Here is a 138,776-nt window from a genome sequence, read left to right as displayed (position 1 = left end):
ACAAATACATATTGTAAATCTGTACTTTTGGTTGTAATACCATTCTTTTTAAATCCACTAGTTGCATCATTTAAAGTAAAAATAAAGATTAATCATTTGCACCAAAGCTCAGCTAGGTCTACTACAAATGTTTTATAAGAATACATAAAGTCTCACAAGTGTATGGGAGTTAGGATGGATTATTTAGGAGGGTTTTTTCTCTGTCTTCTGTCAGTATCTGACAGTTCTTTTTATAAGATGCAGCTGTTTCAGCATGGGGTCGCATAGCTGTCCAACATAAATTCAACTTATCAATGATACATTGCCCTCACAAATTGGATGCAGATTGTTACAAGGTAAGGAGGTGGAGAGCAGCAGAAGCATCACTGTTGATACTTTAAACATCTGAAAATATTGTATTTTCAATGTTAATAGTCGGCAACAGTAAAAGTAGGAATACATTTAGACTAGCAGACTGTAGAAGGTAAAATCTGGCTGTAAGGTGACACTGAAGTGTTTCAAATCAAAGGCAAGAAGCAATTTCTGGCTTTCAAAGTGTATTTTCCACACAGCACTTGGCCCTCATCACCCCACCATGCATTTGAAATTGCTCAGCCGCTTCACATTTCTCAAACCAGAAAACCATATGACAAATTACGTGATATGTCCTCTGCTCTGACTGTGCCAGCGACATGTTGTCACTCACTGGTGATGAAAGCAGTGAAATGATTGCTACAAGTCCCTTTACTTGCCTCTACTTTACCCTAAAATTACTAATTCCTGACTCATGGCATTTAGGAAGCATGATCATTTGTGCCCTAAACATTACAAATCTTCATTTTTTTTCTCCCCAAACTTGCTTTTACAAAGAAATGGTTTGATCCATAGAGTGAATTCCTTCTTGAATACCTTCATACTGTATGTGCCATTCTCACACTCCACGGTATCATATTGCTTTGGCTCTCACGCTGGTGTATTGGTTTACGTCCTTCAGCAGGTCTTCCCACATTGATTATCAAAAAGATACAAACATCTGTCTGAACCTTCACGCCTGGAACCGCTTCAAGATGGGTCCAATGTATGCGAGGGGCCCTTTAAAACAGAGGGGGGGTATTGATACAGTGCAATATCAGGTCTGTCCAAATATGTAAAGGGATGTGTGTGCAGTTAACTTGAACCTTAAACTTCAACCAAAACCTGTTATGTTATGGGAAAAAAAGGACTAAAAAGCCTCGGACCACCTGCAGGGAAATTCGTGAGAGTGTGTGATTTTAAATGGATATGTTTATTACTCATTTCGGCACGGATAAGTGCGTGGATTTAAAATCCACCTGCAAGCTCAGAGTGTTGAATGCAGCTCCAAATGACTTAAAAGCATCACTATGGTGATGGTGGAGTTGCTTTCGTAATGCAAATACGAGGCATGTCCTGCATCCTGGAGGCTGGTATTAATAGCAGGCAGGCAGCATGAGTGTGTGTCTTTGTGTGTGTGTGTGATATGAATTCCTGAATGGGTGTGTCTATGCGTGTATGTGCAATCTGCCGTTATTTAACTAAAGGGTAACTTGAGGTGGGGGTATTCTTGTTGCACCAACTGACTCCCCCTTTATCTATCCCTCCCGCCACATGCAAGGCATGTTCTGAAAAAGGGCAGCGCGTTTGAAGACGAGCGGCGCGGGGTCTGATGTGAAGAGGGAACATGCTCTACGCTCTGAGCAGCTAGCGGACCCTCTCCCAGACGTGGAGCGAACCTGTAAACCTCTCTTTGCAGACCGACCCCCTACAGACGCACTCAGAGGGGGGGATGACCGCTTTCACTGTCCATACACTGCAACCATACATCAAAAGTATCGAAATATTTCCAAAATTCAAAACATATATATGTGTAGCAGCTGTGTACTGGTATACTGATGCAGAGGATAATCAGAACCTGAGAGGCAACAGAAAACCATGACTCTGACTTAGGGCTGCACGATATTGGAAAAAACTGACATTGTGATATTTTCTTCCCCTGCGATATATATTTCAATTCAATTCAAAACCTTTATTTATACAGATAAAACCCATTGAGATCATAGACCTCTTTTACAATGGTGACCTGCTTCAATTAGTTCCAAACATTAATACAAACATGACAGAAAACAAAGGACATTATATGATACTACAGTTGTATACTAGTAGCATTTACAGACACCAATATTTTCTGATTGTATAGCGTCTATCCTAGCTTTAAAAACATGAAATGGAATCAAACTGCTTAGCTTCCATTCCTTTTGCAGACTGTTCCATGCTAGCGGCGCTGCGCATCTAAAAGCTGTATTTCCTAATACAGTCCTAGCAGTTGGCACATGTAATACAACCACAGCTTTAGATCTCAGACAGTAGCCATTTACAATACGCTGTGAGATCAGGGAACAGATGTAAGACGGAAGTTTCCCTAACATTGCTTTATAAATATATATATATATATTGCGATATATATTGCAAATAAAGGAATTGAAGAAAAGACAGTTTTTTTTGTCCGCAAACCATCTTTTCTTAAACTTTCATGCTATACAATTGGTATTTTTTTAACGATATTTAACCGGATGAAGGATTTGAGTCACGGACTTCTGGATCTTAAGTTATCAGAGCAACAAGCTGAGCTAGCTCGGTTATCCTGCTGTGATCTGATCAAGAATGATTGTGATTGGTGGTTTGCTGTGCATGCAGAGCCTGCATGTCACTCACTCAAGTACCCCTACCCCTGAGAGCCGGGCGAGTTTTCCTTTTGCAGCAAGCAGCAAAATAATTGTAACATGACGTGTTTGAGTTCATTTGCCTACTTAATATCGCACGTCCTAAAAAATAAAAAAACAAAACAAAAACGCACGTCCTGCGATGTGAATATCGTGCATGCGCATAACGCGAATATCGTGCAGCCCTACTCTGACTCCAGTGTCACTCAAGACCTGAAGAAGCTTTCCTCTAAAGATGTTCACAGAGCAAACTGAATAAGTATCATCTTTATAACTATAGTGTTAACCATAACTAACATCATACTCTTGAACACTACTTAATATAATACATACTGGTGCAATAGCCCACAATGTGCTTTGATATGTTCTGAATATATTCAGAAAGATCAATTACTCACATAAAGGTAGCAGTGTAGACATAGTCTATAAGTTGTGCATTCAAAATGTTACCTTAGTCAAAGTACTTTGTATTTAGCATTAAATAAATGAGCAGAAAATAATACTTTTACTTCACCAATATCCAAACTAAAAGTATTTTCCACAATGGTCAATTTGCATGCAGTATGTTATTGGATTATAGATATTGGTGCAATATGAACATATTTTACAATATATACTGCCGGGTAGCTTGTACATTTTGTGAAATGATCAATAACGATTATCTAAACCTATAATAATACATCATTATGTGTTGTTTGTGATAATTTAAATCCTTGATGTGAATCTTCAAATTAACTAAAGCTACTAAAAGTACAATATGTGCTTCTGAATTGTAGTGGAGAAGAAGTATAAAGTTGAAGGAAATGGAAATACTCAAGTAAAGTACCGTCAAATCGTACAGTAATTATGATTATATCACGGCTAAGGGGGCAAATCGGTCTTGCTGCCTGCAAACTAAGATGCAAGTTTTATTAAAGGTAAAATAGCAGATAGAAAGTACTTTATTTACATTATTTGTATATTCCATTCTTTATGCAACAGCTGAAAAACTGTCCATTGTCAGTGGGATGACTTTGATAACCTCTTATTTTGCAGTTGTTTTGGTTAGGTGTGCAGAGCTCATTTCTGACTGTTTAAAGCTGAACCCACACAGAGAAGAAAACATATCCCCTCCCTGCTTCAGCTGCTTTCAATAAACAAAATGTTTTCTTCTGATCTTGTTCCACCTTCTAATGTTGGCTCAGATACTTTGGCTGGTGATTAAAACAACTAATACACACACACCCAATGACCTTGCCAAATACACACATACATATTTGAAGGCAAGTTGCATAAGCAAGACAAAGGCAGATATATACTCCAGTCCAGAGTTGACCCCAAACATTGACCGTAAAGATAGCAACTGTAATTTCTGTGATATATATTGTCATTACCGTACACAGACTTTACTCTCAATTTTGCAAACAGACTGTATCAAACATATTTGCCATACACTTATTTTATTATTCATTGTTTTACTCTATTCATTCCTCCTATTTCAACCTTCACTTTTTCACCTCATTCCTGTTCCTTCTATTTCATTTTCTGCCTCTTTTCTTCTTTGTTTCTTTTCATTCCTGTCTCTTTTCATCTTCAGGGGGGTAAATGGTTCAACAGTGTGCTACATTTCACACATTCACTGGCGGGGTACCCCTTAGTGAGTGTATGTGTTTGTATAACCCCTTCTTGTATTTACATTCAGGTCTGTAGAGAAAAGGCAGCAATTGGAAATGAACACGCTCAGGAATATGAGTACTGACAGTCCAGTATGTGAGGGTGTGTGTGTTTAAGAGTGTGTGTTTGTGTGTGTGAATGTGTCCAGGGGGCCGGTGTTTACCTAAAGGGTCATGTCCTTCCAGGTTTTAATATAGAGGCACTGGATATGTGGATAGAAACTCATGTGTGAAGGCTGGTTGTTGCAGCATCAGGGCCAAAACCAGCCTGATGCTGACAAACCCAGAAAACCACCGCTAGTCCTAAAAACTGACCACGGTCACATTCAGGCTTCACTCAGAGACAGCATGCATCACACTTCAATGTCTCACTTCATAATTCAGACAGGAGCTACCATAAGCTCTACATAACTCTGGAAGATCATTTATTTTTGCTCCAGCTTGCTTTAAATATTGCCGTTTTGACAAAAGTTGAAGTTTAACGCGACTGAATGCTGCGTACATAATCAAAAATCTTTACATGGCTGCAACTTGGCTCTACTGATCTACTGCTTGAATCAGGTACTGTATGTTCAATCAAGGTATTGTGCAAGATGTTAATTCTTGACGTGGGAAACAGCAGTTTAAAGATTGTTCAAGTTTGGTCCGCAATAAGTGAGGTATCAACAACAACATCTGTTTATTTTAAGCAGTGCTACTGTAGCCATACAAGATTGAGTATCTCCAACTTTAAAACTGAAACGTCATGGGCAAAAAAATTCAGCACCAAGAAGTCAGAGGAACTCATTATGTGTTTACAAAATGGACTCTGGTTGGTTTACCACAGCGGTTCTGGGATTACTATTTCAGGAGAGCCTTGGCTGCAGGATAACATGGTAAATGTTGTATTTTGGTGTCAGACAAATGAACCTTAGAAACCTATTCTTTAATATATCTACCCTCCTTCAGACTCGTCTACGAAGCAGCCGAACAGACTCATCCGTCCTTCAGCAGTCGGTTGGCCTGTAAGTGATCTGACCCCCTACTGAAACACACACTGTCATTATAACTCAGTTAAAATACTCTGGAAACAATGAAACCACATGTATCTTATTTTATAAGCCCATTATTACTGCTGTTGGATTAAACAAGATATATAACATTTTCTACACTGGCGGGGGGGTTGTGGGTTCAGAAAAAGATCTGTCCCTCTATTTGTCTGACACACATGCATTAGAGCCCACGTTCCAAACATACTTTACTCTCTAACAGGGTAATTCCAGAATATTTGATTTCAATTACGTTGCCGCAAATTGCAACATAACACAGTGCCATTGAAATAAAACGGTTGGATGAACAAGCTTTGGCTCTCGATCCAAAATGTAATACCATAGATGTTCTTAAAACATCTTGTTATGTTCGTGTTCTGGAAACGTTCTGTTTGCACGAGTCGTGTTTCAGATGTAGTCAGCAGCTCGTGTAATCCTCCACACAAACAATTGATTAAGCAACATTACCCAAATGTAGCCTCTTCTCTCTGTATCAAATACCTGTATATCGAATATCTTTAGGTTTTGGCTTGCTGATTCGAACAAACAAACAAACAGTCTGTCGACATAAGAACATGTGATCAGCACTTTCAAAGTAATTAACTAATCATTAAAATGCATACATTCATTTGAATTAAGGCACAATGTTTGGTGTTTTTAGTCTTTTTGGACCTCAGCATTATGAAAACATATATTATTATTATTATTATATAAATCCATCATAGTTGTAACTAACTCTTTTATTATTTTGATTGCAACTTCTTTTTTTAAAGAAGCGATTTACAAAAAATCAAGAAACCGAGAAAAGTCATACATACAGTACATTTTTCTGTCACATGATCCACAGCAGAAAATAAAAGTCTCCAGGCCTTAAAGCCGCCATAATCTCAAAGTAGAGGGATGTGTGTTATAGCTCACGAGCATCCACGTCTGCACACGTTTACCACGCACGCACGCACGCACGCACGCACGCACGCACACACACACACACACACACACACACACACACACACACACACACACACACGTCACTGTGATTTACGCTCTCGCTAGCGGAGGGGCTTGTATCCTTATGGAAATGATTAGAAGTTGGCTGCTACACAGTCCTCCATTAACAGCATGAGAGAGAGACATCGAAAGAGGCTGCGACGGAGAACGAGACGGGAACTGACTGACTCTGAGAGGAGGTCAAGAGGCGACGGGAGAGAGATGAAAAGACGAGAGCTGGAGGAAAAAAAAGTCGACAGTGCAGAGAGAGATTTATGAACTGTAACCGCAGAACAGACAATCGTACACCATAGTTAACGGCTACTCTCTTAAAGCGACAACACTGGCTTACATGACAGATTAACAGCTTGAGTGTGTGTGTGTGTGTGTGTGTGTGTGTGTGTGTGTGTGTGTGTGTGTGTGTGTGTGTGTGTGTCGTCTTTAGTAAACGGTAATCACAATAGTAACGTGTGTGTGAGGTGATGACATTTCCCAATGTTCATTAAATCGCACTTTCAGAAACAATTTCCAAGTGAAAAGAATCCTCGTGAGGTAAACATATTTTGATCTGAAATGTTGCTCCAACCTTTGATTTCATTACGCCTCAGCATCATACACACACACACACACACACACACACACACATACACACACACACACACACACACACACACACACACACACACACACACACACACACACACCCACACCTGACAGTATGTTCCAAATATCCCCCCTCCCCTCCTTCCCTTGGACCCCTTCGGAGCGGGCCAAGACAACAGCGAAACTTTTTACGAGTGCAACTTTACGATGCTATTTACAAATGCGATTACACGTCGTGCCATTCTGGGCTCGCACTCTCTGAAATATGATCAACACACGTCAACACTCGGCCGGGAATTGCTTCCAGCTTTTTGACCTTTTGGTGCAAACCTATGTGTGTGAGCCAATCGCACACACAAAGACCTACAGTACTAACATGCACACACTCACATCTACACAAAACCTGTTTTATAAAGGGATTTTGTGGCTTTTTTAACTGGCAAACATTTGAGACGGAAAGTAGGTTTAAAGAGGCTCAGGATGCCTGTGTGTGTTTGTATATGTGTTTAGCTACATGGATCCCACCTTTGCTAGGTTATTTAAAAATAATCATTAGTGACCTATTGTGTATATTGAACATTTAGATTGTATTATTTAAGAATGGTTAATGCACAATAACCACTTAAATGCCTAAAATGTGCCTTTTAAGAAGGTTTTTAAAGATACATCTGTAACTATGGCTCACAATTTTGATCAGAAGTGCACTTCACATGAATCTTTCAACTTCCGAGTTGTCAGTTCCTGTTTTTCCAAAGCCACTGGATCCAACAAGGATTTCCTCATCGATTCATATCAGTCTCTATTCTTTTGTCAGTGGAATAGATTGTGCAATGTTTAAGTCACAATTGCATTAGGTTGCAGTGAGAGTAATTGTGTAGCTTCCTGCTGGTCAGACAAAACCAGAGTTAGCTCCAAGCCCCGACAGCAGAAGAAGGATTGCACAAGAAGTATTAAAAGTTTGAAGTCATAGCACAGCTCCCCGCAGCTTAGTTGGACACGGAAACATGCTTTGGATTGCTGACAATGGTGAATGGAAGTCTGGAGAGTCAAAGTAGTTCTCCTTTGACTAACATCAGCAAGTTGCATTGGTTAACCAGACGATAGACCAAAACCACAACCTCTTTGACAAAGTCTAATATATCCAGATGATTACCTACAACTATTAAAAGTAACACGATTAAGTTAATACAAAACACATAGTAGATAAACTGAACAGAGATGTCTTTAATTTTAGGTTTTTAAATAAAGGACGTGACTTCACCAACAGCTGGATCAGAATCAGAATCAGAATACCTTTATTAGTCCCACAGAGGGGACATTTGCAGCGTTACAGCAGGAAAGAGCCACAGACAGCTTAGTGTTGCATATCTTACATGCGTTAAAAAAAGTACTAAGTTATAATATAATAAACAATATGTTAAAAAAAAAAAAAGTTATTTAATTTTCAAAGATATGGATATGGAAATATATGGAGACAGTTTGTGGTTGCTCTTCTGGTGTAGCTCCAACGACACGCAAAGCAACAGTTTTATTATGTTTTTTATAGACATACTGGTCACATGGTAAAACCAATGTAAAAATGGTGGATGACATTCACATTCACTTTCAGTTAGTTGCAGGTGCAAAAAAGCAGCATAATAAAATGGAAAGAAAGGTTTCCAACCAACGTTTGAATTTTCAAAGGGATAAAAACCTGAGTAAGATCCATTATTTTTGCCTTTAAACACTTCCAGTTGTATCTGAACACAAAGTGAAAAGGGTGGCAAACATAGGAACATGCCTGGTCATCAATTTGAAAATCTCTCCACTCTAAAGCTTTTCCTCCAGCAGTATGATCACTGCTTTTATAACCTCGTGCCCAGCCTATCCACCTGTGTAAGTTCTGCTTACCGCTGCAGCAAACACCAGCCGTGTGCATTCTTACATCAGATTGGAGATGTTGAACATTTCAGCCTAATCCGCCCAATAATCCCCTAATCTCCACCTTCTCCGTCTGTGTTCACGCAGAAGTAAACACTGAGTGTGTGAGTCTCTACAGTGAAGTCAAACAGAGCTCAATTTTAGTCGCAGACTAAACAAAAACAGTTTAAGGGGAAACCTTTTGTAAGCCAGCATCACGTTATACAGAGAAAAAGGACAATATTTGTATGAAAAGGATAATACTGATCAAATAATTTGAGAATTTTAATAGGTGCTCCAGCCCTCGATGCTTGGGCCCTAATAAATAGTGAAGGTGCATACATATGTAGTTATGTGTGTGTGTTTAAGTGTGTGTGTGTCTAACTCTAAGCAGAGATCTGTATTTCCTGAAGCCGCAGTTTGATCTTGTGCCATGAATGGGCTCAACAGACTAATTACAGCCACCTGTGTGTGTGTGTGTGTGTGTGTGTGTGTGTGTGTGTGTGTGTGTGTGTGTGTGTGTGTGTGTGTGTGTGTGTGTGTGTGTGTGTGTGTGTGTGTGTGTGTATGTGTGTGTGTGAGAGAGAGGTATGAGTGGTTGCATGAGGGAGGAGGGTGACTGTATGGTCATGCAAAAAGCTGTTTCCACTCAAACATACACACATTTAGAGGAAATAATAATGTAGCGTCATACTTTAAGGATGCAGAGGTGCTGTTTTCCTCTCTCGGGTTAACCTAATGTGTGTTTGTGTGTGAATTTGGTTTGTGTCATGCATGTTAGTTTCACTATGGCCTTGACCGCATCCCACAACAAGGCAGCAGCATGTCTGAGTCTGTATGTGCAGCTGTCAGTCACTCAGTCAAGATGTTTTGAGTTTAAACATACAAGAGGACTCAAATCTATTGAGCACGGTTCCCATCATACAAGATGAGGGTGGCACTGATTGCGCCGATTCCTGCATTGATCCATCAAACCACTCACAATGTGCTCACCAAAAATTCTCTTGAGCGGCTTTCTTCAAAGCTTAGTTTCGATTGTGTGCTACAAAGTCAGATGATACACATATTCAACTTTTTTGTTTCTCAACTCATGGAAATAATTATGTCTATTGGACAAAAAATATCTTTATATTCCAGACTAGATTGGGACCAAAGGATTATCAATAATGTTGTACATACTATTTTACTTTCAATTGTGTCATATTTATTGCATTCTTGACATGTACCAAATGTCTCAAGGATGTCATTCGCTGTTACCACTTTGCTACCAAGGCGCTGCTTTTGGTTCCAATCTTTAAGAAATGTCTTCACCTCAATCAAATTGTCTCCTTCTGTCTGTCTGTATATAGTGAAGTCTTTTTCCCTCCAGGAAATAACTTGCGAAATAGGTTATCAGCATATGTATTCATCTTTAGTTAGCTTTCTCTGTGTCTACCTTATAGTTTAGCTGGAGATGGACAGGAGGCGACTTTAATGTGTTCAATCAGGAAGCTACAAACCACAAGCACGCACTGTCCTTGTCGGTTTTATGGCGAAAGTAGTAAATATTAACGTGATCTCACTTCAAACATCTGGTGGTCTTGTGTTTCACGCCTCAACAATGTAACTGTGAAGTTTTTTTTCCCCTTGAAAGTACAATTGGCTTCAGATGATAGTCAGGCAGGAGAATAAAGGCCATTGAGAACAGCAAATCCCACAAAGTTCCCAGTTCCTCTTGACAAAATCCCCGATAAGCTAACGCTTCCAGGTAACTAATTTAAGCCAGGGGAGCAGAGTTTTGGCTAAAACGGCTAGCAATAAAATCCTGTTCCAGGAAGTAAAACCTACCACCCCTACAGGCGGAAAATAGTTCCAGACCCTCTGCACTGAAATGTTTATGATCCTCTGTACAGCTGTATCAAAGTGTGCTGCTCTCTCACGTCCTTCTCAATGGTAATTCATATTCTACGTGGCATCATAAGTGCTCTGGTCCACGGTGACTCGAGGTGAACGGCAGAATAAACCTTCGTGGTTAACATTTGTCAAGTCGTTCAAAAAAAGTGGAAACGACACTCACTTAATGCTGTCCATAAACCTCTCTACAAACTTTACTTTTATGGTGACTGCAATGCATTAGATGGATATTTCTGGCTGGAGATTGAAGGTTTGTTCATACTCCTATACGGACAGGGAGCAAACTGGCACTATTCATACAGTGATTTGTGGTCTGCATTGGGAGATGTGTTTCACATATGCACACTTAAAAAAATGTATACCTAATGAAAGCAAGAAGAGATTCTTTATTTTATCATTTGTTTGCACTCCATTTAACAACAATTAGAAGGATGTAGATACCTTTGGTCTAACTCTTGTTTACAGTATCTCTTATATTTCAAAATCTTAATCACTATAATTTCATTTGTTTTGTTTTGTATCCAGAACTATTTTCTCAGTTTTCAAAATTACGCCAACTCCAGATTCAACCTTTACTGGAAGCGTTGTTTATCTTGCTGCATAACTTTCCACCTACAGCACAGTGAGGGCAGTAGAGACTGAAATAGTCTAAATAGGAAAAGACAAACCTTTCTGCTTTTAGATGGCAAACAGATTTTGAGAAATCAATCTCCACTGAAGCTGCTGGAAACATCAAATGTCTACATCTGGCCAGGTATCCACAGGAGATTTTTTTTAGCACTATAGAAAAAAAATGAACCAGAAACATATTGTACATTGCCCAATTCCTCTACTTTCTTTACTCTGTGAAAGTGTTTCAGGCTGGATTTTACTTCAGGTATCCTTGAGAAAGAAACTAAATCCTCATGCCTTCATACTGCTGACCCTGGCCCCTGACCTCCCTGCAAAGAGGCAAAAGGAAGGATATTTTCCACTAGAGATCAATAAAGTATCACATTATATTCTGATTAGGACTCCAGGAATTTCCGAGAGTCTTTTTTGCTGCCACGCTCTAGCAGTGAGGGGAAGGAAGAGAGTGCAACTGTGTGGCTTCCAGCTGACAAAGCACAAATCGTGCGCCATTCAATCTCCATCTGATATTATCCAAATACACAATATGTGATTAACATGCCGCATTTTTACGAGGCATTTAGAAATCCAGATCCATTTTCCATCAGAGTTACTCCTAGATTTAGCGCTGGTATATTTTCAGACGCTGCGGCCAGGCACGGGCCATTTACCCTTGGCGGTCAGGTTTAGGTTAGCAGCAAGGCCTGGGTTTGGTTGTATAAAAATGTTGCGAAAACTAACAGTGAGAAAAGCACGAAGCAACCGAGCGTAAAATATCAACAGAGCGATGAAATAACACACAGGCACAAGTGGCTCCACACACTCGCTCATAAACGTCACACAGTGATGAGGTTTATGGGTTCTGAAAACATACACTTAAGGATCAAGTTTTCTGTGTTCTGTGTGTGTTAATATAACGCGCATGTGTTTGTGTCTGCATCTGGATAAGTTCATTTAGTTTTTATAAGCCACGGAATAAAGTAAACTTCTCCTCTGTCTTTCTTTTTGTCTCGTCTTTCTTCTCTTCTTTCCATATGTGTGTGTTTGCATTATTCCATGCGTGTGCAGTGTGTGCTTATTCACGTAGCTGTTTTACATCACTGTTCACACTTCGTTGATGGAGCACCAGGGTCAAGCGTGGAACACAGACTGAGATTTCTCCTAAAATGGAGACGATATGGACGCCTTGCAGGAATCTGACGGACATGCAGCTGCAGCCTAAAGCCTTGAACCTGCACCCCCGCAGATTATCATGACGGAGGAGATCCAGTCAAGGACAGAAATGATTCAGTGGAATTAGTGAATTACTTCATGTCCGCTGCTCCCAGGAGGCACTGAGAACACAGGAGTGGAAACAGAGTGTGTCAACGTACACTAAACGTAGGTTAAGCAGATTAAATATAAAGTCACAGTTACCTAAAGCAAGGAATCTTAAGGTATGTATGAATGAGATAAAGGTCAGAACCTTTATTTTCCACACACTAAGTGCTGACAGTGTGCAGGAGTTCATTAATTTATTTTGCATGACTTCATTTCTCCTACGCACCTGTGTACCAGGTGTGCAATAAACAGTGTTCCCTACAGAATAGTTAAAAGATTCGCTCATCAATGTATTTTTCATTATTAGGCAGATTTTAATCCTGTGTATTCAGCAACTCTTCAGTATTAAATTAAATACGAATATGAATAAATGACTGACTCAAAACATCTGTTTACATGCTCAACAACACCAAGTGTTTGTCTGCACAGTTTTATGTGAGCACTCAAAACGAAAAAGACAAAAATGTTTGAAGAAAATCTTGTTGCCGCTAAGGTTTTCTGAAAGGCTTACTTTACCTGATGGCTGAAGCACACAAACAGTAACTAGTCTGCAAGATTTAGGAAATAAGAGAAAATCATTGGTTCTCTTACACAAAATTATGACAATTTTGAAACACGTCTCTAGTTTTTCATAACCTTCTGAATAGTTTTACTTTTTAGGGCCTACAGTATAAACTTAATTGTAGGCATTTGAAAAAGTCACCTGTACCCCCAAAAGTTTGAGATCCACTCTTAACTTTAAGCCGCCAGTGTGTGTCATTCCTAATGGGACGGAGAAGGTGCACGGTCTGTAAGAGCACCCAGGTCAGATATATTTAGCATTTGCTGCACCTCAAACCATCCCGGCTTATAAAAAAACTACCGTCATATCCCAAATATAGAGGATGTCCACATCGGCAAAGCGTAGCCTCTGTCCCGTGACGGTCTATTGCACAACAGGACGCAGAAACACAACAGAGTGATGGACGGAGAAACAACTTAATGATATCGTGGACCCAAATCATTTTCTCAAACGGCCATGTTTGCCTAAAAAGCAAATACGTTTGGTCAAAAAACAACACAATTATCGTTGTATTTAAAGATCTGGCTGTAATTAAATGACTAAATAAAGAAACAACAGTTGTATGGGTCTTTGTTTTTGAATGCAAGTGTATGTATTTGTGCAAAAACTACTTTTTACTCATGTTTGTTGATATATCTTTACTTCATTTTTATGAACATGTGTCGTCTACCTTTGTTGGTTTCATGTTATTGAATGTTTGCGTGCGAATAAATGTGTTCAAACAAAAGATGTGTCTTGGTGCACGTGACCATGTGTATGCAATGTGTATTTATGAGTGCGTATTGGTGCATCTTCCTGCATTTATGTGTGCATCTGCTTGAAAGCGAGGACATGTGCACTGTCATTTGCATCGCTGTGCGTTTGTGTGTGTACTGTAACGGTGCCTTTGTGTGCGTGTAGTGTATGCATGTATGTATACGTGAGTGCGTGCAGTGGTCCAGCTGCTGCCTGTGTAACTCTAGCAAACATCAAGGCAGCGCTTTACTTTGCTGAATTAACGAATCTCTCACATCCATGGCCACGCGCCGCCTTTGAAACGCACACCGCCAGCTTTGGCTCGGCACTTTGAACGCTCAATCTTTTTCTGCCTCGCCCACCCTGCTCTTCCCTGTATCAAATTATACTCTAGTTAAATATCTACTCATTAGTACTTTAGTAGCTTTCTACCCATTTGACCTTTTCAATGAATTCACTTTCACAACTTGGCGGTGCTTTCGCAAATGCTGGAAAATAACAAGATGAAAATCCCCAATTAAAGGTGGGGTATGTAATTTACTTCAGAAACACTTTTTGTTATATTCCATGGAATGCTCTTAACATCCCGATAGCAATGAATATATTAAATGCTTTGACAATAAATACATAAAACAATTTCATCTGTGGAAGCCGTGGCACTGTAAAAAGCACGACCAATCATTTTAGCCGGCCCGGCTAAAATAACTGGATGGCCTACCTGCCTGTCAGCCTTCCATCTGTGCACAAACTTATCTCGTGCCCTCATTGGTCATGTGCGCGTTCGTGTGTGTTGGAGGAGGGGCTCTGTAAGGAAGTGGCAGATTTTTTGTGTATTTTCAAATTCTAGCGCACTCGAGCTGGTTTCTCCAAAATTACCTACCCCACCTTTAAGGTTTCGTACACATTGCACAAAGTTTTCCTTTTATATCTTAATAACTTTATTATTTTCATAAGGTGCATCCACTCTTTATTACTGAATATTCATACATGAATCCTCATGTTCTTTCATTTATTGCCTTCTGCAGTCAGATTTATTTCATGTATTACAACGACTATTTGTTAATCATGACTCTTGAGTACTTTTTTGTATATGTCAACTCTTCATAATATGCACTGCAGAGTATTTAAGAGTAAGTTACTGTTCAAGAGTAAAACATGTCATATTTGTACATACAAATATTAGTTCAATGATGGAATTTATATAAACATGTACAGTATATCTACTTAAGTTCTTCAACTCCACTACGTTGCACAGGCACCCTTTTCCATAGATATTTAGTGATAACTTCAGTTACTATTTAGGAGATTTAGAATAATTAAACAAAAATATGAATCATCTAATAACTGATAATGCATTATTGTAGGCTAAGATACCTGGCAATATCTAAAGTTAATAAAATCAGCTCTACCTTTACAAGCTTCAAAAATAAGGTGATGACCACAATAAAAAAAAAAATCCATCAATAATCTAATATATTGTAATAGGATTCAGAAATGTAACAGTGACCTGAGGAATTTGGTTCATTTTTACTCAATTTAAAGTTATACTTAAAATATAGTACTTTAACTTAAGTAAAAAAAGTTAATTAAGGCAATACATTTTGAGTGGCAAATATGCTTTTAAGCATTAAATAAATCTGATTGAACAACTTTACATAATATACATTTAGCTAATGTATAACTGCTTTTATTGAAGCACCCTGATGCAGTTAACTCCACCCACCCAGTATTCCCAGTAAAATAAATAATCTCTACACATATATAACACTAACATAAATATTTAAAATGTCCTAGCTTCTTAGTGGCCCATGACTGCCTACCACTGTTTCAACCGTGATCCCTGCAGGAATTTTAGAGAGGCTTTAAAACATGTCACACTTCAAAGCAACTGCTGGACCTCTGAAGTGTTGCTATTTCATCTGCATGTCCACAAATGTGTGCAGGAGTTTGTTTTCTTTGCACATGCTTGGATGTATGATTGTTTCTGCACAGATCTGCGTGTACTAAAGTGCCCATGAGGTTCTACACACCCCTGATATATGTGTTTTAGTGTATGTGTTGAGAATATGCGGTCGTCTCGCTGAACTTCAAAGAAGCTGGCACACTCTGCTGTGAGAGGCTACATGCTGACAGGCTGTCTTTGATGAACAACTATTTACAACAATGTAAAACCAACCCGCTCATCACGATGCGCCACCGGGCCACGTCTCAACATGACTCACCTGGATGCCTGCTTTGTTCATCTCTCATTTGTGTTACTCAGAGCTGTTTGTGATTTAAGAATACAAAAACCTTAAAAAAGGCACAAAGTGGGATGCTATGTTCGTGTAACTCACCTCCGATAGTGAATGAGAGCTGGAAGACATTCAGCAGCTTGCATCTGTTTGGTCTTACAGTGAAGGACTTGTATTGAAACTGGGTAAAACTGAGTATTTACTGTAAATACTGTTCATGTATTATGTAGTGTCCTTGTGTAAATAGGCAACACACATGTCTGCTGCTGTCATTTAAAGCTAGGCAATATACTATATCAATACCATAATATTAGACAATATATAATCCGAGAAGTGATTACTGTCTGTCCTTTTTATAACTCCATAGAATTAAAAAAACATCTGTTTGGTAGAACTCATCACCAAAATCACACTCAAATTAAGTATACGTTTTTTAAAGAACATTTCAACATTATCACTCTTGCATTTACTTTACTTGAATCTCATTGAATATTTTGTGAAATCACAGATAATCAACCTTACAATGTTGTCGAAATATTGGTATTGATGTATTTGATTACAAATGTCATTTCAACACAGATTTCATCAAGTCGTACTCTCATGCAAATGTGTTTAGCCCAAAGTCATCTACAGGAGGGAATCTGATGCCTTGAGGCAGAACATCTCTCTAATTCGTGTTGATTTACATACTTCAAACAATTATTACAGGAGAACCAATGCCATATTCATTGTGTGTCAGAGTGGCATTTATGTTACCACATGCTGAGTCCTAAATGGATATATGCAGAATACAGTAGGAGTAGAGTAGGAGGAGAAGGGTCTGCGGTGGCTCAGAGCGGCTTAACTCTGCGGCTTGTTCTCGTTGTTTAATGACACGACTGACAGCATCGACACATCCTCCGCTCTCCCTTTCTTTCTTCTTACTTCTGTTTCCACTGCTTGTGAGAGCTTTGGTCTTCAGGCCAACTAAAGTTACAGCCGAGAAGCGAAAAAGGACACACTCGACTCGTCACGGCGGCTTAAACCCGACCGATGTTGGCATGAAGCGTCAGAACACCCAACGAAACAAGGCTCGCATACAGAGAAATTGAGTTAGGATGTTAGCGCTGAATGGAAGCATGGACTATCCTGTATCAGCTAGACATCTCTAGATTTTAAAGGCATTTAAAAGGGCGTCAGATTTGGTTTGCTTGCCAAAGAGCTACAGTATGTGCAAAACATTAATTCAATATTCTGAATTCAGATAAAACAACAGTCCTAAAAATGTAGCCTAAAGGCAGTTAGAGAAATACCAAAAAGAGTCAGAACAGATGAATGTAGAGGAGATTGGTTGTAGCCACAGTGTGTGTGTGTGTGTGTGTGTGTGTGTGTGTGTGTGTGTGTGTGTGTGTGTGTGTGTGTGTGTGTGTACTGTATGTGTGTGTGTGTGTGTGTGTGTGTGTGTGTGTGTGTCAGTATCAGTTTTCAGCATGCTGTCACACTGATCAAACTCCAGGCTGATAGCAGAGACGCCGCAGACCCATCGCTGTGTTTTTCTAAGAACCATGGGGAAGAAACTACATACACACTCACACACGGCAAAATAAAACATATTGTTCATGCTTTTATGTGAAATATAATGCAGTGGAATGCACATCATACAAGTAAGCACATGCAGACACACACACACACACACACACACACACACACACACACACACACACACACACACACACACACACACACACACCTGATGGCTCTGAACAACAGCAGCCTGTTCGAGCTCATTTCTTGTGACACTGTCTGTTTCAAATTACATATAATTTCATTTGATATTTCTGTCAACAGTCATTTTCGGTAATCAGTCATTTTTGTCTGCCTCTTTCCCCTCAGCTATGCTCAATGTTTAAAAACACAACGTGTTAGAAGGATATTATCAAACTTCCTGGAGATGAGATATGGCGTGGTAGGAGTTTTAAAAACAACAGTTTAGTCTGCCCGCCTTGTACGACCACATGACAAGAAAACATTGAAACGAGGCTTTATCAAATCCAGATAAAACACTGGCTTTGGGATACATAGCTGAAACTTTGATAAACCTTTTGATAAGAGAAACAAGTTTTTCCATGCCGGCTGCTCTGAATGCGAGCGTTCTTCCGTTGTATCCCGCTTGCTTGTTGTCAGTGAGATTGGAAAAGCCAGATGTAACTGCTGGAATCTGAAGAGCCACAAAAGCAGAGTGAAGGGGGGAATCTGGGAGCATAATTCGCTCTTCACGTCGTCATTAAGACATCAAAGCGGCTGCAGGAGATACAGAGCTTTTCAGCGCGGGCCCAATGCATTCTCTGGGAGAGGAGTAACGAATGAGATAGAAGAACATGAGAGAAAAGAAAGAAAGGAGGGAGAGGGAGGAGGAGGGATATTGCGTGTTGAAGAACCAGTCTTTGCCTTTGATGATGGCGCAATAGCGAAGCGGCAAAAAGCAGACAAAAGTTTCTAAAACTTCAAAAGAAGCCTTTTTGTAGCGCAGGTCTCTCTCTAGCTCTCTTTCTGCTTGATTCCTCCTTTCTTTTCTCTCCCTCCTCTCTTCAAACATGTCTTTGCTAATTGCCAGACCCTGTCCTCATCTCCTCAGGTCTATTCAGCGGGGGGGTTGTTACAGCGGGAAGGCCTAATAACTCGCTCGGAGCAGACAATGGAGCCTGCAGGGCCAGCGACAGACCCCAGCCCTAATGAGAAAAGACTCCTTGAGCGAACAAGCATGTCTGTCAATAGAACAGCCTATTATTGAGTTACAGGCTGGGGGGTAGGGGCAGTGTGTGTGTGTGTGTGTGTGTGTGTGTGTGTGTGTGTGTGTGTGTGTGTGTGTGTGTGTGTGTGTGTGTGGTGTGTGTGTGTGTGTGTGTGGTGTGTGTGTGTGTGTGTGGTTGTGTTTTTCTCCGAAGCCATGGGTGCATCTGTCTTTGTATGTTAAAAGTAAAACTAAAGACTGAAATGGGAAATAAAATAAGAATCCAAATGATAATTTTGCCGAGTGTGTTTATCTGCATGTGTGTCTGCCTTAGTGCGTGTGTGCGTGTGTGTGTGTGTGTGTGTGTGTGTGTGTGTGTGTGTGTGTGTGGTGTGTGTGTGTGTGTGTGTGTGTGTGTGTGTGTTGCTTCCTCCTGAGGTTAACAATAGTGAACAGGACAAATCCTCCAGAGCGCATAATGGCCACTAAGCTGTCTATTCAGAAGTACACAGCTCCCCTGCTAACTGCTCTGATCAGACATGAATACCCTCACTACACACCCCTCTACCTCCCTCCTAATATGTCCTAGATCTTTCTTATTCTTTTTCTCCTCATCTATCCATCCGTCCGCATGGCATTATCACAGAAATATAGTATATCTGCGTTAGAAAAACTCCTGTAATGTATTTATCTTGGTTCCAATTATCTGCAGTAATATCCACATTTTATCAGAAGATGTGTTTGATTTCTTTTATTTAGGTAGAAAAATATATCTTTCTATCTTTTGACTAGGGCACTATGGCATACTGCAGTTCTCAAATAGCAGGAGGCTTTATTTGATAAAGCTGAAATGTGTGTCAGAATAACCATTTAAAATTCAATATTGTCGTGCTACAGAGAAGTCCTGGCCTAGACATCATACTCCGTAGAATAAAATCACCAATCACCAAAATCACAAATATTTGTATGGACCTCAAAGTCTTCATGTACAGATGTATTTATCTATTCCTTAGAGTGATTAGGTTTTAAAGAAGTTCTGACCATCTGTCGCGCAACAATTCCTCTTACCATCTCTTCTTTCATACCAATCATCTTTGCAGTGTGTGTGTGTGTGTGTGTGTGTGTGTGTGTGTGTGTGTGTGTGTGTGTGTGTGTGTGTGTGTGTGTGTGTGTGTGTGTGTTTGCACTGATGAGGTTTTGGAGAGGTTAACCCATTTGCAGTGAGAATGCAGAGAATGCAGAGGATGCATAGTGAAGGGGAGCAGGACACATCTATAAGCACCACTCTAAGAGCAGCGAGTGTCTCCTTGAGAGGATTTGTTGATGACTTCAACATTTCTGGACTCTCTCTGCTTTAACACCTCATGTTGTCTTAGTTGCTTCATCACTTACTTCATTGCTAAAGAATTTATAAAAAACCAACAGAATTTTGAATATTATTAAGGAATTAGCACTAAACTGCAGATGTTGTTCCTTCTGATTGTTTCTTGTGAATGTCCTTTTATTGCAGGTTGCTAAAAACCTTCCGTATCTTTGAAGGTAATACTATAAGATTTGATGTCTGACTTTCTGTGTGGATACAATAAAAATACTTAATTTAATACCTTGCTAAGAGAAAAGTAAACACTTTATTCCCCCACAAATGTGTATTCTTTAGTAAAATACGTTAAACTTCTCAAATTTGAAATGCTGTTTGGACAACATACAATAACTAAATCTTATCTAATTAACACACATTATAATTAAATCCATAGGACCGGATACTTGATGCCAGCTTTCGCTACAGTTTTTGATACTTAGTGTTAACACAGTGTTACTTTCTACCTAAAAGTGTTACAATTTAAATATACACATACTTTTAAAAAAAGTTTACTTTAGCTGATATGTGATTATAACATTTTGTCCATTATTGCCAAAAATTCTCTGCATGCGTTCTCCCCTCACCCCCTTCTCTTTCACTCCCCCTTCTCATCTTCTGTTACTGTTGGACTCACATCGAGAAGTTTGGTATTAATTACATTAAACAAACTGAGGAACTGAGATGCTTAAAGGCAGCCCACATCCTCAAATATTCAGCTTTACTTGTATTCGGGGACACAGCATACTTCACGATATGAGTAATAGTGCACCAAATGGCCCATGTTAAATTGTGCTACATTTGTTACTTATCATACTTATATGTTGTACTCAGAGGATGCCCACTATGCCAAAACACACACTGGGAAGTAAGGTAACACCTCATATTAGCTGTGGGAGAGTTTCTGTGGAAACGCAGAGTGAAAACACGTTTTGCTTTAGTCTTTGAGCACAGCTGGCAGATAAAGGCAAAGTCTACCCTAAAACCAAATATGAAAAGGAGATACACTGTAGTATGAGGAGCAGGCAGACGAACCAAGGAGGAGTGTACTAAGAATTATTTAAATGATTTCTTGATTGGTATTTTTGTTAATTCATTTTTGTTAAGACTAAAAACACAGGTGATGCCAAGTGGGAAAAAATGGAGGCAGACCTGAACAGATATGTTGTGTTCCCATAACATTTTGATCATTTGAGAGAATACATTTGATTGGAGAAGCTAAATTGAAAAAATGTCAAACTTCAGGGAGAGACATTAGCATATAAACGATCCAAAATCACATAATTCACGTGCTTTCATTCTGTTTTCGGGTGGATTTCTTCTTCAAAATGACTGCTCAGGTCCTCGAGGAAAAAAGGCCCGCTGACTGACAGATGGCATCTCGTATGGAGAATTGAAGAGTAAGCTAGCAGAGGGTATTTAAGATCCATTAGGGGTCTATGGGAGCTTGACTTGGCATACAAAAAGTAGATGCAGGTCATACTCACACACACACACACACACACACACACACACACACACACACACACACACACACACACACACACACACACACACACACACACACACACACACACACACACACACACACACACACACACACACACACACACACACACACACACACACACACAAAGACAAATCTGAATGGAGCATGAAGGCAAACAGAAAGGGAAAGAAAAAGGAGCTGAAAGACGCTTGAGAGGGAAGATATCTTCTCTTGGCTGGTGGAGTGGCAGGAAGACTTCCACAGGGGGGTTTGAGAGGGACAGAACAAGAAGAAGAAAGAACAATAGGCGCTTTCACACCAGAGTACTTTTCCCAGGAATATTTCCGATAGTTCCTGGGATTTTGCGTTCGCACCAAAAAGATCTGGAACTAGAACTTTTTTTTTTTGCGAACCTTTCAGAAAAAGGTTCCATTTTCTGATTGGCTGGGCGAATTGCAAACCACGGCCGGTAAAACTCTGAAAAGTTTTGTGAAGCCGCCATTTTATTTACTGGCATTAGCATTAGCATTAGCCCAGCGCACCAACGGAGAGAGACTAACTTATGGCAACACAAAAATAAACATGGGAGCGGTGGAGATGAGGAGGTGTCGGCGTTCTGGCGATTTACTCGGAAGGCTTCAGTAGAAGCTGCTGGGACTCCCAGCAGCTTCTACTGAAGCCAGTCCCCAACTCCTCGACTTCGGGTGGCAGTATACGCCGTGAAGTTGTTTGCGGCCTGCCAGTAAACCCAAAGCAGAAGAAGAAGAAGTGACGTCAGCGGCTTCATTTGCGTAATCCTCCCTCAAGGACTTATTCCGGTGTGAACGCGATCTACTAGGACAGTTCCGGGACTAAAGAGTTCGGCGGGACTAAGTACTGGGAACTAAGTACGGCAAAGTACTTGGTGTGAAAGCGGCTATGGGAGAAGGTAAGAGGAAGGACAAAGGAGGTGAGGTTAGAGGTGATGAGGTGCAATATATGAGATGCAGTCTTGGTGAGGATGTAATAGGAGGGCCTTCAAAAATTAAAGGGGCATGTAAATGGTCTAAAAGGACTCATCTTCAATATTTTGTTGTTTGAAGTTTTTTATACTTATTGTCCAGTATTTCATTTTTTGTGCAGATGCTGTTGAGTGTTTACTTTCTCACAGATGATGTGTTTTGTATACATAACTCCTGTGTTGAATATAAGAGTGACATCTCTACCTGTTAGGACATGGGATTATACAAAACTTCTAATCCTTATTGTTTTTTGTTCTCCAGACCTGTTCACATCTTCAAACTGAAGTCAGGAAAAAAAACATTTTCCATAATATTTACTCTTTTCTTTCCGTCTCTTTGTCCTGTTCACTGTCTCTCCGTGTCTTTGCTTGAAGTGAAACGAGGCAGAACGAGAGGATGTGGGACAGACAGCCGTGAAATGGAGGCCAGGGCCTCTGAGGAGTGTGTCCACATCTGTCTGAGATGTGTGTGTGTTTTTGTGTGAGTGCATGGAAAAACAACTAAATGTCTTCCTGTCCTGTCTTGTTGATACATATCGAAAGATACAGCACATATATATCTTGGTACATCTGTGTTTGTCTCAACTGGACTCAACAACAAGGTGGAACACAGCTTTTGAAACTGGACCCTGTTCTTTCTCCCCCTTGTCTGTAACTCCACATTCCCCCCATGCACACACACACACACACACACACACACACACACACACACACACACACACACACACACACACACACACACACACACACACACACACACACACACACACACACACACACACACACACACACACACACACACACACACACACCAGCATGTTTACATCTCCTTTCTTTCCCAGTGCCACCCTGATTTCCGGAGGAGAGGCTTTGTTTACTTCGATATAAGGGCGGCACAATGTTACCAGCATAACAGATCTGATGCAGAGTGATAGAGAATAAATAAAGCTTTAAACTCACTCTCTCTATCTCTGGTGTAATTCCTCCAACTCTTAATAAGGCATTAATAACATGTTGTGAAACTCTGATCAGTGGTTTAGCGTTTATGCCTTCAAGTTTAAAGTTGGATCGTCCCTGAGTGCTTCTGGTCTAAGATGCATATCAGGTAATCACAATATAGTTGGTTTGGCTCTGGCTCCTTTCTTTTTTTAGTGGCTCTCATGTTGGAGGTGCCATGGTGCTGGAAGAATTGACACATTTCTTTTAAATTGTACATTTATGTGTGGGTTTATATCACAAAAAGTAGGAAATTGTGTGGGAGAGAAACTCCCTCTGGAGTGACCTTTGGGATTTTTAGCCTGCTAGTACTAGGATGGGTTAAATGTGTGTGCTGTGTGCTCTGCATGTGTGACCATTAAAGAGGGTTTCATCCCTCCCAATTTGATTCTATCTACATGGACAAAAAACCGACATAACCCACTACGGGAAATGGAAAAACCGATAAAGCATAATAAGCTGAGGAGGCAGCACTAAACTTTAGTATATTTTTTCCAGGCAGCAAGAAAGAGTCAAAAGGAGAAACACAGGAGAAACCTGGGATTTGATTCAAGGTTAGTGAAGGCAACACTATAGTTTAAGAAGAGGGGGGCTAAACCACTCGATGATTTCTTTTTCATGTTCTGTAAATCATGATTGAGACCTGCCTGGAAAAGAAAATCCCCTGTGAGGCCTCAAACCCTCGAACTGAACACCAACTGAGCGGTTCCTGAAAACCAGCGAGCTGCAGCTCCAGGTTCACTCCATGCATTTTTCTGCCATTAGTGAGAAAGTGCTGTGTGTGTAACCTGAGCAGAAGAATCTGGCGGTAAGAACGCTTAACCCATGCACGCACACACACGAAAACACACAGAAAATAAAGCAAGACAGGCACAGCTGCCCTGGTGTGTTTGTACGTAGGTGGGTGAGGGTTAGGTTGTGTTATTTGAGATTTTAAGGCACTGTGCAATTACATGTGTGTGTGTATGACTCATACCAATTAGGCTGCAAACCTTGGCCACCTCTACATCCTCTCTAGACGAGGCACCAGATATCTAAATTAAAAACTGCGTAATGTGAGAAGACAAAAACAGAGGAGGTATCAGGCCGTGTGCGTTTTTGGCCGGAAGACAGCTGCAGTCTCACACATGCAATGCAGTTCAATGGAGACGGAATAAACCTGAATGAAGGAGCGTGATTTGCTTTCCAAGAACTGGACTGAAGCAACATTCTTTAAACATTTTTCCTGCATGCACCTTCACATTGAATTGTCGTGACATACAGGATTGAGCCATGTGACCTCATGGTGTCAGTCTGTATTAAGTGATAGTTGATTTTAGTTGCATGTGGCAGTGTTATAGGACTAATCCTGGCATAAAACTGCAGCGCTCAGTTTGAAAAATATGTTGAATAGAATGATTTTTCTGAAACAATCCTCTACCAAGAACTGCTTTGTGTATATTTTCCGTTTGTCACGTTCCATCTCGCACTTCCATTTTTCTTATTTCAACATTCATCATGCATCTGCAGCTTGTTGAATATAAATCATGCAAAAGCTCATTCATTCAGACATACAGTATTTCTATGTTTGATATCTTTCTCTTCCTCTCTTTTCCCTCTTTGTTTCGACAATTATGGCCAGATGTCAGCTTCTGAGGTTGGGCTATTAAATCATCACAAATCATCACAGCAGTCACCTATAAATGAACCTGCATGCAAACACTCACACACCATCAGACACAAGTGAGTTGATGAAGATTTTCATTCAAACATTTCCTTCTCTCTTACGCATAACTTCCTAAATGTGCTGAAGACACGCTCCCATTGTTATCACATCTGTTTTAAAATATCATTTTCATCATTTACTTTTCCAGGAGAATGAAAATAATTACAAAAGATTGACAGGAGAGAAAAATAGACTGGGAGAAGAAATGAGAGCTTTCTTTGCGAACAGATATTTTGAGGACATTGATGTTTGTTGAGCATAACAAAAACATTTCTCAGAGTTTCTCTTTACTGGTGGTCCCATAAATCTGCATACACCAACGCATGCATACAAAACCTCTCAGATAAACAAGCACGTATACACACACACAAAGACTATTTACTCACGCAAACATTTGCCAACCTACACACGATAAAAGACTTCAAGGAATCTTCTAATTTGCCCCGCCAACAAAAGCCTGCCTTCACACAAACGCCTCTCCATCACTCCCAACCACAGGGCAGCGGTACAGAGGATGTTTTATGGCAATCAAATTGCTCTTACGTCCGGGGGAAAAAATAGGAACCTGTGAAAATATTGAAAGAAATTAAAGCGTGACTGAGGAAAAACGAGCCGGCTGACTAAAGATGGAGAAATGAGTGCAGAGATTGAGCGTTAATAGAAAAAAGGTGCTAAAGATATTTAGAGTTAGAAATTGAGAGGGAAAGACAATAAGACGCAGGTGTGGGCTCATTACTGTGAAGCGCAGCGGCCATAGAATAATTACAGCAGGACCACACAGGAGAAGAGAGGAGATGAAAGCAGGGAGGAGAGGAGGAGGAGGAGGAGGAGGAGGAGTGAGGGAGGAGGAGGAGGTAGGAGGAGGAGGGAGGAGGAGGAGGAGTATTCTTATGTACTGCTTGGACGTTCCTTAGGCTGCATTAGTCTTAGGGGAGGAGGAGGAGGAGGCAATGCAAAAGCAGCAGAGAGAGAAACTCAGAACAACTGCATCCATGCTTTGAACATCATTGGCTATGCAGATTGTTCCAGCTATGAAAACACGCTAACTGCCTCTCTAAGGAGATGCCATGGCAGGATTCACGGCTTGTATTACAGCGAGGGTCCTCTCGGAAGGTTAACCCGGTGCAGCACTAAGTGTCTCTGGGTGCCATTTGTATAATCTGTGGTACAGTAAAGTTGTCATGTAGCCTCTTATCTTGGATAGCATGTGGCAATTCTCTTGATCCCAGTTTGAATGGGATTTGGTGCAATGACATGTAAACGTTTGAGTCTTAATACCCTTTTTTTTTATTAAAGTTTTGTTTTCTTAAGGGTATTTTTAAACAGAATCTTTTTCATTACGTGCTAAAATAAAAGCTCTGGAGATTAGGTATGAAGTTTCAAATACGATTATTTGTATAAAATGTTTACTTAAGTTCTTCAATATTTATTTTCAAAGTTCATTAATGGACTTTGGAATGGCAGTTGAAAGCACAATGTCATTTCAATATCTATTTAATAGCTGTTGTGGTAAATATATCAGAACATCTTCCTCAGCAGGCTGAGTTTGCCCCGTTGCCATGGGACAATGTTTATGTAAAGATGAGTACAAACATTTTAAACATCTGCAATCTGAAATGTTACACTTTGTTTGAACTCTCCAGAGCAGATACTGGACTCGAAGGTTATTTTGTCTACAACACCTTTACTTTTGCAGGTGCATCAAAACAGCCCAATATTGCACCTATCTGAAGGTTTTAAATGTACATTGAAAGCTTTCTGCATGTTTGGATGGCATATGGTCAAAGGATTACTTATAGTCCTTATTTCTCTTGTTAAGGTACTAATTCTTCGAGTTCAATGAGACCAAAGTAGCTCATGAGGGTTCACTCAATTCATTGCTTCTGAAGCACATGTGTGCACGCATATATGAAAGTGAATGAAAAGGACGGGTGAATGAGTGTGAGTGAATGAGGGAGGGAGGGAGGGAGGCAGCAGCTGTCTGCCTGGATGACCTCAGCTGCAGCTGCTGCCCCCCCACCCCGCTGCCCTCTGTATGCCAGCTCGCCTTTGAAGTTCAGGTCAATACCGATACAGCTCTGGATCACAGACCGATAATGATTACTGGAGAATAGAAGCTCTTAATTTATGGCCAATTATCCAAATAATTGAGCAAAACATTTATATTTGTGCACCTGAAATCGGATGGCAACCCTGACAGAAACAGAAAAGGTACTTTCAAGGATGTTTCATTTTTGTGGTTTAAGCAAAAGTTGTATATATAATATTTTAGATATTGCTACATCTATACCAAGAAAACAAGCATTGAGTCTTTTTGTAAACCCTAACATTTGAGAGGTTTTTTTGCCAGCAGAATTCTTTCAAGATTCCCACTTTGGTACATTAATATTGGCAGGTTATATCTGTACCGCAGCATTTTGCACAAGTCTGTCTTTGAAGTGCCGACGGCGGGCATAGAGAGATTCACACATGCACACACACATACTGTACACAGACACACACACACAGGATGGCATGTTGACAAACACATGGAATGATGCACACACAGAGGGCTGTAGAGACATACACACACTGATTTGCACGTGTTAATGCGCACTGACACACCGTTGACCTGCCAGGTATTTTGTTTACATGGAAGAAGTTAAGGGAAGAAGCTATTTGAGTCTCAACTGTGTAGAAACAAGAAGTTTGTCACAGGGTATAGCCACCACTTTGGAAATTACAAGTTTGAAAAACTTAACATAAAGATATTTACAATCAGACACTGAAAACTGACTCAGTGTTTCAGATGCCGTGTTGGAAAAAAAACGCCCAACAATGTGTCTTTCATAGAGACATTGAAATGGAGACACACACCCACACACACATTTCCTGCTCATTCATAATCATACAGGAACACACAAGAACAACAATTGTGGTCAGACACGCGCACAAAGCATAACAACTCAGACAAAAGCAGCGCTTCATTGTCTGGGGAATTACACAGATTTGATTACTGTATAATGGCCCCAGAAACCAAACCTGGCTAATTATACCAGTCGAAAACATACATATTTACACTGAACTGGCATTGTATCTTCTCCAGCTGTCTTTAGTGTCTGTCATTTGAATTGAATTCAAGGTTTGCTGTTGTATATGTTTCATAGTTTGTTTCTTTATTATATTAATGTTATCATTTATAAAAAAACGTATTCTTATGTCCCAGAAACTCACACAGCAGAATCAATGCAAGCAAGCCAGAATGAAAAACAAGTAAAGAAAAATAAAGCCTGAAAAAACAGATGCTAGGATGGAAACCGTCTGTAATCATACAAACACACGCGTAAACACAGCCCCACACTTTTTCAATAAGAGACTAGTAGTGTAGCTTTCTTGTCCAATCACGATTTTGAAAGTTTGAAAAGTGTCACACAGCCCGGGTCTCAACGAAGATACATCTTCAAAAAAGTTGTTTGATAGTTCTAAGTAACATATCAAGTCCAAAGTAAAAGTGATTTTAGTACCAATCCTCAAACTAATTCAAATTGAATTTGAATGCGTCTCATTTCACAGTCACATTGTTTTTCACTTACCTATAACGATGAGGGTGTAGTTGATGTTCACGCTGCCGAACCCGTTGGTGGCCTTGCAGATGTAGGTCCCTGCGTCTTCAGGCTCCACCTCTTTGATCCGCAGACCGTGCTGCAGCACCCTGAAGCGCGTCCAGCCGCTGTGGATGTTGCGGCCATCTTTGGTCCACATGATGAGCGGCGGGGGGTCTCCCTCCACGGGGCAGGGCAGCTTCATGGTGCGACCCAGACGGACGCTCTGCCGGTGGGCCACCCGCTCCGACACCCTGGGAGGACCTGGAGGGTAAAAGAGGAGAGTGGGAGTTATTGAGATGATCAAACTATATTTAAAACGGTGTTATTGTCAGATAAATACATATGTTGATTCACTATCCTCCTAACACGCAACTCCTCTTCAGACTAGTTACAGGACACAAAGTTTACTGATTAAGTAAGGTGTACAACAATCTGATTACTAAAGGTGTAAACAGGTGGGTTGGTTGACATTATAGAGACCTCCTTAGGAAGGTTTTTTCATTTCCTATCAGAAAAGTTTTAGTTTTTTTCAGCAGCAGAAAAATATAGTTTTTTTTGTCTGGTTAAAATTAGGAAAAAATATGAAATTATTGTAGACTAATTATTATCCAACATGTTAGAACCAACAGATGTTTCCTTTGATAGGTCAATCTGATCCACATTGGCAGAGATACATCTAAGATATATATAATGTATCTTCCTATCAAGGGCTATTATTCATCCATTGTTACCCGCTTGTATTCAGGTCCACCTTAAAGAAGGTTGCGGTCCCTATGAAATGTCAAAAAGTAGTAAATAAATTCACATTGAAATTCCTTGAGGTCAAAGTGACCTCTTTTTTCCTCTATTCCAAACCCCCAAATGTTGCCTTTACAATAATTTAGGAAAGATGCTAATTCTTAATGTTGAGAAAATGCAAACAGAATTATTGGTATTTGTCTTCATTTCTGCTTGACAAGTGACTTTTAGGTGTGTTGAGAGACGGAAGTATTTAAAGGGAAGTCGGTGTGTCAACAGGTTTAGGATCAAGGTTACAATGACCGCTTGTAAATGCCTTTTCGTCACCTTCATGTTTGCAGCTACCTACTCTTTTTCATTGCTATTCTCAGAACCAATGAAGCATCCAAATATGGCTTTTAACACACACAGTACCCTCTGACCTTTAAGAAGATTATCATGGCTTAGCTCAAACATTGACATTTTATCACAGACAACAATAGAGTGCCCAGGCAGCAAACACAAAGCCACGCTGATATCAACGGAGATGTCGTGGCGAGACATCAAATCAGGCGTGACCTTGACCGCTCAGTAGCCGCTCTACTGTGAAACGGCACACTAGGAAAACAGAGGGAGGTGAAGGAGCCGGCTGATTGACTGGGGAAGGTGGGAGGAAACTGTGGGGGTGATGGAGAGAACAAATAAGGAAGGTAAGAAGAGAGAAAGGGAGGAAATTGGGGAATGAGGGAGGATGGAATTTAAGGGAGTCCGTCTGAGAAGAGAATGAAATATGGCCGAATAGGGGAGCAGTAAAAAGAAAGACAAACAGGAAGAAGCAGGAGGAGGTATAGGAGTTAGCATGGTTCACTGCACGTCTCCATCTCATTACTCCTTCTGCCTTAAAATAATACCCTACAAATATAGCTCTAAAAACACACAATAGGCCACCTTTTAGCAAACAAAGTGTCCTAACAGACTACACAAGTCAATTGTTAGGAAAACATCACAGAACGACCCACTGCAGGTCATGTCAGTTTAAGATTTAAAGGAAGGACAAAGGCTCGGTGGATTTGAACAATGCCCCAGATAGAGGCTTATCTAGATTACATATAGGCTGATAAAGATTAGTAACATATCAACACAAATATAAACATTTAAGCTGGGTTTCCTTTAGGGCCCCCTTTCTCTGATACCTTCTTATCACACAGCGTTAACACAGCCAGATAGCTTTAATTTGCCCTTGTGAAAAAGGGGTTAGTAAACAAGTACTATTGTGTTGTTTCTAGAGAGAAAGAGACGTTGGGATGTGGCCACAGGTGAAGAATAGGTGATCAGTAGAGGAAGAGTTAAAAACCCAATATATTTGAGCCCAGTGAAGCACATGAAGAGGCTAACCCTGCCATGAATGAACGACCAACCCTACTGTACCTACTGAACAACTTTGTGAAACCAAAAGGATAATTGCAGCTTGCTAGAACTCAATTTGTAACATCCAGCTTCAAAGCACTTCTGTGCCAAATTCCCCACATGTATACATTAAATAATTCTTGTTTTTTTGAGAATGTACGTGTACTCCTGTTTTCTAACACCTCTTGAAATGATCCCACATTGCAAAATGAAAACAATAATGTGTGAGAAACAACTGCGCCATGTCAAAGTTCAACCTTGAAGTTGGTCTGTAATGTAAAATGTAATTTAACATTACATTTTATTTAATTGTTTTCTCTTCAAGATAAGTTCGCTTATTTCAAAAGTTTGTTTAAAACATGTCTGGCTGACTTATGTATATTTCTTTGGGATAATAACTTGTAAAACAACTCCCTAAGTGGAATAAACATGAAAAATGATCTGCGACACAGATGGCTTGTAGCACTAACCTATATGCATATTTGCTTTTTTGGATTGGCTTTACAGAAAAGTGTTTCCCCCTTCCTTCAGAGTCTCAAACTTCAGAAGATTCAAAGGCAAGGCAAGGCAAGGCAAGGCAAGGCAAGGCAAGGCAAGGCAAGGCAAGGCAAGGCAAGGCAAGGCAAGGCAAGGCAAGGCAAGGCAAGGCAAGGCAAGGCAAGGCAAGGCAAGGCAAGGCAAGGCAAGGCAAGGCAAGGCAAGGCAAGGCAAGGCAAGGCAAGGCAAGGCAAGGCAAGGCAAGGCAAGGCAAGGCAAGGCAAGGCAAGGCAAGGCAAGGCAAGGCAAGGCAAGGCAGGCAAGGCAAGGCAAGGCAAGGCAAGGCAAGGCAAGGCAAGGCAAGGCAAGGCAAGGCAAGGCAAGTTTATTTATACAGCACTTTTCAACACAAGGCAATTCAAAGTGCTTTACAAAAAATGAAAGACATTAAGAAAATGGCATTTAAAATCAGTCATTAAAAAGAAAAGCTAATAAAAGAAACATTAAAAGAAAAAATACATGGATAAAAGTTACAGTGCAGTCTAAGATATGAATAGTTCAATTAAAAGCAGCGACAAAAAGAAAAGTCTTCAGCCTGGATTTAAAAGTAGTCAGAGTTTGCAGCGGACCTGCAGGTTTCTGGGAGTTTGTTCCAGATATTTGGAGCATAATAACTGAACGCTGCTTTACCATGTTTAGTTCTGACTCTGGGGACAGAAAGCTGACCAGTCCCTGAAGACCTGAGAGATCTGGATGGTTCATAATTTAGCAGGAGGTCAGAAATGTATTTTGGGCCTAAACCATTCAGTGCTTTATAAACCAGCAGCAGTATTTTTGAAATCTATTCTTTGACACACAGGAAGCCAGTGTAAAGACTTCAGAACTGGAGTGATGTGATCCACTTTCTTAGTGTTAGTGAGGACTCGAGCAGCGGCGTTCTGAATCAGCTGCAGCTTCCTAATAGATTTTTTAGTGAGACCTGTGAAGACACCATTACAGTAGTCGAGTCTACTGAAGATAAAGGCATGGACAAGTTTTTCCAAATCCTGCTGTGACATTAGTCTTTTAATCCTAGATATATTCTTTAGGTGATAGTAGGCTGATTTAGTAACTGTTTTAATGTGACTGTTGAAACTCAGGTCAGAGTCCATGACTACACCTAGATTTCTGGCTTTATCTGTTGTTCTGAACATTGCAGACTGAAGCTCAGCGCTAACTTTTATACGTTCTGACTTGGCTCCAAAAACCATTACCTCAGTTTTATCTTTGTTTAATTGGAGAAAGTTCTGACACATCCAGTCATTGATTTGTTCAATGCACTTACTCAGTGTTTGAATTGGAGCATAGTCTCCTGGTGAAATTGTTACGTAAATTTGTGTGTCATCTGCATAGCTATGGTAACTTATTTTGTTGTTCTTCATTATCTGAGCCAGTGGTAGCATGTAGATGTTAAAGAGAAGAGGCCCCAAGATGGAGCCTTGAGGTACCCCACATGTCATATTTGTCAACTCAGATGTGTATTTACCTATAGAAACAAAGTTGTTTCTGTCCTTTAAGTAGGATTCAAACCAATTTAGAACTGTTTCCGAAAGTCCCACCCAGTTTTTCTAGTCGGTCGAGTAATATGTTGTGGTCAACAGTGTCAAACGCAGCACTGAGATCTAATAATACTAACACTGAAGTTCTGCCACTGTCTGTGTTTAAGTGGATGTCATTAAAGACCTTTACAAGAGCAGTCTCAGTGCTGTGGTTTGGACGAAAGCCTGACTGGAACACATCGAAACAGTTATTTAAATGCAAGAAATTACTCAACTGTTGAAAAACAACTTTTTCAATGATTTTACCTAGAAATGGCAGGTTTGATATGGGCCTGTAATTGTTCATTACTGAAGCATCTAGATTATTATGTTTTAAGAGCGGTTTAATGACTGCAGTTTTCAGGGCCTGTGGGAAAATACCTGAGTGAAGAGATTTGTTTACTATATGAAGTAGATCTGAGGCCATGCAACGAAAAACATCTTTGAAAAATCCTGTTGGAATAATATCAAGGCAGCAGGAGGAGGATTTCAGAAGTTGAATAATGTCCTCTAGGTTTTTATCTGATGGAATTGTGTCATGATGTCTGAATTGATGTTAAGTGGAGATAGGGACAACACATTTGCTGTTCCTGATGCAGAGGCACTGACTGCTTGTCTGATTTTCTGAATTTTGTCAGTGAAAAAGGAGGCAAAATCATTGCACGCCCTGGTGGATAGAAATTCAGAGGCTACTGACACTGGGGGGTTAGTTAGTCTGTCGACGGTAGCAAACAAGGCACGTCCGTTGTTTTTGGTAATGATGTCAGAGAAGAACGATTGTCGTGCATTTTTCAATTCCAAATTATAAAGGCCAAGTCTCTCTTTATAGATTTCAAAGTGAACCTGGAGTTTTGTTTTTCGCCACCTGCGTTCAGCTTTTCGACACTCTCTTTTTTCTGTTTTTACGGTCATGGCCTTTCTCCATGGAGATATTTTCTTGCCAGACACTTCTTTTACCTTAGTTGGAGCAATGGCATCTATAACATTTTTAATTTTTGAATTAAAATGATCTACTAGCTCATTTACTGAGATGTTAGCAGGGGCAAGTGTGGAAGAAAAATTCTGAGTAAACATTTCCCTAGTGTTTTCAGTTAAATATCGCTTTGTGGTTACCTCTTTTTGAACATTTTTGTGAACAGAAGAGCTCTCAAAGAAAACACAGGAATGGTCAGAGAGTGCAACATCAGTCACCACAACCTTAGAGATATTCAGACCCTTTGAGAAAATTAAGTCCAGAGTGTGCCCCTTATTGTGCGTGGGCTCCGTCACATGCTGAGTCAGTCCATAGCTATCAAGAACACAAAACAGTTCTTTAGCCCCTCGGTCCTGGGGGTTGTCAACATGGATGTTAAAATCACCAACAATGACTAGACGGTCAAAGTCAATACACACTATAGACAGCAGTTCAGTAAAGTCATCAAAAAAGCTTGCACAGTATTTGGGTGGTCTATAGATATTTAGGAACAGAGCTCGAGAGGAGCATTTCAGCTGAAGGGCCACATATTCAAAAGAATCAAAGTTTCCATACGATGTCTTCCTGCATTGAAGGGAATCATTGAACAGAATAGCAACTCCACCCCCTTTCTTATGCATTCTTTCCTGACTCATAAAACTAAAGTTGGGAGGGGTTGATTCCATAAGAACAGCTGCACTGTTATTTTGTTCAATCCAAGTTTCTGTTAAAAACATAAAATCGAGATTGTGCTCAGTGATAAAATCATTGATTAAAAATGTTTTTTCCTGCCAAAGACCTGACATTTAATAAAGCTAGTTTAAGTTTGTTAAACACACTATCAGTCATGTTTTTTGTAACAAGCTGTGGCTGACATGGAATCACTGCTAAATTAGATAAACTCACACAAACGTTTGAGCGCTTCCTGTTTCTAAGATGATTCACCGCTCTTAATCTATTACCTATCAACACAGATATCGGCAAAGCTACTGGCAGGCAGGGTCCCGACATGTCCTGGAAAGAGTTGAGAGTGCCATACGCCCTTGAGCCTGGACCCAGCACATATCAGTAAGAATTTGTTGTGTTTTGTACACACACATCCTTATCAGGCTTCGGAGACTGCAGATGCTTTCTTGAAGGGAGGGGAGGTGGTTGACCAGGGGGGGGAGGTGGTTGACGTAGGCGCGGTGATGAAGACGGGGGAGATGGTGCGCGTCTCTGCTGTGATTTTGGTGGGCGTTGAGTAGCGGGGGTAAAGGACATGTCAGCGTTTTGTACACACACAAAGAAAGACTCCCCATCATTGGCCCAGCTGTCAATTGTCTCCAAAACAAAACAATGCTTGATTTACTCCACCAATGTGCAGCTGTGGATGTCTGAGATGAATAAGGCGAAGTCGTGGACATAGAGCTGAATAAAAAAGGAGAACAGCTACAGTAGTCTTCTAGCACTTGCTGTTGTTTTAACAGGCGAGCAGGAGGTGGACACAATGATGGATGGATGCTGGGTAAATGTGTGAGAACGGCATTAGTCACACAGAGGTATTCACGGGAGCTTCTCCTCCCTCTCTCTCCATGTGTTCGCTCAGCTCTATGGCTTTTCTCATCAGGGACAGCTCACTTCTACTTCTCCATTTCTATACCTCCTTTTCTTTTTATTACATACTGTATATCTCCTCGTTGTAAATAATCTCCTTTCTAACTTTAATTCCTGTCCTATTTCTTTCTTTTTCGTTGCCTATTGTCCTACATCTACCTCTTTTCCCTATACCGAATACCTTTTAATGTTCCTATTTTTTCTTTCTTTATATTTCTCTCTTCTCATTTCTTCCTTCAACAGATTGAAATCTCATTCCTCTGAACTCTCTCTACTCCCCTGCTACTTTTCTCTTTCTCTCCCTTAACCCCTCGCTTCCCATTACTCTCCTCCCTCCTCTCTTCTCCCCTGTCATCGCTCTTTTCCCCCCTCTCTCCCTGCACTCTCTTTTCCTCTTTCATCACACTCATTCCCAACCATCCTCTTCGTTCAGTACCGTATCTTTTCTTTCTCTCCCGTGTGATTTACTGGTCTCCTGCCTTTTTGGGATCTGCACTCACACATAACTTCCCCAGTTTCTTCCCCAGAGGATCGCAGGAGCAGAACCTCGAAGTGAACCCTTAACTTTCGACAGTTAACCTCTCTACCTCCCCCTTTTCTTCTTTCCTCTCTTTCTCTACCCGATGAAGGGAACACAGACCAGCAGCCTCCTTTCCTTCCCCTCCTCATCCTCCTCTTCCATGATCCATGACTGAAGTAAAGTCTTTTAAAATGTGTCTCTAGGGGTGAAACTGAAGAAAGTAAAACATCTATTCTACTCTTTAACAAGACAAAGGGTCAGTGTGTGGGTCCTATATGTGCGGCTGAGTGTTATGCTAAATATAATCAAATAATTCTAATCACAGTCTTTGTTTTGTTGTCTGTTTATATACTGTTTAGAAAGCCTGTGTCTTTGTACGTCTGCATGTGTGTGTGTGTGTGTGTGTGTGTGTGTGTGTGTGTGTGTGTGTGTGTGTGTGTGTGTGTGTGTGTGTGTGTGTGTGTGTGTGTGTGTGTGTGTGTGTGTGTGTGTGTGTGTGTGGGGAGGAGAATAGAAAATTGCAGGCCTTTAAAACATTGGTCTGTTTAGTCCATTTGGGGCTTTACGGTGCTCCCTTGCCTGAAACTGTCTCCCCGAGACAATCTGAAGCACCTTGAGGATAGTTTGCGGGCCTCCAGACACACACAAACACATACCACGCTCCGCCTCCCTCTCCTTATATGCAGGGCGTGTGTCGGTAGATTAGGCGTGCACGTCTGGTATTCTGTAGCCCTAATGACAGGAAAATACGACCCACGTCAGAAACACACGACTCCCACAGAGGCAGCTTCCAGCCCCGAGCTGCACATCCTCTGCATGGATGGTAACTCAAGGCCAAATGAAGCAGAAATCAGTCCACACGTTCTGCTCTTTTACTGGTGACTCCCAAAAACAACTGCAAATGCACTGCTCAAATTCCATAAAAGGAAACGTTTGAGATTTTGGGGACTGCTTAATCCCAATCATTTGTTATGAAGCTGAGGAGTGCACGCCTCCAGATCCACCAGCTTCAAGACCATACATTTAAAATATTGTTTTAAGCTAACTCAAGACAGCCCCCCCAAATATTTTTTGTAGAGTATAATGGATTTTGTAACTGCTATTATTGTTTCAAATCAAATCAAATCAAGTTTTATTTATATAGCACATTTATAAACGATTTTTGGTCGAGCCAAAGTGCTGTACATAAAATAAAAATAGCCTACAGTAGAGACACTTTACAGCAAATACAACAACACAGATTGTTCAGAATATCAGTATGAGAAAAAATGACACCCTCTATCCTTAGATCCTGTTTGTCTTACTTCTGTTTGGTGGGAAATTGTGCTCCAAGTTTCAAACAGGATGTTTAATCAGCCTTCATTTTTAACTGTTTGGCAAATTTGCATTACTAAAAGTTTGCCAAATGTTCTATTAGAAGTTCCTTTTTGCAGAGTTAAGTTTTGAGTGAGTTATGACTTTACTAAAAAAAGTAGTGGGGTTTTTCACTCAAATCCACCTCATGGAGTATCTTTGCCTCACATTTGGCTCCGTCATCGAGATTAATCTACAGATATACATGTTGTCGTCACACTCAAGTGCACACAGACTCTTTTTCTTGCTTTGGCCAACAAATACTTCTAGTAAACCTTTGCATTTTCACACGGTAACATTAGCAGATATAAAACACTAAAGTTAAGCATCAACTCAGTTTTAGTATGTTTTCTTTGGTTCTGTTTTCTTCTTTGAAAATGTGAAAATCATTTCCAGCTAATGTTAGAGCAAAGTGCTGTTTGTTTAAATCACTCACTAATGCTTTTCACAGACTTTTCCTTGAGCGAAATATAATAAGCAATGCCATAACTGTAGGATTTGTATCATATTTTACATTAGAAGGAAAACTATGAACACCTCCTCTCCATTTGCCATGAAAAGCAAAGCATGCAACTACTTTGTCCTTTTTCTAGAGTGCTGAAAAAATGCCCGCTAATTTAGTCAATTTTGTGTGCGTACTTTGGCAGTGTGTGACAGCCGGGACTGCCCTTTATGTTTTGGTTTTGGATGGAGAGTTGTTCACTTTTTAATGCCCTTAATGCTCCTCTGGTCTTAGAGTGAGATGGGTCTGCAGAGTCCAACACAACGTTGTTGTTGGCAGGGAATTGAGACTGGAGCGAGAGGGGAGAGCGAAGGAATGCTTTTGATGGAGAGCACTTAACAGCGGGACGCAGCGTTGATGTACTGCACAAGGTAGAGGTGTGTGTGTGGATGTATGTGTGTGTATGCATGCTGAGTTATGAAAGACTTAAGTACTGAGAGATAACAAAGTCCTCAAGAGGTCCTCATTATTATTGGATCATTTCTTTCTCTCTTGCACTTTTGAATAAGCTCAGAGTTAATAAAACCGGCAGGGAAGGTTTATCCTCCTTGAATGTGCTTCAATGAAAATGTGTGTGTGCACAACTCAAATTACCCAATAACAGTAAGTCGGCTATTTGCGCAACACTTTCTGTAATCCCCCCGTTTTGTTTCTCTATCTGAATTCTCTTCACAGGCCTGAATCCTGTTATCACGTCAATACCCAAACCCTAAATTGATTTTGACCAGTTAGATTGCTCGTTGCGTGACGCCACATTAGCTGATCCAGGTTTATGAGTGATTCTTTCTGCTTAAACTGACAGATTTAAGGCAAAAACAACGTCTGACATCTTGCTGATTGTCTTCCCTTCTCTTCCTGTGGTTCAATTACACACACTAAAATGTTCAAACCTTTCTGTGGCCTGAGGCAGGAGGCAGACTGATGGCTACACATTAAGTTGTCTTCTTCAGGTATACACTTTCTTGTTGTCACTTCCACCTCGACAAAAGGTCAACTGCTGCTTGTTACTCCGTCCTGACAGTTAACACCCGGCCCCAGGCTGGGGAGGATACGCCGACATCATTGGAGGGCTACATGACACACACGCACATACACACTTTCACACATAAATCCAAAGGCTTACACTTGTCTCACACGCGCACACTAAAGGAAAACATACAGCAACCAGGAAAACCTTGAGGAATCTGCTGAGTGGTCGGTATAGCAACCAAATCCCCAAAGCAAACCACACCATCGTCTGTCTTAGAGCGCACGCACGCACACACACACACACGCACACACACACACACACACACACACACACACACACACACACACACACACACACACACACACCACACACACACACACACACACACACACCACACACACACACACACACACACACACACACACACACACACAGGATCAGAAAGGTGTAAAACTTTCTATAAATCCTTTTTTCTCTCTTGCTTTTATTTTCCCTTTCTTTGTATTCTCTCCATCCTCACCTGTTCTCGCACCTCTTTGTCTCGGCTCCTTTCACTGCAGCTTTTCTAATAGCTGGTTATATTGTTCCACCTTTTCTCTCTCTTCTGGCTGCTGCACCTGACTACTTTTCACTTGAGTAAAAACTTTCATCAAGTCTGGCCTAACCCTATCCCTTTGGAGGAGATTTAAGTTCAAACATTTCCCTAAACCTAAATAGAAAAAGCACCTCACACATATACAGAGTAAAATGGACCCTAAATGTGACATATACTACCTCATATTCCCACTGTTCCAAAAACAAAGCGCAGTGTGTACATTTGTTCTGAAACCAGCTGGGTAAGGTGCAACATTTACCACAGACGTTTCCTTTTGGGTTTATATTTGGCAAGAGCAATACATTTGCTCAGTTTGAGCCCTCAAAACTAAAAAAGCAATTCATCATTTTAATGACACATCCCTCCCAAATGAATACAGGCAAAAAGATTTATGAAGACGATAAATGTAACTCACTGAAGGAAAAGGGAAAGCCAATGTGGGAACAATTTGCTACTTTGAAATTTGTCTTGTGTTTGTAATGGTGGGAAAAACCAAGATTTAGTGCTTAATTTATAACAGCTAGCTTCTGGGTAATTTAATAAAAACGTATAAAATGTCACTGTGAAATTAGATGTATTTTTGTGTCATTGTAGACTGAGGATGTATTTGTTATTGAATGGTCTGCTTTGACATCATCACAGCAGCTTTACTCATGACTGTGTTGCTCTTATGGAAAATAGTTACTACACTAAAAAGCTATATTTTATTTCGTTTTTTCACTTTGCTGGTATTGAGTTAGGTATATAAAGCCATTATAGAACTCCCTTTTCTTGAGGTTTGCATAAAGTATATTGTAGGTAAATGAAATAAAGTAATTTAATGTGACATTTTTGCTAATAAATGTGTACAATCAGTGTTTATTACATTTTGATAAACCAGCCTCTTATGAAAAGAAGTATCATACACAGGTTCCACTTCATTTGAGATTTTGAAAAACTTGTGACAAAAGCTGAACATTAGTCACCTTAAAACACCTGCAGGTTACCATCCCCCCTGTTTGTGTTCAAAGAGAAGACTATGCATCAAGACCAAGCCTTATTCATGTAGAAACATTGTTTTAACAAAAGTTGTTTAAGTTTCAACATGTAAATCCAATAAAAACTGCCAACCTGTATTTCCTAAAATAAACACTGTGGCAGTTTAATCTCATTTTGCAAGATGGAGGATACTGGCAAATGGGAATAGTGGGAATGAGGCTTCAGAGGAAAGCCAGCGGGAGAACATTAGGTTCTGCAAACCACCGAAAACCAGAGGGTTGAAACTAGAAACAGCTTATGAAGCATTTTCAGAAACCACATCATGCACAGTGTGCACTTGTGTGAGGGAGTGTGTGTAATAACAATGTGGGCCTTGTATATAAATGCAGATTAAGTTAAGAAAATACAATAATAAGAGGGAATCAATGTGTGAAGATATCAGAATAGACACACCTCAGCAGAGCGTTGAGGGATGAAGGTGATGAATTAATCCAAACAAATCCCTGCTAACAATTAGGATTCACAGGTAAACTGCAGACTCGACACGAAACTGACATTTTAATAAGTACCTTGGATAAAACTGTAACATAATTTCCTTTAACACCCTCTGAGACAAAAAGAAAAAAGATAAAGACTGTCAGAGCCAGAGACATCGTGAACGAGCCATTAACAACTCATGACTTGTTGAAAACTGATCTGATATTTGCTCACCGAAAACACACAAAATTACGTTTTCTTTGTTGGTTTTGTCTTTCACGGACGCAAAAGAAAGGTACATTGAATTTCACGCAGTTTGACAGCGAGCGTATTAAAAAGCCACACCTGTCTCCTGTGATGACAGTGTCTCCAAAACAACCGTGTGACCTGACCTGATTTGGTATCTCATTTTAACAACAAGTAAGCAGGAGAAAATTCATAAACGTTCGTTAATATATAGAAATGTTTATTGATTGGGATAAACCCCTTGAGATGCACCATCTCGTTTTCAAGGGGGTCCCGAAATATATAACAAAGTAAGAAGACCAGCTTATAGGGAGGAAAGTAAGTCAAAGGCCACAAGTCCTACTCCAGTTCAGTGTATGGAGGATGGGGACTGGGTTACATTTTAGGGCAAAATAAGACCTGAGACAGAAAGCTAGGGAGTATACTCTGCTTACATTCATCCTGAAATACTGTTAAGTCAAAACGTGTAAGTGTTTTTTTTCAATAAAGCTGGCACATTATATAAACCACCAGATCCATGGGGTCTGCAGGTGCTCAGTCAGAAACATGTAGGTCTTAAAGATGTTAATAGAAAAAGAACGGTATTTATTTCTACTTACTGTATACTCAATTTCTGCTTAAGCACAAGCATTCAAATATAATACAAATAATTGCATCAGGAAACTGGTCATGTGCAAAATTACCCGAAGCTTACGGGTATCTTCTGCATCCATGGGGCCCGTAAACCATAAATACATTTGTGGCCCAATTGCATCATGGGACAGACTTTGAAGTTATAAGAGATCGGTTGGCCACTATGTCAAATTGGATAAAATCCTGAAGCATATCCTGGAACAACATGTTATATTGTGTTTGTTAGAGTAGATGCAGGTGCGTTTAAGGTCTTATAGTTAGGTAGCTGGTTTCAAGACTTCTTAGAGAACATGCAGAGATTATTCATTCATGCAGAAATGAAAACAGCTTCACAGTTTCACTGCTGCCGACCTTCACCCTGACTGTGAAGCCTCTCCTCACAGTGCTGCAGTGGCAGGTGCTGTGGTTGAATGTGAGGAATCTGAGGTCAGGGTCATTTAACTTATTCTGTCAATGTCAGGTTGCAGGCACGGTGGACACAACTGTGCCATGACCCTCTGAACCAAAGCACAATCAAACACACTCCTGTGGTAAACAACCACCTTCAGCTATAGTGATCCTACTTACATGGTCTCAGTAAATACATCCGCTGTGTGTGTGTGTGCGTGTGTGTGTGTGTGTGTGTGTGTGTGTCTGCAGATTGCCTCGTGCCTTACAGATAAGGCAAGACATAGTTGGTGGCAGATGAGAAATAGTTAACACTCTTGACCGTGTGTGATTGTTTGTGTGCATGTGTGTGTGTGAAGTAAACGGTGTCCTCGACCTGACTTTTATCAGCATTTTGGAGGCAGACACTGTTACTCATTTACAGCAGTGAGCACGCACGCACGCACGCGCACACACACACACACACACACACACACACACACGCACGCACACACGCACACACACACACACACACACACTCGTACCACCACCTGTTGTTGTCTGTTTTAATGATAACTAGGGGGATATTTGCTGTAAGGGAGCCTTATTGACATAACACATACAAATAATGGAGACCGAGTACGATGACAAGAGAGATTGGTTTTTATGAACATCTCTATCTCCAAGTACTTGGCTTCCTACTAGGTAAATAATTGCATATAAGATATAAATGGGTTGAAAGTAAGTGGGTGACCCTGGGAGCCAGAAACAACAGGAACATTAACCAAGTAGCTAGTCTTTATATTAAAAAAGTACTCTTTATTTAAGGTTATTCACTTTAGTGAGGCATCAAGCAAGTCAATCAAATGTCTTTCAGTAACTACAATATATTTTAATACATAGTTAGGACTGCTTTTTCATGCTTAGTGGTTTATTTCCATAAAACATCTATGGAAAACCCAGGATTTAAAGTGATGCTTTTTCATAGTAATTTTATAGATCTGTTGATGAAATTGCTACTTAATTAAAATAAATTCTTGCCTACTAACAATTGATTTAGTCTACGATAACCCTAAACATGAATGTTGATAGACTATTTTATGTAACATTATTAAGGTCTAAAAACCTTTCACTTTTCGACAAGTTCGCTTATCTAGACTTTTGCCCTGCAACTTACCAAATCAATACTTATGGAGTCATCAACAAACATTGCTTCTGTTTGTGCTTAACTCACATTTTTGGCTGCTCCTAACTTTGTTTTCCTTGTTAATGACATAACCGAGGGTTGAAACTATTTTTGTTCACATATTACATTGAACGGTATATCTAGGTATTCAAGTTTCTATGGGCTAATTGTTTTATTTGTAAACATAAAATAATCATGCCAAGCAAAAGCAACTAAGGACTGAATTCCACATAAAAAAGCACAAACTAAAAGTACATGCATTTGATAATTCAGTATTCCTTCTTCTCCGACCTCTATTTCCTCCTCGTCTCCCTCACATTTCCTCCTCCTCCTCCTCCACCTGTGTTTTCTGCTTCACTGGGTGGGGAGTCAGACATTCCAATCATGCACATAACACATAACACACACACATTCCACACCAATCCTCAGCCGTGACTAAGTCCATTTGTTCAGCTCAAGTCCCTGTCTCATTTCCAGGCTACCGTGTGTGTTTGTGTGAATGAGACAGAGAGGATTTAGTGTACATGTGTGTAATTGCATGTGATTAAACTATACAGTAGGCTGTCTCTTTATTTATATTGCCCCATGTTCATTGACATCTCAATGGCTCCTAAAAAGGGAAAAACTGGTAAATGAAGTTGTGACCTTTAACCTTAAACAGTGGATGTTTTAAATCCCTGCCTACTCTGTGTGCTCATCTGTATATTCCCAGGACATCTGGTCAGATCTGTGCAGAACACTATGTTCAATATGAAAGCTGCATTACTCACCACTTATGGTAAAAAAGTAAAAATACCAGCACACAAAGTGTTTGCCATGACTGCAGGGTGATTCAGAAACTGAGCCTGAGAAGTGTTGACTGATAGTGGACACTCCACCAAACACACAGACCCACACAATCCCAGAATACCACCTGCAATCAATCAGTCATCATGTCACTTGTAGCGGTCAGTGTGGACTAATCTGTCTGTAATGTTTCTTTCAACCCTTAAACTTGTTTTCCTCTAATCATTGATAATCATAATTGTAATCATATTAAAGTCAGAAACTGGGAAAACATAGAACCAAGTATATAACAGTCCAGTTGTTCTACCTTTATGCTAGATATAGGCTATTACTACGAGAGCATTTACATCAATAATATCCTAAGTAAAAGTAGCAGCGTAAAATGAATAGCAGTGGAAGTAGTATTACAGCAGCACTGTAAATGTGTCTCATTTTGAGGTTTATTTCTTGCACACTCACAGAGGTGATTCAATTATCTTGGCTAAGATTATACCTTTGTTCAGTGGATGTTAAGCAGATGATGTAATAATAAAGTAATAGAAGGATCAAATTGTTCCGTCTTAACACGTGACAACAAAACTAACAGGAGACTGACGGAGACGTTAAACAAAATCTGGTCTTTACATGCCCACAGAGAGAGGGGGTGTAATCAGGGGCCTTAAGTGAAAACACCTGTGCAGGTGAGGCGTGGGCGTGTAGGAGCTTTAAGTATCAGTAAGTGAAAGTACTTGTTTGGCAGAGTGGACATATTAAGATTTCTTTATTCAAATATCACTTTATAATTGATTCAGTATACTAATATAAGCAGCATGAATGGTTTGAGCCAATTTGAACTACTTTACAACCTATCATATCTTTAAAACAGATAATAATATGTACAATTTGTGTGTTTCTCAAATGTAGTAGTGTCCAATCATTGAGTAGCTCTCAAGGGAAAAACACATATTTTCTAATTTAGTTTTTTTCTTTGAATGACATGCTTAAAGTAAACCTAAGAAAAACCCACCGGATTATCATAAAATTGCATTAGCACAGAGCTTAAAGAAGCCTGTTATCCTCAGCTGAAAAAGGTTGACAATACTGACAATAGTGCAACAATTACAATAATCACATACAATACAAAACTTAAGCGCAACACAAGCTACATACAGTTCAAAACCTTTATTTATCCAGGTAAAATCCCATTGAGATCAATGATCTCTTTTTCAAGGGAGACCTGCAGCAGTAGGTTCCACAAGAAGACATACAAACATAAACAACAGAACAACAAAAGGACATCATACAGCAAAATGTACAGGGATTACAATTTACATATTTAATCACATGTACAGGTACCAACAGCATCTGATTGTGTAGCATCCAACCGAGCTTTAAAAACATGTAGTGGTACTAGCTTGGTAATTTTCCATTCTTTTTGCAGACTGTTCCAAGTTAGTGGAGCTGCACATCTAAAAGCTTTCTTCCCTAAGACAGTCCTAGCACTTGGCACATTTAATAAAACCACAGCATGCGATCTCAGGCAATAAGTACTTTCAATTCGCAGAGAGATCAGGGAGCAGATATAAGATGGTAGTTTATCCAACATGGCTTTGTAAATGAAAAAGTACCAGTGACTGAGCCTCCGTACAGTAAGTGATGGCAAAACCGCCTTGGTATACAGGGTACAGTGATGCGTAAGTGCTTTACAATTTGTCAAAAATCTCAGTGCACTGTGATACGCAGCATCTAACTTGACCAGGCAATGGGCAGGTGCATTCATATATAACAAATCAAATCACCATAGTCCAGCACAGGTAAAAAGGTCACAGTGACTAGCCTTTTCCTGGCCTCAAGCGAGAAACAGGACTTATTTCTGTAAAAGAAACCTAGCCTAACCCTCAGCTTTTTAAGCAGGTTATTTACATGACATTTAAAAGTGAGACAATCATCAAGCCAGATACCCAGGTATTTGTAACAGGTAACCACTTCAAGTTGTATTCCTTGCGTAGTTACAATATCCAAAGCAGTCTCCGGTGTATTTTTTAGCTTTAGCTTTAGAAAAGAGCATTACCTTGGTTTTATCCACATTTAAAAGAAGCTTAAGCTCAGAGAGCTGAGCCTGAATAATGTTAAAAACAGCCTGTAATTTAACAACAGCCTCGTTAATCGAGGGACCTGCACAGTACATAACGGTATCGTCCTCATAAAAAAGTTGTATAGTTGTATCTAAACTAAACCAATACACCCAAACTGTTAAACCTCCACTACACAGCTGATCTGAGAGCTTTCCTTTTCCCCCACCTTCTCCTTTTTCCACCACATCTCACCACCTTCGCTAAAGCTGCGACAACACAACAGTTAATTCCCAGAAAGCAGCCCATAAGTATCTTTGTTAATTACGTGTGGAAGAATAGGCCCATTGTGTCCCTGTGTGATAATGGTGCCAGCACAACAGTGGGATTAGCTGGGGATAATACGTATGCTGAGCTGACCAATGTGATGAAGGGCCATGTAGTGGGAAATAATCAACACAGTTAACCGGTGTGCAGGCTTTCAGCTGGACGTCAGCACTGTGTGCTTACTGGCAGGGGATTAATGTTCCCGGTTGTTTCACTGCGGCTGTATCCAAACGTCTGGAGAAACTCTGTTCTTTATTTTTATACGGATCTGCTCAATGTTTTGCCTGTTACTTTAGGAATTATGCAAGAAATGCCACGCATGCTATTCTCTGTTGCTTCTCTAATTATTAATAATAATCAACACCGAATGCACTGTCTACTTTGGCTGCTTGTGAAATCCTGAAAGAGTTGTACCACATTGTGTCAGAACACTCTGTCTTCAGAGTTATGAACTCTTGACTTTTGTCTATGAGCAGGAGTTCTAGCTCAGTGTAAGAGTTTTCGTGGCATTAAATATATTTTAGTTTTTTCATAGTCAAAACTATTTAGAAAGACATGTGCAAAACAACAACGAAACCAAATAGACAACTTTAAAATCAGGTCAATTGTTTCACTATCTGCACAGCCACATTTCTTAGATTAAAATAAGAACGACCTCCTCAAATGTTATATCCAAAAACTATTTTTCCATGTCCGTCCAAAGCATTTCGTATTTTTATAAATCTAGGCATCTGTGTGGAATTGGCATGGCCTTTGATCAATATAATTTAATCAGTTGATCCTTGAGTCAAAGCACACTTTTTCCCTAAAGGTATTGCGGTATTGAGTTCCCGCTAATGGGACTTATACAAATGAATGGAAAACCTGAAAAACATAAATCCGTTTTTACAGACAGATTCAACAAGTTTAAAGCCAAGCCACACATTTTTTAAGACGGGCACTTCCAGTGAATTTCACTTGATGTAAAGCTAAATGTACAAATCCTAAAAAACAGACTTAAGGCATCAGTAAATGCCAACAGAGGATATTTTCTCCCACACCTTTCCGACAATGGAATTTGGGATGCTGGTCGGCCAAAGATGGCAAATTATGTTAAATCTGACAAAATGTATTAATGTTAATCTTGGACATCTTTTATTCTTAGATACAATATTATTGTGGAGACAATAACAAATTGATCGTCTAGCCACAAAGGCACAGTCACCAGTGTATATGTCCCCTTGAGTTCCCATCTTGCAGAACCCACCCCCACATCTCTCACAGTCCTCTCACATTCCCGCTGCAGTATGGATTCCACATGGACAGCTGGCACTGGGAGACAGACGAGTGCGTTTGTGTCCCCTCATGTGTGTCGGAGGATCGCTCTGTCACTACAATGAGAGTAGCAAGTCTACCTTAAGTGGGCCTGAGCCAGTGTTGTATGATCACTGTTGTCGGGGCTAACCTCTTCACTTTAATCAGCAGGTTGCAAGGAAGGGAACTTGGTGTGTGTGTGTGTCTTGGGAAGTTGTAGCATCTTTCATCGACCAATAAACGATATAAACATTGCAATGCTCCGTTCACAACTATTGCCTACTTCATACTTAAAGAGCCTGTGACACGAGTTTCCCCCATCATCCAAACCCATCAATTTGAGTAAATATGGTCCCCTTGAAAACCGTTACTGAACTGATTTTGGATATGTGTACTTTGATAACCATTAATCTGCCCTTCAATGTTGACCATTTCCTGGATCTGCTCGGGGATTCTTCAAGTCCCGCCAAATTACGTGTGACGTCATTGCGGGCACAGCGCTCCAGCTGCACCGTTCAGGATCCCAGCATCTGCATGTAAACGCAAGATGGTGCACACAGCAGCAAGCTCAGACAGCTCAGACAGTTTAATTTTGAACGTGTCTGAGAGCTCATATGAGGCTGAAGGATCGGTTTATGTTGTATCTGTTAGAAGTTTAGGAATTAGGTGCGTCAATATGGGCGATAATACGGTCATGTGGTGGAATGGGACTAAAAATCATCCCGGGACTCTCGACCGGCCCACTTCGGTACCGCTAGTAAATTGTCAACGGGGGGAGTGGGGGATGTCAGGGGCGGCGGGTGCTGTAGATAGTAAATGTAAATATGTAAATATTTGTGTCACTGCATCCTGGTAAAATACAAATATAATGCAATGTGTGTGTCTTTGACATTAGCGCTGCCAGCCACCTGTGCCCTGTACTACGAAGCCAGTTCAACAGACCCTAGATCAGAGCCTCTGCCCTGGATATGTTTGAGTAACAAACAAACTAACAACAACAAACTAACAAACGAGATCTCGCTAAGCGGTCCTACGAGTCGACGCTGGTTATCAACTCGGTAAATCAAGCCAGGGTTTCTCTCACCAGCTGAGAGCGCGTTCACGTCTAAGACACGAGTGGATCTGACTTTAATTACATTTGACTCGAGTGTTTCGTCAACATAATGTGTTGCTAAAAATAATACTTCTGCATACAGTATGTGACACTGTAAGTGTTGCACGGCCAGATACGGCAGATAAGGGAATATATGATATATTATGATATTATATGATCGATGATCTGATTGATGATGTAATATGAATGATAAGTGCGACACGTCGGCGTCTTCTCTGCATAGGCCTACGGCAGTTTAAACTGTATTTCCTTTATCCTGTAATATGACTTGAGAGATTTAAACTCCGCACACTGAGTTGATCTCTTTTCTATAGATGCCGGAGGCGGGCAGCGTCAGGTAAAAAAAGTTATTTAGCCTTCCCAAACCTGAGCCTCACGCGCCGCCTATGGGGGATGTGCTAGTGACTTATCCGACCGGCCCACTTCGGTACCGGCCATCGGGATTCGTCCCGATGGCCAGTCCGCGACTGCACCCAGCCCACGTAAACTGTCAACGGGGGGAGCCTAGCTGCGGGGAAACGGTGGACCTAGTGTCCCGATCGGAGTGGGAATAATAATAATAATAATAATCCGTGCATTTTATCCAATTAATCCATGTTGGTGTACTACAACTACAAAAAGCATCGGTTTGTTTTCTCATCAGGAAATGCAGACCGGCTCAAACAAACGATTTTTAATCATCATTCTCACGATCATTTAATGTATCATATGTTCGCCGAATTGACATGAAAGCACTAATAAATGTAGTTTCATCCACTTGAGTTTACAACTACAAAAATAATCGATTTGTTTTTATATCACATCCTACGGGAGGAAATTCAGCAGCTCTCACTACCGATTTGTAATCCTAATGTAATCATCATCTTCACCACGATCATTTATGTTTATGTTCGCCGAATTGAGATGAAAGCACTGACAAATATGAATATACTGTAGTCAACTTCATTAAAACGTTATTAACGTGCCTAAACTCAGTAATTCACAATTTCTACGCATGACAACACACTTTGTCCGTGTTTGGCTCTCTCGCCGCACAGTGAAGCGTTCCGAAATTATTGATATTTAACGGAACGGTATCGCTTTTTCTTTTTTAAACTGACGGTTCGAGATTACTAGTAGCCCAATATTTCATTGCACAACAGTTGTTGGGATGCTGTCACAGGCTCTTTAACATAACTTATGCTATCTCTACTAGCGCACATGCTAGCAATTAAAAACCTGAGACAACTTTTTCCTTAGAAGTAAAAAAAAAATCAAAAACAACCTAAACTTTAAAAATGTTTATATAGTAATTTATGACGATGCATAATATATATCTACAACTTGGTTTTGCACCCCAAAAGGCTCTTTCTCATCCTTTGGCATGACAAAGAGCACAACTTAACAAGCACAATATGTCATAGCTAGAATCTACAGCTTACAAAAACTATTTCCTAAAGCTGTCTGCCTTAACTTCCTGGCCCTGATCAGACTCCACTTCCTGTCAAAGGTCATCTGTATGTCTGATAAACTACCAAGGACAGAGAGCGTGCCCAACTGTCCATAACATGTCAATCACATTTCAGACTGAGGTCATAGTGGTGGTATTTTTCTGGTTTAGGGTAACCTTTTTCTCCTGTCTTTCTGTCTATCACAGTAAATAACACACACACACACACACACACACACACACACACCACACACACACACACACACACACACACACACACACACACACACACCACACACACACACACACACACACACACACACACACACACACACACACACACACACACACACACACACACACACACACACACACACACACACACACACACACACACACACACACACACACACACACACACAGCTGCCATAGTGCTGTATCACCCTCAACCAGACCCAATCTGACAGACCCAAGCCCAAAGAAAACAAGAGTCTGTGTCTCCTGTCCCAGCGATCACCTTTCAACATCTCATTTGTAAGGCCATCAGGAAAAACAGCTGGAGACAGTGTGTACGTGTGTGTGTGTGTGTGTGTGTGTGTGTGTGTGTGTGTGTGTGTGTGTGTGTGTGTGGTAGGTGGGGGTTAAGGAGGTTGGAAAAAGTCTGATTGAAGGGTAGACAAGGCAGAGAGAAACCAGCAGAGACAAAGAAAGTGGTAGAGGAATTAAATTGTCAGAGAGCGAGATAGAGAATGACAGAGAGAATAGACAGATCAGAGAGAGATGATGTAAAGGCAGCAGAGTACAGACAATTAGCGCCATGACACCCGTAAAGACCTCCCTGTGGACTGTGTTTCTCTCTTGTTTCAAATGTTCTTGTTTCAAAGAAAATAGTCTATTGATAATCCAAAGTAACATGGAACACTATTTCACTGGATTCACATTTAGATGGAGAACTAAATCATCTGTTGGATGTTAGGGTAGAGGTTGAATAGTAGCCCTTCAGTGGCGGCACCAGAGATTTCATTTTGGGGGTGCTGTGGGGTAGCTTGACGTTTCATAGAGGGTGCTCAAACATTTAGGGTTTCCAATTAATGTACCGGTCGCTACAGTGGAATGTTCTACTGCAACATTCGCACATACACAGTGTACCCATGACTCTTACAATGAAGTTTAAATGTTTTTAAATATTGAAGTTAAATGCATCAATCTGGTGCACTTTGAGAGCAAAGTTAAGAGATCTCATCTCTCAACACCCATATGAAACAGAACTGTAAACACATTTTCTATTTCTTTAAGGGTATTTTACAAATAACTCCCCTTTTAAACGGTATATTTGTTTTACTGTAATATTGTATTTCATAGCCTACCTGTTTTTCATTTATTCTCTTATTTGTTTATACCTATAATGATCATATACACGTGTCGTATGCCTCGGAAATACTTGTTTACATTAATCGTGACCAAACCATTTGAGACCCACTGAGATAACTTAGACTAAAGTTAACTATCTAAACACTCAGAGAGTCCTTTACCTCACCTGAGTCTCTCAGTCTGACAGGAGAGGACTTTCCCTTCACCTTGTTGTGGAAACAGCTCCTTATATCCATTAGAGTAGCTAGCTAGCACCAGATGCTAACAACAACGATCTCCGGTACCAGTGCGCGCTCTCTCTCTCGCGCGCGCACGCACACAAAATGGCTCGTGCCACACACACACACACACACACACACACACACACACACACACACACACACACACACACACACACACAGATAGTCACATAATAACTATAATTGATAACTTAATTTGTTTCTGTGTTGCCAATACTGACCAGACTACATTTAAGTAGGTGTGTCTTTGTCCATTTACGTATTATATTATGTCAATAAGTTCTCCCTCTGATATAATACATGTGTTCATGATGCTAAATCAAAAAACTACTTTTCTTTTTTAAATGAATGAGATATTACAGCTTTAAAACACACATACCTCATGGTATTGTTACTCTCTTACATTTAAGTGTTAACACTAACAATGTAGTCAGTATCTTCATAAAAGCTGGATTTAATGTATTAATGGATGTTTGTTAATTCTGTTTCTGACCCCATGTCAGGGAGGTTACTGAACGGAGACAGAGGGGAGATAAAGGAGTGAAAGCAGTGTGTGTTGTCCTGTGGGGCTCCTGGTGTGTTATTACAGTCTCCTCTGGTGCTGGCATGTGCTTTCTCTGACCCTACCTCACACACACACGCACAAACGTACCCACGCAGGCTAGCACAAAAGCTACGCACACACTCCCTGACCCCCCCCGATCCACTGGCTGACCTCTGACCCGCGGTGCTGTAGCATTGACCAAACATACCCCAACCCCACTGAGACCACAATACAGCACTGTGGCGCCACGACCCACACAATACTGCACTATGTAGGAGAGACAGAGAGAAGCTGGGAAGAAACAGAGTAAGAGGGAGAACACAAAGAAACTTTGACATAAGTAAAATGACACATTCAAACAAGGAGCTCATACAAAGTCATCCTCAACTACCTGCTACTACGATGACCATGAATACAACCACAATGTAAGAAACGTGCTTTGTCTAAACTCAGATGCATCTCCTCTCCTCCCTAAATATCATTCTAATGTCCCAATGAAAACAATTTACCCCTGCAATATATATATATATGCAATAAGATAAGCTCATACTGTCTCTGCGTGTACCTACAGCAGTATGCATATATGCTGTGATTTAAGTACAGCAATCAGTTCTCCCAATCTGTTCCTTATCAATCTTCAGTTTGACTTTGGGAACGTCTCTTTACTTTATCAGTATAAACTCATGCTGTGCAGTCAAACACTCTTCAAACAAAAATACCTTCATTTACTCTATTGGAGCTCACACAGTTTCCATACATGCCAAATATATGTAGAGATGAATCTTGGGGAAATATGTAGGAAGATATGCTTCAAATGACAAGAACATTCCCAATTGAATGCATGGTGCAGCCATAAAAGCATAGTCTAAAGGTTCTATATTTAACTCAATGTAAACATCATATAGCAAACATATATGGTGTGGCACAAGAGGATTTTAACAGCCTTCTATATTCCCTAAAGGGGGGATAGAGGGTAAACTGATGTCAAAGTGCCATTGTTCTTTAACATCTCTTTCTTTGTCTCTGACTATTTCTCTCCACAATGCCTTCTTTTGCTATCTAATCTTCTCCTGTTGCTCTCCTCTCTGCTGCACCCCCTCTACAAACACGCATCACATTTTCACATCCATGCGACACGCTGTCAACCCCCACAGAGAGCGTCCAGACAGCCCCATTACCACCCCACCATTAGCAGAGTCAAAGCAAACATTGACTTTATCTAAATGTGGGCTAATAGCCTTTAACATTAACAGGCACCCGTAAAACTCTAAAGGAGATCAGGGGAAGCAGAGGTGGGTTGTGGGGGGGGAGAGAGGCTGCTCCTTACGGTCCCTGCAAATGGGTTCATGTCACAGTTGCTTAATATCTTTTGGAGTCGAACACAGACATAGATACGTGTAGGTAATGCTGGCTTTTTAAACCGTTTCTAACAAGAACATAAGCGGAAAATCCCACATCACTCAGACTGTCGATATAAAAAAAATAACTCTTCAAAGTCAAACTCTATTCAAACTAAATGTACAATTGACAATAGAATAACAAAGAATATGTTTTTTATGTGAGAATCATTCTCTAATTTCTAATTTAACGTTGTTCTGTTAGCCACAGCTCTATCCAAACAGTCAAATAGACAACATTTGGCTCTTGCATTAGGATTTAACAAGAGGAACTGGAAGAGTCATCTGTGTCCTTTGAAGCTTCCCTTTGTCTGTTAATCACCGTGTAATTGAGAGACACGTTTCTCACATTCAAAGCACACAATTAACACATTGACCATTTAGAAATAATAAATGAATCATTATAATAGAGTCACCCTGAAATACTTATTAATTTCCTTTTTTCATTCAATCTTAAGCTAATCTAAAACAAGGTCAAAGACAAGTTTTAGATTCAGTTCTTCACTAACTGAAACATATTGTACATCAAAACCCTCATCTGTGAATGCTGAGGAAAGTTCCCCCCTTCTGGATGCATTTCTTTCTACAAACCTGCGTCTGGCGGGCAGATGCCCATCAGGCCGTATAATGGTTATCAGCATGTCAAATGGTATTTACGATAGTTAGCTGTGACTTAGGACGCTTTGCATGCTTAACAAACAAGAGTGAGGATGGAGGGGATTTACTGACGTAAGTCTATAAAGTGTGCCTGTTTACAATGAGGTGAAGCAGTGTGTTTGAAGCATCTGTCTGCGGTATGCAGTTGTTAACTCTATGAGGAATCAAGATGCTCTCCTCCTTTCTTCACATGAAGAGAGGCAGATGCCTGCCACAAATACCACAGTGGACTTTATCACAACATCTAATATCATGGTTAATCAGTACCGAACACAGTGTGTGGAGGAACTACACATGAATGTAGTTTAAGCATAAAATAACATCATTCATTAAATATTAACCCTTTTTATTTATTGGTCACCTATAACTCCTTGTTAAATGACGTTCTGTGTAACCACGGCCATTGCTTTTGAAACTGAAACACTCTGAGCATACATGTATCAACAACACATTTCAGTCATCAGTAATGTGCGCCTTCATCTGTTTTTAGTACTTCAGCTCTTTCTCCACTACTTCTCCCTGATCCCTGCAAGTTGGAAACTACTCCCAGGGTGTTTCTCAATGTCGAGTAAAGCTGCTCCAGAGCCACTATTTCAAGCATACTACGTCATTGAGTGCCGCCGAAGGACTGTTCCAAAGTCCAGCATACTTGGAATTCTACCGAGCCCGGCGTACTTCGAAGCGAGAAATTTCGAGGCTGCACATGTGTAGACTCCGCGGTCTTAAAATCCCCACAATGCTTTGCGCACGGACCAATTTCCCCAAATCTATGGCGGAAAATGTAAGGCCTCTCATATGACGCACACCTGCACACTTGCTCGCCTGTTCCACTCTTTGTTTTCCGAATGCCAGGAAGTATTCTTGCCTCGCTTCTGAAGCAAGTGACTCGGAAGACACGTGCTACCAAGCAAGCATACTCGACATTGAGAAACACCGACAATATGCAGAAACGATTTAGCTTGATGTCCAAGCAGGTAAATGGAACAGGGAAAATTAGAGACGGAACAGTTATCTGAAACCACGGACACCTCTCCTATTTACTGAGCGTCTTCATAGGAAGTCGCCTTACTTTTACAAAAGCTTAAAACTCTACTATCCATAGCTTCTCCGATGACTGTGTGCCTCCTCCTCCAGCGCTTTTTACCTAACCACAATTCTCTCCTACCCATCATTGTTAGTGTTAGCATGCTAATTACATTCCTCAGTAATGAGTGTGTGGGACAGGAGGTTGTTAAGTGATTGTGGGCTATGTGTGTGTGTGTGGTTGTGGGTTTGTGTGTGTGTGTGCTTACATGTGTTAGGTCATATTTATGGCTAGCATCTTCTAGTTGTATATGTTTTCAGCATGTGTGTATCGGCTGTTTACACTCTGCACTGTTTGCAGAGACGATGCTCTCTTGTCTCTCTGTTTCTTTGGTGCATCTCTGTTTTTTGGCAGCTTCGATAAAGTGACGATGGATTTTTAATGTGTTTGTGGCTCTTTACACTTGGTAATACAACAAGTGAACCCTCTCATCTTTTTCCTCTCACTCCCTCTGAAATGGGTGGTCTAATGGAACACATGTCATTGTTTAGACAATGCACACAAACCCACATTTATCATCTAACTTTTTGGTATATGCTTTCTTTTCTGAATCTGCTTCAAAGGATTAGTGTAGAAGAGGCAGACATGATGGATGTGATATACTTGCTGTAGGTTGTGGCGGAGACAACATTAAAATCTGTCCTGGAGTAACTTCAATAATTACATTATAATTATTATCCAAACTGTTGCAGTTGTTTGGTTTACATAAATACCATCATGCTGATAACCATCTGACATACACTTGGCATTTCACATCACATTCACAGTTAATGTATGTTTGTGTGTGAGATGGCAAACAGAAACAAAACCACTGAGAAATAAACAACTTTTAATCTGTGCAATGCAATGTCTTATGTTATTTGGTATTTCAATCCCCACAAACCACCTCCATTATCATCGGCCCAGAGACAGAACGGAGGTAAAGGTATTTAGATTTCGGGTTTTTTAGATTTTTCCCTTTAAACTGTGGGTTTTCTCTGGAAGTTTTTCCTTGTACGATGTGAGGGTCTAAGGACAGAGGGTGTCGTATTGTCATACTGATATTCTGTACAAACTGTGAAGTCCACTGAGACAAATGTAACATTTGTGATATTGGGCTATATAAATAAACATTGATTGATTGATTGATAGATTTCGGGTTGATTTGGAAAATAGAGAAAAATGTCCTGGAAGCTGTACTTGTTGGTGCAATATTGTGATTTGGCTTTACGGCAAGCTAAAATTGCATATGATGTTAAAGAAAGAGAAATGGAACATTTTCTCGGATGAAAAACTATTCAGTGTAAATAGTATAAGAACGGCACATTGTTCACAGGCATCCAATTATTGAGCTACATATCAAGATTTAATTTGCACTTAATGAAGTGGGACGATCATAATGAAATTTCCCTGACATCATCCTCAAGAATAGATCCTTGCATTTGCCACCTAATAGACTGATGTTTGCGGGATACCAATTTATAAATCTCTGTTAAGTGAAAGAGATTGTAGATGGTAAAGATGGTAGTTTTGTCATTTATAATGGGATTGTTTTGCAGGACACAGCATACCATGTCTCGCAAGGGACATCTATCTGACCAATCAGTCTGCAGCTTCTAAAAGTGATACTTCTTTAGAACCCTGACAGAGGTGAAAAATAATAAGGTATGAGGTAATATCCACAACTTTCACAATTAGTAATCCCCAAAAATGAACTGTGCCAAGCAAGTTGAGTGGATTGGTACTCTACCATGCGGTGGAAATGCTGCATACCTCTGTCTGGAGTTGCAGGTAGCCCACAATGCTTTGGCCTACTGCTAGTCTATGACCTCTGCATTCAAGCTCAATGTTGTTCAGCTAACAGCGGAGAATGCTAATCTCTCAGCTGCTCAGTCTCATGCTCAGCCACACACACGCACACACACATGCACACAGAGGCCCAGACACTGGTTCACACAGCAGGGTTGTGTAAGCCTCTGGTGTGTGTGGTTTATGTGACTCTCTGCTGTAATAAGGGGCATAAATGTTGCGTCTTTATCTTTCTGTTCCTATCTGGAGGCTAATCTCTGTCTGCATCCTGTTCCTTCTCTTTGGCTTCCCTTTTCCTCTCTTTATCTATATCTCTTCCACTCGTTCTGTCCTGTTCCAGCCCTCAATCTCTTATTTTTTCTCTTCATCTGCAGAGATCCAACAAAGCTTTTAGCATTCCCACTGTTCCTGCTTACATTCGCTGATCGGCACACGCAGTGGAAAACTGCCTTCAGTGCCATCTGATGCTCAGCACTCACAGACTCCCAAAACACCCAGGGAGAAGTAACTTATAAGTTATAACAAATCTATTTTACATTTGGCCTTTCTCGCATCCAATCATTAAAGGAATTATTTTTTGCTCTTTCTTTAAGGCTTGAGTCACACTGCAGTATTTTAGTGCAATTATAAAGAAGTTATTGGAGAGTACTCTCTGGATTTAAACAGTAGCAGAATTATATTTATTGTGACTGAATGCAGTGTGTGCAAAAGCGGTTGCAGAGACGAGATAACGCCACAAAAGAGTTCATGTTTTCAAATCATGTCCAAATGCGTCTTATGATATTTAGCTATTTATTGTTCATTGTTTACACAGTTGCCCTGAGTAACCCCTCTCCAGTATGCATGTTACTCTGGGACACATCAGTAGTTACCAAATCCCTAATAAAACTGTTTCTGTAAGTCATTTCTTAGAGTGCAGTGGAGAACAGGACAAGGGGAGGACTATGAGAGGAGGCTTGTCCTCATTAGCTTCTATTTGATTTGTCCACTGTCGTATAACATGTTGTACCCATTTCATCTGTAAAACTGTTCTGAATTAATTCTTCAGTAACTTAAGTATATTTTTCCTTCCCAAATGACAGCGAATAACTGGTAACAGTTGTAAATCATATATTGTTTACCGTTCCAAAGGCTGTCTTATTTACAGTTTTTGGTCGATTTGATATAAGCTTTTTTCCAGCTTAAGTGATATACTGCAGACTTGCTTGTTTCTGAGTTGTTCCCTGACAGCTTTTGCACTGGGGCCACTGGCAGATGCCCTTTACTGCCTGCAAGCTTGTTGGACTAACACATTGATTTTGCTTAACATCGACTACCTTGAATTGTTTAATGTATATCAAATTCAATCCAGGGGATAATTGCAGGTAAATCTTGCAGGATTTGGTTGAGTTTGCCTCAAATAATCAAAGATCAAACTCCTGCTTTTTACAAAATCGGTAAAAAATCTGCAATTTCCTGCATTCTTTTATCAGATTATTCAGCTTTTCTGTTAAACATTAAACTTTGAGACGAGATACAGACAGAGAACAGATGACTTCCTGCATTACTCGAATACAAAAACCACAAATTCACAATTACATGGTATGAACCTCAGACCACAAGGCCACTAAAGCCCAGCGTCCCACTCCACACGCATCCTGTATAAATGCCTTTGGCCTGCCACTTTATAGTCTTCAGTCATTGTAACAGATAACAACACAGATAACAAAACACAATACTACATTTGGCAAACATGGAACCGAAGAGAAATGTTTTCTTCAACATTTCACAGTAGCTTTAGATAGATCTTTACATTTTCACAAAGAGATTAGATCTGTCCGGCAACCCGAGTCCAGCCAATCACAGATAAAGGAGAACATAGCTCCTAATAGGTAAATTAGAGCATTTTGTCCCCTCTGTCCTCTCCATGCTCTCCTGTCCTCTCTCTCACACCCCTTCCTATAATCTGTTTCCTTCCCTTGTCCATTCCTTCCTTCCTCACTCTTCCCTCTAGTTCCTCTTTTCCTTTCCCTCCTTCATCAAATATGACTCCAGTCTAATGTCCAGAGTCCTTTTTCTTTCCATCTCTCTCCTCTTGCCTCCCCTGCACCCCCTTCTTCTGTCTCTCTCTGCAGCCTGCCCTGGTTTCAATGACAAACTGCAGGCGGTGAGGGGGAGTAAATGCTGTAGCATTGCACAGCAAACATCCCTAATAGGCTAATCTAATCTCATCTCTTTGCGGTCTATGGGCCTGTGTTTACTTTCGGCCCCGTGTCTGCACGCTGGCTCCGCCTCGCCTCGCTGAATGCTGCTTTCTTCCCGCTGAAAACTCATCATTGGCGTGATCTCGGGAGCGGGCGCTAGCACGGCGACAGTCTGCCCATTAAGCCTGCAGGCTGGGTTTTGTTCTCATCTATGTACAGCTTCTGTAGCTTTTTGTTTTAGTTTCAATTAAAGAAACAAAGTATCATGCCAAGTACCGAGGATACTGCTCTGTGACTGACCCTGGCCACTGAAGTCCCCTGTGGGGCTTTTCAATTTAGAATAGAAATACTGAATTGTACCACACAGCCAACAAGGTAGCATCTTTGCTAAATAAGCAGGATGTAGAAAACCACACTACAAATGTGAAAGTCCCAGGCGGGTGCAAGAATACTTGACAGTGACTGAATAGCAGCCGAAGTCAAAGGTTCACTGACTATCCAAAGAGCAAAGGCATTCATTGAGTAAAGTTCAACCAAGGACAAATATCTGCAGATATTCCAATATCTGAGCAAATGTATCAATGCAGAAAGACCCAATGTATATAAATGCTTAAAAAGCACAATGTTTTACAAAGCATACTATCAACGTCCAGGTGACGGAAAGAGGAAAAAGACAGAGACACTCCTGCTACCGTCCTCCTGACTTTAGAACAGCAGTGTGACAGCAAGAATGCAAAAATAGTAAATGTAACTACGGAAAAATGACTCCGGCTGAACTTTTGGAAGACACTTTTACAAGTGCCGCCACTGAGTCATGTCAGCGGGCGTGATTTATCTTACTGCTGGCATGGATGACTGTAATGCTCCGAGTGTCAGTGGAAATCAGGGCTTCTGTTACTCACCCCTGGCAGCAGCGGACGTCAGAAACACCTCCAGCAGCAGGAAGACCCAGAGAAGATCCATTTAGGTTTAATTTTCAGGAAGAACGATCAGCTTCTTTAAATAAAAGGAAATGAAGTTTCTTGAAGTTGCATTTTGAAAAGATTACAGGTGATATATCTTTATTAAGGAGATACTGAGTAATTAGTAGAACATGCATTTTAATCTTCACATTACATCAGTGTAAATACAGTAAATCAAAACTGCAAGAGTCTATTCATTTCTAAAAAATCTACGAGCCAAACTTATTATTTCACTAATGAGTTGTTTACTTTATGACTTTATGTCAAAATAGCTGCTGTGGCAAGGAATACAAACTTCCAATTGACTCATAGCTGGTGAGCATTATTGTAAAAAAAAAACTGCCTTAAACTTCAGACAATAACTAGGAGCATCTTTGTAGAAAATAATTCCTCAATAAAGGAAAGTCATCACATAGGCTTTTTGTTCCTAAACCAAACTGAGAGATATGTGTGTGTTTCTTTCCTATATCCAGATGTTTTAAAATCTCCCTGTATTAAGTTTTCTAAAAGTTAGACGTTTAATAGGAGATAAAGGAATAAACACACTCACTTCCAAAATTCTACTTCATCTCCTCTATTCATTCATATTGCTTTTTACCTTCTAAACCTTATCTGGGTCTACAAGAGTTCACAGTAGTCAGAATAGAATAAGTTGTCCATCATCTGGCTGAAAACCGCTACAAATCCATCATAATGCTATAGGGCACGTTTTTTTCTCGAAGTCAAACTATTTTCCTTAGAGATTTATTCGGTCCACCTGTCCACATGTCTCTCCTTACAGTGGTTTTAATCTCTCCGCCACATAAATTCTTTTGTGAACCTTATGAGATCTTATTTCAGTTCTTCGCATGTTGTATCTTTGATCAGCATCTGTCAAACTCAGCGTCTCAGTTCCCCCAGAAAAACTGCACACTTATAAGTGCTGGATAATTGATTTGATTTGTGGCTATCAAAGAGCAGATTTCCACCCTACCAAAGTCAGGTTTAGTCATGTTTTCAAGTGAATAAGTATGTACTTATCTAACTGGATGAGCAATCTTTATTCCCAAAATGTCCAATAAAAATCAAAGAAAGCAAGTGGTTTCATATTAAATAGTCAATGGTGCTTTAAAAGAAAGTGAGCCCCAAACCTGTGATTGCTTGCATTATGATGTTCTAGATTGGCGATATAATTAATTTAAATGTATCACTGTTCAAATCAAATCAAATCATTAATGTATGCCAATTAATAAAAAAACCTAGATCATAACCCCACCCATTCACCTGCATTATGGCATGTTCAATTTCCCTTTTTAAAACATATTGTATTGTGTGAAAGTACTGTAAGTACTTAATACATGTAGAAATACATGGTGCATATGTGCTGTACTATGTTATAACTGTTCTAAAGAGATATTGCAAAATTAAAGGGCTCCGCTATAAGTTATTATCATTATTATATTGAAATAAGTAAATTAAACTCTATATTGGACGTTTACTGTTAGTGGGCAAAACAAGTCTCAGTAACTTAAATTGTAGAATAAAGACCAAAGTAAACATGAAAGTTTGTACTCACTCTAAAGAGCAACATATATGCATTAGGACATCAGTAGCCTATACATGATATTAATGGGACTTGGTTTGTAAATAAAGGCATAGGCTACTTACTTTAAAAAGTGACGAGATCTCCACAGTGTTACCCTCTGATGACCTGCACGTATATCATGCCGAGCAATCCTTCACCTCCTCTCCAATGAGTTTATGACTGCGATATCTTAATCCGCTTTTCAAACCCAGAATAAAATACAAACGTACTGTAAGTAGACGCCTGCCACCGAAACGCAAGTCAACAAGTCTTGAATGAAGTCGACTTTGACAAAGTGTGCACAGGCTGTGGCTCCGAGAGCGAAAATGCGAGTTAATATAGAAAAAGATATATCAAATGTAAGCTAAATTCAAACACGTGAGGCTGTAGTATTTCTGACAGTCCGCATGTAAACCGTTCCGAGGGACACCCCTCATAGAGCCGGGATAAGACGAAAAGCAAAAGAGAAAAAATACCAAACTGTATCTACTTTTCCCGCAGGTTTGGATTACCGTTCACACACTATAAAATGAAATCCTGAATACAATATCCACATTGCCTTCAGCAGCGGCTCACGGTCCAAACTTCAGCCGCAGGCGAGAAAACAAACTACGTCGACTGACTGTCCGAGAACGGAACTTTCAGCCAATCATCGAGCAGACCAATCAGAGCGCGCACCAATCAGCGAGCAGGACAAATTTGGAGCGGTTTATGGGGAGAGGAGGGGGTAATAACCCAAATAAATGTAAATCGTGTTATTATCCTAATTTAGTAGATCACCTGCCTTGATTAATTGCTATATTACTTCATTACTTGTATCATAAATAAGAATGATTGTTGTTAGCAGTAATCATATTAGTAGTGGTGGTGGTGGTGGTATATAAAAACGTTATCATTTAGAACTTTTCCCATTTAAAAAAAAAAATCGATTCTGTTTTATTAGATTAGTCATCCAATCAAATAGTCATTCAGGTAATTTTCCATGCCAAAATGTCATACAATAATATCGAAATGTCTCTGCTCTGCTATATTTTATTTATTTTGGAAATTGTATCATATCATTTTAAACATATCTTTAGGTTTTGGAAACTGAAACAACAATACATTAAAATACATTACCATTGACTTTGACAAACTGGGATGACTTTTAATACTGTTTTCTGACATTTTAATAGACCAACAATTGATCAATGATCTGAAATTTTAAAAAATGTGAGTTGCAGCCCTATTCTTTTCTATTCAATTCATGAAGTATAGTGCGTGTACAGTAACATGGTCCATTAGAGCTCGCTCTTAGCAACATTATGGAACTACACTGCCCCCTTCCGGCATATGAGCGTTATTACAGCAATATGCTAACAAGCTTTGACAACGAACATGTTTCCTAATAATGAAAACACTCATGCACGTGTTTCCTTTATCATCAATGATTGACAGGCAGAGGACCTGTGTTTTGTCCTGTTAGTACACATTAGTAGCCTAATCAAAAAGGTGTGCCACATTATAATTGTATTATAACTCAATGTTACCACTGACTGAGGTATTGGAACTATATTACTGGTTTTGTGTCATTCAAACGTTAATTCATTGATTGTCTCTAAATGAAATGTGGATGTAAACAAACCGTCCTCAGTTCGTCAGTCTGTGAACCTGAAGAGTTTGTTTGTCAACTATCCAACCTTTAACTAACTTCACCGCCATGACCAACTTGACCAAGTTTACCTTGTTCTGCTGCTTTCATTATTGGTAACCCTGTCGGAATATGCTTCACATCCTGAAACCAGTTTGTTTCTGGAGAACCTTGCACTCCACGTGTAATCAGATAATTTTTTTACCAGAGGTTTGGTTCATTGGATTATCTCGCAGCTGCTTGGCATCATACTGTATTGGCAGGTTGAAACTAAGCAAATTAAAACACCATATTTGAACCGTTCCAGCGATTGATTTTAAATCGTAGAATATTATTATCATCAGAAGCAAGATGTTTTTTAATGTTATGAATAAATCCAGAAACATTTTTAAAGTTACTCAAAAAACTTTATTTTGCTGTTGCCAGCAAGTAGTGCTTTGTGCCTCTAAATTAGGGGTGAAACTATGGAAGCCTGTTTGCGCCACAGGAAAAAAAAAAAAAAAATCCTGTAAGTCAATATATTGACTTAGCTATCTCAATATTGACTTACTATCTCAATATATTGACTTACTATCTCAATATATTGACTTAGCTATCTCAATATTGACTTACTATCTCAATATATTGACTTAGCTATCTCAATATATTGACTTACTATCTCAATATATTGACTTACTATCTCAATATATTGACTTAGCTATCTCAATATATTGACGTACTATCTCAATATATTGACTTAGCTATCTCAATATATTGACTTACTATCTCAATATATTGACTTAGCTATCTCAATATATTGACTTACTATCTCGATATATTGACTTAGCTATCTCAATATATTGACTAAACTGGCCACATGAGGACGATAACGGTCATATCTGCTACAGTTCACTATCAGATAGACAGAATAAGGCACATAGACATCAATGTTCATCATATAAGCAGTACAACTTTATATTAAGGTACACAAATTCAACATCAACTAGTTGTTAATTAACATGCATATTAGCAGTATATTGGCTCTTTATTAGTCATTATTAAACACTTATTAATGCCTTATTCTACATGACCATATTCTACAAGTAATCTGTATAGGCTATGTTACACTTGCATGTATGAGATCATTAAGTGCCTTGTAACTTCTTTTTTTATAGTTTCACTCCGTTTGCATGTCAGTGGACTGCAAAAAAGTCAATAAAGGAGCATGGCTGCTCATTCCCTGGCTCTCAAAAGAGTTTGGCTGGCTGGCTGTAATCTATGTGGCTCCACCTCTGTTCCTTACTTTTTACTTGCTACCCCTTATCCCTCAACCTATCCTAAGGGAGTGCATGTACGTAGACACGTTAGTTTAGCTGCTATAGGCTTGGACTGTCAGGGTACACCTTACTTCTTCCTTCCGTCTGTCTGTGTACTCTCATGTTCCGAATAACCCAGCTTCCCCCACATTTCTTTTTGGTGTGTATATCTACGCCGGGATCCTGAGTCATGGCTGATCCTGTTGCTGTGGTCCTGTGTCCTGGATCCTCTATCCTGAGTCCTGGACTTCGAGTCGTGGCTGAACCTGTCTCTGCGGTCCTGCCTGACTCTCATCATACTACTTCCCTGATGGCTCCCACAGGCTTGTTGACATCCTCGTGGATTCATCTTCTTATTATAGACACATGCATTTCCAAACATTTGGTCTACCTATGCTATATCATGTATTATCTCTTCGATTTACACACGGCATCTATTGCACGTCTGTCCGTCCTGGGAGAGGGATCCCTCCTCTGTTGCTCTCCCTGAGGTTTCTCCCATGTTTCCCTTTAAACTGTGGGTTTTCTCTGGAAGTTTTTCCTTGTACGATGTGAGGGTCTAAGGACAGAGGGTGTCGTATTGTCATACTGATATTCTGTACAAACTGTGAAGTCCACTGAGACAAATGTAACATTTGTAATATTGGGCTATATAAATAAACATTGATTGATTGATTGATGTTCACACTGAGACAGTACAACAAATAGAGAGAACAGTACACCTATTGTGTAAGTACATACAAGCAGGTCACACATGATCACAAATACATAAACTCTGGTAAAAATCTGTTTTTATTAAAAAGTACAGGCTGCATTATGTGTTCTCAGCCTTGGAGAAACTTGACATGTTTTGGTATGTGTCTGAACCTCTCTATAGTGGTTCATTAATAAAACAGATATTTCAACGTGAGCCTACTTTGTTCATGTACTGTTGAGGTTAATTTCAGTAGTTGTGTGCTATAATGTATTTACAAAGTATGAAGAGGAGGCAACTTTAGAATAGGGAACCTGTTCAGGTCAATTAGAGTCAAATTACTAACTTATTGGTTATGAACAAGACTTCACTTTAAAATAGGGAACATATTCTTAGATATACCTAATTTTGAGTTATTTAGAAATATTGAGGAGAGCATATTAAGACCAAAGCTCATGTACAACAACTTCCTTACTTGCAATAAATAAGGACTAATTAGAGGGTTATTGAGGAAAAACTCTCAACTAATGGCTTATTACTTGTAGAATATGGTCATGTAGAATAAGGCATTAATAAGTGTTTTATAATGACTAATAAAGAGCCATTATACTGCCAATATGCATGTTAATTAACAACTAGTTGATGGTTAATTTGTGTACCTTAATATAAAGTTGTACCGCTTATATGATGAACATTGATGTCTACAGTATGTGCCTTATTCTGTATTTGACACAATTGTTTCAATGAAAAAACATATAACTCAATATAAGGAGACAGCTAAGTCAATATATTGACTTAACGGATTTTTATTTATTTTTTCCTGCAGTGCAAACAGGCTTCCATATGAAACATTGACTTATCCCATCCAAACATATCTAAAATCACAGGTGGTTACTTTGCCCTGGTAAATATAAAGATGTCTCGACTCTTGTCAAATCTCCTGGAACTCATTCAGTGTCAGCCAAAAAGTGTTGCGGTGTGTGAAGCAGGCAGGACCCAAATGCAGATTTAAACTGAAAATTCCTTTATTTCAAGGCTACTCGATACAAATAAAGACAAAACAGAACACTCACCGGAGACTTAGTCACAAACAAAAGACGAACCAACAATGACAGACAGAAAAAACAGAACTTAAATACACACAGGACTAATCAAGGAAACAAGAGACAGGTGAGGAGGGAGGAGAAAACACAGGGGCACCAGGTGAACACAATCAAGAAAACAGGTAGGAGGGAACAGGTAGGAGGGAACACACACAGACAGGAAACTAAAGACAGATGTAAACAAGACAAAACACAACGCAGACAGGAAACCAAAGACAGATCTAGACAAGACAAAACACAACACAGACAGATCGTGACAAAAAGTGTGGGCCTACATGATTTTGCTGGCTTGTTGAGTTGTTTGCAGGCACCAGGTTTGATAGTGGCGATATGGTAAACATACATGTTGAAACATACATGTTGAAACATACATATTATATTCCAATCTTTATTCCAGACTCAAGGTCCATATCACACAAAAAGACAAAACACACATCAATTTATTGCATTATACATAATATAATGCAATAAATGAATACAACTACAAATTATTGAATCCAATTGAGAATTCAGTGCAATATTACCTGGTTTAATTCCATGTCTATTCCAGTAGATGGTAGCACAGGACTGTATAACTGTCAAGGGATAAAATAATACACACTTGCACACACATGCAGTATTTTATGTTTTCAGAGCAACTTTAGTTGAAGGAACCTGCTTTTTCTTCTCAAATCATCATGACAGATGTTGGTAATATGGTTGAGTATGCTCCATTGAAATCCATGCACTGTGACAGGCAGTAGGCTGGAACTACATCAGTGTGTGTGTGTGTGTGTGTGTGTGTGTGTGTGTGTGTGTGTGTGTGTGTGTGTGTGTGTGTGTGTGTGTGTGTGTGTGTGTGTGTGTGTGTGTGTGTGTGTGTGAGAGAGAGAGAGAGAAAGAGAGAGAGAGAGAAAGAGAGAGTCTTTTTTTATACCTTAAGAGACATCATGTGTTTAGTAATGTATTCAAAAGCTCTGTCCAACTACAAACTATTACACATTCAAAAAAATACTGTAAAACATAATGGTTCTCATTCATAACACTCCGTTCGATGTCTCACTATGGGATGCACCTCATCGCGGAGCAAACAGAAGCATCAATCTCATTACGCCAATCCTGATTGGCTGGTGATCTTGACGTCAGCGTCAAGGCAAGGCAAGGCAAGGCAAGGCAAGTTTATTTATATAGCACTTTTCAACACAAGGCAATTCAAAGTGCTTTACAAAAAATGAAAGACATTAAGAAAATGGCATTTAAAATCAGTCATTAAAAAGAAAAGCTAAGAAAATAAACATTAAAAGAAAAAATACATGGATAAAAGTTACAGTGCAGTCAATTAAACATTAAAAGAAAAAAGTACATGGATCAAAGTTACAGTGCAGTCTAAGATATGAATAGTTCAATTAAAAGCAGCGACAAAAAGAAAAGTCTTCAGCCTGGATTTAAAAGTAGTCAGAGTTGCAGCGGACCTGCAGGTTTCTGGGAGTTTGTTCCAGATATTTGGAGCATAATAACTGAACGCTGCTTTACCATGTTTAGTTCTGACTCTGGGGACAGAAAGCTGACCAGTCCCTGAAGACCTGAGAGATCTGGATGGTTCATAATTTAGCAGGAGGTCAGAAATGTATTTTGGGCCTAAACCATTCAGTGCTTTATAAACCAGCAGCAGTATTTTGAAATCTATTCTTTGACACACAGGAAGCCAGTGTAAAGACTTCAGAACAGGAGTGATGTGATCCACTTTCTTAGTGTTAGTGAGGACTCGAGCAGCGGCGTTCTGAATCAGCTGAAGCTTCCTAATAGATTTTTTAGTGAGACCTGTGAAGACACCATTGCAGTAGTCGAGTCTACTGAAGATAAAAGCATGGACAAGTTTTTCCAAATCCTGCTGTTACATTAGTCTTTTAATCCTAGATATATTCTTTAGGTGATAGTAGGCTGATTTAGTAACAGTTTTAATGTGACTGTTGAAACTCAGGTCAGAGTCCATGACTACACCTAGATTTCTGGCTTTATCTGTTGTTTTGAACATTGCAGACACCTCTGCCTCCCTCGAAGGGCCCAGCTGCTGCCTTCGCAGCGGCAGCCCTTCGTCCAAGCTGCCCCGAACCCTGCTCGGTTCAAAATACCGAAAACGCAGAGGTCGCAGTCCGCCCCTCGTCCCCAGCCCAGGCAGGGGACGAGGGCGAGCTGGCCTAGAAAATCTCCGGTTCCGGCTGCATCCCAGGCGCAGCCAACCCAGAATTTCGGCCAGCAGTCGAAGAAGAAGAAGCGAGCGGCGTGACAGCCCCTCCTTCTCCCCTCTGTGACAGAGCTGAAAGTCTACGGTTCCCCAGCTCTAAATGTGTTCCCGCCGCCTCGAGAGATGCCTCAACACCATCCTCAAGTCCGCATAAACACATGTCACACACTTATTGATTTTTCTGTCATAAAACATTTTCCGCTGACGCATCCAGGCTTCGAGCCAAGGGCGCAGCTCGAAAAAATGAAAAGAAAAACAATAAAAACAATAAACAGTCCGTCAACTGTTCCCCTTCTGAGTGCAGCTACGGCCTCTCTCAAAGGGCGGACAATTGAGGAGTCTGTGAAGGCACCACCGTCACGCGCATGCGCAGTGCCGGCTGGAGCTGTGAAGGCACCACCGTCACGCGCATGCGCAGTGCCGGCTGGGGTTGTGAAGGCACCACCGTCACGCGCATGCGCAGTGCCGGCTGGAGCCATAAGGGCACCACCGCCACACGCATGCGCTGTGTCGGTGGGGATTGTCGAAATGGGGCACCACAGTAATCAGACACTGGAGGGCCCCATAACACAACAAATAGAGACTCAGAGGGGAAGAGACGTGACATCTCAGCTGGCTCTAAGGAGCATACAGCGGGAGATGCTCACGACATCTGCTTGGGTTTCTCAAGACAGTTACACGGAGCTACAGACTCCAAGTCACCGTCACCCCCCCTCGCTTCTCGGGCATTCTGCATTCGCAGGCCCGAGGAGAGTCAGCCCATATTCTGGAGAGAGAGATTCTCTCACTCCTAGAAAAGAGGGCTATATCTATTGTACCCGCCGAGCAGAGTCAGGGCGGCTTCTATTCCAAGTACTTCCTCGTTCCCAAACGGGGAGGGAACGGAATTCGGCCAATACTTGATTTGAGGGCTCTGAACAAATATCTAAAAAGATATAAGTTCAGAATGCTCACTCACACATCTCTGCTGCGGCTCGTGCGACAAGACGACTGGTTTACATCAGTCGACCTGAAAGATGCGTATTTTCACATCCCAGTATATTACCCACACAGGAAATATCTGAGATTCGCATTTCAGGGGATCTGTTATCAATCAATCAATCAATCAATCAATGTTTATTTATATAGCCCAATATCACAAATGTTACATTTGTCTCAGTGGACTTTACAGTTTGTACAAAATATCAGTATGACAATACGACACCCTCTGTCCTTAGACCCTCACATCGTACAAGGAAAAACTTCCGAAGAAAACCCACAGTTTAAAGGGAAAAATGGGAGAAACCTCAGGGAGAGCAACAGAGGAGGGATCCCTCTCCCAGGACGGACAGACGTGCAATAGATGCCGTGTGTAAATTGAAAAGATAATACATTTGCAACATAGGTAGTCCAAATGTTTGGAAATGCATGTGTGTATAATAGGAAGATGAATCCACGAGGATATCCATCCAGGACCTATGATCCAGGACCACAGCCACGACTCAAGATCCAGGGCTCGCGATCCAGGATAGAGGAGCGCAGGATCATCCATGACTCCGGATCCCGGCGTATATAGACACCAAAAAGAAAGACATTTGGGGAAGCTGGGTTAATCGGAACATGAGAGTACACAGGTATAGACAGAGAGAAGGAAGAAGTAAGATGTCCCCCGACAAACTAAGCCTATATCAGCAAAACTAGGGGCTGAATCTAATCAGCCCTAACTATAAGCTTTATCAAAAAGGAAGGTCTTAAGCGCACTCTTAAAAACGGATAGGGTGTCTGCCGCCCGAACACAAACTGGAAGCTGATTCCACAAATGTGGAGCTTGATAAGAAAAGGCTCTGGCTCCCATTGTACTTTTAGAGACTCTAGGAACAACCAACACCCTGCATTCTTGGAACGCAATGCCCTAGTAGGACAGTAGGGTATAATGAGTTCTTTAAGGTAAGATGGCGCCTGCCCATTAAGGGCTTTGTAGGCGAGAAGAAGAATTTTAAATTCTATCCTGTGTTCTATAGGGAGCCAGTGTAAGGCAGCCAGAACAGGAGTAATGTGGTCCCTTTTCCTAACTCTGGTTAGTACACGAGCCGCAGCATTTTGAATCAGCTGAAGCGACTTGACTGACTTCTTGGTACACCCTGATACTAAAGAGTTACAATAATCCAGCCTTGAAGTAACAAATGCATGGACTAGTTTCTCTGCATCATTTTGAGGCAAGATATGCCTGATTTTTGCAATGTTACGTAGATGGAAGTAGGCGGTCCTTGAAATTGATTTTATGTGGGCGTTAAAGGATAAATCCTGATCAAATATAACACCAAGATTCCTTACAGTCTCACTGGAGGCCAAATTAATGCCATCCATAGTTAGTATATCCTTAGATAATTTGTTTCGTAGATTCTTCGGGCCAAGTACAATAACTTCAGTTTTGGTCGTGTTTAACATCAAAAAGTTTAAGGTCATCCACGTTTTTAAGTCCTTAAGGCAGTCTTGAATTTTATTTAGATGATTAATTTCATCAGGCTTGATTGATAAATATAGTTGAGTATCATCCGCATAACAATGAAAGTTTACAGAATGATTCCTTATAATATTGCCTAACGGAAGCATATATAATGTGAACAAAATAGGTCCGAGCACTGAGCCCTGTGGCACTCCATGGCTAACTTTGGTTTGCGTGGAAGATTCATCATTGACACGTACAAACTGAGAGCGTTCAGATAGATAGGACCTAAACCAGTCTAAAGCAGTTCCCTGTATGCCAACTAAGTGCTCTAGTCTTTGCAATAAGATATCATGGTCGATAGTATCAAATGCAGCACTGAGATCGAGCAAAACAAGAATAGAGACACGTCCCTTGTCAGAGGCTATTAGAATGTCATTTGTGACTTTAACCAGAGCTGTCTCTGTGCTATGATGTGTTCTAAAGCCAGACTGAAAAGCTTCAAATAAATCATTGTTTTTTAAGTAATCACACAACTGTTTTGCGACCGCTTTCTTAAGAATTTTTGAGAGGAGGTTTATGGCTGTTCAAGGTTTATGGCTGAAAAGCATTCTAATTTACTATCTAGTGTAATATTAGAACTTACGTTTCCGGGAGCTGTTGATAACACTATACTGGTCAAAGGCAAGAGGTCATTAATTTTGTTTCTAAGAGTAACAATTTTATCGTTAAAAAAGCACATAAAATCATTACTACTGAGTGCTATGGGAATAGAAGGCTCAATCGAGCTGTGGCTTTCTGTCAGCCTGGCTACAGTGCTGAAAAGAAATCTTGCATTATTCTTATTCTCATCTATTAATGAAGAGTAGTAGGCTGCTCTCGCTTTATGCAGTGCTTTCTTATATTCATTGAGAGTAATATGCCAAATTAAACGAGATTCTTCAAGTTTAGTGGAACGCCATATCCTTTCAAGTTGTCTCGACTTTTGCTTTATTTTGCGGGTTTCAGCATTAAGCCATGGAGCTAATCTTGTTTTATTTTCTTCTTTTTCAAAGGAGCAACAGAGTCTAATTTTATTCGCAGCGCATCTGTAGCACTATCAACAACATGATCAATTTGGGGTGGTGTACATTTTGTATAAGTTTCCTCCCTTACATGCAGACATGCTATCGAGTTAAGTATTGGTGGAATCTCTTCCTTAAATTTGGCTATAGCACTAACAGATAGGTTTCTGCTGCAGGAGCTTTTGACTAATGCTTTGTAGTCTCGTAACAGTACTTCAAAAGTTACTAAGAAATGGTCGGATAAAGCAGGATTATGCGGTTCGACTAATAGTTGCTCAATTTCAATACCATAAGTCAGAACAAGGTCGAGAGTGTGATTATAGCAGTGGGTTGGTTTATTTACACTCTGACAAAAACCAACAGAATCTAATATAGAGTTAAATGCAACAGTAAGGCTATTTTTATCATCGTCAACATGAATATTAAAGTCACCTACGATAATTACTTTATCTGTTTTAAGAACCAAAGTTGATAAAAACTCAGAGAATTCAGATAAAAATTCTGAATAAGGACCTGGTGCACGGTACACTGTAACAAATAAGATTGGCTGCAAAGTTTTCCAGGTCGGATGCGTAAGACTAAAAACGAGACTTTCAAAGGAGGTATAATTTAATTTTGGTTTAGTATTGATAAGTAAACTTGAGTCAAAGATTGCTGCAACTCCACCTCCTCGGCCCGTGCCTCGGGCAATATGAGTATTGATATGGCTGGGTGGAGTGGCCTCATTTATGCTGACATATTCTTCATGTCTCAACCAAGTTTCAGTGAGACAGCATATATCAATATTATAATCTGATATTAAATCATTTACCAATATTGCTTTAGATGCTAGAGATCTTATGTTTAAGAGACCACATTTAATATTCCTGTTTTGTTGCACTGTAGTAGTTGTTACATTTACTTTTATTAGGTTATTATGTATGACACCTCTATTAGGTTTTACCTTAACTTGTCCTTGGGCAGACACACACACCGCTAATATTGGGTATTTTATTGGGTTCGGGATTCCTATGGATGACTGCCTAGGAGAGAGCGCAGAGAAGTGTGTAAGACTGCGACTCCGCCTCCTGGTCTCAACTCCAGTTTGTCATGGATTAAGTCCACAAAGCCCTGAAATGTTTGCCGAAATGAGATCTGCACCTTCCAAAGTAGGATGAATGCCGTCTCTCTTAATCAGACCAGGTTTTCCCCAGAAGGCTGTCCAATTATTTACGAAGCCCACATTGTTTGCTGGGCACCACCAAGACAACCAGCGCTGAAATGATGACATGTGGCTATACATGTCATCATTGATCAGATTGGGGAGGGGACCAGAGAAGATTACGGTGTCCGACATTGTTTTAGCATAACTACACACCGACTCCACATTAAGTTTGGTGCATTCTGATCGGCGTATACGAACATCATTACCACCGACGTGAATAACAATCCTACTGTATTTACGTTTATTTTTAGCCAGCAGTTTAAGATGCGCCTCAACGTCGCCCGCTCTGGCCCCCGGAATGCATGTGACTGTGGAGGCTTCGGTCTCTAATTTCACGTGTCTCATAATAGAGCTACCAATAACCAGAGTTGGCTTCTCAGCGGGTGTCTCGCTGAGTGGGGAATATCTGTTAGATACGTGAACGGGTTGGTGGGGACCTGCGGGTTTCGCGTTATGCCCCTTCTGAACAGTCACCCAGTCTCCCTGCTGCTCGGGAGTTGCCGGGGGACGGCTAATAGGAGCTACCTTTTGCCGGTCCGCACCGGCTAACATGGGCTTTACTGTAGCTGAGTTTCTTTCTAAGATGCGGAGCCGGGCTTCTATGGCTATGATTCCCGCCTCCAACCTAACAACTATACTACATTTAACACATGTATCGGTACCAGTAAAGGAGGTAGGGAAGTAACCAAACATGAGACAGTTAGAGCAGGAAATAGCACCCGAGGGTGGGGAAAGAGCCATGGCTAGCTATCAAGCTAAAGTAGCTACCGTTAGCAAACCCGAAAAGAGTGTAGGCAACTGTGGAGTTACAGTCGCTAAGAGAAGGAGAGTTGTGAGTGCTTAAGTTATAGTAACATGTGATTACAACGTCAGGCAGTTGCCGTGATCAAGAGTTTTAAAACGATCGATTAAGTTAAGATAATAAGCTATCAGCAACAGAACAGGCACACGGGATACCCGGAGATGACAACAACCGGAAGTTACAACATGCTTACCGCAATAGTTATGAATACAGAGTACTCCCCTTCGGTCTGTCTCTCAGTCCAAGGGTGTTTGTACGATGTACGGAAGCCGCGATAGCCCCGTTAAGACAACAGGGTATTCGCCTGGCGACCTACCTGGACGACTGGCTGCTTCTCGCACAGTCGGAGCAGGAGGCTGTTACGCAGACAAATGTCCTCGTAAAGCACCTGCTCAACCTGGGTTTCATAATAAACACAGAGAAGAGCATGTTGTGCCCCGTGCAGACTATACTCTTCCTGGGTTTACGCCTGAACTCGGTGCCCTTTTCAGCTCGCTTGTCAGCGGAAAGAGTGAAAGCTTTCAGAGCTTGTCTCGCTCTTTTCCAGCTGCGCAAACATGTTCTCTTCAGATCTCTTCACTCTCCGCGCGCCATGGCGCCCGGAGAGTGATGGTTACTGTGAAATGCGTAATGGCACTGCGCCACTGGCTGCACCCGACTTTTCTAGTACGAGGTGTGCCTATGGGTGCTGTCCTTTCACGGAAAGTGGTCACCACGGACGCATGTCTAACAGGTTGGGGAGGTATTTATGAAGGTCGCCCGGTGAGGGGTCTCTGGAGCAGAGACCTCCAGCGGGCGCACATAAATTACCTGGAGCTTTTAGCGGTGTTTCTCACCCTAAAACGCTTTCTGCCTTTCCTCAGGGGACATCACGTCCTCGTGAGGACAGACAATACGACCACAATATCGTATATTAACCGCCAAGGGGGTTTGCGTTCTCTCCAGTTACACACACTGGCGCGCAAACTGATCCTATGGAGCGGTAGACGTCTCCTCTCTCTGAGAGCGACGCACGTACCGGGAGTGATGAACCTCGGGGCAGTTCTACTGTCCAGAGGTATACCACTTTATGCAGACTGGACTCTACATCCAAGGATTGTGAGCCAGCTGTGGGTGCGTTACGGCAGAGCCGCGGTGGATCTGTTCGCATCGAAAGACAACGCTCAGTGTCAGCTGTTCTTTTCGATGCGCAATCTAAATGCACCGTTAGGCGTGGATGCACTCGCGCACGATTGGCCCCCGGGCCTTCTGTACGCGTTCCCACCCCTGGCTCTGATACCCCCAACTCTGGCCAGAGTGAGAGAGCAACGCCACACACTTATCCTGATAGCTCCGCACTGGCCAGCTATGTACTGGCTAGCGGAGATATATCAGCTGCTGTGCGGGCAGCCATGGCAGCTCCCACTACGCAGGGACATACTGTCCCAAGCGGGGGGGGGGGCGATCTTTCACCCACACCCAGAGCGCTTGGCTCTATGGGCCTGGCCCGTGAGTGGTACAATCTGAATACAGTGTGACATGAAGCTGACCCTGGCGGCTGCCAAGCGAGCCAGTGGCACTCATGCACTATCTGTACAGTCTTCATGCACTCAGTTCGCCCCAGGGCAAACAGAGTGTGGTTGAAGCCCAACCCTGCCTTTATCTTAAGGCGGTTGGTTCAAGTACCACATTTGACATTGAGGCATCCTCCCCGCCACTGTATTCCTCCGGGGAACAGCGGTCGGATTTGCCGTGTCTAGCCCGTGCTGTACGCACGTACAGGGACAGATCAAGGGTGCTTCGTCATAATGACCAACCCCTTGTGTCCTGGGCTAACCCTTATAAGGGCAAGCCTGTTACTAAGCAACGGCTCTCCCACTGGTTTGTGGAAGCAATTGATTTGGGGCCCATACGAGTCAGAGTTCGCAGGCACCCTCGGGTCCGCGAGCTCTTTCGACTCAGGGTCTGGCTGCATCCTGGGCTCTGTCCAGGATGTCTCCCATCAAAGACATTGGTGCAGCGGCGAGCTGGTCCTCGCCGCTCACTTTTGTCTGCCTCCTAACAGGCTGGACGTTCTGCTCCCAGTGTGACTCAAGCAGTGCTGGGCACCTGGTTGAGTCAGAGCTCTACCTGTTAAGTTCTGGTTGGTTTGGTGATTTTCGAGATAAGCTCGTCTGACAATACGGGAGCTACAATTTCCCATAGTGAGACATCGAACGGAGTGTTATGAATGAGAACTATAGGTTACTTACGTAACCCCAGTTCTCAGAGTAACATGTACTGAGATGTCTCACCAGACGGCCCTCCTTGCTATGGTGAAGCGAGAAGAGGTGCTTATTTTGAATGACGCATGCGTCGTGGCGCAAGCTACTTATAGGGGGTGAATTCCCTGACGCTGACGTCAAGATCACCAGCCAATCAGGATTGGCGTAATGAGATTGATGCTTCTGTTTGCTCCGCGATGAGGCGCATCCCATAGTGAGACATCTCACTTCATGTTACTCTGAGAACTGGGGTTACGTAAGTAACCTATAGTTTTTACCTGACTGTATCTGAACATATTATTGTCTGATGAATACTAATTATCTGAAATGCTAGGTTATTTTTATTTTGTCATTAACTTGTGCTATACTTTCAACTCTTGCCTGCCTCAAAGAAACTGTCTAGAAGCCAGAAGTCAATTTGTTTTCTAGAAGCAGAGACTAAGTGAGAGAAGTGGTCAGCCAGCGGTGATGGAAGAACATGACCATAACTCAACTTCTGCAGAATATCCCCTGTTGACAGCAGATTACGTACTAACTTTCTTCCATGTTCTGACTATTACTGCAACCTTTGTCATACTTCTGCTGGGAATCTGTCATTTCAGATCGAAACAATTACAACTGGCTTTAACATATGTTTTTCTTTTTTTAATGGGTTTAGGTTTTTTTATTGAAACTGTGAAGTTTTAGGATTGAACATTCTGTATTCCTCACACCCCTACATTTTGTGTATCGTGTTTTTAAGATGGGTAGTCTTTAGGGTCAAGCTAAGAGTGCTTTAAAGGGATAATTTGAAGAGGGTTGGTATAACATAACTCTAGTCGGTGTATGACCTACAGTAGATGGTGATCAGCAATTCCTCAGCATGGAGTAACACACAGGAGTTACAACACGAAGCAAAGCAATGACACGACAAGGAGAAAAGCAATGAACTGCTGTTACACGCTCATACCAGCCCTGTTGCACCAATACGCCATCCAGTGTTCAAAATAATAACAAACAACATATATCATTGTAATCGGCAACAACAGATATTCAATGTTTTAGTTATTTCAAGCTTGTTTTTTCAATTGTTGTTCAGAATGATTAACTACATTAAACTTTAAATCTACCTTTGTAGATGATGATCATGTAACTCTGGTTAGAAGAATATCATATGCATTGAAAGCATGTAGACTACAGTATCAGGGCTATTCACTGAAAATGATGTGTGTTTTCTTGTATTCACGACGGTTGCACCGTAATACCATCATAGACAATTCTAAATAAAAGGGCGGCACACCGTCTTACTGTACCAAAGTGCAAGTGGTATTTTGTCCGGGGGGTCAGTGGGCAGACACTGTGAATGTAGCCCTCTTGTTCAGTCAAAGCACACGTTAGGACATGGTTGTTTTCATTATAAGGTTCTACTGGGCTTCAGCCAGTGCAAGAGGGCGTTTATATTCTGCAGGCGCAGCGAAATGTCACATTCAATCTGTACACTTTGTTTTCAAAAGGTCATAATTAGCTAGCAGTTTTGAAACAATTATGGCCAAAGTGCACCAATTTCCCTTGAAGCAAAACATAGAATTACTCATGGAGAGCGAAACTGAATGGTGTGTATGCGTGAAACACTTGTGGTTTGGTGTTATTCCATTCATACATTATTTAGTCCGGTATCAAATGCTTTTTGTGTTGATATCTGCTGCAAAAGCTAAATGTAAAATACAAAGATTGGCTGTTACATTTAAATCGTATTAGAGAGTATGTATGCTGTTAGATCCAAGCAGTTTTTACATGTAGGAGCAGCTGAGAATGATTACTGTTTATTAGCCTGGTTTGGCGATAGGAGGTCACACACACACACACACACACACACACCCACACGAGGGAAATTAAACAGCAGCTGCAGAGAAGTGTAATTTATTCAGCATCACCATACCGGCCCCAATTTACCTGCCAGTTCAAAGATTTGGAAAAGCAATCTATTCAGTAGCCAGGTGTGCAGTTGGCAAAAACACATTTTACATTTGATTTAATACCATTACTTTACAGAATAACTGCTTAATATTAATTTCAAACATCCCTTTAAAATTAGCATCAAAGGTAACTTTTTTCCAATCTATAAAAATGCAAGAAAATGAAACACAACAAAAAAGCTGCAGAGCCAGTTGAAAAACTCTAAAACCGAACTCTAAATGTGTAAAAAAAGAAATGTTTTTTTATTACATTGCTTTCACTAAGAGGTCAAATGAGTGATAATGTTGTTGTTGCTAGGGCGGTCTGACCAGTTGCTATGCGGCAGCCTCAGCTGTTGTAGGAAATGGTTCTGGTTAAAGTATGAAAGGAAAGAAAAGAGGACGATGTGGCCACAAAGCTATAACTGTGCACTGCACTGTGTGTGTGTGTATTTATGTGTAAGCATGTATTTGTGTATTATCATGATGTACAATGGGAGAGCCTTTGCCTTTCTTAGGATAAACGTGTGCTAATAAAGTGTGTGTAGATGTATGTGGGTGTGCTGTGCTGCATTTTGTTGTGTACTAATACATTTGGCTGTTTCTGCATGTATACATGTAATGAGTGTGTGTGAGTGTGTATGTTGTAGTATGGCGGTCTCACCTCAAGCCTGAACCCAGCGTAGCCATGGGGAGGGCTGGGCATTTATGAAGGATTCTGTAATGTTTCAAAACGGTGGTTTGGATTTCAATTCACTCCTTTTATTAAACAAGCTGGTTTGGGCAATGATAATTGGAAAACGGCTGCCAGAAGAGAGAGAGAGAGAGAGAGAGAGAGAGAGAAGGAGAGAGAGAAGGAGAGAGAGAGAGAAGAGAGGAGAGGAGAGAAGAGAGAGTAGAGAGAGCAGAGATATAGAGAGAGAGAGAAGAGAGAGTAGAGAGAGAGAGAGAGTAGAGAGAGAGCAGAGAGAGAGAAAGAGAGAGAGTGAGCAGGAGAGGTTCTGTTGGCAGCTTTGGCAGTTGGATTCACTTCCCATTTCTCAAAAAAAAAATATGTTTTGGGTCATTCACAGACATTTAGCATTATCATTTCCTTGCCATCGACAGCAAAGTTGGAAAACACCGCTGTGAAGAAGTCATTGATATATTAAAGTTCAAAAGTCAAAACCATCAACCCAACCGAGTACCGTGAACATGGAGTCTTGACCCAAAATGCAGAATCAGGAATGAGTCAGAGTACAATTTGAAAGCTTTTTATGGTGTATTATTATAATCATTGTTGCACTGGGATTTAAAGCCGCAATACAGGATCAAATTTGACTTATTTTTGTACCTTTGGCAGCTCCATAATGTCAAAATCGACAAAGTTGTTTTATTCTATCCACTTGCCATGAAGAAATGACATCTTTCACACAAAATGTCCAATGGAAACCAAACTGAGAGCAGCACTTGGTGTGTGGGAAAGACCCAACATACTCTGGTTCAAGCAGCCAAACTTTAGACCTTCTTCACCCCACTTTTACTATATTTAACTTTCAAATGTCAAATCACTAATGTGAACACAGCCAGCATATATCTTTTCTTGGAGTCTTCCAAAGTTTAAAATGACACATTTAGTGTTGGTGCTCAATACAGTATACTACTGCTAACATTCATTACAGTGCCACTACTCCTAAATCTACTACTGTTACTAACACCACTGCTCCCGTGGCACCCCGGAAATGTCACTTCTGCTACTGCTGCTATTATCACTTTTCTACTCTACTGCAAACAAATAATACCTGTTGTGCCCCAGCTGTCACAATATCTGTACATTTGTTCTATACAAGAATAGCTTTGTTTCAAGCAGAACTTCTTGTTCCACATCTGGATGCCAGGTAGTCCAACCCCCTGCTGCACGTAAAAACACTCTTTTACCACACAAACACACACACACGGTCCAAGCTACCATGGGGGCCTGTTAAGCTAACGGGGGATATTTAGCCCCCAGACTGGGAAAATAAAAAGTGTAATGTAATGGAGCCAGCTGTAAAAGCACAGAATGCTACAGAACTGAGTACAACAGGACATTGCTTAACCTAGTGTGACTTATACCTGAGACTGGACTGATCAGGGTCAGCACCGGGCTCAGCCTGCCCAAAGATGATATCAGAGGTGGGAAAAGAGCAGGTTGTAACAGAAGAGTGGGCGACTTCCTCATTACATTTACACAGTGAGATTTTACAGTTGTGGGCTTTTCTAGTTGCAAAATAATTTTTTTAAATTATATTTTATGCATTTAGTCTGTTCATTTATCGTATGATAGCCTAAAATGAACTTATAACTAATAGACTGATTCTTCATTTATTTAGGTTTCTAATGCTCAAAGTGATAACCCAAAATGCACCACTACATGCAATAGAATAGAAGATTGCAATATTTAAATTCCTTTGTATTTTTAGATAAAACTGAGGGTTCGGACAATGATTTGCCACATAACACAAGTTTGGAAACATTGTGATATATCCACATTAAGACATTATTTTACTTCAGTCCAATTAGTCCTTGTTATGAAGCTAAAGATGTAAATAGGAGACCGAACCCAGCACACTGGATGGGAACATTCTGGAAATTCAACTTAACCTGCATGAACTGTGCAAGGACAATGCAGTCATGGGAAAATATTCCGACTAACAGGGAAAGTTTTCCAGCTGGCCTTTTAAAGGCTGGTTCATATCCAGCGGTCATTGGTCATTTAAAAATAGTTTGATGCCAGTGTAACACATCTGAATAGCTTGGAGTTCTCTTTCTCAACACTGTTGGGAACAAACATTAGCAAATCATGAGCGTGATAAGAAATAAAAAAACAGCATTGTTAATAAAGCTTCTTGGCAAGCCTTTTTGCATTAAACTTCTGTGAAACAAACTCACAGAATTGATTCTGTCACATTTATGATTGTTTGGGGGCTGCAAAACACAATATGTAAAGAGGGAGGAGCAGCTCTGAATGCATGTTGTGTGTTTATATGCCAGTTGTTCCTGTGTGGGCCACTGACTGCAGCTTTAATCAGTTTATTTACCGCTACTGTAAATATTCTGTGGAAACGCATGTGTGCATGGGAGCTGGTGGCTTTCTGAGGTGTTGATTTATCCGTTTTATTTTCCTCCACTTTGTTCTGAGATGTTTCATTAAAAACATTAAAAATAAAGGTTTTCATAACGGCGACATTATTAACTTCATTTCTCGTTCCCCCACACTCTGAGGTAATGCGGAGTAAAAAGGGATTTTACGAGCACTTAACAATAATGTTACATTAATGCTGCAGTCATGAGCTCATGTTCTGAGCTCGCCCACCTTTCACACTCAGACCCTATATATCTCGCTTTCTCCCACTCCCTCTGCACCCTTAAAGGTGTTGAACTTTGTTACAACCTGGGGTTAGATACTGTAGTTTCCTGGCTATGATATACGGTAAGTCCAAATATCACATGTTATTTATTGTTTTTTAAATGGCCAAAAATATTTCCTGTAGCTAAAGATTTAATGTGAAAGGAGATTTTACAATTTTAAGCAAAGCCGTTGCTTTAATATTCTCAGGATGTTTCAATTTCTCTCATTTTATGTCTGTCTTTGCTGCCATCTGATTTGTATTCCTTTTCTCAGTTTATTTTCCTTCCCCAAATGTTTAACCTTTACCTCTGTCCTTTACTCTTTATACACACTCTCACGTCTGCAGAGTGTTACAGTCCGGCTCATATAGGCTGCAACAAAGATGAGAGACCAGACAAGTTCAAAAGTAACAATAAACATAATTATTAAGATAACAGAACTTTACAATTTAACAAACCTAAAACAAATGTGGAAGCCAGCAGTCAGAAATGTATGCATGTGTGAACATTTGTAACAAACAAAACAGCAGCCGTGTCCAAAGAAAGAGGGTTTTTTTTTTTTATCCAAGCCACGGTGTGGCTCAACAGGCTAAAGATTTGGATCACCTGTAACACAAATTAGAGCAAGCAAGCAGAAAACACAGACAGAGACCCCTAGTGGAGCGGAGAGGGTCGTTACAAGAGCAATACAACACTCCCAGACTGTCCCTCTTGTGACACTCATAGAATTTCATGGCCAAGTATGACCAGCTTCCTTCCTTTTATTAATTGAAAGCAGGTTTTATGTGGATGGACTACATCATCGTTCTGTACTGAGTCTACTGGTTACAATGGGCACTTTATCTAAAGCACCTTGTCATTATTTATCTGCTTTGCATTGCTTACTCCACCTTGTGTACTGAGCTCTCCACTTGATGAATATGTGGAAAGTAAAACAATTGAGAACAAATTATAAATTAACCAAATACAATGTTTAGATGTGGACAGAAACTTAAACATACCTGCTTTTCTATAAGGGGAAGTCTGTGTTGCAAAGTGAAAACCTAAAAAACATATAAAATATATAAGAAAAATATGTAAAAGATATACACAAACAAGCTCAAAATGTACATTGTTGAATAACGTACATCAGTGACAGCATAGCATGGAATATACATTTATCAATGGATGAATTGTCATCATCACAAGTATCTGTGTTAAGACTTATTATATGATGACTCATCCTGAGCATTAAACATCGGTATTGGATGGCATCAAACTTGTTTGTCTGTTATCAAAACTCAATATTTTTTAATCACCATAGGTATAGTTTACATGTACTATAGCAATTTAAGAACTATTCAAAGTGTTGAAAGTTGGCATTGAATTACTGTCCGATTTTAGTCTTGTTACTTATTCATCGACAAATATCTCCAGGTCTAAGATCTATATTCGTTAATTTAAGTATATTTAATTAAGAAAACATCTTCCTTGTCTTACATTAAAACATATACATTAGCATATTTAGTTTAATTAGAATGGTTGTTTTGGTATTGAAACTAAAACTAAGGTAACACTTTCCCAATAGCGATGCTGAGAACCATTGCTATATCTTTATTTTAAAATGTTTCCAGTTCAGGACATACTTATCCATGAAATTGCAAGAATCCTACTCAGATTAAAACTAGATATTAAACCTCATACACTTCAGTATATCTCTGGTGACAAACTGAACACTAATGTAGTCTTGTATTGTATCAGGCTGTAACATTTCACAGATTGTTTCAGGTTCATTCAACAGAGCACTATCAGGACTGCATGTAATCACCTCACCTGCCTCTTTCCTCTGACAAACTTTCAGAAATTACAGATTGTTTGCTAAGCAGTATATTACTCTTTATCTTGTTCTGTCTTTCTCTCAGCACTCAAGTCACACGCCCGCACCGAGACCCGGAGTCACCTCGTGTTTGTCCACCTGTAAATCAGAGCGCTGGGCCGGAGTTATCAGCCGGCTTAACAGGCTGTATTTACTGGCTGTGAGCACAGCTACAGGTCTACACAAATTCCTTAGAATTACCACAAGTATGACTTATTACTCTGCACACGCACACTCGCTAGTTCACACATGAAAGTATATGAATGTAGGTGAAGTCACACATGACCCCATGCTGAGAGCCATTACTTTTTATACTGTTTACCATTCCTGCAAAAGTCCTAATCAGTTGATTTAAAGGGTCCTATAGCCTGTATGTATTTCAGCATTCTTCCTTATATTAGATTCAGGTTTCTATTACGTTTTACTTTTTATAGGCCAATTTAGAACCATTGAGCTTCCCCCTATTAATGCCTAAAAATGCATTGTACCTCTGGACCATAAAGCTTGTTTAAATAAAAACGTTTCTTTCCGTTCTGATGACAGAAGAACCGCTTCTGTTGAATCAGTCTAACACTTGAATGATACAACTAGTATGTATGTTACGGTACATATACATTTACTGATCACCAAATCAATAAATATATAAAAGAAGGAAGTTGCAAAGGAATTCTGAATTGGAACCAGGTAAATCAGGATATTTTTGGCAAAAATATATATATTTAAATAAAAGATTCTGACTTTTAAAAGACCAATAAATCCAGAATATATGCATTTAATGGAAATTTAATTTGACCATTAAGATGGGAATTTGTCATTTAAACTCTAAAGTTATTAAAGGCAAAAGTCACTTTACTGTAAGAAGGTAAAAAGTTACTTTCTTGGGAGTTTATAGAAGTCTTGTTTTTTTAAACAATGTTATGATATTCACTGAAAGGCTCTTGCATCTCAATTGCAAACCTCATGCACAGTCATGCAGCAACATCATTTGTAGTCTGGAAATATTCACTGGTTGTATCTCATTGTTTATTAAATGTGGGGAGCAGTCGTAACAATATAGAACAAAAATAGCAACACTAATGATGCAGGATTACACAAAACACGAGATATAAATCCACAATTATTTTGCCCCAGTGCATTCTGGGATGGTTGCCAGTGCATCACACCTTCCTCATGTAACTGCAGTCACATGATCAGGACTGAGCTGAGGTTTAATCAGGCATCATAAGTGAAAACACACCTGTGGGGGTATGCAGGGCTTCAAAAGAAACCAACCTCAAGACTTTGAAACACAAATGCACTTTGTTTTGCATTAGGTCTTCTCTTGATAACTCATGTCCATGTTCAACAAGCCCTCAAAACTAAATAACAAACAGAAGCCGTGTCTGTGTGCACTAGATACAACAAATATCATAATCGAGTATATGTGAAAGACTGAAGGTTAGGTAAAATAAAGGTCATGCTGCTTTTGCCTTTGCTTCTGAAAGCCAAGAGTTATATTTCACATGGCCAGTAGAGGTCATTGTCAGGTAAACACAGAATATAACATTAAGTTGCGTAATGTTATATTTAGTTTAACGTCTGCTCTTATAGTGCAGTTAAACTCCTTTATGACACAGAAATGCATTATTCATATTTACAGGAGAACTTTATTAAACCTTATTTGAATGTGTGTAGGCTCCCATAATAAAACATTTGGTAATGTCTGGTGTCATCAGTAATAAAAACAACATTTAAACTGCTCTAAATATAAAAAACATGTGCCCTCTATAAATGAAGCCAATCCTGTAAAAAATATTTTCTAACAACACAATAACTTATTACTTTTCATTGCTTTATACGTTGGCTTGATCCTCACTTTCTCACCCTCATGGAAGGCGTGTTATTAAGTTCAACAACTTACTTCCTTCATTTTATTAAAACCTTATTTCATCAACTGTAAGGGTGTTGTGTAAAAACTCACATCCAAAAAGGTTTAAATGTCTGTGATATAGTGAAATGTGAAAATGTAATCATGATGGAACACTGTAATAAACTGTTCTGTATTCAATACTTGAGTATAATACAGTTTTCAAATATGATTTGACACCCGTCAACTTACTTATGTATATTTTTGATCTGGGCCTGTTAATTATGTTTTCGGGCCCCTTAAATCCAATAAAGGAAACTCTTGAACAGACTAAAATGACATTTAAGCCAAGTTTGCCAGTGCACCCATTCAACAGCATTTGGATTAATTATTATGTTGACCGCTAACTAGGACTTCATTAACCAACATTAGCATCATGCCTAAGTAATGTTCTTGTGTCTGAACGGAAGCAAATCACTTTAGCTAGGCTCCAAAACCTTGTGGAAAGTATGAAACCATAAGAGCAAAAGCTGTTAAAGTATCAATACACATAAAAAACAGACGTTTAACGAATATATAGGTTTAACGTAAGGACTTTATATGCATTGTAGCTGTCATGATAATGTGTGTATGTCTGTTGCCATCTTGTTTCTTTAGAAACCAAAGTGACACAGTGTGGTGCAAGTACAACCAAACTCTGAGCAAGAAATATGTAGGCGTCCAAGTTGTTGTAATTAACTTTCATGAACTGAAAGCACACTGTGAGAGGGTGACCACTCCAAGACCTGGAAATGCCTTTAAATCAAAAGGTAGTCATACCTTAAATCATATCCTGCTTTCATATTATCATTATGAATGAGACCATCATTTACTTTATCAACATCTTGCTGTATTGGGAAATACTTTGTTGAAATTGTTAACATAAACTCAACAGGAAACTGTTCTCTGAGCTTATCAATTAAGTGAGAAGTTGGATCATTTTCTCATAGACTTCTATACTATCCTTCTTTTTGCAACTAGTGTAGTTGCGCTGTGCTGGTTATAAGAAAAAATGCAAGTTTAAGTGATTTGATCATTGGCTTCAGCCCTGGAGGTTTGATGCTTGGTGTAATGACGCGTATGGTTAATTCTTGACAGTTAAAACGTATATCAACATCGTGGAGGGAAGTGTAGATTATGTGTGTTTGTTTGTTTATTTCTTATCTATATGAAAGCCTCCTTTGTGCTAGTGACAACAGGAAACCCAATCTACGATGTGGTGCTGCACGGCCCTAATCTCTTTTTCCCCCTCTGCTCCTCATCTTTGCACGCAGGAACATACAAAAACACACACAATACAGACAATAAAGGCTTTCTCACGTTCTCCCCTCGGTCTCACTTGTAAACACCCACGCAAAGACCCTGCTCTGTGGTGAGATGAGCATCTCTCTAGTCTGATATCACCCTGATACTCCCAGAGATCAGCTTCCTTAACGCCACACCTCTCACAATAGAAGTCCTCTGTGTGCCCGCGATAGGCCGTCTCTACGGTGATAGCTGCCAAGCAACGGCAGTGAAAACATCCTTCCTTTGATGCTAAAGTGCAGTGACCCCTGAGATACAGTCGCATGCATGTGCACAAACACATACTGAGGATGCATCAACAAAAGACAGCTACAGACAGATGGCTGCAGTCAGAAAGACATTGAAGGAAAGGTTAGATGTACACCAGGTACATTTTTGTTAAATAAAACAAATACTTTTGATGTCAACAAGTTAATCACAGAAGATTTGTAAGAGCAGTATTACAGTGAAGACAGCTGAACAACATGTGTTAGAGCAGCAGAGTGAGAAGACTTATTTTTAAAATCCAGGGTAGGATTAAATGTAAAAGCATATTTATTTTTCTTGCTAAACAATGTTTATCGGTAGCAAAGCAGCCATGTTAGAGAATATCTGTTTTATTGACTTTCCTTCAAACTATCACTGATGTGAAAAAGATGCTGCTGCATGACTAATGCCCAGCTGGAAACTAAATATCACATGTTGCAGTAACCTGTAACATTCAGTAAATACAATCTGTTCTCTTTCCTGGATCCTAGTTGAATTTTGGATGAATTAAGCCACTATGTCACAGTGATTTGGTCCCATTTGCCTCAGCAAACCATTTGAATTTGTCACAGCTGTCATTCATGCTTCTGGCTGGTTTCTCCTCCACGGCAATGACAAGCATTTGGCTCATGAGTATGGTAGTATTTACAACCATTTACCATTATGTTGATGTAAAAACATGATTTCTCAGCAACAAAATTGAAATGATTAAAACCATGATGTAAACCTATAGTTCTAGAGCCAAAGCCTCCTCTCAACACTATGACATCACCGCTCAAAGAAAACAAAGCAGAACACTAACAACGGTGCTCTTGCTCATGTAGTGCTCAGAGGTTGTAGAATGGCCAATTACACATTTCCGAAAGTGATAAGTGATCAGGTAAATGGAGAAAACCCAATTGTGTGAATGTTGGAACAAAGCACACTGTTGAACAGCTGTTCGTCTGCAATAGGTCCATGTAAACATAATTAATAGTCAAACCACTTCCCTTCACATGTTAGAAACACTCCAATACCTTTGTTCACTCCCATTAATGCAGGCATCACACACACACATACACTCATGCACACACACACACACACACACACACACACACACACACACACACACACACACACACACACACACACACACACACACACACACACACACACACACACACAAACAAAATGCCTTATCCTTACGCATTTCATGGAAGAATATCACTGACTGCAGAGGCAAAATCCAACCGTAAAATATCAAATAATACTACAATACTTTTTTTCTTGCTTCTTGCTTCTTCCGCAATAAAGACCGAGTGTGACATTTCTCATCATTTGTGACTGCTGGATGTAACACATACAGGAAGAACACGAGCTAACCTGTATGTGTGCTGCAGGTGAGACACACTAAACAACTGGAGCCAACAGTTTGCAGTATCCAGATTGATATATCCGCTATGGAGATTTATAGACTGTCAGAGAGTTGGTACATTCCTGTTTACTTTTAACTCTGCCCTTACTGTAATTTCAGCCCCACATCTCAGACCTTGTCTCCGACATCCTGAATGTTAATCAAACATTCTATATTTTGTTGACATTCCTGTAGTGTGAGGACTCACAGATGGCAAGGTATTACTCGAGTTCATGGTGTCAATTACTTAAGATAGTCTGAACAAAAACACATTGAATTGAAAAACCACCTACAAATCTGAACTGGAGATATTTTAGTTTTTAGCTTCATGGATTGTACACATGCAGCCTACTACATACAGTAAAGGCACCAGAAACCCATATAAAGTCAAATCTGGCACAAAAAGTAATGCTTTCTATCTTGTATGTTACTAATTTCTATGACATTCGTTCATCACATTTACTAATGTTGGTAGAAGGTTATTTTTTTCAATACTTGTAATCAAGAATTTTCCTATAACTTAAGTGCTTTTTAAACCTCAACTATAATGAAAAAGTCATGATAATGCTATAAAAGCATGATAAAGTGTGAGAATGGAACCAAAAAAGGGATATAAGTTGTGTGTGTCCACCTGTCTGTCTGTTCACCTGAAGATGCCGCAGGAGGGCATAGTTCACATCCCATAATACGCTGTACTCAGCTGACACTCCGGAAGTAGAAGTATGCATTCACGAGTGATGCTAGCAATGAGTGTAGGCATGCAATGAAAACAATACGTGGCATAACAAAGCGATCAAATGGACGTCCCTTATGTTGTCAGATTGCAGTTAGCGTGTTTGTACCTTAGCATACTTAAACGAAAAAAGGTGGCATCCCTAGCTTAATAAATGTCTGGTTTAATGCACCACCGCATGTACAGCGACACAAATCAAACACATCCGCGATGCTGCTGCAGGTGCATGCGGGCCGGGGTCTGGATAACTTGCTAAAATAAATCGCCAAAATGACTTCTCCATTCACTGAGGAACTTCTACCTTCAGGAAAAACTTTCAAAAGGAATTCCCCTGTGACGAAAGAGGCTCATTTACATCAACACGTTTCAGTTCTAATTGAGGAGCAGTGGGACAGAGATGCTATGTGGACTATTGTTTTGCTTTAAGTTGAACGTGGAGCAGATTGTGGAGGAGTTCTATATCCGAAGAAGGCCATTGAGGCGTACAACAATTACACACGCGCACACACACACACACACACACACACACACACACACACACACACACACACACACACACACACACCACACACACACACACACACACACACTCACACACACACACACACACACACACACACACACACACACACACACACACACACTCACAAGTCTCTTTTCTTGCTTTTGTGGCTACTCCCGCTGTGCAATGTTGTTTTTACATCTTCGTGCTGTATGTTTTGGTGATGTTATAGTGGCTCATAAGTGTTGTCAGTTGTATTTATTTTCGTTTTTCTCTCTTTTCTATTGGGGAATATGGTTGCAATGTGGCTTTTGTTGGTGATGTTGCACTAGTGAATATGTTGACGTGTATTACACTTTATCTTGTAGCCTAAAGATATAAAGAAAACAATGAATGCAGTAAAGTTTACTCATTTTCAACTGACCAACTAATTTACTTGTAGGGTAGGTAATTCACTTCAGAAACACTTTTTGTTATATTAGTTATTGGCTCCTTACAACCCCTTTTAATCTCTTATTTGTTCCTATTGCATTGTTTCTATTATTGGTGTTGACATTATTGCCAGTCACTCTGTTGAGCCCATTGTTTATTTTGTATGTACTGCTTGTACATGCACACACCTTGTTGATCCAATAACTGTAACACTTTGGCTCTCAATATGAATATATTTGTAACACTCTTCACAATTCACCCGGCCACGTCTTTAGTTTGGCTGCTTTGATCATATTCTCATGGTATTTTGTGTTCTCTAGTGAATCAATTTATTTTATTTCCCCTCCTTGTTTACTTTTGCTGTTCATTAGACTTCAGAGTATCTGTTGATGTTGAGGCACTGGCAGCTTTGCAGTGAAACCAGTTCATCACGTTAATTTTAATGGAGAGATACTTCACGAGCCATTTGTTTATATTACCTCAACTCTGACAAATCATGAACTTGGCCTGCATGATTTCCCTCAGTAATTAGACCAAATGTTACTTTCTGCGATACATTTTTGGATTAGGAGAACCTCCAAAGGAAAACAATGACATATGCTTGGATTTATGTTCTTGTGTTTCTCTAATTGGGAGCAAATATGGTCGAAATCTTTTAACGTGCATCCACCCTGCCTCTTGAACTCTGAGTGCTTACATCTGTGTGTAATCTGTTATTTTGTGTTTGATGGCAATAATCAGTGAAAGCAGTGAAACCAGAGAGAGAGTGAGAGACACCAGAGCAACAGTTCAAAAAGGTATCAAAGAAAAACGACCTAAGTGAGAAGATAAACTGTGTGACAGTTTAAACAGCTTAAATGTACCTGTTGAGCTTGGTTGTTAGGTAAAGTATGCTGACTTTATGACAAAGCCTAAAACAGCATTCTTTTATAATGAGAATCAAAAATAAAAAGTAATGAGAATTCCTGTCCCTGCACATACTGAAGTTATAAGATAAATTACTACTAACATGAGCATAGTCCACACTGAGTCAGTATAGCTACGTGCAAAATGTATGATTAAATAAGCCATTACTAGCATCAAGCAATAGGTATTCTCTTAATCACATTACATCACCCTGCGACCTGCCAAACTACTGTTGAATGTTGGCAGGTGGACCTCCTCTTAAGATGTGGGTTTACATATGGAGGTTGCAAACAGATATGAAATGAAACATGATCAAAATGATCAGATTTGCATATTTGCAGTATCTCCAAATACAATTCCAACCCTTGCACTCAGTATCACCTTGACTTTGTCATTCCGGAAACTCCTAATTATTGATTATTTTTGATTATTTTTTATCTTGACCAACAATATGTCCTACTATGGATACTATACTAGATTCCTTTCATTTTGAGAGTGTCTCTATTTCTGTGTACAAATCTATCACCCCCTTGATGTGCCCTGATTTTCTTTTTTTTAGTTGACAAGGTTGTTTTTTGTTTCTTGTTGTCTGTTTTCTACTTGCCTTTCTATATTTGGAAGAGTAGTGAAGGTGCTCATCCATCTCGGACTGCATGTGGCCTCGGTCAACCTCCCAACCAGACCCACCACAAATAAATTGAGCAATCACAATCTGATTCTAAATGATAAGTAAAGTCATTGAAAGTTTAAATATCAACATGTTCTCCATCAGGGAGTCAGGCAGCTGTAGCTTCTCTAAATACGTTGGTTGTTGTTTTCCAAATATGATCATTCCTTTGATAAACCAGATAGTTTCTGAGATTGTGGCGTAAACTAAGCTCTCTTGTATTTGAGAGTCTGTAAACCCTTTGGCTGGGTGGTCAGGGAACTCCCTGAAGAAGATATCAGATATTTGATAAATGGGGCAGAAATCCTGTTTCGTGTCTGGCTATTACATTTTATTGCATCCTTGTTGATATTCTATTACATGATTAAATGGTTTCTCTTTCTTATCCTTTTTCTAAATGTGTCAGTCTTTCTCTCTTCTCTGGATATGCACCAAAAGTCTTAAATAATATTATACTACTACTACTACTACTGTTGTTTCCTTTGGCTCGCTGTCTCCCTTTGTTATCTCATAATCACAGTGAAGACTGCAGATACCGGCATTAATGATTCCAGTCAGCCTCTTGCAGTTTCTGTACAATTCACTGGTCAGCCTTATTTTATTGAATAGAGCAACATTTATCAGAAATAAGTGCTTTGCTGTGCACTTGAATGCTGTCCCTACAAACTTAATTAAAAGATGGTTATAAGCTCAGCATTATATTGAAGTAAATACGGTTGGAGTCTCAAATCGGATGGTTTAATAACTCAGAAAGTGGTTCATGGCAAGTATAGTTTCTTTAGAGATTGTTGAAATTAAGGTGCACTTGAAAAGTTGCTATGTACAGTACAGCAGTTTAACACAGTATTGTGGCTTACAATTGTTGTGTCTGAGGGGAGAAACTAACCACTCAATTTGGATTTTGCGAATTTTGTTTGTCCATTCTCACATAATCAGTTCAGTTTTGAAGGACAGCAGTGAAGTGAAGCGGTCCAAAATCTGGCAAACACTGTAGTTCCACTGCGTGTATGGGAATTTTTTTAATCTAAAGATTTGGCATCAATGAATCCACATGGATTAAACACTAATGTATTTATTAGAGATTGTTGCCAAATTCAGGGCCTCTAGAGGTAGTCATTTTACTTTATTGTTTCAAGAGGACCTCATTGAGCCATTTGAGGTTTAAACTAAGGGTTATACAAACACACTTAATGGACTTTGAGAATAGTCTTTACAGCCTTTTTGTGTCATGATGACCTTTTGATTAAAATATTGAAATACACACATCCTTCACTACCAAATGTATTATCGTAGCTATTGCAATATGCTTTTCAGTCCAAAATGGTTTAAATCATGACTTCAGCACTGACCTTCTTACTGTGCCTCATTTGTTTCTCCGCTCCTCTGAGCCCTTCTGCTCTCAACTTTTTGGCAGTGGGCTAATTGTGCTAATTTATGTAATTTCTTCTTCGTCTTTCAGTAGATGGATTTATTTTTTCTTCTCGCTTACACCACAACCTTAGCGGCATGCGAAACAATTACGATGCCAAGATGACTTTGTTTTGGATTGCGTCCTTTATGTTTTCTTTCAGATTTGAAAAACAGATAATGATTTTAGACAGGACTGGACAGACTTTGGTCCAAATGACATAAATCCACGTTCTGCACAAGCAATCTGAAGAAGGAGCAGACCCAGTTGAGTCACCTGTAAGCAATGATTTAAAAAGCTTATTCTACAAATGCTGTCTTCCATTTCCAACTGAAAATGTTGCAGTTGAAGTGTGTCTTTCAAGTCAACCCAAAGAACATTACCGTAATTATCGCTGATTTTGAAGTTGTACTCACTTTGTCACATCAAGGTGGTTGAATTATATTTAATGTTACCTGAGGGAAATGTAGGGAGTATCAACTTATGAGTAAAGTTTGGAGGCTTGTGAATCTCACCATTGGCAACATGAAACACATCTGGCTCCTGAGGATTGATCAAAAGTAGTCGCTGCTATCTTTGTGTTCCTCTCAATCAAGAAAATAAATGAGTTGACAGTTTTTGACTTTGGGGACTCCTAGTGGCAGAAAGAGCCATTAGCATCTACACCTGAAACAACAATGAAAGCCAGTAAATGTATTATAGGCTACGCAAATCATAAAAATGTACGTAAATGACAAAATAATGAACAGAACCATAGTACATGGTAAGATCAGAAAACACCTCAGATATGAATATAGTGGAGACATGTGTTTCTGTGAGCATTTGATATGAATGTGAAAGTACAGAAAAGGGTACAGTGTTTATGTGAGTGAGTGTGTGTGGGCTTTGAGTTTAACTTTTCATCATTTAAATGTGAAGTAAAGCAGAAACATTCCCTTCCTATGTGGTCTGTATCACTCAACACACAGAGGACTATAGGCACAACTTCATTTCTGCACAGTGAGACCATGTGTGTATGATGTGTGTGTTTGTATATATTAGACGTGTGTGAGTGTGTATGCCTGCATTGTGGAGGTCTTAACTGCCATTGTGTGTGCGTACATGTAACAGAGTGAAAGCCTCCCTTCTCTTTAGAGAGATATAACGTGTTGATAAAGCTTTGAAACGGAGCCAAAAATCTTCCCTTTTTTTCTTTTTAAAATAATTTCAGCTGTGATGGAAACATCATTTTTCATCCAGACATCAGTGCACAATAAATCTGTGAGGCAGGCAGAGGAGCCATCATTCTTAAAAACATTTTTCTTTACAAATGTTATGACATCCATGTCATTTTTTAAACATTTTCTTAATACCGCAAAGAGTTTTCTGTCTTGGGAAAAATAATCTGTTGGAGTTTTTGACCAAGTGCCAACAGTTACAGCAGCTTTGACTTCCCTGCTGTTGAGTCTCCTCCATCCTGCTGGTTCACCTTTATTCATCAAACTCTCCTCTCTCTTCTCCCCCTTTCTTCACTTGTACCTCCCTCATTACCTTTCCTTCCCTTTATTTATTCTCAAATAGTGTTTCACTTATTTTCTTAACTCTTTATTCCATTTTCCAACTTTTAATGCTCGATTGAGGTGGCGTGAGAGTAATTGGAAAAATGAGGTCGCAACCTATGGTCGCAACAGATAAAATGTATATAATAAGTCTGAACAAATTGGAGAGTTGGCCAATCATTTGAACACAACTAGCAGAATTTATTTCACATTACACAGAATTATGTTTGTTATGTAAGGCATCTACATGAACTTTTGTGTTTGCTTTGAGCACCAGGAATAGCGCTTTATAAATGTAATGTATTATTATTATTATTAAATATTTCTTCAAAATTTGACTTTTTTCTCAGAATTTTACTTTTTTTTCTTTCATATTTTGACTTTTCTTCTTCAAAATTTGACTTTTTTCTCAGAATTTTACTTTTTTTCCTTCATATTTTGACTTTTTTTCTTAGATTTTGACTTTTTTTCAGATTTTGACTTTCTCTCAAATTTGTGTAATTTGTAACATGGAAGGGTGATTATTTTTTTCTTATTTATGTTCCTTATGTAAGGCATCTACATATTTCTTCAAAATTAGACTTTTTTTCTCCGATTTAGATTTTTTTTCTCCGATTTTGACTTTTTTCTCCGATTTTTACCTTTTTTCCTCAGATTTTGACTTTCTCTCAAATGTGTGTAATTTGTAACATGGAAGGGTGATTTGATTTCATATTACACATAATTATGTTTGTTATGTAAGGTATCTACATATCTTTTCAAAATTAGACTTTTTTTCTCAGATCTGGACTTTTTTTCTCAGATTTTGTCTTTCTCTCAAATCGCAAATATGTGTAATTTGCAGAGGTGGGGACGCGAGTCACATGACTTGACTCGAGTCAGACTCGAGTCGCATATTTTTTGACTTGAGACTTGCTTGACTAACATTGATAAAAGACTTGACTTGACTTTGACTTGGTATTCATGACTTGAGACTTGACTTAAGCTTGAGATAGATGACTTGAAAGGACTTGACTATTTAAAATGAAATATTTGCGTTTGTTTTTGTATTGAGATATTACGTTTAGTTTTTTTGGCAACCCACTAGACGGCAGGAGTGTCAGTTAACATGGCAGCGGCTAGCGTTACTCCACAAATAGTCACGTTTGGATTCAAGGATTATGTTGTCGATGACGGTAATAAAAAAAGAACAGCGGTATGCCGGGTCCGCAGCATAAATATCAGTGACACGACCACCACAACATCCAACTTCATTCGTCACTACAAAAAAAAACCCACAGAGGTACGTAAATGTGTTGTGTTAGCTAGAAAGCTAACCTTAAGTTTAAGCTACGTTAGACTTGGTTTCAAATCGATTAAGCATTGCAAAGAGAAGACAAAACGGTAAATGAACACTAGAACCGCCAAGGGATTCATTTTGACTAACCCTGATACTGACGGGCTGTCGAGAGAGAGAGAGAGGAAAAGAGATGCCTCGTTTATTTCCCCTGTGTTATTATCAGAAGTTACTGTAAACTGTTGAATAATGTATTTCATCTACTTTTAGTAGTTTGTTTAAATGTTTTAATTATGTTGTTTTTGTTTGTAGAAGTGCATCATTCTTTGATTTATTGTAAAATGAATCTGAACTTTTTGATCTGTTATGATGATAAACTGAAGCAATTTCTAAATTAACCAAATTAAGTGAGTTTTAAATCATCCTACTTAGTTTTACTTTAGTTTAAATGATGAAGAGGAACAAATTAAATGATTTGAAAATGTTATCTATGTAGGTGCTGACGCTGTTGGTGGTTCTAGTGTTAACAGCAATTTCAATTAAATATGTGTAATTGCAAATGCCATATATGATTTTCTTACCTGGAATTCTGCCTTTTTGAACAGACTTCCTAGCAGAGTCCTAGCTATATTGTCTGAAGTTCTAGGGTTAATATGAATCTAATATGATTGTCATCGGTCTAAATTAGATTTCAAATGATTAACTGTGTATGTAATGAAGATCATAGTGTGGGTTGAATCCATGTTCATAACCACTGTCTTTTAACTGATTTAAATGCGGAAACTGGGCTTATTCATCAGAATTTCGTATGACTTGACTTGACTTGCTTGACCTGAGCAATGCCTTGACTTGACTTGCTTGACTCTCACCACAGTGACTTGGGACTTGCTTGATACTTGTAGGTCAAGACTTGAGACTTGCTCATGACTTGCACATGTAGGACTTACTCCCACCTCTGGTAATTTGTAACATGGTATTAGCTCATAACTGCAGCACACGCCAGAGATTTATACTATTTATACATTATTACAAAATCATCTTTACAAATCTGTATGAAACAAATTATAACGCATCTTCTTTGAAGCATCCATGTTGTTTCCATATTCTAACTAATCTACACATTGTAGTCGGGAGATCAACTTCCAAACTCGAGAATTGGGAACATCCAAAGGGCACATGAATGCAGGATTATCTTTTTTATTTTAGTTTCCTTTCTAAACTGTTCTTCCATCCTCTTTCTTCTCCTTCTGCCTCAGTGTTTTACTCGCCTATTCCCTCCCCAATCTTCCCGCACATCTCCTCTTGTAAAATCATCAAAATGCATTCTTTTATTTTTCTGCAGGCCTTAGGCAGCTCAAATCAAGACAAAACCAGAGAGAGGGACGGAGGTGAAATGATGCATGGAGAAATTCTGAGAATGAAACTTACAGAAAGATAAATTAGCAGTCGAAACATGGAGCGAGGAGAAGATCAGAAGAAGAAATTATGAGGTTGAAATTTGAGAAACAAAGAAAGACAGAGGGAAAAATTACTTTTTTTTTTGTGGACAAGACAGATGTGAAGATGATTTCTCCTGGGATGAAAGAAAATAATTCACTCATATGTAGAGAATAAATGAGAGAAAAGAGGGTAAAGATATCTTATTCAGAGTGACAAGAACTGCAACAGATACAGCAAGAGAGATGTTGGAGTGAAAAGAGAAAAAGACAAATACAAAATGAAAACCTCTTTTTGATCCTACCCAGGCTGCGGCAACACTCGCAGTAATCTGAGGACTTGATTGAGAACACTTCATGTGATTGGTGTAACATTAGCTTCTGCGACCTCCCTAAGCACATACCGAGGAAATGACCGCCACACTCCGGGTAATTTGTGGCAATTAACTACCACACTGCAAAAACTGAAATCTTACTAAGATGAAATATCTTAAATCAAGACAAAATATGCTTATATTTTGTCTGCTAAGATATTTCCTCTTACAAAGAAGTTTTTGCAGTAGTGAATTTTACTTCCATTAAGTGTTTTTTTACTTAATTATCTTAATGAGGTTTTATTACTTGTTCTTGAGATTTTAATACTGATTCTGAGTAAATTCATGTTTAAATTGAGTAATACCATAATTCTAAAGGTATTAGATCAACACTGATAAGTAGAAAACTGCTTTCTCAAAGTCAGAATATCTTATTGCAAGCATCCTATCCTTTTTCATCTCTTAACATATTAAAAACAGATAATGACCAAATTAAATTCATTGTTTTATTGTCAGTCTAAAACCCAGTACATCAATTAAGTATGTCCATGAAATGCAGTATACAGAAATAACAGTACCAGCCAAGTCAAACTACTGCATTAAGAACATTCTTTTCAGCATGTATTATTCTTCAGCAAGCTAAAGTGATTGAGCACTATGTGCAAACATCTCATTTGAAAAGTTAAAGTAGGTATCATTATTCAGGCCAAGGGCATTTAGCAAACATAAACAGCGTTGATAAACACCTAAATGGCTGATAACATGTTATGTAATTAACATTTAAAACAACCTGAAAGAAAGACCCAGTATTATACAAAGATACAGATGATTTATTGATTTATGATGATTTAGGTACACTGCAAACTATAATGCAAAACGCATCTGGAATCCAAACAGCTAACATTTGTATCTGCTAATAACATATCCTAAGTCAGGACCTTAGTCCTAAATTTAAACCTGCTAAGTTTGCTTTAAATGCTTCAACATCATCATATCAAAGAAACACGCTATGAGTCATTTGAACTGTTGTGTAATTCCATTACATCCCCAAGATAGTATTTCACTTGTACATAGGTTTGGCCCTTTCTGCTGATTGTGTAATAAGAGGTACAATCAACCAGCTTTTCGGCATCCACTAACTCAGTGACCTGTGCAAGGTGTGGGACCTCAACTTGATAAGCCATAACATTTCTATCAAAGCATACTAAAAAGGCTGATATTCCAAACAATAAAGCTTAGAATCAACAATAAATATGCTTTTGACAAGTCCAAATTCTGGTGTTTTACCATTTAGTACATTGGCAAGGATCAAGGACTTCTCAGTAATGTATTTATTACCATTTATCACAAGCCATTTCACTGATACAGCGTGGTTAATTTCACTGAAACCTAGGAAGTCCCTCAATTTTCCATGTAAATATTGTAGATCTCTAACCTCAGATACAGGACCTATCTCCTTTTCATTTGAAAAAATTGGGTGCTTGGAAGGGTCAACATTTTGGCAGCTTTCATATATTTGGTTCTGATTAATCAAAGACTTGCATACATTTTTTAAATTGAGCTTGGAGGCCCATTGCTTAAATAAACAATGCTTGGACTCGAACCGCATACACATATGTCTGACCATGGGACCCAATGATTCTATCTGTGATGGCAAATGTATCATGTAATGCTGCTTAGGTGTAACATTGTGGTCTGGAAAAAGCTCCTTCCAATGCTTCAAATGACTTTCAATCAGAAACTTTAACCTTGACACAGTTGCAATGGTAACAACAGGTGCAAACACTATTTGAACAATCTCTATTAAGTCCATTACCAACTGCACATATGCATTGACTTTCAAATGTTCCAAAACAAATGGCAATATCCTCAACAGGACAAGCATTTGCCCTGATGACTGCCTTAGTTGACCATCAGTTGACACAAGTGTACTCAGAGAAATTGGGGATGGTCGATCTCTAACATCTAGCGGCGAATAAGGGAAACCAAGAATAGCTGAATTCACAGAGTCCAGATTTAACTCTCCTGACTGAACAAGATGATTCAAAACACATTTAATTTCCAAAGGAGCTATACCCTCTAGAATGACATGCATAATGCCTTGCGGGGTTTGCAGAATAATATCAAAGGATGGGAAGTCAACTAACTTGCTCCTTCGATTGATCCCATATGTTGTTCTAAGGCTCTTGCGAAGCAAGTCTGTGCTAGCCTTTTCTATTTCATCACACTGTCTGACATGATTCTCCAATGTTCTTTTAATATATGCATCCTCGTTGAATTGTGACTGCATGTCCTCAAAAGAACACTCACAGTGTCTGCACTTACTGTAAGCAAAGCCCACTCCCTCTTTGAACCCTGCGAGTTCATGCTGTGCCAGGGTGTCGCCACAGAGAGAAACCATAGCACCATGTATTGTTTTCTCCCCGTTAATAGTTTGCATTTTAACACCACTGTACAATGCATCCATGTCTTCCTTTATTCTATTCAATATTACATCTACGCCAGATTGACGGAGGTCTGCTGATTTAGCCATCGCAAGTAGCCTAATAGCAGCCAGCTTAGACCTGTATTTTGGATTTATATTACCTAGGGTGTAGTACACCATTAACAACTTGTTCTTTGATGAAAAGGATCCTAGTGGATTACAGATCTCTATTTCGTCTGTATACAGAATGATCTGCAGTGCATTTGGTTTCTCTGAAAATAAGGGATGATATTTTAAAAGAGAACCATCAACAAGGTCATGAAAAAAACCTTCACTGCACCTCTGGGGTCCCTCTTCAATCATAGTCAAAATCCTCGGATGTAATAGGAACTGCTCTACACTTTTGACTAATGGTACATAATAAAATAATTTGTCTTTGATGACAAAATCTGTTGATCCTCTACGTTTCTTCCTGCATATGGTTCGAGCAATTGGAATTTCCTCGGCATCCACACAACAAAACTGCTTCCTAATAACACTGTTCTGGCGAAATGTTGTTGAAACATTAGCAAAGGGGTCAATGAAACTGTCAAATATATCCATTGCATCTTCATCAAGTTGATTGGTTGTACTTCCTGAATTCTTCTTTAGAACTTCCTTCATCTGCGTCCTGAGGTTGTCCAATAGTGATGATTGATACTGCTACCCCAGCAACAATGTCATTCATGCTTTTCTGAAAATGAGAGATTGAAAGTGATGTGATCAATCTTTGATGTTGGAACACATTATCATGATCACTGTAGCTTTATGTGATATACAGTTTCGCTTATGACATAGACACAACAGTAAAGTGGATAACCACTAAGACTGAACTTGGCCATCAGTGAACCACTATTAACTGCTAACTGTGTACAATAAGTAGCCAAATACTGTGCTCTGTTCTCATGTGTAAGGAAGCATCTTACCTGTGACAGACGATGCTTGGATCGGGCATTGATAACAAAGGCAGTGGCATGTGTTGTCAGATCCTACAATATACAAAATGTAGTAACTTGACATTTGCAGGTATAACATTACTCACTGTGACAGAAATATATAACCATTAAATGTATGCACATCTGATGATAAAAAACTGGTGAGATGTGGTGAGCAAAGATAGATAATGTAATATGTTGTAACTCTGACCAAAACATATCAAACATTAGTATTCCAACAAGACAATAAGCCGTTCTACCTCTTTATGTGTTCATTTAGTTTTGCTAGTACAGCACATAGAAATACATCTTCACATATACCTCTATAGGTTTTATGAATCATTTGGTGAATTAAAATGAAATATTTTGACATAATATTGATATATAAATGATATGCTAGGCCAATATTAGCTACTACTATATCGGCATCCCTTAATTTTCAGTAGATAGTCAACAACAAAGAAAACATACTTGGTGCACTGTGACAGCTCCATCTTGGTCGATGCCCATTTGCTCTTCAACTGAGTCAGGTGTGTGAAGGTTCTGATCCTTGCTGCTGGAGTCGGCTGGAAGCTGATCAGGTTAAATGTTGTCCTGTGTACAACATATCAAAGAAACAAGATTGTTTGAAATTGAATTTAGCTTCACTAAAAGAGCAATTTAAATATTGAATTCCTATCTATCTAAGATTATTTTCACATTAAACAAACTTTGGGGGTAAGAGTTATTTCAGCAACAATTACTAACTGTAAGCAGTAGCACTTTGTCCATTGTCTGGGTAACACTCTATTACATTTTTTCAGTCCGGAAATCAAAACCATGAATTTTTTTTTACAGTACTACGGCTTCCACAGATTACATTTTTTTATGGATTTTTGTCAAAGCACTTAAGATATTCATTGCTATCGGGATGTTAAAAGCATTCCATGGAATATAACAAAAACTGTATCTCGAGCTGGTTTCTCAAACTTACCTACCCCACCTTTAATAGTGGGTAAAGAATTTGGGATTTATTTCTGATTTGCTAAAACTGTGAATTCAACAAATCATGTGCAGATCCTGACAGGATCAAGATCCTACCGAGGCTGCGGCAACACTGGCAGTAATCTGAGGACTTGATTGAGAACACCTCTGGAACTTCCAGCTCGGTGGGAGGAGGTCCCGCCTTTTTGCCCTTATTTGGAGCAGGCGGGAGCAGGCGGGAGTTGAACTCTGACGTCACTGTCGAGCCGTTAGTGGCCGACTCCGCCTACTAAGGGCTTCTCGGCAACTCTGCAGAATCCTATGGGTGACGTCACGGACCCTACGTCAATTTATATATACAGTCTATGGGTTTATCACATTCTCTAGCTGTATGGGGGAGGCCGGTGAGTCATGTTCCTACAGTATATATACATGTCATAAAAATACCTTGGAATAACTTGTGGAATGATGTGCATCTAGTAACAGATGTTTGAAATGTTACCTATGACCGCAACAGTTATTAATATTCCTAATATTTGCAACATATACAATATCTCTGTCACCCCTCTTTTTTTAAAGAAATGGTACCTTCCAATGGGAACCGCGAAAAGGGTCCCTTAAGGGCATGTGTTAGGTCAGGTGCACGGTGCACCACTGCACCTAGCTTCAGGGTTGCTGGCTAGCTTTCCTTCAGTCAGAAGACTGAACCTCCGTGATTTCACATGTAACTACGCCATGGATGAAAATTGAAGAGATATCACATATCCGGGCATGGATGCTATAGCAACTGCAGCATTAAAAGGTAATGTAATTGTGTATTTTATGCTGCACCTCTCCAGCAAGCTTTACATTATTTGAATCGGTTGGACAACAAGTTAGCATGCACAGTAAGCTAGCTAGCTGGCTACATATCTAGTGTTAACTTAGCTAATATCTACTGTAAGCTGTTAATAACTGCAAAAATGACAAATCGTGGTTAACATTTTAATTTATACTGTATTATTGCCAGAAATAATGTCAAGAAGCAAATGAACCTTCCACAACTGACAGTAAAGTATTTAGCATAGCCATCTTTGGCGCCCTTTTTTGTTGTAGACAGCATTTCACAATGCGTTGTTGTACGATAGTGCGGGCTATTGTAACAGCAATTTTTTAAATGTCAATTATAAGTAAGTGCAATACATGTTTTAATGTTAAATAAAATCTTGTGAAGCCAGACAGAAATGTACATTACTCTTTCATTTTATGTATTTAGATAAATATGTTATTAGTTGCTTTTTACCTTATTATTAACTGTGTGGTTAAATGTGTTTTCAGCTGCTAATATAAGCAGAGACATGCTGCCCAGCCTATCTAAGGAGGACTTGCGTGATCTCCTTCCTGAGCCTGAGCACTTTTTCAGAAGAAGAACCATTTGGAGACTGACTCATGATGATAATGAGGTAATTCCAGATTCTAACATTTGAGGAACTTTAAACCTGTTACCAAGTAAGCCTCTCCTAGTCATCATGCAGTTATTTGAAGAAGTGGAGTTTTTTGGTTGTGTTGATTATTTTTTTGTCACAGTGTAGTGTTCTTTTAATTGTAAATACCATTATTTATATATATATATATATATATATATATATATGCATATTTTATACAGGGCCAGGAGAGAGACCTGTGTAGACCGAGTACCTCTCATGGGACTTGTGATTTCAGCCCTATTCCCACCCCCCAACCTTCCTTGTTTCCCTCCTCTTCCTCCTCCTGCCCCAACCCCTCTCCATCCCCTGTCTTTTCTCCACCCTCCTTCCCCTCTCAAAGCCCACAACCCTAACATGGTGCCAGCAGAAACGTACAGCTTCCTAGTCCACTGTATGTCTTATACACAGACACAGAATTGGAGCAACCACGAAGCACCTTTTCTGAAAAGCAGCGTGCTGGAGAAGAAGGAGACTACATCCTTTCCAAAGATCTTCGCTGTCGATTGATCAGGAATACAGTCACAAGCATGATTTCCATTAAAAGAGCAGCTGGGGATGACTTTAACTATCCATGCAGCCATAAACTCACTGTAATGGCGAAGCGTCTAATTGAGTACTACCCAATGCTTCGGGACAGATCTCAAACCAGTAGAGCTGAGTGAGTATGTCACTATTCAAGTTTTCAACTCATGGTTCAGACAAAGCACTGCAATAAATCAAACTGGGAGTGATGTGTTTTATCCAGTTCAATAAGAGCTCTGTGCAACTGCTTGTATGGTGTATTTTGTTTGATACAAGTTTGTTTAACGTGAGTTATAACACAACCTGTTGTGTGTGTGTCTTGTAAGGAAACTGTGAAAAAGCAGCTTTTGAAAAGGATCCAGAATGTGACAACCCCCAAAAAGAAGCAGGGTTCAACTCCTTCAAGAAAGAGGCCTAGGAGTTTAAGTTTTCAGAGCAGCCATGAGACGTCCACTGATGAATCCACCGCATCAACCTTGATCTTGGAGAGATCACCACCATCTCGATGCAGTGCCCCGGAGGCTGAACAGTTATGTGGTAAGTACAGAAATTGAAATAGTAGATAGTTCAATCTCTTCAAGAAAATGTAACAATATAACAAGCTATTTTAGAACCCTTTTTTATTCAAGATTACTCATCTATGTTTGCCCTGTGTCAGTCACTATGGCTGTTTGTGTGTTAATGTCTCATTTAAACTTTAACATCAGAAATGAAAATAGTGGGGTTTATGTTTTCTAGCATCAGAAACTGAGAGCCCACAGACTCAGGCGAGACATTATAAGACTCTACAGGCGATGTATAAAACCAAGGCCAGACCAAACAAGATGGATGTTGCTCAGCTCCTGGACCTCGAAATCCAAGCGAGAAGGGCCTTCATTGACTCTGATGTTACAAAGGAGCAGGACAGGCCTTCCAACATTCTTAAAGCTTATCCTTGCTTTGGAGAACTGGATCATGTAAGCAAATGTTTTCGTTTTATGTACAACTTTGCTTCCTAATTCGGTTAACGTTAGACCAAATTTGGAAATGAGAAATGGTATGACAATTAAATCAGATCTGTCTCATTATTTATAAATAAATGACTCAAATATGGTTATTGAATACCATTATTGAATACCATATATATATTATATATATTTATTCTGTATAGATATATAAAAACCCTCCACTTATTTAAAAATAACACATTTCACAAATGTGCTTCTGATACACACAACATTATTTTGTTAGTAGTATTGGTCCACAATACGTATTTAAAAATAGTGTGTGCATCAGACATATTTCTATGTGCACTGTAATATTTTTGTTAAGTGACCATTTAAATCACATTATACACATGAATCTTTTTTTGGAAATTAAATTAAGAGACGAATTACTAACCCTTGGAATGTAGATTTGAATGTTTCTCCTATATATTTTCTCTCTCGTTGTCTTAGCTAATGGATGAACTACGGCGGGTCCTCAATCAAGGCAACTCCCACTTCTTAACCTCTTAAGCCCTGAGCCTGTTTTTCAGGTTTCAGGCTCGAAAATGCTATGCCCAAAACAAATGACTATAACTTAACTTCTAAAAGGGTTATATGAATAATTTATTTTATCAAAGCAAGGTTACATCTGTGAGTTGGATGTAGAAGTGTCAGAATCAATATAGATATGTCTCAGTCAGAGTAAATTCAGATGGAACATAGTAAAAAAAGGTAAATTCTTACCTCCGCCTAAAAAAAAACCATTACTTATAGTGAAAACCACCCTTGAATGATGGGATAGTAGACTAAAAGCTTTAGGAATCCAAAGTATAACATAATAAGTACCCTGTATCAAGATTGAGGCAAAACAAGTTAAATGTGACCTTTTTAGAGAGGTTTAGCAAAAAGTAGTCCAGGCAGACTGACCTTTGGGCACATTTGGATACCATCAGTGCCTGTGAAGCTGACAATTGAGCGGCCAGACCAAGCAAGGAGGCAGAACGTCCAAAATACAACCCGGTGTGGGCATTTATTAAGTCAGGAACACATGACACACAGCCTCAATCCTGCCGTTTCTCCCCGACCACAGCCTGCAGCCACAAGGATCTCACACACACTCTCTCCCAAACAGCAAAACCCCAGAGTCTAAATGCTAGGGATGCTCCGATCGCCAATTTCGGGGCCGATCACTGGAATCAGTATCGGCCAATACCGATCGCCGATCCGATCGAGTGGGCGGGGCCTAAATGGAAGATTTAAACATCACTTTAAATCTTCCATTTAAAGTGATATTTAAACTCAGTTAATGGGGCTCATTCACTGGAGCTTCCACAAACAACAATCAACTTAATTATTACATTCAAATGATGTACATTATTCAAGTTTACATTCACTTTGGAGAATAACACGGGAGAAATGAGCGGAAGCGCTCTCTTTTCCTCTCTCCCTCTCTCTCTCCCCCCTCTCTCTCTCTCTCCTGACAGCCTGTCAGTATCTCATGCAGCTCACTGATCCAGTAATGAGTGACCCGACAGTGAAGAATAAATATATTTATAATAACTAGTTTAGCTTGTTCCAGAGGTAGATAAAATAGCTAAGTGTGTTAGGTCTAACTCTTGTGTGTTTCGTTCCGCTTACCGGTCCGGCGGGCGGAGCTGCAGGATTTCTGCTTCACACACACGTTGCATACCGCTATTTTACTGTCTTTTTCGGACACCTTAAAATAATTCCAGACCGGTGAAGCCATTTTGGCGAGCTTGTTTTGCAGCACACAGAGAAAAGTGTCATGTATTTTATGTATTTTACGTCATGCGATCGGCTCTCGCGATCGGCATGTTTAGAGAGCACCGATCGATCGGTAGAGAGTGAGTATCGGCCGATCTCGATCGGTGACCGATCGATCGGAGCTTCCCTATGCCCAACCCAACAGGACACAGGTGAGGGGGGAGGAGACACCACAGAGCACCAGGTGCACACAATCAATGGCAACAGACATGGGGAAAGGGGAACACATTTCAAAATAAAATACAATAAACACTACATCAATAAATAATATAAACTGTATAAACATGTGCACATATGCAAGGCCCGAAGCCATCAGTGACAAAGTTACCTTCGTCACATTTCCTTACCCCTCTCCCCAGGAAGCACAGTGTCTTAACAGTCGGCTTCGGGACAACCAGTCAGCCACCCGGTTTTACTTCCCTGGCCGGTACTTAACCGCAAAGTTGGATGGCTGCAAGGCAAGGGACCACCGCGCGATGCGCATGGTTGCATCTCTCTGGCATTGGCCATTTTGCTTTCTTCCATGGGTCTCCACTCCGCCCGGTGTTTCCTGGACTCCTCTATGTGCTGCGGAGTGGCTCTGACCTTCTCCAGCCTCAGCGGCCTCTGCACCGGATCCTCATCGTACCCCTTCCTGACACGCTCATCAACCAGGAGCTTCTCTGTCTCAGCTGTACTGTCTGCTTCAGCGTCTGAAATGGTTACCTTTGGGGCGTCTATCCCCACGGCAACAACCTGCTTCCCCTTGTGCAGCAGGGTTTTCTCAGAGGGGGCCGTGAAGTCGACAGGAAGCTTCCCTTTCTTCCTCTTCGGGATCTGATTCTTCCTCTCCCGGCGCTCCTGCTGTTTCTGCTGCATGACGCGCTCTCTCTCCTGACGGATTTTCTCAGCCATTTTCACCCGCTCCTCCTCTGCCAGTTTCTTCTTACGGCCCCTACACACGGCGGCGTGCGTTGCCGCTTCTGCCCATTCACTTTGAATGGGGTGACGTCACGATTCGCCGAACTGCATTGTGGGAGCAAAGCGTAGCTTCTCTCGCGGTGCTCGCTGCAAAAGTAGAGCAATGTTCTACTTTTGCCGCCTCGACGGAGGCGTCAGCCAATCAAATCCCGCGTATGCAAATCTGACATTACAAGCGCTAGCCAATCAAACCGCGTGTATGTTGGGAGAGCCAGACCGCAGTTATTTCCCATATGTCAAAAAATGGAGGAGAAAATTATCGTGGCGGTAGGGAATCACCCGGTACTATATGACCAGTCCCTCTTTACATACAGGGATACAAAGCGGAGGAGCCAGGCATGGGGGGAGGTGGCAGAGACAGAGGGGGAAACTGATAGGTTTTCGCCTGTTTGGGGAGTTTATATCCAGTGTACTTCGTTTGAATGGACAGCTAGCAAGCATAGACAGTATATTTAGCCAGCATGGATGTAGCATGAGCTTTGCTTTGTATGTCCGGGGCGGGACATTCATGTGATTGGTTGTTGGTCGCGTTGTTCGTAAAAAATCCCCAAGCTTCAGACACGCCCACCGCCAAGCGGTAACGCACGCCGCCGTGTGTAGGGGCCGTTAGAGAGCCGGGACTGCGGCCTCTCTAGCTGAGCGGGATCTGCCCGGGACCGCTGCAATTGCATCAGAAAGGCTATCTGCTGCTTCATCTGGATGAGCTCCCTCTCGCGCTCCTCCTTCTCCTCCGTGCTGCGCTGCAGGTGACACTGCAGGCTGATGTTCACCTTCTCCAGCTTCTTAGCAGCCGCTCGCTCAAATTCCCTCTTCATCTGGCGGTTATCCTCCTCCAGGATTTTTACCAGCTCCTCCCGCTTATATGTTTCTTCCTCCTGTTGTTTTCTACGGTCCTGCTCCCGAAGCTCCATGCGGTACTCTTTAATCTGCTGCATCACTTTTTCCCCTCTTTGGGTCCGGTCCCCATACCGGACGTTGATGCGGTCGAGCTCCTCAGCCAATCTGCCGTCTTGCCTCCCGAGTCTCCGTTCCTCTTCTATCTCAGATACCTGTTGCTGTATCCGTAAAAACTGCTGCTCTCCGGCTGCCTGAGACTGCATGAGTAACATCATCATCTCCGTTAGTTCCTCAAACTTGTGGTTATTCTCCTCTAGCATTTTCACCTCCTCACTTGGTCAATCCCACTTCTGACACCAATTGTGAAGCTGACAATTGAGCGGCCAGACCAAGCAAGAAGGCAGAGGCAGAACGTCCAAAATACAACCCGGTGTGGGCATTTATTAAGTCAGGAACACATGACACACAGCCTCAATCCTGCTGTTTCTCCCTGACCACAGCCTGCAGCCACAAGGATCTCACACACACTCTCTCCCAAACAGCAAAACCCCAGAGTCTAAATGTCCAACCCAACAGGACACAGGTGAGGGGGGAGGAGACACCACAGAGCACCAGGTGCACACAATCAATGGCAACAGACATGGCGAAAGGGGAACACATTTCAAAATAAAATACAATAAACACTACATCAATAAATAATATAAACTGTATAAACCTTCGTCACAGTGCCATTTGACCTTTTTCAGGTACCATACTGTAAAAATAATTTTATTATCACTAGTGCTGGGGGGAAACGATTATTTTGAAAACGATTAATCGGGCGATTATTTGATCGATTAGTCGACTAATCTAACGATTATTTTTCTGTTGTTCAATTCATAAAAAACGTAATGTAAAAAAAATGTTTTCCACGATACTGTGTCTCAGGGGATCTTAATATTTAAGAACCTATTAATGTGTTATACCAGATTAACGGAAATAATCTCAGCTAATTGACGATACAAACCATGTTTACCAAAACAAAACACAAGTCTCATAAGAAGCATCTAAATGACCCCTGAGCGAAAAATGCTAACGGACATTGGCACAGAACTCAAGATAAAAGTACCCTTATTACTTATCGTAGCTGCACATACAATATATCCGTTTAAAGCTGAGACTCCACAGGTTATGTAGGTATATAGTATCATCACTGAGTGATCCGGACTCGCGACAGGGGAAGCAAATACAGTCATCACAACACGTACCTTTACAGAGCTTCTAGGGAGATCGTCTCACCACCGTAGCTGTCAATCTGATCAAAAGACGTGTTCAATGGCATTAAAATGAGAAAAAACGCGGCTGAATCGGTTAATCCATAGGTTTTTAACGTCTATGTATAAAAAAATTATTGAATTTATAATCCATAATTCCATTTTTATGAAAAAATCGGAGAGCAAATGCTAGCTGCTAATGGTAGCCACCACAGCTAGCTGCTGCTTCCGGTCTAGGCTATGCAACAGTCTCAGTGAGATATAAATATATAAATATCTTTGCGTTTTTGACTAACTTTAAAATATTCCCATGCTTTTGAAGACCTAGGGCGAGATGTTTTCGTTTGGGGGCTTCGTGCGCAATCCTGTGAGGAGGAGGTGGTAGCCGTTTCAGTCTCCATTGTGTTTGAAGTGCGATTGCGAACTGCTTGTTGCTTTGGGTGACTCACGTGTGTGTGTCGACGCGGAAATATGTCGTGGACGATATTTTGAAGTCGACGCGTCGCTACAGTACTAATTATCACTATAGGTAATCATTCCATCCAAATACAAGTGTTTTTATAAAAAAAAAAAATTAAATTACATTTTTTTTTGTATGTAAATGGTCTGTGTGTGGACTTTGCCACAGTCTTTACATGTTTATCACCCGACTAACACTTCTAGGAAGGTTTACTTACACAATAACAATTAGGAAACATAGGATACATTTGTCTCCAACAGAAGCAGATTTATTTCAAAAATAACAGACTAAAACCGAAATAACACCAAGCATTTTTTTTGTAAACACTGACAAAAAAGAAAAAATGTACACAACCTGAATGTGTTTAGTGTTTTAGTGTTTTTGAATTGAGGCACCAGGCACTTAGTGCAGTAGATAGGTCTTCACCGTTGTGTTGCCAGCATCAGAGCACCTCCTGAGCGCGGTGGCATCTTCCCCATAACACTTGGGAATGCATACGGGTTACGGCTGCACGGTATTGAAAAAAACTGACATCGCGATTTTCCCCCCCCCCTGCGGTATATATTGCGTTTTTTTTAACCTGTTAAACCCCAAAGTCCCGGCGGGTACTTTACTTTTTTTTTCACGACAGTGTCTCGGGATCGTAATATTTAATAACCTATTAATGTGTTATACCAGATTAACGGAAATAATCTCAGCTAACTGACGATACAAACCATTTTTACCAAAACAAAACACAAGTCTCATAAGAAGCATCTAAATGACCCCTGAGCGAAAAATGCTAACGCACTTTGGCACAGAACTCAAGATAAAAGTACCCTTATTACTTATCGTAGCTGCACATACAAGATATCCGATTAAAGCTGAGGTTCCACAGATTATTTAGGTATATAGTATCATCACTGAGTGATCTGAACTCGGACAGGGGAAGCAAACACAGACATCACAACACGTACCTTTACTTAGCTTCTAGGGTAGATGTCTCACCGTAGCTGTCAATCTGATCAAAAGACGTGTTCAATGGCATTAAAACGAGAAAGAAAAAACACGGCTGAATCGGTTAATCCATAGGTTTTTAACGTCTCTGTATAAAAAAAGGATTTAATTTATAATGCATAATTCCATTTTTATGTAAATATCGCAGAGCAAAAGTTAGCTGCTAATGGTAGCCACCAGAGTGGCTGCTGCTTCCGGTCTTGGCTATGCGGAAGTCTCACACACACACATTACCAAATAAGGACTGTGTGAGTTCCCCTCGATTCCATTGGCTCTGACGGTCAGAAAGATATGTCACATGTCAAAATCCAGCAAGGTGGGCCCGAGATATGGAAAATCCACCCAAATGGCCCCAAAAGAGGTTTTTTTTTGCTAAATCTGTCTAAAAAGGTCAAATATCACTTGTTTTGCATCAATCTTGATACAGGGTACTTATTATATGTTGTACTTTGGATTCCTAAAGCTTTTAGTCTACCTTACCATCATCCAAGGGTAGTTTTCACTATAAGTACAAAATATGTTTTGGACGGACACTATAATTTACAGTTTTTTTACCATGTTCAATCTGAATTTTCTTTAAAATAAAAAAACATCTATATTGATTCTGACTTTTCTACATCCAACTCACAGGTTTATCATTGCTTTGAGAAAAAAGATTATTAATTTAACCCTTTTAGAAGGGAAGATATGGTCATTTGTTCTGGGAATGTCATTTTCGAGCCTGAAACATGAAAAACAGGCTCGGGGTTTAACAGGTTTTAACTATATTTAACCGGATGAAGGATTTTAGTCACGGACGTCTGGTTGACTCATCATACCTTAAGTCATGATCTAACTATGATAATGCATGTTCCAGGTTGCTTACCCTCAATTAAGGGGGTTCATCTGTGAATGAAGAAGAGTGGTAAGGGATCCAAGAGATTAAACGTATTACATTAAACTATAGGAAGCTTCATTATCACATTAGGGAAATAACATACGTGACAAAATAGGTAATTTAACTTTTTATTCCACAATTAAAACCGTTGTTGTGCAAATAGCAGCAAAGTAGTGGACATCTTTTAAACAACATTATAAAAATAAACTTAAGAACAGCTATACACCAGCTCCCTGAGTGGTTTACAAAATCACAATTTAAAATAAATATAATTTGTAATAAAACAAATAACTTGTAATAAAAATTGAACTACTACAATATCAACTTGTGAACCATTTTGTTTCACAGACCTTTTTTTAAATCAAAATGTCTTAGCAACAGTCAGTGCTAGTGCTGCGTACCGGTACGCCGAACCGGTACTGGACTTGTAAAAAGTTTCGTTTCAAGTCCGGTTAAAACCGTAACATCGGGAACCGGTACTTGGACTCGCAAAAAAAACTAGCACTTACGTATATTCTGGTGTCTGTGGTTATTTAAACATTCCCTGATAAACGTTATTCAGCGTCAATAAATTAGTGCTAATCCCAGTGTGCTCAGTGTACAACATCACATGTCATTTCACCTTCGATTCACGGTTTGAAAACGTAGCATTTCGCCACATGCTAATGCTAACCGGAAGTGAAGAATTTTCAGAATAAAACTGATTTAAATTAAATAGTGTATTTAATTCAAAATTACGCCATATCAACATTGATTTGAATTTCTAACAGTATGTATGTACATCACTATGTATGTAGTATGTACTGTATAATGTACACATGTAGAGTTGTAGAAAATACATGGTGTACAGACAGTACAGTACACTCTGACTACAGTCACTACAATGTAGTCTATACTGTATAGTAGGTGTGTAACAGTGTAATGCGTATAGTCTACTCTACACTCTACCTTTCAGCAACGTTTTAGGGATTTAGGCTCAGTCAGCTCAGGGACTGTTTGGTTACTTTAGTTTGGTAAATGAAATAAATGTTTGAACTTTGTAGTAGTTCACTGTAGTTGCTGTCATAAGTCATTTGTAGACTAAGTGGCAAAAAGTGTTTTTTTTACATTTGTACTTTGTAGAGAAATGTAGACACAAGTTAGAAGGGAGCACAATAAACCTGATGAGTTTGAATTTGAGTTGATTATGAGTTAATTTTCAATTGATAATTAGCTCACAATAAGTTCACTTTAGTTACTCACACAACTTAACACAAGCCATGGGTTCAGGTCCGGACTTATAAGTCCGGACCTGAACCTGAACCTCTGGACTTGAGTCCGGACCTGAACCTGAATGTGAGTCCAGGTACGCAGCACTAGTCAGTGCAAAGGAAAACAAAGTGTTCTTGGTCATCATGGCTAGCCTAAACAAATAAAGATCTGCTTTCTTTCTGAACAGAGCACCTAGCAGTTAAATCAATCTGAACATTTCTTTTTCACAATTTCAACTGTTGCATAATGTAGTCAAATATAATAATTTGACTTTTAAAGCATCTGTATGCATTGCTCAATCAGGCTTAGAGGTTTTTGGCCAAGAATACTAGTCTATCCACTAATGCAGGCTTGAGACAAGAACGTTAGCAAGTGACGATGTTGCCACTTGCACTGAAAAGCCTCTCTGAGGGGGCACTTGTAGCAGGTATGCATAGGTACTTGCGGGCAAGCTTGGCGAGTTGTGGAAAGATTACTTTGTGCGTTTTCCACCATGCAAGTGGATCTTCCTCTTTGTCTATTGAAGGTGTTAGCAGGTAGCTGTTTAACTCTGCTTCCACAGCATCCTTTAGGTCAGGGGTGCCCAACCTTTTTTGAACCGAGAGCTACTTTTAAAGTTGCCAGTCTGTCGAGATCTAACAGTCCAAATAGAGAGGCATAGCCATTACTGACAGCCTACTACCAGGTAAATACACACTTCTACTTGTATAAAACTGACCTTTGTACGATGAATACTTCATAAAATACTGCAGATCCTTTATCTCACCTCTTTCTAATCTACACACATACAAGTATTTAACTGAAGTTACACAACAGTGTTGTTGATACAGAGTTGGAGTTTATTCAAATGTCACATACTACAGTGGGTAATGTTTTCAAGAAACATTGAACAGTGCTGCCACATATGACACAGGAAAAAAATAAAAGACTCTGAACCCTTTCTTTGCCATTATATAAAATTAGTGTTGCTACAAAAGTATAAATTAGGCTTACTAATAAGACAACTCAGATCTGAAGCTACAGGAATCTGCTGCCAAAGTGCAATAAAAAAAGACAAAATTAATAGAATCAAACCCTTTTTTTGTTGCATTTTAGTAGAGTATACAAATAAATGCCTTTAAAATAGGATGCAAGCAACACTAGTTTCTTAACCTGAATTGATAATAGACTATAATCAATTTAAACAGAACATATCTGAATGTTTGCATTCTTATACCATTGTGTACAATAATTATAATGAATAAGTTCAAACAAACTAAAACTTACAGCTGATTAATAACGGTATCTAACTTGAGTTTTTATTATATCAAAAACCTGCTGAAATGCTACTGTTATTTTTACTGTCCCCCAAAAGCGCGTCGGCAGCCTCCAGGAAAGCTTCTTTCACAACTTCACCGTCTTTGAAAGACTTCATGTGTTTCGCAAGAACGTGACTGACATGATAAGATGCTATGGTAGCAGCCTTGCTCTTGTTGTTGGGCCTGGTGAAAATGGACTGCTGTGCATTTAGCTGTCCTTTCAGTCCCCTCCCCTTTTGGGAGCGTAGGGCAGAATTAGGAGGGAATTCCGTCTCGTAGCGTTTGTGCACTGTTTTGAAATGCCACTCCTAAATTACCCTTCTTCGGTAAAGCCACGCTCGCATTGCAGATGAGACCGATGGACTTTACAAAAATAATCATCTTCCCACTCGGAGTGAAAATTACATATGTTGGGCTTTTTTGCTTTGCCATAATTGCGGTCTTGTGTGTGCGGACTGTCACTCCTGTTGACACGGACAACGTCAGCGAAATACTGCCCAATGCCCACCAGCCACGCCCCGACACATGGGGTCACGCCGGCCAATCACAAAGCTTTGATGCGTTCAAGTGCATTATTCTGGACATTAACGATACAACAGAATGTTGTTTTTCTATTTTTAAACACATCTCGCGATCGACTGGGAATCTCCCCGCGATCGACCGGTCGATCGCGATCGACAGGTTGGGCACCCCTGCTTTAGGTACTGAGACGAATCAGCCTTTGAATCAGCTTCGCTCTGTTTAAAGAAACTTCCTAAAGACCTCTTGCCTTTCTTTGCCTGGGACTTGCCAGCCACTTCGCACTCCACTTCAGTGCTGCAGTTTCCTGGCATGTCATGATTGTCGTCATCATTTCCGATGTCACTCTGGCCTTGACTTGGGGCTTGCTGTCTGCAGTGATGAAGTCCATCTTGAACCGGGGGTCCAAACAAGATGCCATATCTAGCAGCTTCTGAGTATCTTCATCTTCATATTTCTCATTCAGGTAATCCCTCATCTCTTTCTTCAACTTCTTGCTCAGGTCTGTGTCTTCTTCTCGCATTAGCAGCATTGACGAGTTGAAGAGATGAAGAACTGGCTTCACATAGGAGACACTAACGTAGTCTTCCCCTGAAAGTGCTTCTGTGAACTCCAGCAATGGGCCCAGGGACTTGCTGACAGATTCCAGGACATCTATATCTTGCCAGTTTGGAATTAGATGCCGCAGCTTCTTGTCCACAGACAGGACCTGACTTAAAGCTTTCTGCTGCTCCAGTATCCTGCTGATCATCATCTGCCTGGAACCCCATCTTGTTTGGCATTCTGTTATGAGGGAATGTGATGGCAGATTGAGTTCCTTCTGGGCTTTTTCAAGAGCACTTCTGGCCATCCAGCTGTGAGAGAAGTGACCCACCAGCTTCTTTTTCACTGCATTTTCTAAGGGGGAATACATAAATAAAAAGTAAAGATTAAATATTATACACATTTATATTAACTATACATTTACAAGTGTGTGTGTCCTCCAGTTTGAAATTAGCTGCCTTCAACAATGAATTATAAATATTATATATATATATTGCTTATAAAACGTAACATTTATGAAACTCATTAAAATTAAGAAAACTGTTGCATTTCAGGACAGGTTGTTAGGCACTCCTGGAAAATATAGCAATACTCTCTCTGTTACACTTCCCTGAATAAAGGTTATTAAAAAAAACACACACACACTCGACACAGACACAGCTTAGTAAATAAAGCGTGGGCGGGGTAACTTACCAACTGCAAGATGAAGTCTGGCCAAAGCACTGCAGCCTGGTCCACTCGTTCAGGGAGGCAGCCTTCACCATATTTGCAGCATTGTCTGTTGTTATACAGACTTGACGTGTCTCATCCAGGCCCCAAGCAGCCACCGCTTCTCTCAGCCCCGCTGCGATGTTCTCACTTGTGTGATTTTCTGGGAAAAATGCCATTTGCAAACAGCGACTTTTCAGTGTGAAGTCCTCATCAATAAAGTGCACCTTCAGGCTTATGTACGGCTCCGTTGTCCGGCTGGACCACAAGTCCGTTGTAACAGCATAGTATTCCACTTTAGACAGCTCTGTTTCAACTTTTGCCCTGCATTTCTCGTACAGGTCGGGGATGGCGACTTGAGAAAAATAGGTGCGTGACGGTATTACGTACCGCTTATCAAGTGAGTGGATCATTTTCTTAAAACCCTCTTTGGTAACGGTGTAAATTGGTACCATGTCTTTTGCCAGGTGAAATGTTATGGCATCTGTGATGTCTTTATGCCGTTTTGAACCTTTCTCATATGGTGTAACACCGGCAAAGGCATCTGAAATAGTTTTTTGCTTTGGCTGTGGATGGCAACCAGATCTGACTCTGCACTCATCATACAGAGATTTGTGGTGTCTATTCAAATGGACGTGTTGCCTCGGGTTGCCGAAACAATTGCATGGCACTGTCTACAAAGTACCTTTGTTTGGTCAACATCAAGCTTTTTGTATCCAAAATAGTTCCAGATGGCAGATTTTGCTTTTCTTCTTGGAAGTAAATCTTCATTCTCTCCGGTATTGTCCTCCTGTGCCTCGCTAATTTTTTACCAGTGTTTTTATGGTCTGCAAACGAGCGGGGCGGAGCCTGCTGTGATCTGATCAAGAATGATTGTGATTGGTGGTTTGCTGTGCATGCAGGGGAAGTTCTACACACACCAACACATGAACAAATAAGGAGTGAGAGTGACGCGTAGCCAAAACCGGAAGCTGCATACACTCTGGTGGCTACCATTAGCAGCTAACTTTTGTGCTCCGATTTTTACATAAAAATGGAATTATGGATTATAAACAATTGCTTCAAAGCCACAGATACATTATCAACCTATGGATCAACCGATTCAGCCGCGTTTTTTCTTTCTCGTTTTAATGTCATTGAACACGTCTTTTGATCAGATTGACAGCTACGGTGAGACGATCTCCCGTAAAAGGTACGTGTTGTGATGTCTGTATTTGCTTCCCCTGTTGCGAGATCGGATCGCTTAGATACTATACTTAAATAATCTGTGGAGTCTCAGCTTTAATCGGATATATTGTATGTGCAGTTTCGATAAGTAATAAGGGTATCTTTATTTTGAATTCTGTGCTAAAGTGCGTTAGCATTTTTTTTTTAAATGAATAAAACCGCACGTGCCTGCGGTGTGAATATCGCGGTTATCGCCATGACACGGTATATCGTTCAGCCCTAATACGGGTGATGATGGGGGAAGTGGCAGGAACTTCACCCCTCATGTCTTAGACCCTCCAGAAAAACGCAGGCAAAAATCCTTGATTATGCGATCAAACATGCAGGGTTTTATGTACTAATGTAATGCTGAGAAATGTGAGAATTTATGTACACATATTGAATCATAAAAATGCCGACATATACAGCCTGCATCACATATTCTCATGATGACCCATTTGAAGCAAAACATAGCAATACGTTGATTGTTCAAAGGCACATATGAAAATAGGATTTGGAGAATTAACCTCCAGCCTAATTAACTTAATCACTTAGAGGAGAATCCAGATTTCTCTCCTATATTGTTTTCCTTGGTCTTTTTTAAATTTGAGCTTTGCTGTGAAACCACTTGGTTTCCTCTCACCCGAAGGGAAATGGTTGCTTGGCATCAAATAGGAACTGGAACTGTTACTGGGACCAAATCACACCACTACCATTATTCAAAATGACAGTTAAAACCTACTGTAGCAGTTTCTGCTGTTTTCAATCGCTGCTAAAAGCTCTATTCCTTCTTACTTTTCAAAACACATGCCACAGGAAACAACAGGGTTTATGGGAAACATGGTCTTAATTTTAAGGAAAAAAAGATACAAGTAGCACCTTTTAATATACTTTATGAGAATCAACTTAACACCATTGTTCTTACACAGTAAATGCTGCCCATGTGGTTTGTGGCTGGACAAACGCCGGCTCAAATCCCAGTACTCTCTTTGAAAATCTGGTTCAGGAAAGAATGAGTAATGCGTCAATTCTTTTGACACTACCATAGTAAGATGAGCGAGGCAGGTAACCCCCCGAAGCTCAGTGCAGCTGCAGTGAAGATGTTTGTGGTTTTGAGATATAAAACTTGGGAAGAGTTTGCATGTTCTGCAAGGCTTGCTTGAATAAATAGAGTTTAAAAGGAAAGACAACATCCCAATGTTTCCACCACAGCACTGACTCATCTCTGCTGGGGTTGGTTGTCCTTGTCAGCCCTTCTGGTGTCCGGTGGCATGAAAACAGAGCATACAGATGACAATTCAGCCTTCTTTTGGCTGCTGCATCCCTCCTCTCTTCCTCCTCATTCTCTGCACATGGTTTTGATTAAATGTGCAGGCCGCAATGTTAAAAATCACTACATCTCTGGCAGTCGACAATTGCAAAGATAGGTTTGTTTTTGTCTGTATTTAGGTTACTTTTCAGTTTGCAATACACTACTAACATAAAGATAAATGAGCAAGTAACAGAGACCCCAAAGTTATTTTGAGTCTGTCTTTATCTCCTCTGTGTTTCTGTCCATTGTGGCAGACAGGAAGTGGTTTCTGCAGTGTGGGCCATGTTGGCTACAAACACCAGAGACAGACAGACGATTACAGTCAGACCGGGGAGATCCTTCTGTTGTCTAATATGTACATGTGCAGTCATTCAGTAAAAACCCCTTTAACCAGCTCTTGCCTCTGCTTTATAGTGCCCATGCACATATTCTTTGGCAAAATATCAAAAGTCTGGACTTCCCTGGGAGAGCTCTGAACCGCACTGTTGCTAAACCAAAGCGAGCAGGGAGATGTCCAACGACTCCAGGACGGCTCTCTGGAGAAAAGTTTCCGGAGCCCTATATAAATTACAGTTTGTGGCTTTTCAGCACATGACACTCAGTATAGGACCACAGTGGGTGGCTTTTAACTTTCAGAGGACACTTGGGAGGGACATCATGCATGCTGTCAGCACTGTTGCCATTGTCTGGGCTGTTTGTGCTGTTAGCCCTGTTAGCTGCTAGCGGCAGGCTTAGCTTTCGCCATGTTGGAGCCGCGTGGAGGCAATCCCTCAATCATGGCTGTGAAAATGTTTCAAGGGACAATCACTGATGTTTTTACTGCTTGACAAATGCGCTGAAGAGCATTAAAGCTCCGAGCTGATGCCATGGGGATGATGAGTGGCCAACAGATTAGCAGTGAGCTCCATAAACATGTTTGAAACTGTATAAAGGAGATTCTGGTTACTGCTGAAAGGACTAAACATGCTTAGCAAAACTATTGTGTTCATTGTTATATGTAGAGATGTCAATGCTTGTTTGCTCATATGGGCACTATAGTATGTTTTTTAATGCACATTTCTACGAATTATTATTTTTTTGGTTTATTATATTGATCCTAAAAAATTGGGCTAGAGTAGGAATACGATTTATGTTGAACTAAGAAACATGTAAATAAATATTTCCAAATAATTACCCTAAACGGCAAGAGCGACTCCATCAGGGAATGTTTTTGCAGATGTACTGGACTGTCAAATATGAGGCATGTAATGCTTAAGTTACATAAAAGCAGACACCCTACTATTTCATCTTGTTATTTACATTTATTTACAATTTCATGTTCACCAAGCTTCGTTACAAGTATCTACTGATATTTAGTTTGTGTGCTGTTATACAGTTTAACCTGTAGATGGTGCTCTACACTTACATTGGCTAGAGGTCTGACGTTCTGGTTTGGGATAAGAGCGAAGAAGTCAAGGGATTGCCAGAACATTCCATACGCTAACGTGTGTGACTTATTGTCATTGTTCTCATGTGGGTAAACTGCCTAGAAATGCATAAATAATCAGTAAATGTTATAAAATGTTAACGGATCAACTCAGTAACAGTTTGGGAAAACTCGACACGGTTAATGAGTAATTCAATGCAATTTGAGGTATTTATGATAAGAATTGCCAACTCCGGTTAGCATGTAGCTTAGCTCGCGATGCTAGCGCGAGTTAGCCGTTAGCTTGGTATTCTTTCATATTGTAGCTGGTTAGCGATACACGGTCGTGACGCAATGATATAATAGAGAAGTTTATTACCACATTAATTCGTTACAGAAGTGGCCTAGCCATGCTAGTAGTGTGTTGTGTTCATGTAAAATGCTTGTGGTTAACTAAGCCCCTTGCTAAGGCTCATTGTAAATGTTTCATAAGTTATGAAGAACACTTATTGTGTTCTTGTTAATATGTGTAGCTTTATAAGGAATTAGTTTGTAATAGTTAACATGTGAATGACACACTCAGAGTATGTGTAGTAACATGTAAGGTATGCACAATATACAGATAATTCACTTATTGTGTAAAGAATATTACACATGTATTTAAGTTGATTTATTTCAATTCAGAGTTTATTGTTTTAATTAATTCTATATGGGCTTGAGAAACATAAAAAACTATGTTATTTTGAGAGATATAAATATATTTTATGATTTCGAATAAAGCCAGAACATTCCATAAGCTAACGTGTGTGACTTTTTGTCATTGTTCTCAGCCGTCTCAGATCCCAATCCTGAGACCGGTAACATTTTGGGGACTCGTCCGGGATAAAAGCTACGCCTGCGGGAGAGTTGCTGATCCCTAAATCACTTCGACTTGATGCCAGAGAGAATCATCCACCTTGTGAGTTGGGAGTCTTCAGGTATCCAGTGAAGATGTCTTTGGATCCACGCGGTGAGCTACTCTGGGAGATCCAAAAAATCCTTCTTCTTCTCAACGAGAAGCAGCTCTACGACTTTGCTGTGTCACGGAGAGATGAGTGTGAGATCGTCATTCCAGCAGTCACAGGCAGCAATGAACCTGAACTGTTTGAATACATCGTCAGCTACCTGAAGAGTGATCAGCTGATGGACTTGGAGGACCATGGGTTTTCCCAGCTGCTAAGCATACATGATGAGATAACAGAACTGAGAATCAAAGACCGGCATTCACCAGTATTGGACTTTGCCAGTGGTGACCATGAGGGTAGTGGAGGTCCAACAGTTACAGAGCAGGTACCTGGTTTGGTAAGACTAACTGATGTTGCAGCGTTCCTGCCTCGCAGAGAGTTTAAAATGTATGGTGGTGTAATCTCAGATTCTGGTTCAGACATGAGTTTCGGCAGTGTATGTAAGCAGATAGACGAAGGTTTAAAGGAGACATTCTCAGAGTTAGAAATAATTCGCTCAGTGTTGAAAATGATAAAACCAGGAACATTTAGAGACATGTTATCAAACAAAGATGACCTCAATATTGCTGAGTTGAAACGGTTCCTAAGATCACACATGAGAGACAAAAGTAGCACAGAACTCTTTCAAGAGCTAAGTAATGCTAGACAGCAGGAAAAGGAAACTGCTCAGCAGTTTGTGTACAGGCTTGTGGGGTTCAAACAGAGACTGCTCTTTGCATCTCAGCAGAGTGGCTCAGAGTTTAACTATGATAAGAAGCTAGTGCAAGGGTTTTTTCTTCACACACTATATCAGGGTCTTAATGACAAGAACAGGGACATCAGGAGTAGGGATGGGAATTTGAAAGCAAATGTATATTCTAGAGATGTTAAGATTCACCGATTCGCATCGGTGCACCGGCATAAACGTTCAAGATGCGAGTGCACCGGTTGAAAGAGTGCACATCGGCTACAGTTTGGGTTGAACCGGGTTGAACTCGCGATGCATCGATTGCGTAGCGTCTTTGCATCGGTAAAAAACCGATTCATTCATATAAAATCCCCTAATCTTGTCAACGCTCAGCAGAGACGATCTTTGATATTTGCTTCGCCACTACGGAGGCCGAGAGTCTCAGTTATCAACACACACGGAAGTCGAGGAGAAAGAGAAACACAGCGCACCGAAAAATACCTACAAATCAAACGTTTGGTAACACTTCGGATTGTTCAAGAAAGACGGTGTAATAGTCCTTTATGCTAGGCTATATAGTTGACCGTAGGTCATGGAGAGTAATAAGGTATCCGTAGACTTTTGTATGAGGTATCTTTATTACTTAACAGGTCTACAGCCATGATACATAGATCCGTCCTAGACGCGGGCTTGCATACACACAGTATCACTCCGCAGCCGCACCCCATCAGTAACGTCCTGATGGTATATGTGCGCGGCACAGACGGTCAACTTGAAAAATCGCTCGCAAATTGTTAACGATGCCGAGCCGATTTAAAGTACACAAGTAGTACGAGGAACTTAGCGACGCACATAAAGAGTCGACATGGGGTCTGCGGCTGAAAAGAGAAACCTCAAAGTTAGACATATGAGTTAAATCACTCAGTGAGGTGTTCTGTCAGAGAGAGTGGTGTTTAGTTTACAGCAGCCTGTGACGGCCAATAATAATTTAAATGTCTTCCTCACTGTAAGCAGTTATGAAATACCTGTTTGTGAAAGGTTATTTGTATTATTTATTGTTCATATAGAACCCACCGCTTTCTGCTCACTGGTGAGTTAGCCTATGAATGAGTGTTAAGCACATCAGGCTGGCAGCTGTATGGGCATTGCTCTATGGTAGCTGTTATTTGCACATTGTTAATCATGAGCAATGCATCCTTACATTGTTTAACTGTGAGGTGTTATACAATTGTACTCTGGAGAGCTTTTAAAGGTAAACAAATAAACGGCATGATGGGATGTGCAGTACCAAATATGTAAAGCACTTTTTTGTTAATGTATGATTTGCTGCATATAAGGAATAAAACAAAAATCCTCTGTCGTACCAAATTGAAGTATCATTATTTTTGCATCGTGTTGAATCGCATCGTATCGCACCGAATCGCATAATGTTGAATCAAATCGTATCGAACTGTATCGCAACAGGGGTGAATCGTATCGTATCGCATCGCCTGGTGTTTCAAATGTATCGTTAATGTATCGTATCGTGGCAACGTATCGAGATGCGCATCGCATCGGCCTCAGTGATGGAGATGCACATCCCTAGTATATTCGAATATACATTTATATATATATTTTTTTTTTTACCCAATTTTTTTCCAATAATTTTTAGAAACAAATACATACATAGAATAGAATATAATTCCTTTATTGTCATCGCACCAGGTACAACGAAATAAAAAAAAGCAATCCTCACAGTGCATTTCCACATAAAACGAATAAATATATATCTATATAAACATATACACACTAGTGTTGTCACGATACCAACATTTTGGTTTCGATACCGATACCAAGTCAAGAATTGCGATTCCGATTCTTTTTCGATACTTTTCTTTAAAAAAAGGGAAACAGTCTTAAATGTAATTATTGTGCTTTATTTCACACCAGAACCATAACACAAACTTTTAAACAATGAGAACAATAAACAAAATAAATGACAATAATTCGTATTAAATAAAATTAAGCATCATCTCAAACAACTTTTTTGTTTTATAAAATATATATTTTTTAATATTTTATTAACATGTAATAGTACAGTAATATAAATAATTATTGACAAAATGTATATTGCAGATGTTAGCCACATTGGTAAGTTAGCTAAAAAGATAGCCATATTAGACAGTTATCATTGCCATTAATTGCCTCGTCAAACTACGAACACGTTCGTTTGTCACAAAATAAATTACACTTGTTTGACTTAGATGTGAGGGCATGGGCTTGAGCATGATGTAATTATGTTATCTATCACATTCGCTAACCTGTCTGTCTTTAAATTCTTTAAACAGCTCTGGATTCCGGTCGGCGGGTGCTTAGCCAAGTCTGATGTGTTGGCTCCCTTGGTTTGCAGGGATCTAAAACGTTTCTTACAGACAGGCCTCGTGGTGTCCGTAGGCTTGCCCTTACTGTCAGAGATATAGCTCAAATACTTCCAAATTTAACTTCTGGCGTCTTTTTTGTCAACAAGCCGAGGCGCAGCGGCAGTTGCACTCCCACTTGCAGCCATGCTTCTCGTTTTCTCACATGCTCTGGCAGCTAGAGCGTGGCCGCGTGCACGAGAGAGGGGAGGGACTTAGAACGTGCTTGAGAGGGGCGGGACTGCAGGCACGGCTGCAGTGCAGGGAGTGGAAGCAGAGCGCTGAACACACACGGCTCTTATTAAAACGGCGCTTTCTCACCGAAGTACTTTTCCCCGTCATTCTTAAAGTACCGATACTAATGAAACGGAGGAATCGTACCGTTTTTAACGGCAGGGTATCGCGGTACCTTTCAAGTATCGGTACACCGTGCAACACTAATACACACATAAACATATGCTCACACATCCATACCAACATGCATACATGCCCGCACATTATTTTATTTTGCATCTCTGATGTCGATCAGTTAATAAGTTAATAAAACTATTAAAAAGTAGTGCAGTGGCAAGTTGTAACTGTTCAGTTCAGCGTTTGACGGTGTTCAGTTCTCGTATGGCTCTGGGGTAGAAACTGTTTTTCAGTCGGTTTGTCCTTGATTGAATTGACCTGTAGCGTCTACCGGAGGGCAGAAGAGCAAACAGGAAGTGTCCAGGGTGTGAAGAGTGCAATTATTTTGCCTGCTCTGTTGAGGCAACGTTGGCTGAAGAGTTCCTCCAGAGAAGGCAATGAGCAGCCGATGACCTTCTGGGCTGTGTTGATGACCCTCTGAAGGGCTTTTCTGAGCAGCTGGCACACCACGTGGTTAGGCAATATGCCAGCACACTCTCTATGGAGCAGCGGTAGAAAGACACCAGAAGCTTCTCCTCCAGGTTGTTTTTCCTGAGGATCCTCAGGAAGTGGAGTCGCTGCTGGGCCTTTTTCACAGATGTTGTGGTGTTGATAGACCAGGATAGATCTTCAGCAATGTGTGTGCCGAGGAACCTGAAGGCGGGAACCCTTTCCACACAGTTGACGTTGATGTACAGTGGATCTGGTGTTTTTTCCTGAAGTCTATAATGAGTTATTTTGTTTTTATGGAGTTCAGAACAAGGTTATTATCTGAACACCACACTGCCAGTCTCTGGATTTCATCCCTGTAGGCTGACTCATCTCCTCTTGTGATCAGTCCAACCACGGTTGTGTCGTCTGCGAACTTGACGATGGTGTTGGTGGGGTGAGTGGGGGCACAGTCATAGGTGTACAGGGAGTAGAGCATGGGGCTCAGCACACAGCCTTGTGGTGAACCAGTGCTGAGTGTGAGGGTGGAGGAGAGGTGAGGGCCTATTCTCACTGTCTGGGGGCGGTTAGTTAGGAAGTCCTTAATCCATTGGCAGATGTTTGGGGAAAATCCTAGGTGATTCCACCTAGTCTGGTCATTCTGGTCACAGGGGCTGTAGCTGCTGATGCTGAGCTGCCGTCATCCAACTTTAGCCGCTTTGCACCATCTTGAGACTGGCTGAAGTCTGAGTCTCTCTCTCCATCCACCCTCTCCTCCTCTGCCACAGAGCTGCTGGAAGTCAGCTCCGGAGCACCCTCCTTTATTATCCTCTGGTCCTCCATGACTTTGCGGATGTAGATAGTTGCATGGGTATACTCTCTGAGAACACAGACAGTGGTGGCAGTGCTGACATGTACATTTACAAATGTAAGCCACAGTTAGTTTTTGACTTGTATTTCCACCAAGTGTGTAAACTAAAAAAGTTGCAAGCTTGGGTGCTCTCCTGGTTTCTTACATTTTCCCTAAAAGTGTGACTGTCCTTTGGCGTGGATTAGGGGTCGACCGATGATCCGCATTTGACCGATTATCGGTATCGGCCTTTTTTTTAATCAAATTGCCGATAAAACTTTGGCTCTGATGCGGCCGTTTCTCTGGCTGCAGTCACCACTCTGTGTACACGAGCAATGTCCCGCCCACAGCGCTATCTGATAGGCTAATACTGAAGATTTTCCGGGCGGGAGCCAGCCAGAGAGGCGGGACCTTCTCAGATTACAGGCAGGTGCGAAAGAACGCAGACACAGACTGAAGCAAGCAGCAGCGCTGAGCGGCAGAGCCATACATGTGTTAAACCGAAGTTCAATAAACATCCCTATCCCCTATGCTGAAGTTGCAAAAACACCACGATCTTATGATCCAATTCTATCAGTTGGACGCGGGAAGTCAGTCAGAGTTGGGGGTGCGTGCAGCGTCTCGCAGCGGAGTAACTGGTGCGGAGGGGCTGCGAGTGGAGCCTTGCAGTTTTTCAGGTTGATATGTGAAGCTCATTAGCTAGCCATCATGTATCTAGCAAATGTTTAGCAAAATATTAGAAGTGAGGCTACTAGACTAACGTTAGGTCTACTGTCTCACTTTGAATAGTTTGCAAAACATTAGAGCATTCCAGAAGCATTCCAAAATTGGAGGACATTTCATGTCCCCCATATAAAAAATCTAATAATCCATGCCCAAAATGCTAAAACATGCACTTGTTGTGTTAAACATACTTGTCTTGAGACAAAATGTATATAAAGTTGTAGAAAAAGTGGTTTCAAAATATTATTTAAATTATCAAATAGCTCTCGAACATCCCCTTAAATGGCATTTTTCTCTTGTCCCCGCTTCTTGGTGACCAACTTGCATGTCAAATATATCATTTAAAATAGGGATTTTATTTACTTTTTTTGGTATTATTCTATTGATATATGTCTCATGTAATGGTAAAATCTATTTGTTAAATCATAAACATATTTTAAATAACAGTAATTTTACACAGAAGGTGTGTCCCTCAACATGCGTTCAACCCTGTTACCCAAACCTTTTTAGATTGGCACAGGAAGTGAAAAAACTGTAAGTCAAGATGACACAGTGGAAGTGACATCAGCAAGCCATGTGCTAGTGCCATGGGTAGACCAAAACTAAGTCCTCTCTTTTATTTTTCATATTTTTACAATCTTTTCAGTCTTAAAAGAGTGTGGCACTCTGACCCACTCAACCCTGTTACTGATATTATCAGAATAAAGCATATTCATTTCAAAGTTATCTTTCTTGCATTAGATATCCAAGTTTGTCCTTGCCTTGAAAGTAGCATTACATGCTACATCTAGCAATAATTCCTGAGGTTAAAGCTCAAATTAGCATTGATTTTCAACCCTGTTACTATAATTAGAGTAACAGGGATAATTCTTCATTGGAAAATATACATTTGATGCCTAGCTGGGCAAATCACTTTTTTTGATGGTTTATTATCTGTTTTTCCTAAATACATAAAAAAAAATTATAAAATAAAAGGTTCATTTTTCAAAAATGTTGGTGTCTAAATTGTCCTCCAATTCTGGAATGACCCAGCTAGCACTAGTGTTTTGCAGTCGCTAGCAGCTTATTGGGATTTTATGCTAGATAGACAGATATAATAAATTAAGCATTATTGTTAGTTAAGCATGTCAGCCTGCAGCCCCACTTATTGTCTCTCTCTCTAACTCATTGCAGATGACTGCACTAAAGAAAAGGGCACAGAGAGGAAAGGAAACCAGTTGTAAGATATTTAAAAGTTAATTAAACATAATATATTCTTAAATGCATTTCAAAGAAGTTGTGTTGGAGTTTGTGTTATTCTACATTTTGACACCAAGATTTTCTGATTTTACTGCAAATGTATATCGGTTCCAAATATCGGTTATCGGTCTCCTTGATTACTAATTATCGGTATCGGCCTTGAAAAAGCCATATCGGTCGATCCCTAGCGTGGATCCCTGAATAACATCAGCAGTGTTTTTATTGTTATCCTGGCTGACAGGCTCAGTGACTTGTCTTGCTGAAAGACTTGATCTAAGCCATCATTTGTGTATCTAACTCTAAAAAAATGCAATTTTTCTGCCAAGCAGTACATGGTCACAAAGACTTAACCAGCCAGCTCTAAACAATGGTCTCCTGTCAGGCTGATCAAACAGTGGTAGGAAAACACAGAGTGGGTCCTTTCAGGCCTTACAGCCAGGCTCAGACCGAGCACAGTGAATGGGCACACACACACACAATTATACAACCACAAAAAGACACACACTATCACGAATGCACACACATTCTTCTATCAGGTATGCATCACATACCTTATGCATGCATGCTTTCAATTCAAAACACAGCAGGCTTGAACACACATGTATGGATACACACACTCTCCAGTGGCCCCTGTTGCTGTTTCACCTCTAATCCTCGTTTCACTGGAGTAGAAATGACTTCACAGGTTTGCCCGACTCGACCCCTGATCGAGGCGCTCGGGGTTGTTTGGAGAGATTTAGACCGGCCCAGAGCCACAGTTCACATCAGGGTTAGGCAAATCACGGTCATAGGACAAACAAAAAGATGTGGGTTTCTACAATAATGTTTCTACAAGAAAATGGAATGGTTACAAAACAGTATTTTTACACCTGGGTCTTTTTGAGTTTCTTATGCGTTATTATGTGGGTCAGCTCTTTTTTAATCTATTGAACATGATTCATTTAGATTCATAAGTGCATTATATCCAGAAGTAAGAAAAACTTCTCACCGTGTTTTCCACGTATAACTTACGTTAGGCTAACATTGACTTGCAAATCTGTTAGACATTTCGGCAACTCTTTCAGCTTATTTAAAGTGTGTCTTGAGTCAGGAAGACAAGCTGGTTCATGCAACGTTCATTTTCCTATTTATTCCTCTTCTTCATTTTCAGGACATTGTCTTCGATAAGAAAAATTCCATATTTTTGAAACAGTCAGTCTGCAGTATGTATTGACAGACTCATTCTAAAGATGCAATCATTTGACTGGACCAATTTAAAGGGTTGTCAAAAAATGTGATCTTACTCATTGATAATTGTTGTCTTTTGTTAAAGATAGTATAATATCCTGCAAAAAAATCCCCTGATTATTTTACTTTATTATGATTTTTTAATGCTTTTGCTCCCCTTGTTCTACTGCTGAGATGCCTATAATTAGTGACATAAAACAACCTTTAAAAGCTTTTATTGAAACCTTACAAATCTCACCCTGTTTGATGATGTCATAGACAACAACACCTGAGCTCTGCATTCACTATTAATCCAGCTATGCAGTACTGTACCGGAGTACACCAGAAACCTCAAATTGCTTGCAAGCTGCAGAGAATTTACGACAGGGTCCGACTAATTTAATAAAGGCTAATGGCTAACCAAAGCAGGCCTGAAATAAATACTGTGTCAGCACAATATGGGGCCCTGTAGTAAACGACAAAGAGAGCTACTGTTTAAGCTAAAACAAAGAAAGCTGGAAGCAGTAGTTAACAAAAAAATATGTTTTCCCACAAAATCAAGCAGAACTTACACAACATGTGTGGCCCACTGATAATAGGCCAACATGACATAGTATTTATATTTCACAATATTTGTCAGGTTAGCATAGTTTTGCAAATTGAAGGGATTTACTTATTAGTCAGCAGCCTTCTCGGTCCAGCTGGCGTCTGTCTTCCTCACCACTTCATCTCGCTGGTCGTTCGGTAGAAAGTGAGCTCTGAAACTCTGATGCTGAGTGACACGCTGATCCCTGTTCTGCTGTGTGTGCCAACAGTCTGAGCAGCAAACTGTGACTGTCTAATCTATTGTAACATAAACTCTCACACTCTGTGAGAAGGGTTAGGCAATAACTTCAAATTGATATGCTCCTGTGAAATATCAAGCGCTGTGGTTAATACAAGAAAATGGCGACGGTTGGAACATTAAATAATATGATATGAAATGTTCTGATCGACTGTATGAAACTGTCGTTCTGTGAAGTCAAAACTGTTTGGGATTTTGAAAATTAATATATGTTCCTCACGTTGTGGCACTGCTAAACTAAACATATTTCTGTGTTATAGAAATAAACACCACCATTTGGTATACTTAGCTACAGCCTTACTTGGTCCGCTATGACAAGTAGCTTATGGAGGCTAATGTAGCTAATCTTCAGATGTTCCTTTGTAGACAGCATCGACGTAAGTTATACCCTTCTTAAAGGCAGCATGGCATACACAATGACTTATAACACTGACAATGGCTCCACTCTACAGGGCGACTGTGGCTGAGAGGGAGTGCGGTTGTCTTTCAACCAGAAGGTTGTGGGTTCGATCCCAGTTCATGCAGTCAACATGTCGATATATCCTTGGGCAAGATACTTAACCCTGAGTTGCTCCCGATGGCATGGCCAACGGTGTGTGAATGTGTGAATGTTAGGTCCTAGAGTAAGGTACACTGCTCTGTATGAATGGGTGAATGACATGTAGTATGTAAAGCGCTTTGAGGAGTCTTAAAGACTGGATAAAGCGCTATATAAGTACAGTCCATTTACTTGAAGTTGCCAATCCTAAAATGAAACATCCTGCCATTCATCTTCTGTGGTGAGGAGGTCTTGGCCTAACTCTTGTGCTATGCAGGGCCCTGGTGCGGCTTATCTGGTGTATTTATCCAGCACTGATCCACTGTAGCTCTGCCTGGAAGCTGTAGCCCAGTCAGGAATTCAGAGTTGTGACAAGGTTTATGTTGGCCGAACCGCCTGAAACTGGAGCTGAGCGCGGAAATGCATGTCAAATAAATCATCTAAAGAGAGACATGGTGCAGAGAAAGACAAACAAATAACTTCTTACAAAACAGTGTTTCCTCCTATGTTATTTTTTGCGAGAGAAAGAAAAAAGGGCAGAGAGGCATAAAGTGAAACAGTCCATACACGTTAAATACATGTAAGGTACTCTTTAAGAGAACTGTAGTAAATAGTTAAGTTGAAGATGTGGTCAGTGGATTCACTCATACCACAAAGCTTTATAACCCCACTTAGAAATACAATCTTCTTCTGTATTTGAACAAAAGATAATGTGGAATCATCAACTGAGTCATGACGAGAGAGACAAAACAGATAGATGACAGGAGAGAGATGCTGATAGATCTACAAATCACAGTGGAAATAGTTTTGTTGACTACCAGACAAAGAGCTAGGGTCAAAAGGAAAAGTAGAGAAAGAGAAGTGAAGAGGAACGGATTGAGTGTGAGATGCAGTAAGGAGTAGTGGATGACATAGCAGAACCCAGAAGACTAACAGCCGCAGGTCTGATTGGAGCAAATTACTCCTCTCTTTTCCAATCACTTTCAACATGAATCATGACCATTTGGACCATCAGCGACCAAAGGCTCAATACAGAATTTAGAAATGCTCTCTCTCTCTTCACTATTGTTGTTAGCTTGTTGCCATGCACAACTGCAGATTGTTTCAGTGAAGCTGATCAACGACAAATAGTAAGACCTTGTTTTCGCTACACAAGTGACACTTCCAAAGCCTTGTCTTCTCCCTTTACATACACAGCTTTCCTATGCCTCAAATGTTTTCCGGGAAGTATAATTGTTGCATGATATATCTTTTTGATTTTTAAATAAGTGTTACATGATTATATCGCATAGAAGTCTCATGGATGGTTTTAAGTGAATGGAGAGTTTACAGAGCTTAGGAAGTATACAGTACAATGATGACAATGACAATTGATCTCAACCATGATGTTACTTCTTAAAAATAATTGCAGACACTTGAAACTATGATAAATAGTTCTGGTCGTAAAGAACCGGGTGATTTGCTACCGTAATTTCTCGTTTGGAATATGAGGAAATGAACTGCGGTCTGGCTCTCCCTGCTTGTACGCGGTTTGATTGGCTAGCGCTTGTACTGGCGGGATTTGCATAAACGGGATTTGATTGGCTGATGCCAGCTTCGAAAGCATCGGGAGCATCAAAAGTTGAACATTGCTCAACTTTTGATGCTCACGATGCTTGCAAAGCCATGCTCCGCTCCCCACAATGCAGTTCGGCGAAGATTCAAAATCTTCTACGTCACCCCATTCAAGCGAATGGGCGAAGCTTTGAAAGATTTTCATGCCTGTGTGTGGACGGGCCGTTAGAGTTTGGCAGCTAAATGACTCTAAATCTGCAGACTGCAGATCCGCTGCAACTCTGACTACTTTTAAATCCAGGCTGAAGACTTTTCTTTTTGCCGCTGCTTTTAATTGAACTATTTACATCTTAAACTGCACTGTAACTTTTATCCATGTATTTTTTCTTTTAATGTTTATTTTATTAGCTTTTCTTTTTAATGACTGATTTTAGATACCATTTTCTTAATGTCTTTCGTTTTTTGTAAAGCACTTTGAATTGCCTTGTGTTGAAAGGTGCTATATAAATAAACTTGCCTTTCCTTGCCTAAATCAGAGTTGGAGCTTTTTCAAAACATTTGCTCTTTACTATCAGTATCACAATGAATTGTTAGCAAGGATTTCAATACAACCAAATCAGTTTCATCAATGCCTCGAGGGTGTATAACTATTCAGTTACTCCTCCCCAGTATTTAAACAAAGGCTGATTTATTTTATTTTTAGGAAACATCCACTGATGAGGGTCCAGAGAGACACAGATACATGACTTTCCCCAAACGCCTTTCACTCCACACCTAACTTTCTCTGTACTGATTTAATCCAGCCACAATGTGCACGGACCCATTTTAAATGAAGCTAGAGCCGGAAATAGTGATGTGGTCACATAATTAAATAAATACAGCCAAAAGAAACACTGAACAGGTGTTCTCAGGCCTGATTGGATACACAGGGATGTGACCTTTCACAAATGTAAAGTCTATAAGGACAAGATATACCAGTTTTATAATTTTTCCTACAATGTGAGATGTGGGTGTAAGATTGAACGTGTGTTTCTTCAGTCCATCTGGTAATCTGCTGTTTCAGATTCCTTCTAACTGCAGAGACTAAACATTTGTGTGTCCTGGAGAATGTGAATGTAGGAGTGTTATGATTGAGACTAATTTCACAATTACAGACTCACTCATATTATACTTCCTCTCCCCGTTTCTGTTTGGCTCTTGCCTCCTCATTAATCTTTCCTTTGACCTCAAAATGGTTAATTTCCTCGTTCTCCCCTTCTGTTCTTACTCCCCTTCACTTTCCCCTTTTTTCTTTTTTGACTTCTCGGTTTTCTGGAGTACAACAAAAAACATCCTGGGCAATTATGTGTCTGATTGTATAACCACATATTTAATATCAGGCTCTACAGTTTACAGGTTAATCCTTTGTTTTAACTGGATTTTTTATTTATCTTACTATGCATTGCTTACACTGCTAGAAGTACAAGACACACAGTGGTTTTAAGTAACTAAGTACATTTACTCAAGTACTGTACTTAAGTAACATTTTTAGATATTTGTACTTTACTTCAGTATTTCCATTTTATGCTACTTTGTAATTCTATTCCACTACATTTCAGAAGTAAATCATATACTTTTACTCCACCACATTTATTTAATCCTTACAGATTTGGATAAATAATGGGAAACATATTCAACTCTTAAATCAGACTTGCCTTGTTTGCTACCGTCGACAGACTAACTAACCCCCCAGTGTCAGTAGCCTCTGAATTTCTATCCACCAGGGCGTGCAATGATTTTGCCTCCTTCTTCACTGACAAAATTCAGAAAATCAGACAAGCAGTCAGTGCCTCTGCATCAGGAACAGCAAATGTGTTGTCCCTATCTCCACTTAACATCAATTCAGACATCATGACACAATTCCATCAGATTAATGATAAAAACCTAGAGGACATTATTCAACTTCTGAAATCCTCCTCCTGCTGCCTTGATATTATTCCAACAGGATTTTTCAAAGATGTTTTGCCTTGCATGGTCTCAGATCTACTTCATATAGTAAACAAATCTCTTCACTCAGGTATTTTTCCACAGGCCCTGAAAACTGCAGTCATTAAACCACTCTTAAAAAAGAATAATCTAGATGCTTCAGTAATGAACAATTACAGGCCCATATCAAACCTCCCATTTCTAGGTAAAATCATTGAAAAAGTTGTTTTTCAACAGTTGAGTAATTTCTTGCATTTAAATAACTGTTTCGATGTGTTCCAGTCAGGCTTTCGTCCAAACCACAGCACTGAGACTGCTCTTGTAAAGGTCTTTAATGACATCCACTTAAACACAGACAGTGGCAGAACTTCAGTGTTAGTATTATTAGATCTCAGTGCTGCGTTTGACACTGTTGACCACAACATATTACTAGACCGACTGGAGAACTGGGTGGTGCTTTCGGAAACAGTTCTGAATTGGTTTGAATCCTACTTAAAGGACAGAAACAACTTTGTTTCTATAGGTAAATACACATCTGAGTTGACAAATATGACATGTGGGGTTCCTCAAGGCTCCATCTTGGGGCCTCTTCTCTTTAACATCTACATGCTACCACTGGCTCAGATAATGAAGAACAACAAAGTAAGTTACCATAGCTATGCAGATGACACACACATTTACGTAACAATTTCACCAGGAGACTATGCTCCAATTCAAACACTGAGTAAGTGCATTGAACAAATCAATGACTGGATGTGTCAGAACTTTCTCCAATTAAACAAAGATAAAACTGAGGTAATGGTTTTTGGAGCCAAGGCAGAACGTATAAAAGTTAGCGCTGAGCTTCAGTGTGCAATGTTCAAAACAACAGATAAAGCCAGAAATCTAGGTGTAGTCATGGACTCTGACCTGAGTTTCAACAGTCACATTAAAACTGTTACTAAATCAGCCTACTATCACCTAAAGAATATATCTAGGATTAAAAGACTAATGTCACAGCAGGATTTGGAAAAACTTGTCCATGCTTTTATCTTCAGTAGACTCGACTACTGCAATGGTGTCTTCACAGGTCTCACTAAAAAATCTATTAGGAAGCTGCAGCTGATTCAGAACGCCGCTGCTCGAGTCCTCACTAACACTAAGAAAGTGGATCACATCACTCCTGTTCTGAAGTCTTTACACTGGCTTCCTGTGTGTCAAATAATAGATTTTAAAATACTGCTGCTGGTTTATAAAGCACTGAATGGTTTAGGCCCAAAATACATTTCTGACCTCCTGCTAAATTATGAACCATCCAGATCTCTCAGGTCTTCAGGGACTGGTCAGCTTTCTGTCCCCAGAGTCAGAACTAAACATGGTAAAGCAGCGTTCAGTTATTATGCTCCAAATATCTGGAACAAACTCCCAGAAACCTGCAGGTCCGCTACAACTCTGACTACTTTTAAATCCAGGCTGAAGACTTTTCTTTTTGTCGCTGCTTTTAATTGAACTATTCATATCTTAGACTGCACTGTAACTTTTATCCATGTACTTTTTTCTTTTAATGTTTAATTGACAGCACTGTAACTTTTATCCATGTATTTTTTTTTTTAAACTTGCCTTGCCTTAAGTTACAGCTGGAGTACATTCACAAGCTACACTGCAGTATACAAAGTCATTCAAACTAGCTGCACCTTTACCAGCTTTGAGAACACTTTAATGATCAATCATTATAATCAACACATATAATATATATATTATTCTGAAATGGACCAATCTGCACAATGACTACTTTTACTTTTGGAACTTTAAGTATATTTCGATGCTAATACTTTTGGACCTTTTCTTGAGTAACCTTTTGATTGCAGGACTTTTACTTGTAACAGTATTCCTACACTCTAGTACTTCTACTTTTACTTAAGTACAATATCTCAGTACTTTTTCCGCCTCTGAATTCATACATTTTAGCTTTTTAAAAAAAATACAGACTTTTCTTTTCGGGAAATTATTATTATTATAAGTTCATCTCAGAAATTAAAAGTGAGTAATTAGTAAACCGTCCTCTCTAAAATAATGATATATGTAGAGTACAGCTCAATTCATGTCTTATTCCAGCACATTGGGACCAGCCAAAAATGGACACTATCCAAACTTTGTACATTCTACTCACTTATACATCATTGCATGTGTGTAACCAATAAAAGTTAATAGAAAGTGTGATTAACTCAGTGTGCAGCCGTACACTGAGTGCGGTTGGAGTCTGACGGTGCTTTGCCTGCAGGAAACTACATCCAAGGTCATGGTTTGCAGGCAGCTTGCAGAGGAATATGAATGTGTGTAAAGAGTCAACTGAAGACAAGATTTATTTGGAATAGAAAATTGCTTGATGGTCAATGAATCAAACAAATGACTTTTTTCTGGATGAAAGTTTGCCTTGTTCCTTGGCTGACAGGATAATCACACAATCAGAAATCTTTCCTTCGTTTACTGCCTAAAAAATGTTCTTTACTTAGTCTGACATTTTCTGTTTCTACCTTACTCCACTGAAGACGTTCTTATTACCATTATACTATGAACTATGTAAATGCTCCTTTACTTCACACAAGACTGATGCATCACTAATACAAAGCTTATTGGCTTCTGTGCTTCCTCTGGTGTTAATAACTGTATGTTAAGCAAAGTTAAAGTATGTGAGGCAAAAAAAAAAATCACTTTATTCCACAAGTGTTGCATTAAATTCAGGGAGTAAGCCAGGTGGAAATGAGGCTTACAAGAGCTTCAGCCTCAGCTGTCACAGGAGACGTCCGTGGAGCCAGAGTGTATTTAGCGTTTCTCTTTTCTTACTTTTTTTAGCTTTCTTTTCACGCCATTTCTCCTCTTAACTCGAACCATTCCACGTTGGTTGCCGGCTACCAGAGAACAGAGGTCATTAATTGTGTGCTTGACTCACATGGACTGATGGATGACTGCTGAACACACACAGAAAAGTGCACACACACACCCACACACACTGCTGAATGATAGTAATTGAAACTCTAAGTGTTGGGTATCCAGTAGTGAAAGCAGGAAGAAAGTCTTAAAACTCTGCTCTCCTGAGCATCCTAAAACTCTTTTATTGACTTTTATTGTGTGTTTCACTTTGTGTGCACATGTGAGTGTGTGTGTGTGTGTGCATATAAACCATTCATATATATATATTTTTTTTTTCCGGAACAATGTGTTCTGGCGCTGTTGCATGTGTATGACACCATTTGGCTGTAAAATATGTACCAGAAGGGTTTTGTATTGTTTGAGGGTTATAGAGAATGTCTCCCTGAGGATCATGGGATCCACGGAGGTTGGCAGAGCGGCTTAATTACAGAGAACCAAACGCAGCCCTCCTCCCGGAGTGTAAAACTCTGCACATGCAACATTTAGCATTTTATGAACCCACAAGCCTTAGGAAGTGGCCTATAGTTCATTTATTAGATATGAAGAAAGTATTACTGCATGATGTCATCCATTTCCATTTTCTCCCTTTTTCCCAATTTTCTTTGCAAAAACAACAACACCACATATATAATTATGAGTAGTTTTTTGAGCTTATTTGATTATAATAAATTCCCACACACACCACACTGCACTTTTCACAGATTTGCGGTTTCACACTCCAGGAAACTGTAGCTCCACCAATCACAGAGCAGAGTTGTTTATCTCTCACAGGGGAGCCAGCCATGCCGCTGCTATGACTGGCCTGCTGTGAGACTGGCCTTCAGGCAGACACCCAGGCTGCCGCAACCCCTGACTCCACAGGAGGGGAGGGGATGGAGGGGATCTTGGCTCTATGTGTAAGGAGTTTGTATGTCTTTATCCTTTTCTCCCTGTCTTGACTGTCTCTCTCTAACCGCAGTGACACGTCGTAAAACCCGGAAGTAAACTTCTTCCGGTTCCTTCGTGAAAAACCAATGCAAATTCTCCATAGGA

General features: G+C 40.1%; 1 protein-coding gene across 1 annotated transcript; it reads right to left on the bottom strand.

Annotated features, from left to right (window-relative positions):
• Nucleotides 1–29,045: 29,045 nt before the first annotated feature.
• On the bottom strand, nucleotides 29,046–63,035 carry LOC117540576 (fibroblast growth factor receptor-like 1). The gene is made up of 3 exons (XM_034207341.1): nucleotides 62,505–63,035; nucleotides 60,798–60,891; nucleotides 29,046–29,341 (listed from the first exon to the last, which is right to left on the bottom strand). The coding sequence occupies exons 2-3, from the start codon at nucleotides 60,856–60,858 to the stop codon at nucleotides 29,061–29,063; spliced, it is 342 nt and encodes a 113-aa protein (XP_034063232.1). The 5' UTR covers nucleotides 60,859–60,891; nucleotides 62,505–63,035; the 3' UTR covers nucleotides 29,046–29,060.
• Between the last annotated feature and the right edge of the window lie 75,741 nt (nucleotides 63,036–138,776).

This window comes from Gymnodraco acuticeps, unplaced genomic scaffold (assembly GCF_902827175.1).
Source record: "Gymnodraco acuticeps unplaced genomic scaffold, fGymAcu1.1, whole genome shotgun sequence".
Taxonomy (NCBI): Eukaryota; Metazoa; Chordata; class Actinopteri; order Perciformes; family Bathydraconidae; genus Gymnodraco; species Gymnodraco acuticeps.
Note: the sequence above shows the minus strand (reverse complement) of the source record. Positions and strands in the feature narration are given on the sequence as shown.

Bases quoted from the DNA above. Each gene is read 5' to 3' on its own strand.
- LOC117540576 (XM_034207341.1), bottom strand. From the start codon at position 60,858: ATGGATCTTCTCTGGGTCTTCCTGCTGCTGGAGGTGTTTCTGACGTCC. The intron at 29,342-60,797 runs GTGAGTAACAGA...TTTACCCTCCAG, and splicing joins GACGTCCGCTGCTGCCAGGG to GTCCTCCCAGGGTGTCGGAG.